Below are 121896 nucleotides of genomic sequence, written 5' to 3'. Positions count from 1 at the left end.
TCACTCTCACTGCCTTTACGATGTCAGTGTAAACACAACTTTACACCTGGAGGGTTGGGTTGATTTCTTTCCTGCCTATGTGCTTTTGCACAGATCCATCACCACCCTTGCAGATGATTTTTATATCTATCTATAGAACATGGGCAGCGGCAGCGCAAGATTCTCCAACCTCTTCCCCAGCCGCTCTCTTAACACCTTCCAGGGCCCCTTATCTCTGACCTTGCACAACGTCCAGGCGCTATAGCAAAGCTTATTCTCCACAGCTCAGTTTGAGCCTTGCCCTCTCTGATTTCAAAGGGGCCAGTTATTGTTAATGGTTTTCTCCAAAGGCCCCGGTCAGGATTAGGGCACTCTTGTGCTAATTGCTGTCCACATACAGATAAAGATACAGCTTCTTCCCTGGAGAGCTTAGTTATGTTGGTATTCTTGTGAGATGGAACTGGACTGAGGTCTCATCTCGCACAGGTCACGGAGCAGCTGTTATGTGATGTGCACTTAGGGCCGCTAAAGGATTCCATTGTTTAGAAAATGGATCTTCCTGCTCTTAAGGGTGGTGCCGTTCTTGGCTAATGAATTAAAAGTAAATTCCATTCATCAGGGGCTAAATACAGGAAACCTGCTGTTCTCTGACCTGAATGTGCAGCTAACGCAAACTGAAATAGGCGTCAGGTAGCCCTGTCTCCTCAATGCTGAACTAACGTCACTTGCCTCTGCAGGTGCGGTAATGACCATCGATTACAAGCCCCCGTCCTCTGGCCCAGGTTTGATCTCAGAAGGAAAACGGGCTCTGTGACCGTTCTTGGAGACAGACCAGACAGGCTGGGGGGGAAGCCAGTTGAAAATGTTCTGTCACCTGTGCTGGAAAATGATGGACGTCACTTCAGAGTGAACAGATGTGGTCCCAGAGAATGTGCCAAGTGTCAAGCTAGGGGCTGATAACAGGTTTATTAAAAATCCCAGCAGAATAATTGAATTAAAGTTTGAAGATTCATAGCTGGGTTGAATGTTGAATGCATAAATAGGCTTTCTGGGGCACTAGCCACTTCGACTCTTTTCTGAGCTGGAAACAACCACCACCTGGCTTTGAACATCTGGCATAGCTGTTTGCTAGACCCCTTTATCCCAGAAAACTTACAGTCTGGGCTGGCTGGCTGGAGCGGTGTTTAGACTGCTCGTGGATGCAAGAGACAGCAGATGGGCCCATTTTCAAGACTGTCCCTCCTTTGCCTGCCCAAGAGGAGACTTGATCAATGCTCACCTGCCCACATCTGGATAGTTCTCTAACTTCCTCACAAACCCCCGGTTACAGCTGACCCCCACAGGTGACGTATCAGCAAAGAGGAAGGAAGAAATTCCCAGGAGCATTTGATTAAACAACAAATCCATCCCTTCCCCCCCCCCCCCGACACATTTTGCTCCTTGAAACCAATGAACTAGAATTCAATTAAAGCACGAGGAAGGAACTGCCCTGCATCAACCTCTCATTTCTCATTATCTTAAATCATCTTGGGTAAAGTAAATAAAGCCAAGAGAAGGTGCAAGGAAGATCCCTGGACACTGCTTTCAGATAAGAAATATGTGCGCTCATGAGTGGACAGTAGAGGATACATTAACTAAACCTTACCCAGATTTCCTGAGATCACTCAAAGTCCAAATATTGATTTCAATTAGTTCCTCTCTCTTATGTCAGAACAGTGACACTTAATCTAAACATGCCCTACACAAATCCCAGTGTAACAATGAGTTTTTTGGGACTTCCAAAGGCTCATGGATTCATATGGTGAGAAAGTTTAGAGTGGGAAATGAAACAGAGGAAACAAACAACAGTCATGTTGAGGAACACACTGGAAGAGAACTGGTTAGGTATTTACATCAAGATTTTCTGTTAATCGTTTCACCTTGTAATGTATATTTCAGTGTGTAAGAGTGAATTTCTCAATTGGTTCATCTTCTGTCTCCCACACCTGCCTGAGAGATGGGGAAATCCTCTCCTAGAGACACTTCATTGAGGAGGATATGAGCAGTAATGTTATTAGGTGTCTTTTCAGGTGGAAACATTTCCCTCAGTGTCAGTTGCTAATGATTCCTTGCCAGAGATTTAAATTTAGCACTTGCACAAATTACAAGAATTCATGCTTAAAATGCACCAACAATCAGAAAAGTGTCTCTGTACAAGGATTATGGCTCAGTATGATCTAACCCACATGTCACATTTGCTCATTCACAAGTCAAATGGCAGTTTTCCATTAAGCTACACCTGGGATCAGAAAACCAAGCTGTGTTCTTTCTGCTTCTTCTATCATCGTTCTTAATGGAGATTCTACAGTCTCAGCGTGGCTGAAAATTATGTTGTTACATATGCAGATTAGAATCCAGCATATTTTCCTATCGGAGTATTGACTCTAGTATGAAAAGGAGTAAAAACTTGGTGGGGTTTTTTCTCAGTACCATGTGTAAAATACTGATTTGAGTCAAAGACACATAAAAGCAATTCTTCTTGTGTAAAGGTGATCTGTTTACCAAAAGTCTTTCTTTTGACTTTGGACCTAATTCAGTTAATGTAGTTAATGGGGATTGAATCCACTTAGTCCAGGGCAGCACTTGGTCTTTAAGACTAAAGTTTTCAAACTAGATTTCGTAGTTCTAGTTGCTCAGACCTACCCCACTTCAGAAGCTTTTAGTACGGTGCGTGAAATGCCTTTTAAAAGTTAGCATGGAAAAAACATGGCCAAAAATGATTACATGGTGATAATAAGAATATGTTCGATATTTAGGTGTCAAATGAAACATAATTTTGAAGGATATTTTTGCCTTTAGGATAATATATCATCCTTCCAAACTGCCACAAGCTCCCCTGTTATTAATACTCTTTAGAATGAGTGGGATCGAAACGATAATGAGTTTCTAAATTAATAATGCAACTTCCCATTTCGATATTTGACGAGCTGTATCAAAACTTCATTAAATCACTCTCTGTTTTGCCAGCTACGGTTTATAATCAGATCTCGGATACATGTCTTACTTCATATCTCAGTTAGTGCCCTAAACCATGTGCTAACTCACTGCTAGTCGTGACTGGCAAGCTCCAATGTGCGATGAACTATGTTAATGGGACAAATAAGAGAGAGTTAATGATGTGGTTTTCAAAATATGACAGCAACATTTTTGACAGTTAAGTAACTATTGCATGCAAATTACCAGGCTAACAAGATGAGACTTTTATTTATTTGTATTTTGTATCAGTTGTCAGAGTTTCTCTTTTTACTCTTCAATACTTAGAGAAGTTCCCATAAGTTGCTCTAATGGTTTGCTGCTATTTGTGAAAAGCAGCAGACACTGTCCTTATGTCCAGGCATATTTTGGTTTTACTTTGCACTTCCTTCTTTCCTTTCATTTGGAGAATATCAAAGCACTTTTCAAAACATTCACTAAACTCCAGTGTTTCCAACTCGTGATTTTATCTCAAGTCGCAAGATTTGTTGTTTCTCTTACAGCTCCCTCTCCTGAAGTCAGCAAAATCTCTCTTCCTTGCTTGCTTCCTTTCTTGGTAACTGCCTGACATATGTGCCTGGCTTCAGAGTTTTATGCATCAGTTCTGATTACAATATTTTTGCATAAAAACTGAAAATTGTCCCTAAAACTATATTTCATTGATCATAAAAAAAGGAGAGAACAGAAATCCCTTAGTAACACCTCCTAGAGTCTAACCACACAGTGCTGTCTATAACTATGCCCATTACATAGTCTTTACTGGAGCTAGGACTCTCCCCATAGCTTTAAAGTTTGGTTTAGGTCTGGATATGCTTCCAAATAAGCTGAGTCTTTGAGTCTGCAGAACTGGGACATCTCAGGAAAACAGCTCTTCCTAAACCCACTGTAAAGAACACATGTATCAACACATCCCAGGAAAGCAAAACAAGTGTGAATTTGGTTCTACCAGATGGGGAAATGTTTGGAACAGAGGATGTTACTAGAGGAGCAAGGGGTTTTTTTGTTTTTGTTTTGTTTTTCCTGTCACTGTTACATGTTATTGTCACTATAATTCCCAATAATGGAAGGTCATTTTGAAAGCAATTCAATATCAGGCTACCTTGGAATGTTGAGCAACAGACATCAGGCGGTGACAAAAAAAATCAATTTCTAGAATTCCAAAGAAGCCTTTAAAAATCTGCAGTTCAAATAACAATTTGAATTTTATAGACTGGACAGGGGCTTTCTTCCAATATTTACAACTCTGTTTCTTAAGCAGCGAGTGCCTAATGAAGGTCTCGGATCCCATTTTGGTCTTGTTACACTCTTTGTAATTCACACTTCCCTGATTATTATCCACAATAGCAGCAGATATCTTGTTTTCTAATCATTCACAACTGAAATTCCCAGCAGCTTTTTTTAGTGACAGCAACCTTCACTACATTCTTCACTGTTTGTTTTTCCAGGCAAATATCCAATGTGTTTCAACACCCAAATCTCTCTAAAATTCCTTATAAAAATTTGCTATATGTTGTACAATGTATTTTTATTTAGGTATCAAAAGAATGAGGGCACAAGCAGTCTCCATATTTTCTAATCGCCATGTGTATAAAACATACAGGATAAAGCTGGGCACATCCAAATATACTTGTGGTTAGTCTAAGTGGACCCGGCAGCCAGGCATTATGGGTGCCCAATATTTCCCATTATAGGTCCTGTTTTCAGTTACGTATGATTTTGCCAAACTCTGGGATATTTGGAATAAAATTTGTCATGCCAGGTGTCTGCCTCAGGCTGATTTAAAATTTCAATAAATAAAAAAAAAATTCAAAGACCATTCAGCCATTTCTGAGAATAAAATTAATGGAAAATACACTGTTTTTCCTGTGTTAAAAAGGATTCTTACAACTATTTCACTGTGGTCCGTGTTTCGCTCTATAAACATAGTGAGACTAAGTTACTTCTTAGGGAAAAAAGGTGAAAAAGTAAGATCATGCCCAGACACTTGGTGGATTAGCCTCTTGGAACACTGATAGGTTAGACAGATAGTGGTGGGGAGGCAGTGTAGAGAGGAAAACCTTTTCAGAGATTAAAGATAGCATCATTAAAGTACTGGCATACAGAGGAATCAGGAGGTGAGCTAAACATGTATCCCTAATAAGCCCAACTATTTCTATTTCTATCACAGCCCTGTCTATTCTGTATTGAGCAAATAGCTAATCCTCCATGAATATTAGGTTGCATAGGTGGCAAACAAGGGCAGGATTTGGCCTGCAGAATATATTCCCAATGATGGCACAAGACCCAGAACAAATCCAGTTTAACATGTTCAGATCCCTGTCTGGGTCTATAGGGTTGGCATTTAGATCTGAAAGCACAGACAATAAAGTGGAAACAGATGATATTTTTTCCAGACACAAAACTGGCCTGTAAGAATTTGAGTTTCTGTTGTTTTATACTCTCAGTGATGTTCAGTGCTACCCCAATTCATTCCCGCCTCACTGCTGTATCTTTTCTTTGTATTCAGTTTTTGCACATGGTTGCTAACTCAATTCTTATTAGCCTCACTCCTAAATTTGATGTTCAAGTGTAAGGCCAAAAGGCAGAGATTAATTTAACCTGACCCCTAGTTCCAAAGGATGGCCAAACTCGGCTTATTGTGGCTTTCAGGAGGTAGGCACACTGACTGGGTGCGTAGACACACAGTCCGGTTGCACAGAACAGTTCAAACTAACCCCAGCAGAGGCCAGCACCACATAGTCACTGAACATTGCTCTACATATCCTAATTGAAGAGAGCATTCAGTCCCAGAAAGGGGGACGTGGCTCTGGACTGAGCACCAGTGAGAGCTCAATTGGATTTAAAACTATTCTGCAAAGAGAATCACACTCATCTTTCCAAATAGGAGAGCAGCGTTTTGCTTCCTTCCCAGGACTTTCGCACCGCCCAAGCCACAGCTGTAAACAAGGAGATGGGATTCCTGTCACAAGTAATAAATCCTCAGGCAGCTCTGGAAGCTGAATCTCTAACAGGTGCCTCTAGTTTAAGCTTTCAATGACATAGCTCGCTCCCTAGTTGAATTAACTAACCTAATTTCCATAGACCCACAAATAGGTCAACAGAGTAAATTAATTAGAAAGCAATTTCAATACTTGTAAAATAATTTAAAAAATCCTAGAGCTAACCATGCTGGGCCCTGCACTCACAGTGTGTTTTTTGTTTGTTCTCAAACCTTCCTGTAATTAAACTGCATGTGCCAAGCCAAGATTATACTTCGCTTTTAACTTAACCAGATCTTTCAGTGCCTAGCGAGAGATGCAGCTAATTCATTTAAATTCTTATTTCAAGGGAAACATTTCATTTCAAATTTGGAACCTAATTACTTGGCCTGCACCCAGAATCTTTGCCATTTCAGAATAAAGAGATTATTTCAACCTCCAGCCCCTTGAATATTCTTTTCTTTAAAATGCTAATAAAAAAATGGAGGAAATTGGAGTCCCCTGTTCTGAGACAAAAGCACCAGCCTTGCTGTGTAATTATCGGCCAAGGGTGGCTTTGTTTGTATATAACTATGGCTGGGGAATTATTTTCGCCTCACTTCCTAATTCATTGTCTTTCCATTTAAACCTTCCCCCTAAAACCTGACATGATACAAAACAAAGATTAATAGTCCCCTTTTCCACTTTTGGCAGTATTGGGCCCACTACCCTATACCACTTCAGAAAGCAGCTATTCACACCCACTTTACTCTTGCATGAATAATCATAAATTGTGCAGAGCAACACATTCAGCCCTACAGTGCCAGTCTAAAGGGATCGGGGCAGAGGCACCTATCCACTCACTGCACCTGCCATTTCTGCTACTAGCCAAGGCTGGGACCTTTTATAATAATCCCTGCTGACTGCCACAGGTGCCTCTCTGCCTGCAAGCGAACACAGCCTGGGGTGATTTATCCCCCACCAACACCTGACTGGTTGGACAGGACTTATGGCTGTAGAGTTTCAGTGTCCTACAGCACCAAGGTCTGCTTGAGGTGGGCTTTTCCCCCTAGTCTAGACTGTTTCCTTAGCAGTGAGTGATGCAGCAGGTAGGCAGAGCTGTAGGAAAGAGATCTGCATTAAGCACGCTGAGTGTTATAAACAGAGGAGGGATGGCCTGTTATCTGAGAGCCCCATTCTGCAAGGAGAATCCCGGTCACTTCAGTAGCACTCTCTGCTGGCCCTGGTGTCTGCATGTGGGCTCTCTCTTGTGGGGCTGAGGCCTACGTTAGTACAGCCACCGGATGGGTCCTTTGGGTGTTACTAGAATAAAATGGAATAATTCACTTCATTTGGTATTGGTTATACTGATCTGAGGGGAGAGACCCTGCAAAAACAAAATATAAAACCAATCTCCTACAACTGGAAGGTACCTTGACAGCTGGATCAAGTACTGATTTTTGCTCCTAATCCCTAAGTGGCCCCCCTCAAAGATTGAACTCACAACTCTGGGTTTAGCAGGCCAAGACTCAAACCACTGAGCTATCCCTCCCCTCCACATTTTACTGCCATCTTTACTTGCTCTCACCAAGTCTTTAAAAATGATCCGCCCCTACCCCTCCCACCGACCCACCCCCTTTTTTTTTTTCATTTAAAGATAAATCCCAGGTTAGAACTTTGCACATCCCACCCCAGGGCCTGTGAGGCAGTTCCTACACAATTTAAGTTCATGTGAGGGGTTTCAGGCCCTGGAAAAAAGAATAGATCATCTATTAATTTACATTAATGAGGCTTAACAATGTTTGCCAAAAAGTGATTAAGAAACTGTGTACTAGCTTTAACTTCTGTCACTAGCACAAAGGCAGCTATCGAAGGCATTAAGTAGAGTTACACGTACAAGGAATCCTGAAAATAATTCACGTGTTCTGCCCTGCAGATGAAGATGCAAGAAAAACTGCAGGGATGAGTTATGGGAGGGGCTGGTTTTCAAAGGTATCCAGCTATTGAAGCACCTATTGACTTCAGGTCAGTTCTTTATCATCAGTTTTCTTCAAGGTTTCTATCTGTCCTCTATGTTATTCCGTTCTGCAGGCTTTACCCGAGAGGCAGCATGGCCTGGTGGAGGTGGTACCTGACCGAGGCTCAGAAGACCTGTGTTCTAGCGTAGCTTTGTTGCTGGATGACCTTGGGCCAGGCACTCTACATATTTGTTTGCCTTGTTTATGCAGATTGGGGAAAGGGGCTGGTCCTTCCTATATGTTGGTACAGCATCTAGAACAACAGGGCCCTGATTTTGGCTGATGATTCTAGGTGCTACCGTAGCAAAAATAAATTAGATCATGTTTAACCAACTGCCCACTGTGACCTTTCCACACATGCTCATGGTACGAGCTCGCTGGGCTCACCTGAAAGGTCCCTCTGAATGACCCACTTCTGCACGGCTGCCTACGCATGAGGTGTATTAAAATGTCCCAACTGGTTATTCACCTTCCTCGAATTGTGGCCTACTTGTCTGCCCATCCTGAGACGGCGAGCAGGACAGGGACATCCAGAAAGTGCCTGGCAGAAATTAATAAGAAATAGTAATAACTCAGAAAAGCAGCTCCCATCTGGTGATCATGCACTAAATGCCCTTACATTCCACTCAGGTTTCAGGGCCAAATTCTTACTGGCGTAGGCCAGTGTAACCAACGATTTTAGTTTATTATCCATTTCTTGTGTGATGTTATGATTAATCAATATGTTATATTACATATATTTATTGTATGTTAGAGTTAATTTGTAGGATTATAAAAGTATAAGATTGATCAGTATTTAGAGGAACCAAGTATTAGACATCGGTAAGACAAGCTGAAATGCAAGATCCCATAGGCTGAGGCCTGCAAGACTTTAGCTTCGCTATTTTAGGCCTTGGAGACAAGAAATGGTGACTTAAGCCAATAACCAAGAAATAACCCAATGCCCTAAGATTATGGGAAAAGAGGTACCAAGTGGCAACATAGTGCAAAATTACCCAGCAGATTAATATTATATCATAAAAATACTGCAAAGGCACATCTGTCTCAGACGTGTGTCTTAAACCACGGGATACAGGTTGTGTGTCCATGCTAATGAGAACAAAGGAAGCTTGCACAGCCTATAGAAAATTGGGGTCCCTTACGTTTCCAGGGGACACAGATCAATAAGAGAAAAGCGGGTTGACACTTTAATGGACACGCGCAGAATGTAGGTATAGACAGAATCGCATTATAGAAAGGGGATGCCCAGAACAGGAAAACTGAGCTCCCTATGGGAGACTGCAGCAGAAACCATCCCTCTACTGATGATCAAGCTAGGAGAGACCCATCAGACCCTAACGCTGTTGTTAAGGATGTGAGTATAACTATAGTTGTAACTTGTGCATAGGTCTGTATAGAATTTCTGTATGTTTGGGTAATCATCACTTTAACTGTAACTTTAATAAAACGTGCAAAATAGACTAGACCTTGTACTGGTGAGTGGCTGTGTGGTCACTATCCTTGGTCTTCATTAGTTCCTAGAGACTAACTTGGAAGCAAGGAGCAGAGGTGACTGTCACTCTGTTAAGCTTGAAACAGGGCCGCCCAGAGGATTCAGAGGGCCTGGGGTCTTCGGCAGCAGGGGGCCCCCGCTTCGGCGGTAATTCGGCGGCAGGGGGTCCTTCCACCCCGGAGCGGAAGGACCCCCCACCGCCAAATTGCCAACAACGACCCTGAGTGGAAGAAGCTCCGGGGGCCCGGGCCCCGCGAGAGTTTTCCGGGGCTCCCGGAGCAAGTGAAGGATCCCGCTTCAGGGGCCCCGAAAAACTCTCGTGGGGGCCTGAGGCAAATTGCCCCACTTCCCCCCCGGGAGGCCCTGGCTTGAAACTGTAGCCTCCAGAGCCGAACCACGGTGGTCTAATACCACCGTACAGAATTCACTTTAATTAAAATAAAAGGCTACACCAGCATAGCTTGTTGGCCTCAGTAGAGCTGACACCAAGTGAGGATCCATCCCGCAGTGCGGAACTGAAGGGGTTAACAAGCAGTGCCCCCTACTGAAATGATCTCTTCTCTGAACGCTACGGTGGGATCTGCCCGGCATTAGAACAGCAGTTACAGGTGGGATCTGATTGCGCTCAATTTCAGTGGGGCTGTGTGTGGGCACAGGGACAGGCCCTCGGGGGGTCATTTCCAGGAGCAGGGCCTTAACCATTGGACCTTTCACCAGAAAGAAATTCACTCCAAAACATATGAACTGAAAGCTACTATTGGATTGAAAAACCTTTAAGCCCCACTTCTAAACAGGGTAAGGTGTGGGGGGTGCGCTGGGGGGTCCATGAGGGGTATGGGTGGGAGGGTGCATGTTGGGGGCCCCTGCTCCCACCTCTTATCAACCCCCAGCTATCAATCCTGAGGGAAAACAACAATGCTCTGATGAGGCCACTGGCCCCTTGACTGCTATCAAATGCTCTTGCTTCTTTCAAATGGCCAAAAAAAAATCCATCATTTCCTCCCATCCCTGTTTCTAATATAAATTGCATAAAACCACGCAGGGTTTTTTGCATGGAACACGCCTCTGTTGTTGCAGCTCCATCTGCCACTGTTTAAGAAACAGTTGGAGCAGCGGCAACTGAAATTCATCATAGTGAAATGTACACAGCCAAACGGGCAGCGTGGTCAGGAAAGAGCAAGAGCAGCTATGCAAGAGGCTTTTCAAAAACAAACAGCCTGGCGAGGAGGGCCAGGGAGATCCAGGAAATGAGACTCAGCAAATTAAAAGGGTTATTAGAGGGATGAAGAGAAATGACTGGCCACAAACAACAGAAGGCATTTTACCTAATAAGAAAAGGGTTGTCAATCATTCCAGCATGTCCAGAGTTGACAAAAGAGCAAACCACTCCATTAAAAATATTGAACCAGCATTGCCAAGCCTGAGTATTCAGAAATCACGAGTCAGGCCCTGAAATATCATGAGATTAGCTTAAAGATAAGGATATTTAAAAAGAAATAATAAATGTTGGGTCCTTTTTCTTTGCCTTCTGCTTTCTGAGGCTTTACTGGGCTCTCGAGTGATGCTTTCCAGCTTTTCTCTGCAACAATGAGAGCTAGAAGTATGTTTTCATTTTGAAAGGATTGCTGAGATTCACATGTAATCACAGGATTCCAGAAGCTGGGGCTTTTATAAAGGTACCAAATATCATGGCATGCATGATAAATTTGTGATAGTTGGGAACCCTGAGAAACCGTTTTGTTTCTGACCATTTGTGAAGATAGTCGATTAATGGCCAAATATAATTCAGAATAACCCACCACAAACAAACCAGGCAGCTCTGAAGATCAAATCCCCACCCCCTTCTACTAATTTCCCATCCCTTCCTCCCCTATTTTCCAAAGCCTGGGTACAAAAATGAGCTTTTCAGTGTGTCCCTTTATATGACCACTAGAGCCTGTGCCCCAGTTTCCTCAGGCATACAGCAGGAAGCATGAAACTCACCTGCTTCAGGTGCCGTCAATAACCTTAACTGTGAGTCTTAATGTGCCTGGAGACCCTTACATTAAAAGCACTCTAGAAGGGCAATGGATTATTATATTCTCCTGGGGCACAGATTGGCTTTTTGTTCTGTGTTTGCACAGTGCCTAGGACAATGGGGTCCTGGTGCATGAGTAGAGGCCTTAGCTGCTACTGCAAGGCAAATAAATAATAAATAAAATAGTAATAATAATAATAATACATCTGAAAGGTGGCAGGGGGTGGGCAAAGGCATTACGATATTGCACATGCATTTACAGAGGAGAATGAAGATGAAGAATTGTCTGAGACCGAACACAATACTAATAATCCTTTGCTTTCCTATGCAGCCTACAGTTTAGGGTTGGTTGAAACTGAGGCTTGGTCGCAAGAGTTCTCACTCTAAAAAGAGGTGACTCTCACCCGGTGAGTCAGTGGCTAACCCAGAATGAACCCCAGGAGCCCACTGCTTTCACCTCTTCAGCAGTGTCCCAAAGGCTTGTAGACTTCAGAGAAGCAGGTGAACTTTAGGGGGGGTTCATCCCTAACTAAACCTGCAAATCCACTTGGGATCTTCTGTGCCTGTGAGTCAGAAGAGGAGGTGGCAGGCTGGAGTGGTATCTGGAGCACAGAGCCCTGGCCTTTTAGGGCATGTGAGCCCAGGAGCAGAAGGCGGAGGTGGCAGGCAGTTTTCTGGGAAGACACTAGTTGTAGGGATTACAGGAACTGGTACAATGTCACCACCTCCTTTGGAATGAACCTGCCTTGCTGCCTGGAAACCGGAAGGCTACAAAGAAGGCTCTTTGTTCAGGCTCAACCCCTTCCCATCTCGAGGGTGGGAACTGTAGGGTCACCTGAGTCTGTAATATAAACACTTGTCCTGTGAGCCCTATAAGATGTAGCCATAGACTTGGCCCCAGCCCTTAGGGGTGATGTGGCGCGTTGAAGTCATGAGAGGACATGCTCAATACTGGATGTCATAATTCCATGAAGGCTCTGTCACTTTTTGATACTGAGTGGCATTTCATTCTCCTATGCCTTTAAAACTGAAATCTCTATCTGGAAAAAGAGAATCGAGTGTGAGCAGGTCTGAGCCAGGAAGCAAAGACCGGCTTCCTTTTGGTACGTGCCGCGTTTGCATTTTCTACCCTGATAACTCATCCTGTCACTGGCATACAGCAACAGAAGCTGAAATCTAATTTGGGTTTTGTCAGGTTAGTAAATGGTGTTCTTTAGGGGCGATCTCCTAGTAAATACACTAAACTCTAAATTGGAGAACAGAATTGCACAGCCAGGGAGCTGTTTGTGCGAACTCAAGGGTCTGTCTCGACAGAAGAGGTGTCACATTAAGTGTGCTAATATTGTGGATGAAAAATGGGGCTTTTTTCCCCATCAAACTACACTGTGGTGTCTCTCCTTTAGAGACAGATGTTCCCAAGCAGCAAATGTCCTGGAGACTCAGTGGTAGGAAATTTAATCAAAAGCAGGGTAATTTCCATGAGGATAATAGCCACATTTTTAAAAAAAATGACTAATGTTATTTAACAAAGCAGCAAAGAATCCTGTGGCACCTTATAGACTAACAGACGTTTTGGAGTATGAGCTTTCGTGGGTGAATTCCAAAATGTCTGTTAGTCTATAAGGTGCCACAGGATTCTTTGATGCTTTTACAGATCCAGACTAATACGGCTACCCCTCTGATAGTTAGTTATTTAACAAGAAACCCTAGTGACTCCATGCAGAGTGTGAACATTTCATACCCATCTGAGTAAATAGAAACGCACGGGAAGTGAACCTCACCAGGTTTGGGATTTCAGTCCACTTTGGAGAAGTCTTGAAAAACTCTTCGATTCACTCCATGGAGCTTATCCAAAGCCATTGATATTGAATTGGGGGGGGGTGTCTTTCCCGCAACTTTGGAACAGCCTCATGACCATCTGTGAGCCCCATTTCCTTCCTTCCTTCCCCAGCCATGTTCCATCTGCCCTGTCTCACCCTTAAAGATCCTGCTGCAGGGCCCACAAGCTCTGACAGCCTCTGCTGCCTACACCTGCTGTGTTCAGTCATCACACTCTCTGTGGAGCAGAACACAGCCCATGCTAGAATTAATTCAGCAGTGGGCTGGATCCAGCAGAAAAAGTTGCCAAAGCTGCTGGGCCTCACAGGGGGATTTTCCAGAGGTTACAAAGAGCAAGGGAAGCCGTGGTGAGAAGCAGGGGGGAAGAAGGATGATCTTGTGCTTAACGCACTAGACTTGGACCTAGGAGATTGGGCTTCCCTTACCAGCACTGCCACAAACTTCCGGCGTGACCCTTGGCAAGTCACTTAGTCTCTCTGTGCCTCAGTTCTTCCTCTGTAAAATGGGGATAATCATATTGCCTGTCTCCCAGCTTGGTCTGTCTTGTCCATGCAGACTGAGAGCTGTTTGAGGGCAGGGACTGCCTCTTACTAACTGTCTGCACAACACCTACCACAATGGGCCCTGATCTTGACTGCCTCTGGGTGCTCATCTAATACAAACATTATGGTTTCTAGGGCCATAGGGAAGAAGGAAAGCACCAGGCCCCACAGTGGGCATACCACAAATAAATAATATGTATAAACAAACAGTATTGTCTGTGTGGCTGCATGAGAACAGAGCCCTGGGTTTACACAACGAGAAGGAAAAGGATCAGAAGTGCAGAGAAGTCAATGGAAAGGCTCCCATTGACTCCAAAAGGTTTTGGATCAGGGGCTAGAAAATGCAGCATTTAGATTCTGAAAACAGAGTGGTTTTGAGTAGGATTCCAAATGACAAAGAGTGTCAAAAAATGACAGGAGAGGGGAAGGAGTTTGAAGAGCAAAGCGTCGTGGAGAGGAAGCAGAACATTTAGACCCAGAGACAGAAGAACGAATCAGGGTTAACAACATAACATTTAAACAAAAAGAAATGGGGATTCAGAATCCAAATCAGGCGGCTCCCCTGAAGACAGGAAACCCAGAGACACTTGATGTGTATCTCTCAAGCTTTAAATAATTTGTTTCAAGTCAATTACTGTGTGTGCCCAAGACTCAGGCAGTGCTTGAAAAGTTTATTCTTAATGGAAGGATTTGCATCATTCATTAGAATGTACTTCTGAGGTTTGACTCTCTTGGCTGGTCTCTTTGAATTCTTACCCACAAGTACCTTCCTGCATCTGCAGCATTCTTACAGATATTACTGTCCAGGACACGGGGGATTCAAAGGTCATTAAACAGGAATTATCATCCACGCGGTCCTATGGAATGATCAGCGGAGTGGTTTGCTTCCTGTGCTAACATTACAAAGAATGCTTCAATCGTCTTCCTGCCAGCCTCTTACAATACAAGAAAGTAACCAATATGACTTCAGCAGCCCCAGGACCTGATTTGTGTGAGCCTCCAGCCTTGGTGTCAGCTCCCCTGTGCAGCTGTCAAAGGACATTGAGACAGGATGGGAGCTGGATGGAGCGGAACGCTGCTTATTCAAACCAGGGACAGGAGGAGGGGGAGCTCTCCTCTGCTCTCAGTGTGGGTGAGGAGGGGCTACGCTTCTCCTTTTAACCCTGTTGTGCGCAAAAGAAAATCTTTACTTCATCAGCAATGGGAGTGGAAGCCGCTGTATGCCCATGGCCAATAGCCTCTCCACCACATCAAGCTCTGACACTTCTAAATCTACAGTCCAGGATACAGGCCTTGCGCCCCCACATTGCTCTAGATCCCATTATGTCTGATTCTATATATGATGATAAATTAATGCTGCAGTGAACTACTATAGTGTTAAAAGATACCAGTACTTATACCATAGTTCTAATAGTCACAGATCAACAACAGAAACCTCCAGCTCAAAATGTTGGAGAAAACTAGCTCTTAAGGTGCAATCTTTGAAAACACGTGAGTGACTTAGGACACATTCCATTAAGACTCGGAGACCCACCAGAGTCTCCTAAGCCAGGTGGCTTTTCAAAATGCCAATCTAAAAGGTCTAGCAGATAATAATCTATGGAGCCTTTCACCATTAGGTCATTGACTCAAATCTGAATCACGTAATGAGGCCCCTATAAGAAGTTAATGTGAGGGCTGAATCCAGTTTGGAGTGACCAGGTGTCTACAGCTCAGAAGCCATTGGCATGATTAGCAGAATCTCAACAGAGCAATCAAGGAATGAATGGGCGGGGAGAAGCATCACTCCTCAAAAAGCAGCCCTTTCAGAGCCCACTCGAGGTACAGCCGAGGGCTAGCAGTGTGGGGAAGGAAACCACTCTGTACGGCAGCTCTTCAGTCTCCAGGACAGTCAGGTAGGCCCCATCATTAGCATGACCTTAGCTTACAAATATATTTATAAAGAGCCCTCCTGAAGCCCTAGCTGGTGGTAGGGTTTCAATGCAATAACCTCAGAGCTAAACCCTCTGGCTGTCAAAACCAGGGTTGGTTGTTTTTATTGGCTTGACAATCAACTACACACTGAGTAGGTTAGGGTGACCAGACAGCAAGTGTGAAAAATCAGGAGAGGGGCGGGGGGGTAACAGGGGCCTATATAAGAAAAAGACCCAAAAATCAGGACTGTCCCTATAAAATCAGGACATCTGGTCACCCTAGAGTATGTTCACTCTGAAGTGCTCCTAAATGATACGTTTCCTCAGGCTGTGAACACACATGGGGTATTTTTTTCAGGATAAATTTGCGCTGTTGTAAAAACACAAAATGCACAGATCTTCTCTTCAAAAGAAAAAAAAACACATAATTCACTTAGCCCTTATTAAAGCCACCGAGACTGTTGAATCAGGGAGGTGGTTTTTTTAAATTGGAGGGGGGAGGATTATTAAAGTATTTGATTCATCTCCTGAAATTCCTGATGACAAAAATATTTGGGGATGTGGCAGCAGCAGAATTATATAAAAAGGTTTAATGGGCTTCATGGGAAAACCCTTCAGACAAACTCAGCAATTCAGCTGCCCTGTATTTTAAGTCACTTGCTCATTAAATGGGTTGCACAGGGACCTAAACTTATTTTCTTAGCCTTTCTGAATTGTGACTTTGCTTTTCCCAGTTTTTCTCCATTTTGTGCAAACTCTTTAATCTGAGGGTCAGGGAAGTTAACAGCGGAAAAGACATTTCAGTCAATATTAAGGTCAAACAGGCCATCCCCAGAGGCTAATGTAGGATTGTTCCATACGACATAATTTTGAGGGCTTTGTCCAGTTCAGTTTTTAAATGTCCCAAGGGACTGAACTTCCACCACTTCCTTTGAAAAACGATTCCACCACCAAATTGATTTTGCTGTTAGGAACTCTGGAGGATTCCCAGAAGGCCATTCGATTGAGTTTGCTCTGTTGGGAGTAAGTCAAACTGCGCAGGCTTCTTGATCCAGCTGCTCCTCCACTGCATTAAATCCCAAATCTGGCCCCATTTTGGGGGGCACAAGTGGGGGAAACAAAAGTCAAATCTCCGCAGTCAGTGTGATGTCACCATTGATTTAATGTGTTAGTCTCACTTGTTCATTTATCTTGCCCTGAAAACTCAAACGAAACCACAAACCTCCAAACTGAAGCCGCAACTGATATATGCAACCGGTGTTCCTCCCGCCATCACCACTGCGCTGCCCATCTCCTTCCTTATGTCCTGCCCCCACTAGTCGTGCCTTGTCTCTGGTTAGGCCCTGGTCCTGCAAAAACAGACAAGCAGACAGCTGCACCTGTACTAAATCCCATTTAAATCAATGGGGCTCCACCTACCTGGATCCATTTTCAGGATCGGGACCCTTGGAGCAAAGACTTTCTTTTATTTCTGTACAATGCACAGCAAGGAGCCCTGAGCTCAACTGGAGCCTCAAGGTGCTACTGGAGCGTAGGGAATAAATAATAGAAATGCTAAATCGGGGCCAAACAATGGCAAATGTGAAATACATGAATTGCAGTGACATTTCTACCGTGTGCAAAAATATCCATGAAGCAAAATCCAAGCCATTTTCATGCAGCTCTGAACCCACCTCTTGCACTTCTGGACATTTGAGGAGAATGTGCAGCTGGGTACATGGCCTCGAGGTGTTGAATGAAAGAGATGCAGGAAGCTCTGAGCTCTGCTGAAAATGACACCTGGCTGCTCTGAGCACAGCCTCCTGCAGGATCCCACAGCAGAGCTCCAAAATGCCAGCTTTGTTCAATAATTCATCTTTCCAAACCCAGTGAATAACTGACAGTCCGACAACAATGGTGTGTAGCATCCACATTTTCTCCAATAGGAACTTTGCATCCCCTGTAACATCTTGCCCCCTAAGAAACATCATCTTCTAGTGCAGGATTTTGAGTTTACAACCCCTGTGCTGGAAATCTGAAAGCGAACAAGAAATAATGGAGCCTTTTATTCTGCATGACACTGAAAAAGGGAGGTCCTGCAACACCCAGAATAATGCACATTTTCAACATGATACAAGGATGAGGGATTGGGAGAGAGATTGTGTCACATGCATTAACTGATTTGGCCAGGATATGGAACCCTGCTGGAATCTATTTAGTGACAGAAAGGCCTGACGATTTTTTGATTTTGTTAAGCTCTTTTTAATGTTTGCCAATCTTTTAATTAACTTGAATGTTGTAAAGACAATGGGAAGAAGCTGATAGACTTGAATTAGCTGCCTCCAGTTCTCAGAGTCCCAAATTGATAAGGTAGCACAAGCAGCCATAAATTACCCTAGGAGCTGTAGAATTTTAAGCAGGGAAGTTTGGCTTTGACAAAACTTCAGTGCAAGTCTCTCCAAGGTATATTTGGAGTTCTCCACATGGCAACAAACTGACTGTAACCAGGGGGCTTCCTTAACCTTTAGGCTGCTGGATGCTACAGACATCCATGCATGTACTCCGTCAAATCTCTAACATCTCTGCATCCTAAGGGGCTGAGCTGAAGGCCGAGTAGAGACAATGGATGAACCTTGGGCCACGGGAGGTTAGTTGGATCCCCTTCCAGTTTGCTATTCACCTACCTGTGTTGTTTCCTATAGTGCTGTTGATTCCCATCCCTCCAAGCAACGAGGCTCTGATGCTGTTGCTTCTGCTATAGAGCCAGTGATCTGTCTAGCTCAGAGCCATGGGCCACACAGAGTAGGTTGAAACAGACAATGAGACTTTTCTGTTATGAATATTAACAAGGCCCACAGTGCAGAGAGCAAAGTTGCTAGAGAGGGAAATTCAGTTGTCCTGGTTCTCATAAGGGGGGATAGTCATTAATAGACCCATTTGTAGGATGAGTAGGGGGCCAGGTACCTTTTGAAGTATCCAAATTACAGCATGAATATATCTGGGATAATATTCCCCAGTTACATGCAGAGTCAGATCAGTGACCTGCCAGAGAAAGCCGTTTATTTATCTGTTACGGTACAATAGAACCTCAGAGTTACGAACCACCTCCATTCCCGAGGTGATCAGAACTCGGAGGGTCGACTGTATCTTGGATTTTATACTGGCTCCCATTCCCACCGTATCTGGGTGCCTTCTACATGTAATTCCAGTAGGAGTTACGTTTGCCCCATCAGTGCCCCTCTCAGAACACAGACACTCGTCTGTCTTGCAGGCAAATAGTCGTGTTTTAAAATCAGACACATATGCAAGGACTGGGGATGAAACTGAGGCATTAACAGGAGCTTTTAGTGAAGAAGCTGAGGAGGCAGCAAGGTCCCTGGAATAGGGCACCTCAGACTTGGGATCTTCGCCTTTCTGTGTTGTTGTTTTCCCTCACACCCTTTGCCCATCTTGTCATTAAGATTGTGAATGTCTCCGGGCAGGGACTGCCTCTCACTATGCATGGACAGCACCTAGCGCAATGGGGCGTTGATCTGACTTGGGATGTCTAGGCAGCATTGTAATCCAGACAATCACTAATACTAATCAGCTGTTTGTACAGCACCCCACACAAGGGAGGCATGATCCCAAAGGGGGCTGCTGGGTACTATTGCTATATAAATATTAAATGGTAATAAGTAGAGAGCCATGCAAAATAACACTAGATATAATCATTCCAATGCAAAAGAATTTTAAAAAATCGGATGTCTTCTCTGCAAAAGTGTTCCTAGGTATTTAAAGGGGAAATGTTCCTGCCAGCTTCTCTTGTTGTCACGGTTGATGGAGCTAGGTACATACAGGGCCAGATCCTCAAATCAGCATTGCTCCATTAGACCTGATTTAGGCCAGACCAGGAAGTGGCCCCTATTCCTCACTGCACTGAGCTGGAGAGGGGAAAAGGGCTTTGCAGGAGTCTTACGTGCCAGAGTCACAGCTCTCTGGGTTCCTCCTCTGTGTGCTGCTGCATATGAAGCACCTGATTTGGAGAAGAGGTGACAGTGAGCTGCAATTGTTCACTTGACTGGGCCCCGAGTTTCCTTTTATGTGCAATGAAGTGGAATGTGCTGCTCATGTAACCACAAGAAATGGACTGAAAGGAAATGTTTTAGAGTCACAGCTTGGCACAGTGCTCCCGTTCGGCGAGCGCTGGCAAGGTTTGCTGCACAAGGGCCTGAGACAAGGGGCTGCCTGAGACTCCCCTGCAGAGCTTCAGAACATCAGACTTTGCTCCCTGATTCATTATTCTAAACCTCTGAATAATTCAATGTGCTGAATTAATGGCATATACTCCGTATAGAACTTCATTTCCCGCAGCAAACTTCTCCAAAGGCAGCATCACATCTTCCGCTGCACCGAGCCCCAGGAACGCTGTGCACAAGCTCCCCTCTGACAATGGGGTAAGGATGGAACTAGAAGGGCAAGCTGGCATGAAACCCAGAAATCAGCTTCTTCTCCAGCACGGCCACCATCCCAATTCAATCCCAGCTCAGCCTGGCTTGCTGGAGGTCGCCTGCAGTGGATTGCATGGCACAAGAGGCAGCTCAGGGGTCTGTGAACATCGGGGTCAGGGAAGGAACGTAAGGATAAAGAGCTTTCTGGTCTCTCTGTTTACAAAGTTATTAATTAAAGGGACATTCTCAGCCAGTAGAAGCAAAGTGCTAGAACGGCAACATGCAATTGGGAGCAGACTTTCCTCTTAGCCCACTCGCGAGGAAGGAAGAGGGTAAGATCTCATGATCCTTTATCCTTGGCCTACCATTCTCCCCCTTGCACTTCCTTCTTGTCCTTTAACTGTTCCCAGCTGATGGGTTGATTACTCTCATTAACTCATCAGCCTCCTACCTAATTAAGCCGTTTGAACACCCATCAATTAAATCCACTCCAGGCAGGGAAGAGTTAATGCGTTAGGATATGTCTAAACGCTCACGGCTGGCCCTGGCTCGGGCTAAGGGGCTGTTTCATTGTGGTGTAGGCATTCAGGCTCCAGAACCCACCCACTTCATGGGACCCCAGCCCTCTAGCCTGAGCCAGCAGTCACGGCTCAGCTGCGGATTTTTAAATGCAGTGCAGACGTACCCTTCATGACCAGCCTGCTGGGTCAGCTCTAGGCTCCTGGCACCTTGTCACAAAGCTGAATGACCGAAATATTTTATCTTGATGTCTAGAAGAGCTGGAACAGTGGGTCAATGGTTCTCGCATTTGTAAATAAACCTCTTCTTGTTCGTATTCCTGTAGAGCCAAGATCAGGCCTCCACTGCACTAAGGCCTGTACATACACCTAGTTAGAGACAGCCTCTGCTCCAGAAATGAACAAGACAGACAAGGGAAGGGCTTTATCCAGTTTTTACAGATGGAAAACTGAGACACAACGGATTAAGTATCCCAAGGTCACACGGTGAGTCTTTGATAAGCACAGGACATGAGGCTGATTTTCTGGAATCTAAAGCTAGTACCTCAATCACCCTTCTTCTCATCCAGCCTGCATCCTGCAGCCCTTTTTTATGGCTCCATGGAAGCTAAGGTTGCAGGTCTTTCTGCTTCACTCTTAGTACAATAAAACCTGTGGATCTTTGCTCCCATTTATGTGGGTCCCATCTCTTAAGCATAATGCACACAGGGCCCCAGGCATGTATAAGGCTTAATGGGAGCTAGAAAGCTTGCTGAATAAACAGAGCAAATATAGACATCTCCTTTATACATTATGTTCTGCTGGAATTTTGAAGTCTCAATTCACGTATTATTGGCATAATTAGGGAATAGTGGGATATTTGATTTGCATTACTGAGCTGCTTGAAGTTGGAATTATAAGATCAGATCAAATTCCATTGAAGTTCATTATATTTGACTATTTCTTACCCATTATGTGCTGAAATGAACAACCGTATGCCAGTATAATATGCTCTCACATTTCTCTCTCTGTCTGCAAGCCACAGGAGGCAGGGAAGCTGCACTACCTTATAGCTGATATCACTGTGAGAGGCAATACCCTTTCTTGGGCAGCAATGAGAGCGATAAATAGACTTCCATTAACGGAAGTGAGAATGAAACTACCCCGTCATTCATGTCACCGAGGAGGCCTGAATTGTTAACGGAATAACTCACAGGTTGGAAAAAATTGGTGTGTCGGGGGGCAAGATTGTTATACTAGAATCCTCTTCCCTTACAGGAGAAAATAAGTCACCTGAGGATGTCAAAGTAATTTGCAGAAGTGGGAAGGTGTTATGATACCCATTTCAGAGGTGGGAAAACGTAGACACAGAAAGATTAGAGAGCAAGCGTGATCTTGTGATTAAAGCACTGGGCTGGGAATCTGAAGATATGGATTCCATTCCTGGTTCTGCCACAGGCTCCCTCGGTGAGCTTGAACATATCACTTAGGGCCTAAATACCTTTAAATATCTGGCCCTAACTCCCATTCAGAGCAATGGAAGTTAGGGGCCTAAATACCATTTCTCTGTACCTCAGTTTACCATGTGTAAATTAGGATTAACAGTACTCCTTTTCTTACACCCTGTGTCTGTCTTGTCTATTTATAGTATAAACTCTTCAGGGCAGGGACTGTCTCTTATTATGTTTATGTACAGTTCCTTGCACAATGAGGCCCTGATCTCACTTGGGGTTGCTAGTCATTATCATAATGATACGCAAGGTGCTGGGCATTCCTGAGTTTAAAGTGGGGTGTTGGATGCTGACCACTTCTGAAAATAAGAACCGACCTGACTTCTGCCAAGCACGTGAGCAAGCTCCAGAGCTGGGAATAGAACCCAGGTTTCTTGACTCCCCATAAACATTAAAGATAGAACAGTGGGTCTCAAACCTTTTTTACTGGTGACCCCTTTCACATCACAAGTCTCTGAGTGCGACCCCCCCCCCAATAAATTAAACACACTTTTAAATATATTTAACACCATGATAAATGCTGGAGGCAAGGGGGGTTTGGGGTGGAGGTTGACAGCTCATGACCCCCCATGTAATGACCTTGCGACCCCCTGAGGGGTCCCAACCCCCAGTTTGAGAACCCTTGAGATTGAAAGTTGGTGTCATATCTAAGAAAGATGGCCCAAAAGTTAATAAGAACTAGATTTTGGCTTATCCTTTCTTTACCCTGGCTGGAAAGACTAGGGGCAATGCACCAAGCGTCTGTGTGGCATTGCAGGTCACTACTGCTCAGTAAAGTAGTCGTTCCAGGCTTCCTTGACTATAAATGCAAGTCAGCCTTGTGCAAAGCACATTCAAACACAGTAGAGGAGCCTGAGAAACTATCTCCCATCAGCTACAGGTGCCTCTCTTTGTTTTCCCTGAGTTCTATGCTTACAAAGTGAGTGGACAATATTGATTCCTCTGCACGTTTCTCTTATTTAAAGTTTCTACTAAGAATAAAACAGGAAACACATCAGGTCTGATAAACTTTGCAGAATAACTTATGGTCCAGTTCCAAGAGTGAGGACTGAAGGTGAAATTTGTGCCTGTGCAAAGTGGCAATGCCAGTTTTGAGCCTTGTGTTAGGCCCTCCTTATGCTAGAATGAATTTCCCCTTGAGTGAAGAGTGAATAAGGACTTCAGGGACCAAGTCCTTAACAATGGAGAGAAAAATGCCATATGAGAGATATTCACAATCTTTTGGATAAGCTGGTCATACGGTGCACAGTGATTCCATCAATCCAGGAGCATTGATGGAGCTGGCGTCTTCCCCATCCCAATCCATAATAATCGAACAGAAAGTGGTAACAGACCCAAAAGTACAAGAGATGGAGTGATCTCGCCAAATCAAATCAACGAGCACAGTGTAATCAACACTCATTAAGCCAATTTAGTCAAGTGATGACCTCAGTAGCTTTTATTTAATCATACTCTTAAATGTCAAATCAATATGCAAATTTGGCATAGGCCTTTTCCAATTATATCACATTAAAAACTTTCAAGTAAATAAATGCAACTGGAGTTGACAGCGTCCGATAAACACCAATACAAAATATCTCAGACCAGTCAATTAACAGTCAGATTTCCACACAAAGACCTGTGTGCATAAAATAATTACACTATACGTACTTACTATGTTCTCCATAATAGAGATGGCCAACATATGAAGGCCTAAACGAGCTCGTTAGTTGCACTCAGTGCTGTATTTATATAGAAGGTTGCAAACATTCTGTGCATATAAGCTGCTCTCCTACTACTATTCATAATTTTTTAAATGCCTTGTTTCAGCTATTGTTTCCAATTATACTTGGGACTGCAGTTGCTTTCCATACCATTTCCACCCCTCTGTCATTTGTCATTGTAGAGTCACCTGTGAATCTTGCCCAAATGGTTTATAAAACTAAAGAGTTCTTGTAAAACAGATTTTTCTCCAAGTACATTGTTTGCAGATGAAATATGCTGTTTTGTTGAAATCACGCAAGGCACCCCAGTGACTGGCTCATGCACCCGAAAACTCTGCAAGCTTCCGTTCCACAAACCATATATCACATGACGCAAAGTTGCCAAACACCCCTGGGGAACAAAGGTTCTTCTGCATTGCAAACTGGTTTTGGTCAGCTTCCTGCAGACTTCCTGCAGGCGTACATGTGTCAACGGAGATAACAGAGAGCTGCCACTTTTTTGTCTAGTGTCTTATTATTTATGGCGCTCATAAGGCTGAGCAGTGACAGGTAAAATATTGTAAATGTCTTGATAATACCACAACTACAAATTGGAAAAGGCACTGCTGGGCTTGCAGACAGAGCGGGAACTTACTCACCCGTGACGCTCAACTGTCAAAAATGACCCTTTAAGTGAATCTGATCGTCAATGTTAAAAGACTGACTCGGGGTAAGATTAACCCTTAGCTAATTCCCAGGGGATGGAGGTTTATGGATGAGTTGTACCCCACCACACAAATCAACATTTCTAATAATCCAGCATCACTAATTAATTCCGCTTGCTTAGGCAAAAGGATAGCAAACCCTGCGACCCCCGGGAAAGCCACAAAACCCCAAAACAAACAAACAAAAAAGAACAAAAACTTAACGAGAGAGAGATTGATTTTTCCTCAGAAGAGAATTTGTAATGGGGAAGAGGGAAGGAAAAATATAAGGTACAACAAGTACTTAGTATGAAGTATGGAGATGCCTATTGGTGTCCTTAGCTCTTTCAGCAGCTGTACAAATGAGCATACAAGTACTGTCTGGGTTTGGCTAGTGATGGTGATTGCCGTACAGACAGGTGCATTGGGGGATTTTGACAATGCAGGTATAGAGGTCGGGGTACATTCTCTGGTGCACTGGGCCTTGGGCAGGGTGGATTGCACCCTGGGTTGCTGCAGGAAGGCACTGTGCCCTGCATAACCCAGCCCCAGCCTGTGGCACAGAGCGGAGCAGCAACAGTTCTTCCAAGTTGCTCTCTGCAGCTGCAGAGGAGAGAGTTGCATTTGCCCCTAAAGGCAGGATGTAAGTGGGGTTTGCGGGGTGCTTGGTGACTTTTGCTGGCAGAAATCATTCCCATTCGGCAGCATTTTACCTTCACTTTGCATTGGTGTAAATGACTGCACAAGGTCCACGGCAACAGAGAATTTAGCCCATTGTGTAAAAATCACGTGTAGCCTCCAATCTGATTAAGATTTTACCAAACGCTTTATGCACCAATTAGTTCTGTCCTCGCTCCTCGTCCTGTGTTGCAGTGGCTGATAGACACACTATACAACACCATTCTTCCCGAGTACTTTGATGCTATCAGTGGGTGCAGGGTGAGTAGAGCTGGTCTGAAAAATTCTATCACAGCAGTTTTTGTCAAACTCACCAACTCATCAATATCAATTTTTTTTCATGTTAACAGGTGGATTGTAATGTAGTTCTGATGGACTCTAGGCAGGGCTGCCTGCTCACCCACCCGGCTTCTCGGCAGCCTGGGCTTCCAGGCCACTTCCAGGTGATGAACTAAACTCCATGACCAAATCCTTGCAATTTCCCACTCTCAGAGCTCTCCCCTTGCATAAAGGGGCATTTGCATCCTTTTCCCATTATCATCACACACACAAAATTGCAGGTGATTTTATTTGTGGTGGAATTATTTGAATGCACTAAACAGCTAAAATAAAGCAAGGTGGAGGATAACCAGGCCAGCAGGTGAGAAGTGTTCTGCTCTGCACCAGAAGTGCTTAAGGTTAATTCATCAGAGCTCAGCTGATACCTCCCTTATATGGAAAGCAAATCTGCTTTAATATATCATACCTATTCCTAACTCACACAACTGAAAATCTCATTTCATGGGCTTCAGGTTCACCAGATTACAATTCCAGTGGAGAGAGTCTCTCGGAGAGATACAAACTAATAATAACATATTAGCTTGTAAAAACCGGATTTTTCTCCTGATCGCCCCTAACGCTCGATGATGTGCAACACAGAACCTGGTTCAGCCAGATGTGCATGTGGAGAGGTCTATTTGTCATACACAGTGTGTGGAAGAAGAAACCCATCGATCTTTGGTTTGTTAATGGAGTGAGGCTTTCCATTTGTGAGTTTACTTGTCTTAAGGGGAAAGCATTTTCCACCACTATAGCTGCATGTTTGTGATCAAGCCGAGATTCCTGACTGATGCTCCACTTTAAGCCAAGCTAGGCCGTGGTAAATGGTTTAACGTTACAGAATGCCTGCTCCTTTTATAACTTATAAGGGGGAAAGATCCTTGCTTCTGTTGCTTTATTTTTTGGAAAATTCTTTAGAGGGAAGATCCTGTAAATTCTCTTTTATCCGGTATTCTGCAGCTCTGCTCTTACTGCCATTTACTGAAATCTAGCAGTCTCATTCCCTCTTCTGTGGCTGCTGCTTTACGGCCTCTCTGGCTCAAATCTAAGACCAAGCACCCACTGGCATAAGCAGCCAGCCATGTATTGGTCAGTGACACACGGAGCCAAGGAAGATGAATCCTTCCCTCCAGGTTGGGAGACCACAGGCTACTTGGGCACCCTTACATGGCATCCTCCGGATCCATTCCCATCACATCCCTACTCCTGCCTGACCCTAACATACTGTAGTGCAGGGAGCTTGTGTAGCATGTGCACTGCACTGTGCAGGTGTAACGCCAACAGACCCTGGTCGTCGGCGGGCAGGAGCGAACCTGGGACCTCTGGAGCTTAGTGCAGGAGCCTCTATGGCAGGAGCTAAAAGCCAACTGGCTGCTAGCTAAGGCTGTCGAGCAGACTCATTAATCTCTCTGTCTAAGGGATCTCAGTGCTACTAGGTGGGACAGAACACCATCGCCAGGAGGTGTGTGGGTTACACAGGCATGCCTAGTGCCCCACACGCCGCAGCCTACTGGATGAGCAAAGCTCTTCCAAGGTGCTCTGTGCAGCTGCAGAGTTCAGGGGGGGTTGCTCCTTGATGCAGACTGTAACTAGAGTTTGCGGTGGGTGTAGTACCTTTTGGAGGCCTTCTGCACTGGGGTGAGCTTCACATTCTGGGAATGGAGAGACCTGATTTTCAGAAGTGCTGACCCGCCAGAAACACCACTGGAAATCAACAGGAGCTGCGAGTGCTAAAAACCTCTTAAAATCGGACCCCTGGGTTTTTTTTATCAACATCTAACTGGAGTGTCCTAGAAATGTCACTAAGGGCTAGTCTACACTTACCTGCCGGGTCGACGCGGTGAGTTCGACTTCTCGGAGTTCGAACTATCGCGTCTAATCTAGACGCGATAGTTCGAACTCCCCGCACACTCCGGTCGACTCCGGTACTCCACCACTGCAAACGGCAGTGGCGGAGTCGACCTTGGAGCCGCAGACTTCGATCCCGCGGTGTCTGGACAGGTAAGTAGTTCGAACTAGGGTACTTGGAGTTCAGCTACGCTATTCACGTAGCTGAACTTGCGTACCCTAGTTCGACCCCCGCCCTTAGTGTAGACCTGCCCTAAGTTAACCAAGGCCCTGAAATCTACATTCCAACACAGGTGGAATTCTGAGGCACTTTCCCACCATCCCCTCGTGTTTGGGTTTTTTTTATGCACAGCGCAAGCAACCAAAAAAAGAATCAAATTTATCAAACAGATTTCATCATGTGGAAAGCAAAGTGATGAAGCCTAAATTGCAATTGACTGAATTTTGAATTAAGCAATCAACAGATTAATTACTTGACTTTTGTCTAATAAAGCAAAATGTAAATGATGCCAGCAAAAAGTTACATTCCATTAGTGTAGCGTTCGCCTTACTCTGAGCATTCCAATGGAACTGCCAGATGCAAAAGGAGACAGACAAGACTGTCGCAAAATGGCCCAGCTACCCTCATCTGTCTTTGTTTTTTCCTGATGTACAGCATGTTGCCAAAAAGTGAAGGAGAGATTTTTTAAAAGTGCATAAAACAAGAATTCTATGCAATAAGATACTGAGATACTTTGTCAATTCCAGCATGCTCTATCAGCATTAAAGTAGGTGCAACACATTGTATCCCTCAGATTGATTTTGCACTGATGAATGTGAGATTGTCAGATTGGTTAGCATTCACAAATACATTAATCAGTGCTAAGGTCAGCATAGGCTCATCTACAGTAGCTTTTAACGTCTCTTTCTCTGCTGTGTGATACCACTGATAAATGGTCAGGGGAAGATAGAGTCTATTCTGCAGCATATCAAGGCCACAAACAGGAGGACTGTCAGAAGCAGCATTAAAACCTGCTCCCTGTGCTGTTTTTCTGAAACCCTTTAAACAATTCTCTCTCCTCCTTGACATTAACCAATGGTGGCATCCTTCAGCAGGGCTGAGCTTGTCTTTCAAGAGAAACATCTCTAGATCCTGAAGATGTGAATCACCTGAAAGGCAATGCGTGCACTGTACGCTGATGGGAAAGATTCCTCATGTCCATCTGCAGCTCAGAGGCAATCTACCCAATCCCAGACCAAGACATGGGCCGCAGCCAGGGTGGCAGGAGTCAGCACTGTCATGGGCACTGCTTCCATGGGTGCTCCGGGGCCGGGGCTCAGCACACACTGGCAGCATCCCCGATCAGCTCCCCTCCCTCCCCCCAGCACCTCCTGCCCACCAGCAGGCCCCGCCCATCAGCTCCTCTCACCACATGTTTGTGCAGCACCTAGCACAATGGGGCCTGATCTCGGTTGGGGCTTCTGAGTGTTGTGATAATAATAAATATTAAGGCCTAGATCCTCAAAGACATTGAGGCCCCCAACTCCCATTGAATTGCAGTGAAAGTTAGGAGCCTAAATAGCTCCAAGGAACTGAGTCGAACTGAGTCGGGGCTGCTGTGCTTGTCCTTCCGCTGAGAACCTCACCCAAGAATCTTCTCGCCCACCACAGATGGGGGCTTTAAAGATCCCAAATTAATTTCTAAAAAATAAAAGGGGGGGAGAGGTTAACTTAGTCATGTCGTATTTATGTATGTGGCATTTTCCAGTCTTATTTCCACTGTGATGTGTAAATATTAGCATATAACTCTCTTGGTTATTAATCTGTGCATAAAATACCTAGGGTGGGCAATTTAACCTTTGCCTTTTGGACTATCCTGATTTCAGCGTGACGAGTATTCGTCTTTAAATTGAATTTCATTGTCACTTTGAAGACAAGAAATGGAAGAATCAAAGGCAGATTTTCAGGGATTCAGAGTCAGCTTTCCCAAGTAAAAGTTCTGAGTGTGCCAGAATCAAAGCACGGAAAACTGTGAAATTATAATGATGAGTTTAGTTAAGCTCCCCGTTAATATTTCAGCTCTGCTGAGAATAATCATTTTTGAATAATGAATTACATGAGAACGAGGATAATAAAACACTACTAATAATTATGCTTAGCTCTTAGAAGCAGTTTTTCATCCATAGATCACAAAACACTTCACAAAGGAAGGCAAACTTCATTCTCCCCGTTGCATAGATTGGGATACTGAAGCACAGAGAGGGACTTACCCACGATCACACAGAGCCAGTAACAGAATCCAAATCTCCTGATTCCCAGTCCAATGCCCCATCCCCACACTTCATTATAAATCATTATAGTTATTGGCTGGGGTTTCCAAAGGGCCACTCAGCTCCGTGCCAAACTTCCTGAAGGTCCTTTGAAAAGCCCAGCCATCAGACAAACACAGAGCGATAGTCTAGATGTTTCACATTCCAGTCATAATCGATTCACAGGCACATCAGGGTTCAGGTACAAAGCAGGGCAATGCAGTCTCTCTGCAGCGAGAAGACAGCCCCTCCTGCCCATGTTCCTATCAGCATCATCCCCCCTTCACCTCCCTAAACGACATCTAGTGACCTGGGAGGGCACGGCTCTGGGATGCACTCTGCCCAGGGCTCAAGTAATGACACTTATTTGAGAATCACCTGGGATAAGAAAAGACCCTGCTACGCGCTAGAGCCCACAGCTGGGAGAAAAAATATGCTGGATCGGTCCCATAATAGAAGCAATAAAAAAGTTCTAATTTTAGCAAATGAAAAAATAAATGGTCGTAGGCCTGTATAATCTACACATCAGCACAACAAGATGCTTAGTCAATAAAATAGTTCAACTAAGTGATCTCAGCATGTAATTCCATAAGGATTTTTTGCAGGGGAAAACACTATCAGTTTCCATTTCTGTTTAATGAATCATGTGAATTATAGTAACATTACAAATGGTTTTCTTTGCAGCCTATTAGTTTGTTTCTGTAGGGTTCTAATGGAAGACATGCTTCATTTAGATCTGAGCTTGCCCCCAAGCCATAAAGAATAAATTGTATTATTATAAGCAGTTACCTTTTAAAATGATCTTATCAAACAAAAAAGTATGGAGGGTTATAATCATTTCAGACAACATGTTAGCTCTTAGCAGGCTCTTAGCTGTTTTGTTTATTTGTTTATTAATATCTCCAGTAGAGAAGGGACCAAAGAGTTCAGAATAATCCAGGCACCCTTTAGCCATGGAAATGGGCAATGTCTACATAGCACTATTCTCTCACCAACTGTAAATCCAACTAATTTAAATTATTTCACAGATTCACAGAGAAAACCAGACAGGAATTAGGGAATTAGATCATCTAGTCTGACCTCCTGTGCATCACAGACCATTACATTTCTTCCAGTTACTCCTGTATTGAGCCCAGCAACTTGTGTGGATCTGAAGACATAAACAAATGGAGAATCCAAGACTTCCCGTGGCAGTTTGTTCCAACGGTAATCATAAGAACATAAGTACGTCCATACTGGGTCAGATCAAAGGTCCATCTAGCCCAATATCCTGTCTTCCAACAGCGGCCAGTGCCACATGCCCCAGAGGGAATGAACAGAACAGGGAATCATCCAGTGACCCATCCCCTGTCGCCCATTCCCAGCTTCTGGCAAACAGAGGCCAGGGACACCATCCCTGCCCAGCCTGGCTAATAGCCATTGCTGAAGCTATCCTCCAGGAACTTATCTGGTTCTTTTTTGAACCCTGCTACAGTTTTGACCTTCACAACATCAAATCGCCCTCACTGTTAAAAAATGTTGTGCCCAGTTTTCCAAGATGTATTAAAAATTAACATCAGTGGACCAGAGCTCACATGAGCCAGATCTTTTAGGACTCTTGGGTGCAAGTTATCCCAACCTGATGATTTTGAAGTGTTCATCCCTAGCAGATGTTGTTTAATAGCCTCATTTGTTTATAATGAACTGGAAAGCACTTCAACATCCCCATGTAATATAAGCACATCGTTCTGCTTCTTTCCAGATACAGAAGAGAACTAAGTATTGACTTCTGCCTTGTTCGCCTCATTACTAGCAATTTTATTACTTCTGTCTAGTAATTGACTTGCACCATTGCCAGAATTTCTTTTTTACCTGATTTGTTAAAAACACCTTCTTATTGCCTTTGCCCTGCCAGCTATTCATTTTTCCCTGATAGTTTTTGCTTCCCTTATAATTTTTCCATATTTCATATTTTTCATTTATATTGATTGTGATCTGTTTTCCCCTTTTTCAGTTTGTTATAATGTTGCTTTTTTACTTCTAATTTCTGCCTTCACTTTGCCACTGAACCAGGATGGGCTTTTACCCAAAGTCGTCCTCTTTCTTGATTGTGAAATAATGGCTTTTTGGCCATCTTAGAAACTCTTCTTAAAGAACTCCCAAGTTTCATTCACATTTTTCTGTCTACATTTTTCCTCCCAGTCAATTTGGCTCATGATTTTCCTCTGCTTTGTGAAATTGGCCATTTTGAAGCACCATGTATATATATATAGATATAGATAGATAGATAGATAGATAGATATAACTGGTTGGGAGTGTCCTCTGTTTACCCTTATTAAATATAATCAGGTCACAGTAACTGATCCCTAGCCAACCACCAACGTCCAGTCCAGTGATTAATTCAGCTTTCTCTATCATAATAAAATACAGAATAGTTACCTCATATTGGGCCCGAGCTTTTGTGCTGGAAAATCATCTATTCTTTTTTAGAAACTCCAGTGATGGTTTTCTACTGGCTGCATGAGAGCTCCAGCATATGTCTCTCCAATTGAAGTCCCCCATAACAACACAATTTTTCTTTCTACACATTACCGACAGATGCTTCATCCTGTTCTCTAATTTGATTCAGTGGTATGTTACGGACCCCCACCAGTACCCCCTCCTGGGCTTTGTTAGTTAGCACATTGATATATGTACATGCAAGTTCCTGTGGTTCTGAGTTATTAATAACTCTAAAACAAGTAATGGTGTCTTTAATGTAGAGTGCCACCCCCAACTCTTTTACCTACACAGATTATAACCAGTGATTTTAATATTCCAGATGTGAATTGTCCCACCAGGTTCTTCTCATCAATGAGAATTTCCAGTCCTCTTGCTTGTTATCCAGACTCACGACTCTAGTATAAAATCAACTGAAAAACTTCTTCTCTTCATGTTCCTGGCCACATTGGTTCAATTTGTCTGCGACACACTGAGTTTGTACCACATTTACCTTTCTTAACAATCTCCCCTTGGGCTCCTGGTTTTTAATGTCCTCCTGGTTGCTCCAGCTAGTCTCCAACTGAAAAGATTAGCCCCCAACCCCACATCGGTGGGATGCATGCTGTCTCATTTCTATAGCTCCCCCACCCACTTGAACACGTCACAGTGTTCTACAAAACCAAAACCTTCAGCTTCACACCAGTGGTACAGACAATGGTTCCATCCTGTATTTTCTGCCTTCACTTAGCCATGGAATTGGAAGGCTCTCCTGTTCTTTAGCTCTCTTCCAAGATCCCTGAAGTCTTCTATAATCTGTATAGTCCCATATGACACCATGTCATTGGTTCCAATGTACATCGTCACCAGTGGAGACTTGACAGATGACTTTAGAATCCCGCCCATTCTTACAATTATGTCTTGTATTTTTAGTCCAGGGAGTTGCCAGTGGTGATTACTTTCCTTCTTCGAATGGCTGAAGAACCTCCCTTTGCTTCATACTGCAAGGATGCCCATCAGGTGTGTCCTCTATAGCTTTTTTTTTTAATCTGTTCCTCCAAAGACAGGTTCCTTGGTAAGTGACTGAGTATCTCAAAATGATTTGATACTTCTAGTCGTGTTGAATGCTTTCTGGTTCTCTTTTCCTCTTGGTCACAAACCAACAGTTCACATCCTCAGTTTCTATCGTTTCCAGTTCTCTTATGGCCGATCTTTCCCCTTCCTGCATCTATGACAATGATTTCAGAATCTGGTTGTGCAAGAAGTCTTCCTTTTCTCGGATCCGATGCAGTGTTGAAATTTGCACTTCCAGACAAAGTATCTTCTCATCCAGTATGCTCACCAGCTTGTACTTCATGCACCAGAATCTCTTCTGTCCTTCAGCAAGAAGGAAAGTAGAGCACACCCAACGCAGGTCACTTGACAGAGATGTCCCCAGAAAGGCACATGACAGAGTCTTTGTGTGGCTATTCTTGCTTCAGACAGATCACATGATAGGTTCAGAATGTCTGGCACAATTTAGCTCAGAATTGATCTCAGACAGACAACTTCAGATCTGTTGATTGGGTGGAGAGACTCAAATATACCTTTTATGAAATAACTTCACTAAAAACCTTTAAAATACTATAGAATTGTAAACATAGTTATATTATTTGCATTGTAGCAGCACCTAGAGAGAGAAGGACCCTCAGCTGGTGCACACTATCACCCCACTAAAGGCAATTTAGACAGCTGGGGGGTCTGCCCAAGACATTCCAGGCAGGATGGAAGCTTCATCATACTAAGCTCTGTACACTCACGTAGTGAGAGACCGTCCCTGCGAGGAGGAGTTTATAGCAGGAATGGACAAGGCAGAGGAAGGCTTGAGTTCTCCATCTGTAAAAGAGGGATAATAACAAGTCTCTCTGGAATAACCCCCCCAGGTGTTCCTTCCTCTGTTCATCCCCGCCGAGGAAAGGGCTGCTGGGACTGAAGGCACTAGTCTGGCATTCAGTAGATCTACGTTCAGTTCCCAGCTCAGCCACAGACGCCCTACGCTCTGGCTTTGGCCAAGGCAGGCTCCCTGTGCCCTGGTTCCCTATCGGGGGCCGTGTTTCCATTTCCGCTGGTGAAAATGACAAAAATTCACCTGGGACAAATGTAGGGTTTTTTAAATACAACAATTGAATCTGGGTTTTGCCAAGGGAGGGATGTGGGGGGGGAATCTGCAGGCTAAATGAGGGGGAGACATCAGAGGGTTTCCAGCCAGTAGCAGGTGAGACAGACACAAGGAGCTGAAGGGATCTGCTGTTCTACCCTAGCCACACCAGCCAGAGTCCCACAGGCACTCTGGTCTCCCTCTTCTGCCTCATGCAATGACTTGAGGCCAGGAGCTCAGTTCTTTGCTTCCCACCTGTCATGCTACCTGCAGCTGAGCAGTGCAGAACGTCACTCACTTAGCATAGGGCCACGGAGTCAGGTTAAAGAGAATCACATCAGCTGTCTCTCTAGTAGACCTGTGTCTTGTGCACTGTGCTATCTCCCACATTACCATGAGATTTCAATCCTTTTACCAAACCCTCTGGACACTTAGCAGTGCATTACATGGTGATAACAACTTGCTGCAAGTGGCTTGGTAATTATGTTCACGGTGGGTTCAAAAGAAACTCCCATGTCACCTGCACTCAGAGTTAAAGGCCTGATGTAACCTTGCTGCGATGTGGTGTATAGCTGATAATTAAGTGGCCACTAGTTAACATATAATTTAGCAGCAATTACCTGCTATGTAAGTGCTGTAACATAAATTATAACCATATTCATGAGCTTGTTGCTGTCTGAAGGGCACAAGAACACGCTAATAGATTCACTGAAGAAAGACACATCTTGTTAATTTTCAAGGACACAGCATCTTTAGTCTTGGATTTGAATATCCCATATTGCCATAAGTCTGGGACCTACCTCCTTGCCTGCTCCATATGATCTGAATGGAAAAATATTAAGACCTGAGCAAGAACCTAAACAGTGGAAGAATTACCTTGAAGTGGTACCGGGTCCTTACTGATGGTGTTTCACTTGAAACCCCTTCAGTTCACAATTCACAGCCCACTCCCAGAGGCTCCATTTCTTCACTAGCAGATTCCAAAAGTTTGTCATACGCACTAAGTGATAAATATTCCTGGTGCAGTTGTCATTTAGATCAACATAGTTACCTAAATGGATGAACAGCCAAACGACTAGTCTTGAGTAGAAACATCAGGTTGCTCCTATTCACTGTGCTTCTTATAAATATAATAAGAGAAAAACGGCAGGTGAATAGGCACTGAGAGAATTCTTGCTAGTGGCAGGAAGAAAAAGAGGGTCATCAAATTAAGGTGCTGTCACTTTATTGCAATGCTGCTTTTTAAATAGACTTGCTTTTTCAGTACAATAGCGTATGTTCTATCAACTCTAACAGTAATAATATGCTGTAAAATACAAGGTCAAAAGCCTCACAGTGAGTCATAAAGAAGTGCTCTATTTGATGTACCCAACATTTCAATCAAATTATTTTAAAAAAAAGAAAGAAAAGAAAGGAAAATATACATAAATTGCAACATTATCCACTGTGGTGTTGATGCTTTGATGAGGGCGGTAAAGACTTAGATTATTTTTCTCTCCAATATAATAAAATAATGATTTGGTCCTAGTTGGTGGAGAGGTTTATATCACACACACAGGAACTGCTGATTTCCTGAGGTTTTGAAAAGTAGGGTGATGCAGCCTGAAGCTCTGGGATGAAGCCTGGTCAACAGCTCTGCTCCTCACACACAATGGAACGTTCTACCCTAAGGATAGAGCTTTTCTGTGCAGGAGTCTGAGTTTCCCCCGCGTCCCATCCCAGGCACTGGAACGACCATCAAGAGGAACTAAGGGACCATCAGAAATCTCCCCACCTTTAGCTCCACGTGCCAAATGTACTTTTCCAGCCTGGCCTCTCTGACCTTCTAGAAACTAAACCCTTACCAAACCAAACCACTCCGCTTTACACACCCGGGGATGGAGATAGAGAATGAACACAAGTGACAGGTGTTAGTCACATCACTTAAAGCATGACTGGAAGGTGCTCAGGTATTGAGGTGATGAGGTTGTTATAAGAACCTGACTAGACTAGACAGCTTGTCAGGACAAGTATCGCTTTGCTGTGAAACTGCTCAGAACGTGTAATTATAATAAACGAGGCAAACTTCACATAATTCAACCTGCTTGCAAACCAAGGGAGCTACTGGATGAATGAAAAGCACCACAGAATCCAAACTATCTAAGGAACCAGCCTGGAAATCCTTAATAGTTAAACCAAGAGGCAGCAGCATCCCACTTCAGTGTTCCTCGTTTTGAAGTATGTTACATTCTTTAATCCCTAAATTACCCAAATTCCACATCATTTTCATATCCCCTCCCCTTTACTGCTGAAACTTGTTTACATCAGAAAGAAAGGCTCTTGAAGCTGAGGTTATAGAAAAAGCCATTCCCACTTAAATAGGGCTGGTTGAAAAATGCTGCATGCAACATTTTCCCATTGGAAAATGGGGTTTGTAGAAACTGGGATTTTCTGTTGGAAAAGATGGATTTGGGCAGAATTTTCCTTCAGGAAAATCAAAACAAAACCTTTAATTTTAGATCAGGTTGACAGCAACCTCTGCTTCCCCCTGAGCTGCACAGCAGCTGAGCTACAGGGAGAGACCCTGGTGCAGCTTGGGAGATGTAGGCTGGCCAGAGAGCAAGGCCCACAAGGGAGAATGAAGACCCAAGGGAACCATAACTACAACTTCCATGAGGCACCACGGCAACTCGAGCAGATGCAGAGAGTTGATCTGAAATGAAATGTTTTGCATTTTCCAAAATCAAAATTTTTTTGAATGTCCTCTCGATTTGGGATTAATACAAATGTAAAAATATCAGAATTTCCTGCCAGGTGGAAATTCCAGTTTACAATCAGCTCAATGTTAAAGAAAGAGAATGTTGCCTGAATGAATAATTTTTGTGTGTCTTCCATTTTGAGTCATTGTCTCACATCTGGGCCTTGGCAATTTGAGAGCTACAGCTGGCAGAGAAGGGAAGCGTCCAGGGGATATTTAGGCAATCAGATTTATCTTCACATGCTAGAAATAATTCACTCTTAATTGGAGACTTCATCCCAAAGCTCTGCCTCCTCATGAGCTTTTTTCAGCAGGATTTGCACAGGTGGCAAAATCTACCAGAAGTGGTGAGATAATTGGTAGATAAGATATGTGAACAGATAGATTAGCTGTGCATTATCTGTGCTTTCCATCTTCTTGTTTTCAAAGTAATCTCCTTTGGAATCCCTTAGTAACACTTTGCTTTGTGTGCTTATTAACCTTTGCTTAAATGGAGGATTCAACTATCTGGCTCTGAAGCACAAAAAGGAAACAACATGGAGTAATTTACATAAGAAACACAGGAATTGCCAGAGTAGATCAGTCTATAAGCCCCCTATCCTGTCTCCAACAGTGGCCAGGACCATATGCTGCAGGGGAAGGTGCAAGAGACCCTGTATTAGGAGGATGCTCCCATTTCCTCCTGACCCCCATTAGCTAGAGGTTAGCTCATGCCCCAAAGTAGGAGGCTTTAGATTGGTGCCAAAACTCTTGCTTTATTATTAGGAATCCTTGCTATTGTAACACTGGATGTCCTCATCACCTACATGAAAATCACTGCTTTGTGAATCCTGCTTGGGTTTTGGCCCCAGTGTTATCATGTGGCAATGAGTTCTGCATGCTAATTATTCATTATGTAAAACTAATCATTTATTTATATTAGGTTCACATTTGCAGCATTCCTTGTCACTATTCTGGTTGCTCTGATTTTCCCCTCCCCTAATGGTATATACTGCCTTCAGTGACTCTAATATCTCCTTAGGGCTGTGACCCTCATAACTTTGGAAACCAACCAACCAACTAAAGATGACCTTGCTCAGTGGGTGGGTTTTTGCTGAGCTCTCCCGGCTTCAGAGCTGTATCTGTGTTGATGTATAAACCTGGGTCCCTGCCCAGATACAACCTGGGATAATAATTACTTTGTGAGTTACAAGACAGCAAAATTGCTTCAACCTGAGGTTGTCACTGGGCAGAATGAAGTATGGTGGCCCCGCAAATTAATCCATGGTGGCAAACTCTTAAGAGGGCTCCATAATGGGTTAGGTTCTGACAGCTTATTAACTAATGTTTATGAGAAGTCCTGCCATAGGCAAAGGGTTTTCCTTTTATTAACTGCAGAAAATAAACATAAGGAGCTTTCCCCTGTTCTTTGTAACTACTTCTGCAAAAAGCCATTTGAGATACAGATCTCTGGAACACAATTAATCCCCATAAACCTCATAGGCAAACAAATTCTAGTATCATAATTTTAAAAAGGGATCCTGTTTTGCTATTCTCTCTTTGTTTTGGCTCCCACAGTACTTTCAAGTTATGATGCTGAATCTATATATACAAAAAGACTTTGCTCTCGAGCTGTTGTTGATATTTCAGTGAGAATTCACAGTGCCTGGTTTAATGCACTTTGAGTCGCAGCCCTGATCTCCGCTCCTCCTCCTCCCATTCTTTGCAACAGCATTCTGGGCTGGCAGTGCCGAGCTTGGGCTGGGAGGCCATTCAAACTGCAAAGCACCAGGCAATGTGCCCACAGTTCTGCCGCAGCTTGAAACACAAAGCCTCCATCGTGGGTCAGCTCGAGCCGAGCCGTGCAGTGTCCATTGTGCAGGCTCTCCGGAGTCTGGAAATGAGATAAACTGCTCCATTTAAAATGGGGGAGGGGGAATCAGACGTGCCAACTATTTCTGAATGAACCATGCTGACCTTAAGTGGAGTGAAGTCAGGAAAATCCACCTGGGAAGGAGAGCCTGCTCTCAAAGAAAGGGAGAAGAGGCTTATTGCCCTAAGAACTGCAAGTGAAGGGGTCACTGCCGCATGGGGAGGCACAGTTTCAATTGACCCACAGCTGCATTCTCAGGGGAATAAACTATTCATCAAAAAAAACCAACAACCAGTTTTACTCCTAGCCCACTGAGGCTGATGCTTGACTTGTGAAGGGTAGGGGTGGCTCTCCCAGATTCTCCCTCTGTATAAAAGAAGAAACATCTTGTGAGAAAGTGGGTGATGCCATGACTTCTATCAGCTGCACTTCAAGCAATTCATAAACCAACACTTCGCTCTTATACAGGGCTTTTCATCAATGGATCTCAAAACACTTTACAAAAGAAGTCAGTGGAATTATGCTCACTTTACAGATGGGGAAACCGAGGCACAGAGCGATATGACCTGCCCAGGATCACATAGCGGATCAGAGGTAGAACCAGGAACAAAGGCTAGGTCTCCTGAGTCCCAATCCAGTGCTCTATCCATTAGGCAGCACTGCCTGGCAGAGGAGCCCACTGCCCAAGCGCTAGGGCGAGCCTTGGATTTATAGCATAACGCTCCAGAGAGAGAAAAGGGCTATGAAATAGGCCATTTTTATTGGAATGACACATTTTAGACTTCCTGCAACCACACAAGAGGATGTTTCAACCAAAGGGCATTGTGTTTAAACCCAAACATCCTGCCATTAAAGACACTAGGCAACAGGTAAAGTTACCCATTGTCTGAGTTCTGTTATTTGAGTCTCAGTCCATCTTTCACTTGGCGTCTCCTGTTTCTAAATCAATGCAACCTTTACATGACAATGTAACAGAGCTGATAATGGCTGGCTCAGCTGGCTTCTTTGTATTGCTTCTCTGAGCATGAAAGCATAATACCTTGCTAGATTTCTGGTGTTTATAAAGTGCAGTCAATGCATTTGTCATAGAAATATCTCCTGTTTAAAGCCACATTCCAGATTTTGCCTTGACACACTTTGGAAAGAATCACACTGGTTTTTTCCATTTATATCTAAAGCAATCAGATTATTGGCTTGTTTACTGACGGAATCATGGCTGGTCTCCATAGGATTTAGTTGAGGATGATCCTGCTTTGAGCAGGGGGTTGGACTAGATGACTTCCTGAGGTCTCTTCCAACCCTAATCTTCTATGATTCTATGAATACTGGTGGAAATAATTAACCACAGACCTCGCTGCTCTCTCCAGAACAGGCTCATTCCAAGAACCTTTTCCTCTTGGACAGCCTCATTCACCTCAACCATCCTCAGGGATGCCTGGTTTGGAAAGTAGACTTCCAAGAGCATCCCTTTCCCAGAGCAAATGTGGGGTGCAGTTTGGGGTTGTACAGAGTGGAAGAAACTAGCTGTGCATTGATTCACTCCACAGCTGTCACTTTTGACAGGGATGACTGGCCTCTGACAGGCTTTCCCCAGTCATCTGCATATTGAGGCTGATGGCCACCAGGTAGGCCATGTCAGGAGAGCTCGGCGTGCACCATCAGTGACGCTAACCCAGGAGCTATGTCTACACTGCGTGCTGGGGTTGATTCCCAGCTCATGTTCACACACTAGTGCTAGCTTGAGGAGAGCAAGTGAGAGTATAAACAGTAGTGTAGCTGTGGTAACCTGGCTTAGCCGGGGGGTCCAGGCGAGTTTGTACTTTACACAGCTATGCTGTGCAGGGAGGGGCTCAGAGAGAAGGGCCAGGATCGACGTAGCAACCAGTGCTTGTTCCGACCTCTGGGTAGTGAATTCAAAATGTGTTGTTCCACAGCCCTCAGCCTGGAGGATACGTCCGAGTGCTGCGTAGCATGTCACACATGTGGTGAGGCACGTAGCAAGTGCCTGGGCGTGCCTACCACAACGGGGGCCTGGTCCGTGACAGGCTCGGAGGTGCTACAGTAACACAAATGATAAACACACACACACATACACACACACACACACAATGGGAAGGAGGGAGAAGTTCACACCCCGGAGGTTACAACGAGAAGTTACTCCAAGCAGTGGCCCTACCCAGCGAGGCTGAGGCACTGCAGTGGGATCTGCGGGCTTGTGTCGAGTTCCACGGGGACTCCGTGTGGGCACAAGGCCCACCTAGATCTGAGGGCATTATCCAGGCCCCAGTGAGGATCACAGCCTGGCATTGTTAGGATCCTTGGGCTCCTTTGAAATTCCCAACCATTGATCCTCAAGGCGCCGTTCACATGAGCAAAGTTAACCATGCATGAGTCTTCGCAGGGCCAGGGACAGTTTGCAGTTTTAAAAGTCACTGTGGCTTTTATAGAGAAACAACGTCATTTCCCTACAAGCTATTTTAATTCCCAGCAGCTGTCTTTTAAAAACATCCTTCCCATGAAGGGTTTGTTGTGATGGCTCGTTATTGACTGAGACAAAAAACGTGATTAACTTGCTGAGAAATGCATTTGGCCCCATGTTGGCAGGCTCAGCAGGGTCCAAGCCATGGAGATGCAGCTCCCCATTTCCTCGAAGAGGCAAATTCTTCTAGGTCAGGGTGAAGGCTCTCAGAAGGGCCCCTGCTCCGTGGGGTGGGTAATTAGAGGGAGCCAGTGTCTAGGACAGGCAATTCGACACCCCTCACCAGCACAAAATGCAGTTTAAAAAGAACTAAAAACATAGCGGGAAACATTGGAGCAGCACAGATGTAAGCCTGGTCCATGCAGTCTGAGCATGCCTGGCTTATAGTGTTTGTGAGGCCTGGCCCGGAGGGTCCATGCGGCCCCAGGCCAGTCGGCACAGACCTGGATTATAGTATCCTTCTGCCTTAGCAAGAACATTTCTCCTTTGTAACGAAACTTAGTGGAACCTCTCCAGCGCTGAAGCTCTTTTCATCAATTAGCTAAACCCATTTGGCTTTTTCTCTAGGTTGCATTGATTATGAACATCTTGTGCCCTAGAGATAAAAACCACCTCCCCCATTCTTTTCCCCTGCGCTTCCTCCATATTGGCTCGTACTGTGACTAGACTATTGATGAATGGCCTGGTGGGAAATCAATAAAAGCACTGACATGTCATGGCCCCAAGATTAATGAAACTGACTTGGGCCAGAGAACTTTCTTTCGGCTGCAAAGCCAGCCCACAGGGCTTGTCAGCTCGGCTTTCAGTGACCGCAGCTGCAGACTGGACTCGCACACCATCCTTCAGAGTGAAGTTTGTTATTTCCCAGAATTCCGGATCCACAGCTGGCCAGTAGAGCCAGCCCACCCCGGGTCTAAATCTGAGACGACTGTAAGTATTGGGAAAAGTAGTTTTCTTCCTAAGTACAGGTAGGAGCAGAACCCAAAGTGGGTTAAACGTTAAGCCCCAAAACACACTTGTCATTGATTGTTCTAACAGGGCAGCAGTTCTATTTTTTAATCATAGTTAATTGCTCGGGGAGGGAGCGACTTGCTTTTATATTAACTCATCACATCAGTCTCAGATGTTGCCCCAGTAATTGAGATCTTCTACAGCTCAGAGAGAGTCTCTCTCCCCCGGGATGATACTACTGCAACTGAGGCCAGAATGCTAGAATGCTCTTCCTTTCCTTGGTCCATCAGAGCCTGGATATGCCAACTTTCAGCAGCATGATACTTTCATAGTTTGCATGCACCTCACTCAACGAATCGCCTTTTCTCCTGTCTCCAACTGGCCAACAATCTCAGCCTTCATCACCCACTTAGTCTATTTTCAGACAAGCCCCTCATGCTTTCTCCCATGCTGCCCTCACACTTGGGAGGAACGTCACAAACACCCACGAAGCCACCTCGTTATCTTCCCGCAACTTCATCTTGAATGCCCAGCTTTGCAATGATGCCAGCACAATATCTGACAATGGCTAGTCCGCTAGTGGATCAAAGCTGGTGTGCTGAGAATACAGCCTGTCGTGTCCCTTGTGCTGGCCACCTCTCTGTATCTACCTCTTGTCCTATATTTAGGCTTTGTCCTCGCGTTTATTTACAGCCAGGTAAATGAACACATGATAATTATCACACTGCAAAATCCTGAGTGGAGACAAATGGAGGGTTTACCGCGAGATGAAGTCAGCACTATTTGCCCACCCAGTGATGATCTCTCCTACTTTCCCTGGTGATAAAACTAAAGTGCCTGGTCTCCACTGTTTTTACAGCAGGAGAACTAGCATGTGTTCATTATCCACAGGTAAAAAACCGTCTCCTTTGGTGCGCGATGACATAGCCTTAGATTGCAAGCCCCGTGGAAAGGGGACCATTCTTTTGTTCTGTGCAGTGCCCAGCACGATGGGGTTCTGGCCCATCATGAGGCCTCCTAAGAGCTGCCACAATGCAAATAATAATCAAGTCATGCTGGGCCAGCTGCCACAGGGGCCGTGTTCCTTTGCACAGGGGTCAGAGAAGTCGTCTTGAGACAATCTGTTGTGGAAAACCAAGAGATGGTCCCTGAAAGATTTAGGGAAAATAAAACAGGCCTCTGTGTAAGTGGTTGTGTCCAGAAGAATCAATTGCATGTGTGAAAAGGCAGCAATATGTATTCCAAAATATATGAGTTACCAGAAGCAAACAGGAATCCAACAGAGAAGTGGTTTGATAGCCAATTCAAGGCTAAACAGTGGCATCATCCAATCACTAACCACCAGGAAACGTGCCTGGAAAGTTTGAGACTCCAAGACCATCCTACCTTTGTGGCTTTGAAAGAAAGGCAGGGGAAGCAATCTGCATTTTGAACAGCCTACAGAAGAGAAGCCCAGCTTGAGACAAGCCAGATAATCAAGATGAAACTTCCACTGTGGATGTTTGGCTGCTAATCTGAAGAAGAAAGAATGTTTATTCCCTGGCCTCTCCCCTGAAATGGTTGGAGGCATTCCAAAGATGCAAGCTGGACCTGAAACAAAGCCAGAATAGAGTGAGTAAATTAGTAGGGTGGATTTCCTTTTAAAAAAATCTGTGCTGTTATGATTCTGGCTGGCAGAGGATAATGCTGTAGCTGAAAGTCCTGCAAGAGTCAGTGGCTCAAAGCTAGCATAAGAATAACTCTAAGAACCTTCCTCTTCTAGAAGGTGGCTCAAAGCTTGCAAGGTGAGACGGCTGCGTTCCTTTTCCTTGACCTCTAGCATGCAGTGATTACAGGTAATTCTAAGCATAAATAAATTACCTCCTGATGGAATGTCTTGAAAAGGTGACCAAGGTTCATCATGGGGAATCAACTCCAATATAATCATAGGGTGCAGGCGCTACCTAGTGCTTGAAAGGCCCAGATTATTAGGGGACTGGTATTCTGGAGACCTCATAATGTGAATCTCTGACTGAGATTCAAAAAGCAGGAGGGCGGTGGGCTGGGGGTGGGAGGGGAGCATGGTTTTGACTGGGATATGGCCCAAGGCTGCAACTCAGGAAATCCTGGCTCTGCCACTGATCTACTATGTGGCCTTGGGTAAGGACAAGTCCTGTGCCTCTGTTTCCCTTCCCAGCCTTGTCTGTTTAGCCTGTAAGCTCTCCAGGGCAGGGACTGGCACTGACAATGAGATTGCCGAGTGCCTAGCTCCATGGAACCCTGAAGCTGGCTGAGGCCTGTGAGTGCTTCATAAAAATAATAATGAGAGAGAGAGAGAAAGTCAGAGGGAAGTGTGCTTAGAATTCTCTTCTGGAGTCCAGGTCCTCATCTACAATGGGTATTTTAGCTGCCAGCGAAGCCCTAGGATGGACATGGTTTAAACTGGTGAGGTGCAGCTTGTGCTCATGTCTAGTGTCTCCACTTCTTTGTGACGTGGCCATCTGGTTGTTCTGTAGGCTTGAGCCGGAAGCATCTCAAGGGCATGCACGGATTGTGCCCCTGGCTCAGTGAGTGGAGACAAGAACATCTGCAGAATGAAGATGACGTCGTGGAGTATCACTGTTTGTTTTCCAAGTCGGGCGCTGAGAAGGAAATGGGTTGTGCTGGTTTCTTGGTGCAGGTAACCAGAACACATTTACTTTCCTATCCCCTCGGGATCCGTTCTTTGCGTGGTTGGTACCGCTGGCATTATACATCCTTTAAGCTCTGAATTAAGGTGAGAGCAACCTGTGTTGATGCATCTAACAACAGCTTAGCTACCAATAGCAGCAGCTGAACACCAGCTTTGCCTGAGAGTTTCAAACCATTAAGCTCAATACACTTCCTCCCATTATCGGTTTAGCATTGTTGATTTGAAATGGTCCCCCCCCCCCCCCCGCCCAGCTGAGCTCCTTAATAATAGCCTTGTTTTCTTTGCTTCATCTGAGCTGCTTGTTAACCCTTAAATATTTAACCCTTCCTGTCGTGATTTCAACAGAAAAATAGGTGAACTGAAAATATTTGCCCTTTTGGCTCCATAGCCACTCCTCATTCTCTACCAATGTTACCCACTAGCACGTTCCAGGATACGGCTAATTCCTGGGTTCAATTCCTGCTTCCATGAAGAAATTACTGGTGTTGGCAACTCATAATTTTTATTTCAATATTCCCAATGTTTGGTGTTTTTCTTAAAGGCTCAGCTGCTGAAGGTTTGGGATTAGGAGAGAATCTCAGAATTTGCTTTAAAAAAGAAAAAAAAGGAATATTTCTGGTTGGGGGGGGAAATCTTGAAAACATGACCCAAGTGCAAGCCAACGGCTCAGAAAACACAAGACAAAGAACCTGTTGAGACCCAAGCACTCAATGTTCTGAAAGAGGAAGTGATTTCAGGATCAGATCCTAAAGGAAATAAGTGCAGCCGAAGAGCTACCAAGCATCATTCTTTAGGGTTTATCTGCTCATTCATAGATTCCAACGCCAGAAGAGACCATTGTGATCACCTAGTTTGACCTCCTGTATAACACAGGCCAGAGAACTTTCCCTCGATTATCCTGAAACTATTTACCCCCAGGGCTGTCAGCAGCTGATGTTTGCACCGTATCAATGACTATCTTCAGCCACAGCCAAAGTGATAGGCCTCTGAATAGCTTCTCTCCCATCCCCACAAGCTCCAAATAACCACAAATCTTGGAATACGACTGACCAACTCACTTAGTTTTCTGTGGGCTTGCAGATGAGACTTGGACTGAGGAAGAATGTGTCACAGCAGTGTATGCAATAAGGAAGTGCGAGGCGATATGCAAGACCTTTTAAATCAAGGATCCCATAGTCATTTTTAGAAATAATGAAAGTTCTGTGAGATAATCTAGGTAGGTTTATACCCATTTCATAGATGGGTGCACAGAGCAGTTAAGTGACTTGTCAGCAACACAGAGTGGCAGATGCAGGAATAGATCTCTGGGAGTCCTGACTACCAGTCCTCTGCTCTGACTACTAGATCACATCACAGTAGCAAGTGTAGCCCATTACTATGCAGTGGCCCCAAGGCAGCAAATGGAGTTTATCTGCCCAAAATGTTACATTTCCCAGTTCAAAGAGGTCCCAACACTATAGTAAATACATTGAGTAACCCTCTTCCTGCCACACACACTTTACAAACTCCCCCAATACATATTTATACGATTTAGATTTTAAGTCTCCAAATAGGCTCCTGCATAAATTATACACATTTGGAAAATTGTGCAAACACATATTGCCATGGCTGGCTATGGCGGCTCCTTCCTCTGGTACAGTACAATAAATAATACATGTTTGCAAAATTACCTGAATATGTATTTCCCAATTTGCATGCGCCTCTGCAGTGCTGCTTCCATAAACACCGAGAAGAACTCAGTTCCCTGCTAGGGTTTTCATTGCTTATTAAAGAAAAAAGAATCAAAGCACAAAGCGTATGTCCATATAATAAGACTTTGACTTTAACTCCTCCCGACCCCAAAGCAAAGAGAGTCTATATCAAGCTGAAATACAGTCACCCCAGGCTCAAGAGAGTGAGCTAAGGATTGCAGGGGTCCTTGGACCATGTGTGATCTTGGTAAGAGTGGTGCTCCTTTAATCTGGGCACTGGAAGCTCACATTTAGCCTTGCTTTACTCATTACTGAATTCAGTGGGATTGCACAGGACCTCAGTCAGGGCAGAGCCTGGCTCTGGTTTTCTGGACACCGGTAAAAGTCAGTGTCCACGAGCAGAATGAGGGTCTGCAGGGTCTGTGCAATTGCTTAGCCCAGACAGTCTCCCTGGCACACCTCCACATTGATTCCCACCAACACTGCTGAATTCTTTCTTCTGATAGACTACATACCTCTGCCTCTTCCTTCTACCCAAAGAGAGCTTGGAGAATTTCCCTGCTTCAGGTGTTTGTGATCTCACACGCTGGTGCCAAGCAGGGGCGGCTCTAGCCATTTCGCCGCCCCAAGCACGGTGCCGGTCGCCGGTCCCACGGCTCCAGTGGACCTCCCGCAGACGTGCCTGCGGAGGGTCCGCTGGTCCCACGGCTCCGGTGGACCTCTGAAGCCACGGGACCAGCTGACCCTCCGCAGGCACGCCTGCGAGAGGTCCACCGGAGCTGCCTGCTGCCCTCCCGGCGACCGGCAGAGCACCCCCCGCGGCATGCCGCCCCGAGCACGCGCTTGGCGTGTTGGGGCCTGGAGCCGCCCCTGTTGCCAAGGAAACACCACATCCAGAGACTAGAGTTTTGGCAAGTAAAAGAAGAGGGGGCTGGTTTCGGTTTGGTGCGTGGTTGTGTTGTTTTGTTTGTTTGGATCTTACGTGCAAAGACATATTTGCACTTTTTAACCCTTCCTTTGCATTGTTCTGTGTAGGGCACAGCTTTCCACCCAGTGGTTGTCAATGGGCAGAATAATTTACCGCTCACACCCTGTCCTGTGTCTCTTATTGCGGGTAATTGGAAGATGGCTATTAAGGGCCAGAGGAGACGGAACTATTCTGACAGACAGCTCACCTGCTCAAAGCTAAGCACGTGCTTTAGGGCATTGCTGCACTGCGACCATGAAAGGCCTGGCTGTGGTGAACGTCACCCTTAATGAGTCAGGATCTGACATGCTTTTAATTTTTCTTATCAACAAAAAACCAACAACTTTGTTTGATCCCTTCAAATGGCTATGACAGGTCGTTTGAGCTGTACGGAGCAACAAAATGCTGATATGATACATTTCAAGGGCCAGCTTCTGCTTTCAGGGACCAGCTTATGAAATCTATAACGTGTATGGGAACAGAGTGTATAGTTAGAAGGAAACGCTTTTGATCAACTATTGAGTGGCAAGTGATAGTGCCTATTAACGATGTATCAATGAGGCTATGTCTAGAGACTGGGGAAGAAGCTTGGCAAGATACTTTGAAAGTCTCCAGGAATGAGCTCGGTCCTTGATGAAGTCATTTGAAGAAGCCTCTTCTACAGAAATAAAGGGGTGAACACATGAACAAGAGGAAGCTGAATTCTGGTACCATTTCATGTGTAGACAAGCCTTAAATTTGTGAATTTAAAGTAGATTTGTAGCACCCTGTTAAATCCCTGTGTGGACGTTCTTCTTCAGAAGTCAGGTGGCCTTAATTCAGTTTACCTTAATTCAGTTTGGAAGTGAATTAAGCTAAACTGAATAAAGGCCATGTTAATTCTGAATAGAAACATCCACCCAGGAGCTTAATGCAGTTTAACCAACCCACTTAAATTCACACATTTAGTGGATTCGGAGTAATTTTTTTCAGAGTATCCCTGTGTAATCAAGCCCCTAGTATCCACCATTAGTAGAGCAGGACCCCATTGCATTGGGAAGGAAGTGTACAAAAGCATGGAAGTAAACAGTGTCTGCCCTGAAGAACTTGCATTGACACAAGACAGACAAAGGAAAGGTTATTATCCTCATTTTACAGACGGGCGAAGTGGGGCTCAGAGAGATTAAGTGATACAGCAGGTCAGTGACGGAACCAGGAATTTAAGCTTCCATAGGAGGAGAAATTAGAGAGACTGGGACTGTTCATCTTAAAAGAGATAATTAAGGGGGATGTGCTAGAGGTCTATACACTCATGACTGGTGAGCAGAAAGTGAATAAAGAAGGGTTATTTACCTCTTCACATAACACAGAAACCAGGGGTCACCCGAAGATAGTAATAAGCAGCAGGTCTAAAAGAAACAAAAGGAAGAACTTCATACAAAGCACAATCAACCAGTGGAACTCATTGCCAGGGGATGTTGTGAAGGTCAAAAACATAACTGAGTTAAAAAAAGAAGTAGGTAAGTTCTTGGGGGATAGGTTCATCCGTGACTATGAGCCAAGATGATCAGGGATGCAAACCCATGCTCCGGGTGTCCTAAGCCTCTGACTGCCAGATGGTGGGACTGGATGACAGATGTTCCTTTCTTCTGTAGCATCTGGCACTGCCCACTGTCAGAAGACAACCTACTGGGCTAGATGGACCATTGGTCTGACTGATTATGGCTGTTCATATGTTGAATGTAGCTCTCCTGAGTCCTAAGCCCACGCCTTCATCACAAGACAATCTTTCATTCCGGAGAGTGAAATGGGTTAGTGAGTGCCAGGGCCCACTCTGCACCCTAACTGAAGAGAATGGGCCATATCCTCCAGGACAGGACCCCATTTCACACTACATCAGTGCAGTAGAGTCTGCCCATAAAGCCACTTATGCCGCTCAGGGACGAGCCATCCCCTCTCCCCCACCCAGTGTCGGAATGTTCCCCCAGCAGCCACAGGAGCTTGTATGCAGCATCGGACCACCCTGCCGCAGCCAGAGCAGGCAAATGGAGCGGGGAGGGGGGGGAAAGGGGGGAAGGAAATGTGGTTGTGAGGCCAATCTGCTGCACTGATCCTGGACTGCATCTCGTGGCTCTTACAGCCCCCCGGCAGTTAGCAGCACAGCCTTGGAACTGCACTAACATGTCACAGGGGCAACGGGGACCAGAGCTGTGCACCATCATACAGTATCCCCACACTGCCGTTTGGCAGCCAGTGAGGGTCTGGGCTCCCACACTCTGTCTGTCAGAATAGTTCCGTCTCCTCTGGCCCTTAATAGCCATCTTCCAATTACCCGCAATAAGAGACACAGGACAGGGTGTGAGCGGTAAATTATTCTGCCCATTTAGAATTCTTGATGAATGCCACATTATTTTAACAACATTAATTATTCATTGATCGATTAAGCATGTGCATAACTGAGGAGAAGTCTCTCCAGCTGGGAGGGAGCTGGAGAGGTTTAGAGTGTTTATTTATGGATTTCCATTCTGTCCCGTTCCAGGGTGCAATCCAGACCAGTGAGGGGTTGTGTTACCGCCTGCCCTGCCCTGCACCCAAGGGTGCCTCACAATGTTTTGTTGTTGTAGCTGCTTTCCTGGGGTGCTCACAGGCAGGTCACACCCTGAGTGTCTATGGAAAGCCACGGCTCTGGTCCAGCAACATTGATCCCAGCAGCCTGTCAGCAACATGCCAGCCACACTCTGGCTTCCAGCAGCTTTGATAACCGCTTGCAGGGTCACCCCAGCACACTCCCTGTCCCAGATTTCCCCCAAAACATGTGTTCTGCACCATCAAGCCCTCTCCTGGACAGTTCAGATATTAAAGGCCCTTTGCTCCTGTAAGGGGCCAATAGCCAATACTTTGGTACTTTATCTGGAGTTACCAAATGATTTAGTTTGAACACAACACTGGACTTGTTTTAATTAAAAAAAAATCAAACCAGTTTAATTAACTACAAAGAGAGAGATACAAGTTCAAGGCATTAAAGTTAGAAATGGTTACAAGAGACAAAGAGAAAACGCTTTCTCATAGCTAACCTTTACCACCTGGTCCCAGCAACAGGGCTGACCAAATCCTCAGGTCAGAACCCCTCCCAGCGTCCAAAGGCTGGTTCCTTTGCTTTCTTAGGCAAGTGAGAAAGGGAAATACTCAGGGCGTTTTTGCCCCCGACTTTTAGAGTCGAGTCCCCCTTGAAATGAATTTCCTTGAGGGTTACCTCTAGGTAAAGCGCCCTCCCACTGTGAGGACAGAGACATGGAGTCTTCTGGTGACAGAGGTTCCAGGTTGTTTGCTAAAATGCAGATCGATCTGTTCCTGCCCCCCTCCCCATTGCCAAAGAACAGCCACTGGACTGGCAATTGCCAATATCACACTTGGCTGGAGGGGTCAGCTTGTCCTTTCACTTTGAGAAACAGGTTTGGCCCCTTCCCAGGCTGGTCTGGTAATTTCAGCTGACAATGTGTCCGTACCCCTTAATGCGCATTTCATACAAACATGGCACAGGAATCCTGATGACCAGCGTGTTAGTTTACAAATGATACCTCCCGAGGCAGATTTTATATAAGGATTATGATGACCGTGAGTAGGGTGTGAATACCGGGGTGCATTCCGTTTCATGTGCCCTGGCTTCACATCCTCTCACCTTCCCCAACTGCTACAAATAAAGAGATGCTGATCAATAACTTCAAAGAGATGCTGATTCTCCTCTGTCTTCCCCATCCCTTGACATTAGACTGGACTAGATCATGGAACTTTCCCCAAAACCATTTCCATTGGGACGGGCAAAAAAAATCATGGAACTTTGTTCTTCTCTTGCAGTTTTCATCCGCGGCCATCGGCAGGGCGCCCCCCTGGTCCAGGGTTGGTTGTGCCCCTGTCACTGGTCCAGGAATGGTTGCAAATCTGGAGGGATGGGGTTTGTGGTTGAAAACGCTCACGATCTGCTTCCTCCTGGCTAATGTGCCAAATTGACCTATCGGATGAGTGAGGCGCGCGCTTTCACTCGTTTGTGTGTGTGTGACGTTATTGATATAAACTGGGACCATATAGAACATGGTTTGCAACCAAGGTCGTGTAGTGGCACCAAATTTTAGGTAAAGGGGGTCATATAAGGTGGCTAAGACCAGGTTATGGGTTGGTGGTTATGATTATGCTGTCTATATGTATGTATCATTTTGTAGTTGAAGTTGTAAGTATTGGCTCTGTACTGTCTGTATTTTGTATTTGTGCTCTGCTTCTGGGTGACAGGGGCGTTCTCCATACCCCCAAACCTTACCTCCCTTTTCACGTATTCACACACAAAACAGTGAAAGAGCGCACCTCAATCATCCAATAGGTCAATTTGGCACATTAGCCAGGAGGAAGCAGATCATGAGCGTTTTCGACCGCAAACCCCATCCCTCCAGATTTGCAACCATCCCTGGACCAGTGACAGGTGCACAACCATCCCTGGACCAAGTGACTTCAGCAGTGACAGGATTTTACTCACAGGACTTAATTATATGATTATGTACTTTGCTGAACAGGGATGGACTGATGAGAAAGGGACCAAGATTAGAAAACAGGAACTCCTGATCCTCATTATTCTGCTCATACCACTAAACCATACCACTTTGGATGAAATTCTCTCACAGCGGTATGCACACAGGAATGAGAATTATTACGAGCAGCACTATCATCGCAAACTCTTTCTCCTATTATAGTGTTTTGCCCTAGCAAGAACTAGACCAAAGTTGAAAAACATCTCCCATTACATACCCTGATTTTCACTTGGCCATAATTTTCTCAAAAATCCCCCAGTGGACTTAAACTTTCCATGATTGAGGTCTCCACGTCATTGTTTTGCTTTGGAAAGTTAGTGGAGAATCTGTTCAGCCATTTCTGGACAAGTGAAGCATGAAAATATATAACAAACATACATACAAAATACAGCATAGAAGTAGGTGGACTTTTAAATTCCATACCTTGCATATGACTAGATCAATAGGAAATGTATTTAATATATTTATATGGCACCTGCCGGGGGGGGGGGTTACTAAGAGAGGCCAGATACAAAATATTAAAACCAAAGACACAACAACCTGCCTAATACTCACTTTGCTTTTTTTAAGAAAAAGGAAAAATAAAGTTTTAAGTGATTAAGAATTATTTTTGTTGCATATGTAGTACAAGGGTCCTGATTCAGCAAAGCACGTGTTTAGTTTTAAGTATGTGCTTAATCCCCATTAATAGAATCATATTATACATCACAATTTATTAAATGCACACATCTTGGAATGTTATGTGAGTTTCTAATTCAAGACAATTTTATAATACACCAATCGGCAGGAGCAGAATTAAGCTTGCAAATTCAAGCTTAAAGCTGTATTTCCTGATTTAGTATACATTCCAAGTATATGAATTCATAATGAAGGTTTTTTGCATAAAATAATGTGATAGGTAAATACAGAAATAGATATTGTTGAAATTGTGAGATTACAGAGGTGTTTATTTTATCACTCAGAATTCCAAAAGTGAAGTTACAATTCCAACATCCTAGAAAATAGCTTTTCTAAATACATAGTCACCTCCCTTGTTCTGAAAAGAACAATGCTGTGCATTTAAAAACACATTGGCATTTCATTTTTAAAAAACCCCAAGATGCACACAGGTAGTAGTTCATTTTTAATGATGCCCTTTGGATCGTAGCTCTACCTTGTTACCATTTTGCACATTCCATTTCATCTATGAAAAGTAACGCTTCCAGCACAGCTCTCCAAGTTCCGCCACTTTTGACTGATAGCAGGAAATTGAACTGCACTAAGCACACATTAGAAAATCTGATAAATATTGCTTGGAAATATAATTGAGGTTTAACTGAAGCATGAGTTTTTCACTCCAAGGTAAAAATTTCTCCTGTTATTTATCAGGAACAGATTTACTGTTACAAACAAAGATGACAGTCAAGATAAATGTTGACCTAAGTTGTGATTTTTCTTGTAACCTGTAGCGCCTCCCTGTCTAAAAGTATTTATGTCACTAATGTGCATGTCTGTAGATAGAGCTGAGTGAACCCTCTGAACTTAATGTCTAATTGATTAGATATTTGCCCCACATTTTCAGGTTTAGAAGTGAACTAAAAGATGGATATTTAATCATTTTGCTTGATTTGAAATTATTGGAGGAATATTTTCATCTAAGCTCATGAACAACCCATAGGCTACCAGGTTCAGTTATGGGTACATCTACACGGCAGACATAGGGTGTGATTGCCGCTGAGGTAGACATACCTGACCTAACTTTAATCTAGCTAGCTCAGGTAGCAGTTACTCCATGGCAGCATGGATTCCAGAGGGCTGGCCACAAAAGTCATTACCAAGGTTTTGGGCAGGTGTGTAGAACCAGCGCTGAATTGTGTGCTGCTGTGCCTTAACTGCTCCAGCACTGAGCTAGCCACATTAACGTTCGCTCGAATACCTAGATACCAGGCAAGCTTGAGAATGGCAAATTTATTGCCTGTAGGCTACCAAAAAACCCAACAGCAGGTCACATCCTATCATTGCTAACTTGCAGCTGATTTGGAATTGGTGACGTGGTGAAGAGCAGCTATGCATTCTATTACCACACGCTGAAGGTGTCCATTTCCCTTTTCCCTTTAAGATCTGGCACAATTTCCTCTAAGCTCTCTTGGAAAGAGTGTCCCATCCAGCCCTGGAAGTTTCTACACCAGTATGCTTCATACACCAGTCTCAAGATCTCAGAACCTAGTATCACAAGGGAGATCCAGGGACTGACTTCCCATTGTCCTGCACCCTGTGTCATAATTTACATCAGAGCAGAGTGGATGTAAAATGCCACCAGAATCAAATGGCAGTTGGCATCTACTTTCTCCCCGGCATAGATAACTACACACAATGCAGAGCAATGGAGAATTAGCTCACTTGCCTAGGTTCCTAGAGCTAACCATACTACCGTGCAAATGGGTATGTTCTTATAGGCAGCCATATCCTTTGTCCTTAGATATGATGAGGAATGACTGATCATGGGGTCAGGGTAAGCCAGGCAAGAACAGGCGTACTTGCTGCTGAATGTATTGCTTGTCTGAGTGACCAGTGTTATGCAGTGAGCTTTACACAGTCAGACACTCAAAAGCAACAGTGAGAATGGGTGCCACGTGAACTCTTATTTCTAATGCAATAGCAACCAGCAGCCCCACTCCTGGACCGGGACCCCATTGTGCTAGGCGCTGTACAAAAAACAGAACAAAAAGAGAGTCTCTGTCCAAAGAGTTACATTCTAAGTCATTATCTGTACCTATACCGCTAGCTAGATAATGCATCTAACTAACAGTTCTACTTGAATAACTTTAAAGTGATTGGTCGAATGTGCTTCTTTGCTTATTTCCCTGCCTTCTCTCTTTGTGAACCTTCCATTTTCATAGGTGTCATTCTGTGTGTGAAGCAACAAGTGATCACGCTTAGAAATTTGCAAACATGTTGCTCGACTCACACAACTTTGTGAACAAAGAACAGCTGCTATGAACTGTTGTTGTCTTAAATGAACAATACTACCTGGGAATTTTTAATGTGCACCAGGTCAGAGTAGGTTCTGGACTTGAATGCTGAAGTCTCAGCCCTCCTGCAGCACCTGTTCCATTAAACACCAGTTTTCAACTGTGCAAAAAAGCAGTATTTCTCCACCACACAGCAAATGCTAAATTCAAATCCAGACTCCATGCCTCATACATTTTCACCCTGGTTTCACTTCCTGTTCTTTTTTACAGCATTTTTAAAATGTAGGTTATCCTCTGCATTTTAACTAGACATGATTTTATCAAATGCCTGAATTTTACAGCAGCTAACGTGATCTCAAGGTAGATGAACTGATCTCAGCTGATATAATTGATGGCAGTTGTCTGCTTTGTCAGTAAATCAAGGGTTGACATTTCCCAGATTTGTAAAGGTATGATGTTACGGTAAAGAAAAGTGTTCACTTGGAAACCTATCAGGCAAGGTTAGATTAATAAGCAGTTTTAAAAAAATTGTCCCAACTTAATGGTTTTGGAACATCCAAACTCAATTCCACTTCACTGATATTTCTAAGGGTCTTTTTTAAAAGGAACTCCAGACGTGTGTATAAGACATTTTATGGAATATGCTATCCATGTGCTTCTTTGCTTTACAATAATTAACAACATTTACGTATATTTCCATGTCATTTTATGCCATAAATGTGCATAGATCCGGATTAAAGCTGTTCACATCAGAATGTGCTGCTCCCTGGATTCCCCCTTCCTACTGAGAGAGACAGAACATGACTCATTTTAAATTCCTTATGGGGCTTGTTCTCCATGGCACATTGTTTGGGCTGCTGCTGTTCATTAACATCCCATATTAGCATGGGTGGAATGTCAGGGCATATCTACTTGCTCCATTTAGTAACAGGCTGGTGCCCCCTCCACCTGCATGTAATGGAATGCATCATTCACTCTGATGGGCATTATAGGAAGTCCGCTGGTGGAACTTTTGTAATAAAAGTCAATTGTCTCTGCTTAGTAGAACTGCACGCTCAGTCCTCTCTATAAAGTCCGTCTTGACTGGTGCACCTCCAGAGTGTTTCATCACTCTAATTATTCCATCATCATGTATTAGTGGAAAGTAATAGCCTCAGTAAGTGAGACCCAACAGAGTCGGAAGTGCTGGGGAAAGGACCCAATTAATCCTGCACATTAACACTCTGTTCATGTCATTAAATACGCTAATTATTAATTATTTATACAGCGCTATAAATGTACATTTACAGAGAAATAAAAGATTATTGGCCAGATCTAGCAGGACTGACCATTGGGCACCAGGTGCAGCTAGGAAAGACACTGCAGAGGTTTCTGTTCTCGCACTCATGATCTAAGTCAGAAGAGAACTGCATGGCCATATCTCACACTACACCTATTACAACTCTACGGTAACTGCCCATATCCAGCTAAACGCTAAGCTTTCTAGACTCCTGTTCCGGAGCGCCGGCAGCCTTTTTGGTGCCCTAGGCGGTGGAAGGTCCTGCCCCCGAAATACCGACGATGACCGCGGCAGCCGAACATCCGGCCACCGCGGTTGCTGCCCCCCAAATGTTAGTGCCCTAGGCGACCGTCTAGGTCACCTAATGGGTTGCGCTGGCCCTGCTCCTGTCCACTCTGACCAAACCTTCTGCAAGTTCCTCACGCTGAGCCAAATGCAATGGAAAACTCTTCCCATGTACAGAGGAGCAACTATTTAAACCTACAGTGCTGCACATTGCACACACTGTTGAATGGATTTCACTGGTGGGGTGGACACATATTTGACAATACCTGGTTGAAGAAGGTGCGGTCCTCCTTTCTGTCACTATGAACTCATGCTGGCCCAGTCGGGAGAGCCCTTACTCCCACAGTGTGCAGGCCCTCGGAGCTAGTCCCATTGAAGTCAATGGAAGGACTTTTTTGAGTAACTGCTCATGAGTGGGGAGGGAGGGATCCATAACTTGTCCCTTTATGTTTAAATATTGGCTGACTGCTGCTTGTTCAGGGGTCACTCTATAGACACAAGCCAGGTACAACTGAGTAGCCCAGAGGAATCATATTGTGATTTAAGGGGTATGAATTATAATAACTTTTAAGATTCTAGTAAGACACTGATGGAAGCAATAAAGCACTAAATCTCTCCTACGCAAAGGACAGATTCGTTGCTGAATGCATCGTCCTATATTTTCCACATTATTAATTTTGCTATAAAGCCGCTTTAGCAATTGCATAGGAAGAGTGTTCGCTGCCATGTTCTACATCACAGGGGAGTTCAGTGAACCAGACCCCACTAATAGATGCCAGGGAGCTCCTCAGCCCAGCACACAGCTTAGCAGCACCTAGAAAAATCCTGCATCTTTGTCTTCAGTTCTGCCAGATTTTCTGCATCAATCATTTCCAGGCTTTTCTCTTTTGGTTTATTTAATGAAAAGACAAGTATTCTTCAGCTGATGCCCCTGCATAATCCAGGATCCTGCATACTACATGGAAAGGGAAAATCAAAGAGGGAGCGATTCTAGACATTCTTATACCATGTAACTCTCCTTACATTTCAGCCAAATCACTGGTTTGTTGATTCATTCTGCCTTTTTTTTTGAGCTATTCTTGCCACTTTAAAAGCACAGATGGGTCCTGAAATTAACACAAAAACCCTTCTTGTTCTGGCCTGAGAATAGCTATATGTTGTTTTTTCAAAATGTTGAAGTAATTTAGGGTCACGGTTAGCTAAACCATACTGGTTAGCAGCAGTTGGAGATGTCATGAATTTAAATGCAACATTTGGCAAACACACTAACCATCTGGCCCTGTAAAATGTACACAGGGCACCTCTCTGCTCCTCACCAGGGAAATGTTCATTGAATTACACTCTGATCACCATCAATAATTTGTTTTATAGAACTAGTCGTCACAAATCTGATTGAGTGGAGCTTTTTGCATTGGGAAGCTGACTTGCTGCCAGTTTTTCTGCAGACACTAAAATGACAATAAAAAGTTACCTCCCTACTTTAGACATCGTTTCTGCACCCTGGCTGAGATTGTCATGGAACTGAAGGATGTTGATCTCATGGGGGCATCACTTAAGCAATGAAGCCCTGGTGGGTCATCCACTGGGAATCAAGCTAGGCCTCTAACCATAAAGGCCAGATCTCAACCACTGGAAGAGTCAATTAGCTGAAAGCAGTTACAGGCTGGTAGTCCCTTATATGGTCTAACCACTAGAGAGGAACAAAATAATGCTTGGCCAGTGTTACATTATGAATCAGTCCATATTCCACCCGCTACAAACATTTATGACAATTCACCCTAGGGTGACCAGATGTCCCGATTTTATAGGGGCAGTCCCGATTTTGGGGTCTTTTTCTTATATAGGCAGGGCCGGTGCAAGGATGTTTTGTGCCTTAGGCGAAACTTCCACCTTGCGCCCTCCTCCGTCCCCAAGCCCCCGCCCTGAGGCTCCCCCGTCCCACGGCAGCTCCCCCCCTCCACCCTGAGGGGCCGCCGCCCCGCCAGGAGCATGGGGGCAGTAGGGGTGAATTATGACTCAGACAGATGTCTCCAAGTCACTCCATCTTCTGAGGCTACTCCTGGAGTGGTGCCGTGTTAGCCTCAGTCTTGAGCAAAGGGTGGAAGTTACATGGCCCCAGAGCAGGGGTGAACTACACTAGAGAAAATAACTTATATCTGGCCTACACCACGAGCAAATTCCTGTCGCTACCACCCTGGCTCTGATTCTGTGTTGGGGAATGGACCGGTGCAGCATGCAGAGGGACAATGAAGCTAGCAAGACCGCACTCACGACAGACGGATGAGTGTTCAGAGATTCCCTCTCACACCAGTCTCTTTAAAGTTAACAGGGAATACCAGTGCTCATGGCTTGGACTGGAACAGAGACCAACCAGTGTCAGCAACGTTAGCTTAATTAGCTAGCCATAAATAAACATCATTTACAAGACCTAAACATTTAAAACACCCTGTTAAGCATCTGAAACATAACTGCTTTAATTATAGAGTAGCTCAAGATTTAAATAACACTGCGATAAATGCTATAAAGCAGCTGTCTATGAATATTTTACAATGAGATTGCTCTCTGTTCCTCAGGTCCATGGGGACTATCAGGTTGGGAAGAGCACATTCATTTTTTAAAGTGACTGTTTTCCTTTCTCTGTCGTGTATGGTTACACTCCGCTATCATTGCTGGCTTGCTGTCAGTGAAGGGGTCATGGTGAACCCAGATGTTCGGGTTTCATCTGGGGCTATGGTTCATTCTGCATCTCAAATGAACTCTAGCTAAACAAGCTCTTCCAAGGCATAAGTGGGTATTGGAAGGTGCCCATGAAGGTCTCCCCCTGACTTCAGTGGGCTTTGAAGCAGACCCCATAGTCTGACTGCTGCTCCCCTAATCACTGGGCTGTTCACTCAGTCTGCCAGGATAGCTATTAAAAAAAAACCAAATACAAATTACCAATCATACCAGCAAACCAGCGAGAAACTCAGCTGGTTTGTAGGACCCTCGTCCAGAGAACCTGAGCACATGCCAGGTCTGCTCGCGTATTTAACAGTAAATGTGCTTCAGACCAGGACTCTGTTGGAGTCTAAATGCAGGACCCAGGATTGTTGCTTGTAATATGGATTCACACCCGCACTTGCTAGGACACCAACCCAAAACAATGCTGAGAAGCTCTAATGCAAAGAAGTGTCAGAGGGTCAAATTCCCTCTGTGAAGAGCACTAGAGATGCCACGTACACCCTGTTTTGAAGGGGCCATGTGCTGGCCTCTCTGCATGCTGGAGAACTTGACCCAAAGGTGGAAATACTGACGTTTCCAAGAGAGGCTGGTTTCATGGTATTCCAGGGGGCAGGATCTGCAACAGGGATTCTTATTTGCCTAAGGCTTCTTCATACAGCTCTAGCAGTGCAAAGGTGTAAACATCATTTATCTTCACTTTAAGATCCCTTTATACACTGCCAAAGTGGTGTCAAATAACCTTAGCGTAAACAAGAATAAGGCCCAGGACAGTGGTTCTCGGCCCGCGGGCTGCTTGCGGCGCTATCAGCACACAGCTGTGGCCCATATGACATCCTCAGGGCCATACAGATAGTACATATATATTGGGTGGATGCAGCCCACATAGCACAGAGAGCTGCATATGCAGCCCACAATGGCATGTAGGTTGAGACCCACTAGCCCAAGGTATCATAAAAGAGCCTAGAATTACAGAAATTAGAGACAGAAAAGACCCGTTAGGTCATTCAATCCATTCCCCCTGGATAACCTAAGAGATATTTTCCAGCACCTCTCATTTCTTTGGGACAAACCCTACATAGCACTTGAGAACTTGCAACTTTGACTGGCTTCAGCGGGATCTTGGGATCTCCCTGGCTTTCCCTTGTGATCCTGGGATTTGCCATTCACATAAAATGTCCAGCTTCTCCTAAGAGACAAGGTGGCCGAGGTAATATCTTTTATTGGACCAACTCTGCAACCAGCCTCTGATTACATGTATCATTATTTCCATGTATTGAGCAAAGAGTGTGAGAGATAGGTTTGGAGCAGCTTTGAATAGACATAGACATTTCTCAATGCTTATCCACCCTCCACTCCCCTCCTGCCACCCACTCTTTTTAAGTTCAACATTCACAGCCTGGCTTTTCCTAGGTTTGATTTCCTTAATGGCGAAAGGCAAAGAAAGCAAAAGCTGAGCACGGAATCCGTCAGAAATATGGGCCGATGTCCATCATCCTTGGTCCCCCAACACAGCCTGATGTCGCCCAGCACAGAAATCTGAACACATTCAGATCTTTTTAAATTAATTAGTTTTATAGCAGTTCCTGCAAAATCTGCCGGGTGGTTCCTCGTTTCCTCTTGTTGTCCCAGAATGCATTGCAATTAGCCATTAACCTTGCTGTAGAACTGAGCTGGCCCAAGCGAGTTCCAGGTTTTCAAAGTTTATTTAGAGGCCGATAGAGGCCCCAGTCAAGATCCCCATCGTGTTAGGTGCGGCACAGACAGAGATACGACAGCAGTCCCACGGACACAAGTCAGAGCATGAGTGAGGAAATGGGAGTTCTTTTAACCCAAGTTTACAAGTGGAGAATTACACCACAGAAACACGAAGGGACTTGGTCAAGGTCACACAGGGAGTCTACATCAGAGCCAGAAATTGAACCCAAATTTCCTGGATTCCAGTCCAGTTCCTTAGCCACAAGCCTGTCCTCTTCTCTTCTCACCAAACAAACAGCATGAAGTAAAACTTGTACCTCAAAGGTTTCAGTTTTGTCTGGAAAATCCACACTTCCTCTAGCTTGATTTAATATCATTAACGCTTAATGGAAAAGCATTTATGGGTTTTGTCTGACCATTAAAATTATAGTCATGGGTCTCCGTTCTTATGTGAAGTGAAAAAATATTCAAGTAAACAGGCAGCAACTGCATCAGTGAGAGCAAAAAGCAATGCAGTCAGTTTTACCTCCAGAAAAAGAACACGCTTCAGTCACTGAATCTGTTAAAAGCATCTGGAATGTATTGATTGCAAGCACTTAAGCAGCTACCTTCAGACTGTTATTTTCTGTCTCCCTGAACCTTTGCATTTCTTTAAACAAGATATTCTGCCTTCTCTATTATTTCCTATACAAAATAAATAGAAACTCGTGATTGGCATTTTTACAGACTCCAGCCTTCATTCCAGTTAAAATGACGGCAAGCTATTAGTGCAAGGAATTAAGTTACTATTGATTAGGAGAGGAGGAGAGAAACTTGGGCCTATATCAGGATTTATCCTTTGCTGACGGTAAACATTTGAAGCATGGGAGCCTGTCAGGCATGGATCACCTTTCACTTATTACCATGTATTGGTTAATTGTAATCAGAAAGGTGGATCAATAATGCAGAGGCTTTAGTGAAAGGTGCCTCTTCATACACCGTACTGACATGATGTTGCAATGTGCATTTTAGCTAAACATTTTGCTTCCTCTGTGCCCCAAGCTACATTATGGGCTGCAATTGTTTTTCAGCCTCCTGCTGAAATCTATTATTTGTTTGCAGCAGCATCTACATGTTCCAGGCCCTTTCCAGAAAGGACAACCCCCTACCCCAGAGAGAGCACAGCATGAGGATGGCCAGACAGACAAACAGATGGGCAGAAATCAGGGAGTGCAAACCACGAAGAGATTGCCCTGTAGGCAGCACAGTGGATGTGGGTTTTAAGCAGTGGAGAGGGTAGGGGCTTTGCAGATGCATTCAGGGAGGTCACACCGTGCATAGGGGTCCATGCGAAGGAAGGCTGGGAAATGACTCCTCTAAATGTTTCCTCAACACACCATGCATCACGGCAGGTCCCTTCTCCTGGCTCATATCTGGAAGGGTTACCAGCACCCCATGGAGACCGACCTGAGTGCAACATGAATATGTGGTGGCACCCAAACCAAGATGCAGGAAGTAAACCGAGTTTGGGGGCTCAGCACTTGTAAGCCATAGAAAATAACTTGGCATTTTTATTGTTTTACCTCATTACTTTGCTGCTCCTCTCCATCACTCCCACCTAGAGGTCAGCGCCAGAGTCCAAAATCACAAGACTGGAGTCGAGAGTCAGAACCCCAGGAGACAAACTGGAGCTCAGAACCACGAGTCGGGAACCAGAGTCAGGCCAGGTCAGGATACCAGGGGCTCAGAGGCAACAGATAAACTGGAAGTCAGATGCTGGGAAATCAAGCCCCAGGAGCAGCAAGCACAAGGAACACAGTCCATGGCAGGGCAGAACCTAGGTTCAAACAGCTTCCTAGGCCAGCTGCTAGCTTAAATAGGGGAAATGGGCCAATCAGCTGCCCTGGATCTCCACCAATCAGACCTCAGGGGCAGCGCATCATACTGGGACTGGGCTTTGCAGGTCCCAGGTAAACCCGTCAGCAGTCAGAATGTAGCTCCTCCCATTAACCCTGCAGGCCTGGGGGGGTTTGACCTATGGGTCGTGTCACATGCTGCGAGTGACCCAAAATATCCATGCCAAAGCCAGGTGGGCTTTGAAAAGGCAATTTGTTTTTGCTTTATTTGAAATTTTTCACAAATTTTTTATTGAAAATTTCAGATTTTTGATTTCTCCTCCCTTGTTTCTTTTTCTCCCTTTCCCCTCTTTTCTCCTTTTTCCATTTTGCCACTAGAAGGGGCGGGGGGAGAGGAAAAGCTGAAAAACCAAAAATGAAAACTGAGTAAACAAAAAAGGAAAAACCAAAAAATGAAAAAGCAAAAACTTCTCCGTAAAACAAAACAAAAAACAGAAAATTGGGGGGAAATGAAACTTTTTTGCAAAAATTTAAAAAGCTTCCTTTTTTACCCCCAAAAATTCCATTAAAAATATCTAGCAGGTTTTGTTATGAGACATGTTTCTAGACAGTCCCTGCTACCAGTGTGCTAACTGCACAGAACTGAGCAGTGTCTCCAGAGCTTCACATCATCTCCAGGTTAAATGAGGCCGCCTGGCTGTTCCATCATACAAAAGCGCATGTCACCAGCTGCCTTGAGAAGTATGAACCGTTTAACCTGCGTATGACTCCGCTCTCTGCCTGTATGGAGCCCCAGTGCTGTATGGAGCCTTTCTTGAAGCAAAGTGGTCAAGAGAAGGAGAAAAGTTGACCATCTCTGGGACAGCTTGGGAAGCATTTTTTCTCTTAGACATGAATTTTAAGCTATTTCTACACTATGATTAGGGGTGTGACTCCTGCTTGTGCACACTAGCGCAAGTATTAATCACAGTGTCGCTGTGGTTGCACAGGTAGGAGCAGCAGAAGCCCCGTGAACCATGGCACGTACAAACCCATCTGAAACCAGTGGGTCCATACGTGGCACAGCTCAGCCATGCCACCCGTGCTCCTGCGGCTACACTGCTATTTATCCTCGTGCCAGCTCAGGGAGAGCGGGGGCAAGCATTTGTACCCAATCAGGGGATGGACACCTCTAGCTTGTAGCGTCGACGCAGCCTTAGTGGTGGCGGAAGGTGCTGGACTGGCAGCTTGTTCCGAGAGCACTCTGTGTCTGCGTACAGGTAAATAGCTAGGCAATAAAGTGACAGTCAATGGTGCTCCAGAATAGGTATCTAACACAGAGCACTGGATTTTAGGAACAGGCGCAAGCCAGCATGTCCGTCACAGGGGCACAGCCCTTTCAGACCAGGGGTGGCTGGCAGTGGTAGTCTCCATACAGGGGACAGCTGACTAAGCAGGATGGGCCATGTTCCTGGCTTAACTGAGGGAAGACCCTGGGGGAGGTTCTGCCACGGGGTGCTGGCAGGTAGGATTTCCGCCTCGGAGGTACAAAACCGGGATATCCCTAAGCTGGGGAAGAGGATGAGCAGACTGGACTTTGCCCAAACGCTAGAGGTAGCAAGAAAGACACAAATAGCTCCACCAGTTTTCATGGGGGCTGATGCCACAGATGATCTACCTGCACTCTGAATCCTGGTATTCCCCAGTTTCACCAAGCTGCTGCAAAATCCCCATCATCATCATCATCATCATCCACCTGAGCCGTCCAGGTCCAATTCACACTTCTGAGTCAAAGCAGACCATTTGCTGCTTCTCCTTTGAGTCCCCGGTGTTATTTGTCTATCACACACCAGTTACTTAGTGCTGCTTAGGCTTCATTTGCCAAGATATTACTGCTGAAAGGAAACTGTTTAATTCGTTTAAATTATTTTCGTCTTCAATTACTGTGTTTTGTTTGTGTGCTTTTTTCCACTGCCCTGGTTATTGTACCAGCTTAAGGCGTCTACATTCCAAATCGTGTGCTTTGCTTATCGAATTACAAAACGTCTTAAGAATAATGTGTTTGCCTTTACTCTTTCCCCCTCTCTGTGTACACACTGTTCAGCGCTCCCAGTTTTACTAATTAAAAGCATCCTAATACATGCCCGCCTTACTTTCCTTCTGGGAGACTTCAGTGCTTAGTTGTTTTATTAACGATCTTAGATCAAAGCAGTTAATTTATATTCATGTAAATAACAAAATTCATGGAGTCTCTCGATGAGAGGCTCAAGCTTCTGTTGATGCTTTGTATAATGTATCATCTGTGGATGCGTGCATGTATTTTCATAGCACACACTCTGTGTTCAGAATCAATTAGCTAAATACATTTCCTTATCCTGAAAAGCACTCAGAAGAACATGAAGACAATTTTGGAAGAATAACATTTACATTTTTATTTTGACTGTGTCCTAATATTACTGTTGCCTTCCAGAGGAGTTTGTTTCCTCTGCTAGTTGTCAAACCTCAATGGTTCAAAAGTTCTGTTTGGTTTTTGGAAGCACCCACAGGTTCACATAATTATCTGAAATTCCTCCTCTTTGGAATCTCACAAGCTTACTGTCTCCCAGGAGACGTCTGACTGTGGTATCTGGCTTTGGGCTAGTGGATAGAATGGATGAAAACCCTTTTACTTTAGAGGTGTGCAAAACTCCACAGTTTTACCTTGTAGGGATCCATGCAGACGTAAGCTTTGATCCATGTTATTTCACACGTCCCACCTTTACTAGTTTCATTGCAAGCTTTGAGTTAAGAAGTGTTCAAAGTCTCTATGCAAAAATCAGTAAAAAATATTCCATCTAAATTCATGTCAAATCCAGTTTAAAACTTTTTTTTTGGTCATGTGTTTAACAAGGAACATCCTAATGTTTCCCTGATAATTGCTTCACTTCTTTAAAGACACCTTTCAGTAGTTTGAAACCCACTGCATATTTCATACAGCTGAGGAGAACACCCAGGTGGGTAAGGCTCTGTGTGCTGCAGGACGTTATCCTAATTTGGATGAATTTGTAACATATCCAAGGATTGAAAGTCTCCCTTTGACAAAGGATCAGGCTCATTTGCACCAGCTGAGGATCAGGCCCATAATGTGCTAATTTCCCACCTAACAATTTGGGCATAAGTAAAACAAACATACTGCAGTCTACAACACCTCCTGTTTTCTGCCTGAAAAAGCCTCTTTTGATTGCGTATGTGTACAATGTGATAAACCACCTTTCCTGTATCTCCCGTTCAATATTGCCAGTTGGAATGTCTTGCAGTTCTTGTCACTGTTTGTTAAACCGACATTGATACTGATTTATGCACAGGATAAAAATATATTAAAAAAGAAAAAGATTAAAATGGATTCTCCATAAATGAAAAGGATTATGTCTTTGCGGCCCTGTATCAGCTCACCAGAACAACATCTCTGTGTGTGTTCATGGGGGAAATGGAGAGTAATTGGCATTTCGTTGCAGAGTGACATTCGTAAAGTTGAGCTCTTTCCCATTGTCTCTGGATTATCTACATGATTTCAATGATTTCACCATTCTATTCAGGGCACCGTGCACCAGACCAAAACGCTTCTAGTAAATATGGTGGTTAGAGAAGAACGCTATGGGGCAGGACGCTGGGGTTCCCCCAGATCTCTTCCACTTGGTTTCCTGAGGGCTCAGTTTGAATCCAGTCTCGTCACCCTGGTTCCTTCAGCTGGCACACAGCAAAGCTAAGCTCAGTTGATTTGGGGGGTTTTGGCCTCAGGATTAAAAAAAACCAACAAAACAAAACACAAACAAAAAAAACCAAACCTAGATTCTGTATTTTCATGGCTGCGAAAGGGTCTTATTTTTTGAATAGCATCAGTATGGTTTCCTAAGACCTCTTCCACTTGGTTTCCTATGCTGAGTTGATCAGACTCCAATGTAGGGGGTGGGATCAGGGTATACCATCCATTCAAAGCTACACAACAAAACCCTTCCTTTGTATATATTTACACATGACATTACATTCATCGTACATTGCATGCCAGGCTTGGTTACTTTGCAGGAATCAATCCCTAGTATGCAGCATGCTCTGCCCATGCGCTGTCCATATTTGACTTTCTCGTTACCTCGTCTTTCTGTTCCTTTATGCTTCTCTTGTTGACTGTAAATGGTCCCCTGGGTGTTCCCCCTTATCTGAGACATTCTTCGTCCAGCCTGGAGATATGTTTACCTCCCTAGTCCTGCCTCCCAAAAAACATCAGACCTCACCCATGTCTGATTACTTAGGCCAGGCCTACCCAGGACACCTGAGTTGTATTTCCAACTCTGAAAATGCCTTGCGGAGTGACCTTGGGCACATTGCTTAATGTTTCCTTTCCTGAGATTACCCAGCTATATGCCCAGCACACCTGAGCTCCTGTCCTGCTTAACTCACTAACATGTCTGATGAGCTCTGATAGCCCTGGCTCTAAAAGCCAGTCAGGAGGGAAAGTATTATCACACTTCGGAAGTTAAAAGGTTTCTTTTAAGCAACTTGCTCGCTGAACAATAGCTTGTTTACTCACAGCCTGCTTTGCAGAATTCCCTCGCTTATTAAACAGCATCATCCTAAACCCAGATAAAACAGCGGACGATGTCCAGCTATTTGCATCAGTTAATGGAGTATCCTCTCTCGGTGTTCACCTCAGGTGCCCGCCTGTGACTGAGATTTCTCAGGGTCTGGGGTGCCCAAATCCCAGTGCCTATTTCCCTTTGCATAGTTTGTGAATCTCAGCCTGTCTGACCACAGAAGAGCACTGAAAGCAGCAGGTGTGGCCCCAGCTAATCCCTGGTGGCCGCGCACTGTGCATGCATATTGATGATACAGGCCCTTTCCAAGTGTACTTGAAGACTAAAACCAGTGTAATGATGCAGGACTCACCCCTTCAGCGCCTCCTGCTGGTCATCTCAAGGAAATTAGCTCTTTTCCAGCCTGGGCACCCTCTGCAGGCCAGTGTCCCACTAGTAGCTAACCCTGGTGCCCTTTTATCTGGGGTGCTTCCCCCAAAAATACCCCCACACTCTGCCCTGGGTCTCCCCTCTCTGGGGAACCCCCAACCCTGTAATCCCCACCCTGCCTCAGTCTGGGCTACTGCCAGCCACCATCAAGCCCCCGCTCCCTGGGGCAGGCTGCAGTGTAAAAGGCAAGGTTGGGTCTGGACCTGCCGCCTCTCTGCAACCCAGAGCCGCTATGGGGCCTTGGACAAGGCCCTGCAGCCTGGAGAGTTGCCAACCTGGAGCTCCCCAGCCCCTCTGGCCTTTCCCCAGCCCTGCCTCACTCTAGGCACCCTGAGCCTCCCAGCAGCCAGGCCCCTCTCCATGCTTGGGGCGGCAAAATGTCTAGAGCCGCCCCTGATCGTACACAACAGGCTTGATTCATTGACTAATTCATTGGAAGGCATGTCTCTTTCCTTCCACCTCCCCCCCAACCCCCCTTGCATGGAGAAGGGCTGCAGCCTCCTCTGGATATTTGTAGTGAACTGTTAAAGCCTCATAGTGGCACTTTATTGTAACTAACCTGACACCGGCATGAGAGTCATTGCCTGCTTGTGCTTTGGTTATATTTGGTGCTGAAAGCACTGCAGGCAAAGCAAAGCAAACTAAACTTGAGGGGAAGACACCCGGCAAGCAGCATTCCTCTGATTTCAAAAGCAGCCCCCATCTCACTGGCGGACATGTCGGAAAGCAGCTGTGCAATGACTCGCCCAGTGTCTGAGGTGCACAATGGATGTCAGAGACAGTCCCCCACAGGACCCCTGGGAAGGGCTGTTCTTTGGCCAACACCACAGAAAAGTTAATTTTATGGTAAAGGAAAAAGAGAGAGGGAGCACTGACGCTGGGAGGAGGAGACATCTGTCTTTACCGATTCTCATGCAGCCGGCATTCTGCCTTCTGGGAAACCTGGCTGCATGCAAATGGCACGTTTCCCAGGGAGCGCTGGGGAGAAGAACTAGAATAATTTTCCATTCTGTTTCATTTTCAGACGGGTTCTGGCCAAGCCCAGAAGCAGAAGTCCCACAAGCAAGGCTATTCTCCTAGTATTTGTGCCCAAGCAGAAGGATGTAGCAGAAGAATCATGAGAAAGTTCATCCTTGTCCCTTTAAGAACCAGTGTAGCAGACCCAGGTGAGTTGGATAGCTCCAGTAAAAGTTTGGCTTTGAGAGAGAAGGGCTGACCCAGTGGCAAGGACACTAACTGAGCACTCATGAGACTGCAATGCAATTTCCTGCTCTGCCACCGGCTTCCCATGTGACCTTGGGCAAGGCACTTAGTCTCCCTCAGTTCCCTGACTGACCCGGAATTCCTGCCCCCCCCCATTGCCTTATAACCAGCCGCACTGACCCCAGCCCAGCCTCCATTGCAGGGCATGTCTTTTGTAGCTAAGAGCCCAAGGAAAGATTTAGGGTGAAATCTTCTCTTCCACTCCCCCCCCTACCACCTGTTCACCTAACCCCAGAGCTCTATGGGATAGTGATGAAGTGGGGTGGAGGCGGCGTGGCCTTGTGCTGATGCTAGTCACAGGGCAGGATTTCATCCCAGGGTAACAAAGTTAGTGTGACTCTTTATTATCATTAATGATCATTCTTGTAGTAGCCCCAAGAGGCCCCAGTGGAGATCCTGGGCCTATTGTGCTGCACACCAGACTTGCACTCACTTTCCCATACAGCTTATCGTCTTCATAGCCAGGGCAGGCACGCGGTGGAGAGGAGAAAGGAAGCGTTTATCGTGTAGGGATCCAATTATTAAAATAACCCCAATACTCTAGGGGCTTTAAGTGCCTAAATCCGCTGCTGCCAACCCTCACAATTGTATCCTGACCCTTGTGGTATATGGTGTTTCTCTAAAGGCACCGGAGTCAGTTGGTTATGTCAGAACCTCAGCTTTTATTTTAAAAAGAAGTTTCTAGCCCTCACTTTTTTTTTTTCCCCTAAGTGTAACTTCTGAAAGGCTCAGAAATCAGAAGGGAAAAAAACCAGCAACCTGAGCTGTATTATTTTTTTCAAAATCTCATGATTTTAAAGCCAATCTCATGATTTTGGGGCTTGACTCATGATTCTGGGACACCTGGAGCTGGCGATGCTATAACTCACTTAGACGCCTTTGAAAATCACATTATAAACTCCACTCTCTGTGCTATATGAAAGAAAGGCAGAACTTCAATGAACCTTCACCAAAAATATCTATTGGTAATTGTTGCTCTGACTCATTTTTCATGCGTTTTCATGTAAAAATACTTATTGCAAACTCTGCAGAAAGAATTGAAATTAGAAAATACCATGAATAGAACTGAGCAGTGCATTGTGAGTCATTTTATTATTTAAACTAGTTTCTGTCAGTTTAGCAGGGAAATTAAACAAAGAGAACATGGAAAAGAAATATTCCATCATTCAGAACATTTCAAAAATGATATATCTGCAAAGGCTTCATTGCCTTCCAGAAAATTGATTTAATTCTGGTACCCAAACTGTGCCATTTAAATTCCAATACTGATAACTAATGGCAGAAAGAGAAAAGACCTGAAGAAAAGCACTACATATGAATTAAGAATAACTTTTGACAATGACTACAATGTATTTTTCTTTCTAAATCTACGGTGTTATTTCATTTGTTGATGATATGGACACTTTCCCAGTTGCCTGGAGTAGGTAATTCAATGTAACCTATCAGCCATCTGTTCTAATTGGACGTGCTGCCTAGAGAAACATTATAAATATGCAAAGAAGAACTAAAAAAATCACCCTAATGGAATATCTGGATAACAATAGCTTTAATTTTTTTCTTTTGTTCATTTGATTTGCTGCAGTGAATGAAGTATTGGAGCAACATCGTGAAGAAGTGAAATGAGACAAATTAAACTTTTAAGCAGAATGTGCCTGTTAGGAATGAATCCACACTCTTGTAGCTCTGTTTTATTGTCTTCTGTTAGAGTTTTATGATTTTCCTTTTCATTCCTTGCATTGTCTTCTGCAGATACTCTCATTCATGGGTGGACGGATGAATATCTTGCTTTCTTTGCCTTACATACAAACTGGTAAATCATGGGCGAGGCATATGACCCCTCTAATTTTCCCATCCCACAAGGAAAGTGCTTGGATTCCACTTTCCATTGAGTGGGCATCACACACTGCAATTTGACAATGGGTGAGACATCTTAATAAATAAGGCAGAGGAACCTCCCTCAGTGGCCTGGTCTTTTAAATTCATTTTCTTTTCCATGGTAACAAAACATGACATATAGCTGTGGGATGCCTGATGTTTCCAAGAAATCATTTGATCACACTCAGGCACTTCTTTAATTTACTTTTTCTGGGTTATTTTTAGAGGATTTTTAATGTTCAGTTTCACCAGCCCCGCCATTAAAAGAGAGAGAAAGAAGGAAGGAAAAGAAATAGAATACTTAAATGTCTTAAGGGTTCTCTTCTCTGAAGGAAAATGATCTTACATCATTTTAAACATTTTAAAAATCGAGCTGACTCCAGTGCTTTTGATGATGACTTCAGCAGCTTGCAGAGCAATTTAAGGAAATGAAGAGAGCTGAAAAGTACAATCTATAGTAAAACTACTAGATTATCCCATTTGAGGGAAGGAACTGCACAGTCGTTCCTGACTTCTGAGCGAAGTTGTCATTAAACGAGCATTGTGAGTGGAGGAATTTGATGCATGGCTGCAATACCCAGCATTACTATGGGAGGGTCACAGAGAGGTCAGTATTCAGTAGAAAATTGTTGGAAACAAGGAGCCAGATTCTTCTCTCAGCGTAGATCCAGAGTAATTCCAGACGTCCTTAAGGTTCTTTCCAGATTTGGAGGCTCATGGGGTCAGATTCACCCCTGCACAGAGGAGCTGCTACAAGGTCTAGGAAATGCTTAAGTCCCACTTCAGCCTACAGGGCTAGGCAACAAAGTGGTTAAAATGCTGATGTCAGGCCAACACTCAGACACCCACCAATGTTTAAAGAAAACACGTCGAGCACAGACAAAGCCCACTCGCGAGGAAAGCTGCTAGTACCACCGGAAAATCTCCTGGCTAGAGATGGAGATACCTGGCTGGTTATATCAGCCTCCCCTAAAGCGCTGCGCTCATTGGAAACCTGCAGTCATACTAAAGCAGCTCAGAAAAGAAGAACTTGATTCATTTTTATCCAGAAAATGTTCCTGTTTTTCACTGAATTTTTTTAAGCCAAAATTTCCCAACCACCTCTAAGTAGAAGCAGTTAAACACGCTGAGATAGACTGCCCCAGGATGCACTGGATCTCTGGAATGGATTCTTAGGGGGTTTTGTGGCTTCCGTTGCTTCAAAACCTTAACCAGGAAAACTGCTTGGAGATCTGTCTAGGGGAGTCACTTGTGCTTAAGCCAGATGGGCTGGATATTGCAGGAGACTTTTGCAACTCTCTCTTTGTTTCTTCTATTTGTTGGTGCTTGAGTTCCCGTTTGCCTGTTGAGTGATAAGGGTGTGATCGGTGCCTGCAAAATATCTGCAAACTCCTCTCCTCATCTGGAGAATATTTCGCCGCGGCAGCGGCAGATGCTGACTCAGTGTGAAACTGAGGCTTTTAGGTCCATGAACTGGTGTCCTTCAGATTGGATAACAGCAACTCGCTGCTGTCTGGCGCAGCCTTTAATCATCTCGCTCTGAGTCATACGGGACTCGGTAAAGAAAAGGGGCCAGCCTCAGGCATTAAATGAAGCCTGGTCCAGCATCCATCAGTGCTGAGGTACCCTCCTGCCTCTCTTCCCCCAGGTGCGACAGCAGATTCAGTTACAAGGACTCTCCAAGGTCCCTTGCCAAGTGCTGTGCACAAATATTTGTGTCGTGGCTCTCTATTCACAGGCCTCTCCCGCTTAGTGCCTAGCCATTGGCACAACAGGGTCCTGAATGCCCAGTAGCTGGAGCTCTCTCCACGGGAGGATGCTTGGCTTGCTTCTGACACACCTACAGCTGTCTGCATGACCCAGGCTCAAGCTCTGTCTCAGTGGCGGAGATTTGAATTAATTGCCTTCTAGGAAGTGGAAGAGCCACAGTTCCCACCCCCCAATGGTAGAATGTTAGTGCAGCTTGCTGCTGTCACAAGGCAACCTCAGACTGTCTCTGCAGCAGGGCACGTCTTGCTTTGATTCAGAGAGTGCCTCCTTGCCCCTCAGTTTATCTCAGGAACTGATCTGGTCCTCCTCACCATAGTACCTGAGAATGTCACAATGTCACTGGGAGGCAGGGCAGTGCTATTACCCTACTCCACCCATGGGGAACTGATACAGAGAGGCTAAGTAACATGCCCAAGGTCACACAGGAAACATAGGACAGAGCAAGGAATTGAACCTGGGTCCCCTCAGTGCTAGGCTAGTGCTCTAACCACCCGACAAACCTTCCTCTCTGCACAGCCTGTCTCAAGTTGGACTGCTTAGTTTGTGCATTGCATTACACCACCTTCTGCCTGCCATCTTGGCAAATGCACCAGGGACTGAACAAGGGAGCTCCAGGGCTAAAAGCTGTTAGCTCTGGAGTTCCCTTGTTTGAAACAAAGCATCCAGTCTTGAATTTAAGGTCTCCAAGTGATGGAGAATTTAACACATCCTAGAAACTCTTCCGATGGTTAATCATTCTCTCTGTTAAGAATCTATGACTCAAGTCTGAACTTTGCTAACTTGAACGTATAGCCACTGCCTGCTGAATTAAACAGACTTACAGAGTCTGTTTAAGGGCCTGCATTTGAGATCATCTTTCTCATTTTCAGGGCAAACTGGGAAATATGTCAGTGGCAGCTCTGTCCTCCCTACCCGCTCCTGTCTATTCTGTGCAGCCAAGCTCAATTTATGCTCAAACATTCCTTTCCTTTCTTTTGTACCTGGCAGTTATTCTGGGTTGCAGATGTTCGTAAAGCACCAAAGGAGGAGTGAATATGTTGGCAGGAGGAAAATGCAAACCGCCAGAGGCACTGCTGCTTCTTAGCAAGGGGAGTAGTTAGTTAGTGGAAGAAGTGGTTTTCCTGCAGTGGTGAGGAACTGTGGGGAGGAGACGGTTAAAGTAAATTGTTTTTCGATCAAACACCACAATATTTTTTTCTCCCCTGCTTCTCAGCTTTGAAATAAAATATCATCCCATAAAGAACAATAAGACTGAAAAGAGGCAGTTGTGATAAAAGCTTTAATTTAATTGCATGAGATATTCAGAGCCCGCAATAAAGCGCTGGCGGTACAGAGCCGTCATGTCGAGCCCAGGATGAAATAGTCGGGAAAAGACACTTTGGCGAACACCAGTTTGCATTCTCCTCAGCTTTGCCTGCCTCTCTCCCCTCCTGCCGGAGCCTCCCCATGTACGCAAATACAAGCAACAACTCTGCCTGCACTCGCAAACCGGAGTGCAGGGAGCTGTAACAGTTAAGATGAGAGGCGATCAATAGCGGAGGCAGGGCAGGGGCATTCCTGGGTAGGGTTCGTATATAGATTTTACGGGTATGGGGCATATATGAGGATTGATCAAGGTCAATGACCACTCACAGCTCATGCATGGACTTTAAAATACCTGATTTCCTCATGAAGCCCAGGTCTCAATTCTGTCCACCCACTCCCAACCTTCCCAGTCATTTCACTTGGCTTGGGGTCAGGACAGCTGTGTCACAGACGTCCTTGGGAAAAAGCATTTAGTCTCTCTGTGCTTCAGTTGCCCAGCTATAAAATGGGGATAGTCAGCCCCTTCCTGCATCTGATGCATCTGTGTAGACGGAGAGCTTCTGGGGGCCTTGTCTAGACTGGGAAACTGAGCGGTGTTTCAAAAGGCGTTAGCCAGCATGTTAATTAATGGGCAGGCAGTGCCTAGCAAGATGAAGCCACAAGGCGCAGCAGTAATATACGCTGAGCGCTCACACGCACCTTGTGGCAAAGGACAGGTATCTGTCCCCGCATACAGGTAAGCCAGATACCTTTCTCCTCCATACAGGGGATAAAGTACATACCCCTCACACACCCTCCCCAGGACATAAGAGGCTGCATGTAATAGGGATCGCTTGCCCCATCCAGGCATCAGGCAGTGGTGGGGATGAGGGTGATGGGGTGGGGGGGAGTTTCCCTCTCTCCTACAGTCCCAGCTCAATAAACAACCAAGGTCAGTGTTGACTTTCAACACACAAAGTTCCTCCCCTGGGGCAATCATGACAAGCTGGAGGTCTGGGGCCCAGTGGCAGGGAAAGTCCGAGACGACTGGAGATCTCCAACTTGCTGCAGCCTTCATCTGCTTTCACAGCCGTTGAGATCGAAGGACCCTCTTACGCCTGATCCACCACTGAGGACTTAGGGGACTGGACCATGCTTTTTCTGGGACCTCCCCTCAGACTTGTTCACCTTGGGAGACCCTACCAGGAACATGAAGCTCTCGACAACTTAGCTCTGATGATCATTGGAACACGCAAGCCCCTTCACCACAAGGTGAAAGTCCCCAAAGAGGACACCCAAAGTCCTCCTGCCCTGCTACACTGCCATGTACTGCTACCAAAACATTTAGAAGTGCCTTGCAAACATACATACATTTTTTTTTAACTTTTGTAAAAGTTTTGGAATAAAAAGAGAACGTCTGCAGAATGAATGGTGGAGAGCAGAGAGGGCAGAACTACAATTACAGAGAGAACATTTTGTGAGAGGAGAGTTAAATTGAAAGATGTTGCAAATTAAGATTTGCTGGTGCTCCACTTCACGGGCAAATCCTGGCAAAATGTTTTTCATGTAAATCGTTGGTCCCATTGATATAGTGATAGAACAAATAGTGTTGAGTTATAGGGAGTAGGTGTAAATTATAATTACATTCACCTTGAGTCTCCACTATGGAGCCAAAGAGGAGTAAAGGCACTTCAGAGTAGATGAGAATCAGGCCCTAAAAGCAGAGCTGGTGGAACATTTTCCATCAAACCTTTTTTGGGAGAAAATTGGATTTCTGACAAAACAAAAATTTTTAGAAATTGTTGGCATTTTGTGATGTCAGTGGAATGTCACTGTTAATGGATAGCTGTAACAAAGGAGGTCAGTCACAAGAGGGTTAATTGATTATTGAATTCTTTCTGTATGCATGCAGCACTAGTACATTATAATACTATACAAAATAAAAAAATGTTCTAACTCCCAGATTCTATGGGCTCACCCAAGCTTATTCAGCTCCCATAAAAAAGAGCAACCAAGTCTTTCCTGCTCTAATTCCTTCTATTAGAATTGAGGTTTTTGTTATTTGTAGATATTGCAGGTTCTGATCACCATCAAGGGCACACAGGAAAGGCTTGTAGATCTTCAATTACATGAACTTGGAGCAAGGAGATCATACTCTGGGTGAATTCATTTGGGTTTAAAACCTGTTCTCTCGTCTGTCCCAAAACTTGTTCTCTCACCCTGTTTGCTTTGACATTGGCTTCACCCCTGCTTATGTTTCCATTACAGAGGAGAAAAGTGAGTTGGATAAAAGAAGAGCTGAGTCCATCACTCTACTATGGGTTCCATTCTCAAGTGGACATTGGACAGAGAAGTGGGCTCCCCTGAAATAGTTTGTTGTCATTATTTCCAGCCAGATGGGAAGCAATGTACTGAAAACCTCAACAAGGATTCTATTCTTTTGAGCCTCGCAGTCCAATCCTCATGGTTTCAGATACGAAGGTGGTGAAGGCCATATAAGAATCTCAGTATTGCCAACCCTAAACATTCAGAAAGGATAAATCAGTCCCACAAACCCAAGAGATTGGCTAAAAAAACCCATGAGATTTTTAAAAACAATATATATTGTGCTCTTTTCCCTTCTTATTTCTGTACCTTGAGCATGCAGCTGGGTCACATTTCCAAGCTTTTCTCTGCAACCACGGGGGCTAAAAACTTACTTTTATTTTTTTAATGAAAAATAAGTTCCTTTTGTAATCACATGACTCCAGGAGCTGAGTCTTCAAGAAAAACACCATATATTGTAAGACTCGCAATAAAATTATGAGTTTGCATCTAGACAAGAAGACAGGAACTCAGAGTCCAGAAGATAGAGAGGAGAAGAAAAACCCATGTGCAATCATTTTATTAGAAGAGTAAAACTTTAAACGTGTGCAGCAATTAGTCGAAGCCCTGATTGAGAGCTGAGATGGAGCATTCAGCTTTGACATTCTCTGGACTCTGGTGCTTTTAAAAAAAAAAAGAAGAAGGGGAAGAAGCAAAAAATAAAAGAAACACAGCAGCTAATCCCAAGCACTGAGAAAAGGTCGTGTGCTCCGATATGAGTAATTAATTTTCTTAGCGCAGTGTTGAAAAGGTTAACTTGATTTACGGAATGTAATTTAATTTAAAATGTGTTGTGTACCTTGTTAAAAGGGTGCAATTATAGCAGCTAATTCTATGGACTGATAGATGTGTTATGGTCTCATAATAGCCCAGTACGAAGGGGAGTATCTGCCAGTTTAATAATTAGAAGCTGCTTATTGAAATTATGAGGTGGGCGGAGGAAGTTCTCAAAGAGAAACCTGTTCTCTTTGTATCTAAATCCCATTGTGTCGCCCGTCATTTACCTATTCTGCCAGACAATAAATGATTCATTTGGAAGCAGTGCTCTGTTCAAAGCAGGTTTATCTCAGCCCGCTGTGAGAGAAAGAAACCCCCCAAATATCTACAGATCAGCCCAGGTTTGGTGCTCAGCCTTCACTTTGTTAATTCATCTAATTAAATCAGATGTACTGACGCTGCTGTTTATACAGAAACGTAAAATACCAGCTCCTCCATCGCTCCTGGAGTCTGTTAGCTGCAGACAGGAGGGATGAGAGGGAATCCTTCATCACAGAAAAGTTGCCTCCACACTGACCTTTCAGTAGAGCAATCAGCTAAATACCACAGGCCCTGAGGACACCATAGGGGAAAAGCAGCTCAACCGCTCCACGTTCCCCTGCAGCAGGAGAGAATGGGAATTCTGCAAAGAGCCACTTCCAGCAGAGACCAGCTCAGCACCACTCCCATCTTCTTAGCCTGAGGGCAGCTCCCACCTGCCTCCCCTGACACAGATATTGCGGCCGCAGCATGGAGAAGGGGGCCAACGCAGGGAGTCGGTGAGACTCCATGAACTGGGCAAGTCGGCTCCAGGGTCAGGCTGGAGGGCAGGACAGACAAAGGAAACAGAAAAAAATACAACAGCCAGTCCGAATGTTGGGCTGGTGTAGGGGTGAGGTGGAGAATAACTGAGACTAGTTTAATGCCGTTCATGTAAATCTTGATGCAAAGTTATGGGCTCAGTTCAGGAGTAAAGGGATTCAGTGCCTTCGCCTGTGAAATGCAGGAGGTCAGACTAGATGATGTAATAGCCCCTGCTGACCTTAAAATGTCTGAATCAATGGAAATCGATGGGGTGCCCTTACCTGGAATAGGCTGTAAATTCTGCTCAGCCTGTCTCAGAAAGAGCAGAGAGGCAAAGGAAATGATTAAAGCCATGGAAAGATTTCTCAAAAGGAGAGAATGAAAAAACTGGGAGTGGGACTGTGTAGTTTAGAGAGGAGGTGATGAATCTGGGAGAACATATTAGGGGTGTCTGAACTAATGAATGGCGCAGAGAAAGTAAAGCACACACTCCTATTTACCAGTTCTCATAATACAAGAACAAGGGGAGAGCCAATGAAACGGAAAGGCAATGCATTTCCAACGGATGAAGCCTTCCTTTTTTAACAAAATGTACAAGTAACCTGTGGAACTCACTCCCACAGGATATCATGGAGACCATGAGCTTAGCAGGATTCAGAGAAGGATTGGACATTGGTATAGATAGTGAAGCCATCCACAGCTATACTAGACAGTCACAATCTAACCTCTCAGTGACACAGGTAAGAAGGAACTTCCTGCAGGGGCAGATTATTCTATAACTTCCCAATAGAGTGTTTCTTGCACCTTCCTCTGAAGCAGCTGGCTTGGGCTGCAGCTTTTGGAGTCACGATTCTGAGCTATGTGGGTCTGACCCGTCGTGGCAATTCCTGTGTTCCCAAGTCATTGCTCATGGGACCATGCAGCCTCCTGACCCACGGTGTCCTTATTAGCCGCACTGGGGAGCGTGCACATCATGGCATCCTACACTGACCCCATCTGGGCCCAGCATAGCAGCTGGTGTAGCGTGGCTTGCGCTGCACCCGGCAACTATTTGGCATAATGGTGCCATGTGAAGAGAGACCCTGGAAGCCACACTCGGGGCTGATTCTAGGGGCAGGCGAGCAGGGCAATTGCCCTGGACACCAGTTTCCAGGGCCACTGTGCTGCTCGACTTCTCTTGTCTCTGCTCTAATTGGCCAATCATTTTTGCCCTGCCGAGTGTCTGGCTGTGGGTGTGGGTTTGGGATTGGTTCTTTGCTCAGCTGCTCAACGAGGTCTGAAAACATTTTCTGCCCTGCCCAGCAAAACGTCCAGGGCCACTCCTGGCCATGCTCTTCCCGGCAGGTGGTGAAACACATGAATTTCCTCTGGATCCTTCTTTCTCTCTCTGCTCCACTATCAGTCCCTGTGTGTTTCTTAAACACCCTGTCAATGGGAATTCCTGCTGTGTGTCTGAATGCCGAGTGACTGCTGGCTGCGGAGGTACTTTCCAGCAGGTGGGACCTGGGGCTCCCCGTAATGGTTGTCATTATTCCATCTGACAATACGTCTGCACCCAGTTTGAGGGGGTTACGATTAATGGGGGAACCATTGTAATGCAAGGAGCCAGCTGCCAAGATGCATTTTCCTGTGAGGAGCAGCGTACGTTCACTGATTAATGTAATTCCTCACTGCCATTTGTGCTTCCTAATGTGTGTCTGGAAGCTGCTTTTCAGTGCCCCAATGATAACCTTAGAGCAGTAACACAGAGAGGCAGCTGGGATACCACAGGTCAGGGGCCCTGAATTGCCTGGGCTTCTGAACTGCTTTGAACCATCAAGCAAGTTTGATATACAGCATCCCTAAGCACGGGGCCTCGGTCACAGCTGAGTGGTCTGTTCCGGTGAGCAGATGTTAGGATGCTCGACAGGGCTATCTTGAGAGGACGCTGGGCTCGGCCCCCAGGCTGCCCCAGGCTTCCTGTGTGACCTAGGGTAAACGTCGCTGCATCTCCACTGCCCGTCTACCGAGTGGAGACATGAATCCTTCCTTTGTCTGGTCCATCGAGGCCCTGAGCGCGTCAGGGCAGGGCTGTCTCGCAATGTGCTTGTGCAGTGCCCAGCACCACTGGCTGTCACGGAGTGGGGGATTTCTCTCCCCTTTTTGTGACAAAGGGCTGAGCTGGGTCAGGCGCCTGATCCAGGGGAGGGGTCACAGCTAGGCCTCTCCCTCCAGCCTGGACGGAGATACCTCAGCCCCGCCCCTCCCTTCAGCATTTGCTGCTAGCAGCTCCCTCCTCCCTGTGCTGGCTTCTGCAAATCCCATTCTCCCCATGCATTGTGTAGGGAGCCGGGGCATCCAGCTCAGAGCTGTGGATTCTACTGGGTAGCCAGGCACCTGAGCACTGCTCTGCCTAAGTCCCTGTGCGTATTTATCGCTGTCTCACGGCATGCTTGTGCAGCACCTAACGGAGCCCCGGTCTTGGTAAAGGCCTCGAGGTGGTAACTGAATGCAATATAAATACTGCTGCTACCAGAGGGACGACGGATCGGTGCTATCTGGTCTTCCTTCACCTGCAGCATTTGTTAACAATGCCCAGGGCACATGCGCCGAGAGGAACACAGAAGAGAGGAAGGTGTTGATGCCAACTCAGCATTGCAAGTACTTTGGCACAACATTAGCCTCTGCCAAACTCCTCCTCAAACTCTTCTTTGCCACAATGCCTGCAAAGAATATTTGACAATGGTGAGACCACTGCCTATCAATGTTGTCTTATTGTTCACCGGCACTGCCCGACCCGTCTGTATCCATTTGGTGTCTTATACTCAAACTGCAAGCTCTTTGGGGCTGGGTTCACCTAGCACAATGGGGTCCTGATCGTTGATTAGTGCTCCTAGGTGCTACAGTAACACAAATAAATAAAGAATTACATACATCTATATTAGACTTTTCTAAAATAACGTCATTAAATCCCACAGTACTGGCAGTCGTAGCTAAATGAAGCGAGTGGTTCTGTTTAACAGCGCTGTTCAGCGTGAGATAAGAAAAGCCTGTTCTTGTATTAACCTTGCTAAGTGCCATTACCGTGACATGGAGTTTTGAAACTTTTCTGACATCTTTAACAGTCCAAGGATTTCAAGACGTTCTTGTCAATCTGGAAGGTGAGGATGTTGGAAAAAATTACTACTTCTGTGACAAACTAATCTCCAGTCTCTTTGCTTTCCCTCTTCCAAACAATGCAATCTCCTTGGCATTTCCCCAGAACTACAGTACATTGCACCCAGGACTCCTGGGTTCTACTCCCAGCTCTGCCATTGATTCACTATGTAAACTCAAGCAAATCACTTAACCTCTCGGAGCCCCCGATTTACCAGTTAGTGAGATGGGTACAATATTTACTGACCGACCTCATGTCAGAATTATCATGAAACTAAACTAACTAGTATTTGCAAAGAACGTGTAGGTCCTCAGGTTAGAGCTTTTAGAGACAGGCAAAGAATTACTAATGTGTTATTATTACTAATTAAATAAAGACATAACACAGTTTGCCAGTCAAATTGCAGAAACCACAGTGGACTCATAAACCTTTTTCTGTGGACCAGACAATAGAATAGACAATAGAATGATAGAATCATAGAATGTCAGGGTTGGAAGGGATCTCAGGAGGTATCTAGTCCTCAAAGAAGGACCAACACCAACTAAATCATCCCAGCCAGGGCTTTGTCAAGCTGGGCCTTAAAAACCATTAAGGAAGGAGATTCCACCACCTCCCTAGGAAACCCATTCCAGTGCTTCACCACCCTCCTAGTGAAAGAGTGTTTCCTAATATCCAACCTAAACCTCCCCCACTGCAACTTGAGACCATTGCTCCTTGTTCTGTCACCTGTTACCACTGAGAACAGCCCAGCTCCATCCTCTTTGGAACCCCCTTTCAGGTAGTTAAAGGCTGCTATCAAATCCCCACTCGTTCTTCTCTTCTGCAGACTAAACAATCCCAGTTCCCTCAGCCTCTCCTCATAAGTCATGTGCTCCAGCCCCCTAATCATTTTTGTTGCCCTCCGCTGGACTCTCTCCAATTTTTCCATATCCTTCTTGTAGTGTGGGGCCCAAAACTGGACACAGTTCTCCAGATGAGGCCTCACCAATGCCGAATAGAGGGGAATGATCACGTCCCTTGACCTGCTGGCAATGCCCCTACTTATACAGCCCACAATGCCATTAGCCTTCTTGGCAACAAGGGCACACTGTTGACTCATTCAGCTTTTCGTCCACTGTAACCCCTAGGTCCTTTTCTGCAGAACTGCTGCCCAGTCACTCGGTCCCTAGTCTGTAGCAGTGCCTGGGATTCTTCTCTCCTAAGTGCAGGACTCTGAGGGAGGGAGACAAAGACCCACCTGGCCTATGTGCTACACTGTATCCCACTTACACCAGTGGGAGTTGTAGGTGCTCATTGCACCACTGAAAACCAGGCTGCAGGGACTAAAATTGCCCCTCAAAGATGAAGAGAAGTCAGGACAAATGGTCCTTTAGAGTCTCTAGACTTTGATTCCTCACATTCTAAAAAATGAAACATTACGTGAATCCATTGGTGCAACAGCTATTCTGTCTGCAGCCTTTGTCCAATCAAATCGTCATCATCCATTTCACTTTCTCATGCATATGTTAATTTCTTGGCAGGCAATTTGTCCCACAGAGAGAGTGCTGCCATCGACAGCAGATCGCACAATAATTAGCGTCATCAGATGAAAAAACCTGCAGTTCATATTATCAGAATATTAAAGGGGAAATTGTAATTTCTCAGCTGCAAGGAGCACTTAAGCAAATTACATCAATTAAGAGACTAAAGCTGAGAGCTACTTTAAGTCTGACGCATTGAGAAAACACATCTAGGCTGGATGTGCGGTATCTGTCATTTGAGGTTTAATATTTACTTGTGTTGATGAGACTTTGTCATGCTCTATTACAATTCATAGAATTGTGTTTCCAAATTTTATGCATCAAATTGCTTTGATTTATAGAATCTAAGAGTCCCCCCCCTTTTTTTTTATATTGTCATAAATGTGGTCAGTGATGCTTATCTCATGATATTAATGTGCCTCATTTAATTATATTGTCTTGCTCGAGAATTGCATTTAGTTTGCAGGAAGCTATAAATTGTCAACTTTGGGGAAATGCTGGTTTCTAGCAGGAGAAATGTGATGGCCCTTCCCTTGCAAGCAGGGCAATAGACATCTACTTAGGGGCAGATGAATAGTGACTCATTTCCTTCCCTTCCCCTCTTAACTCTGGGTCCCAGGCCTAGTTCCTCTCCGGGAACTGGGCAGCAGTTTCTCTTGTGCACTTTCTCTCCTTGCCGTGTGGTTTTTTCCTCCCATTACATTCAGCCCTTGGAGATATATGTGTGGGGCTTGCAGCAGAGTCAAGCTCCTCTACCCGACTCCTGCTGGCTCAGCCAGAGTGGTGAGACGTCCATTTGGCTCCAGCCAGTGGGGCTGCTGCCTGCCAGCGCTGGAAAGGCAGTAGGGAGAGGGAATGCTAGCATGGCCCTCCTTCCTAGACCACCATCAGCCTGAATATTCTCTTCCTTGCCCATTCACCCATCAGCCCAAACATTGTCCAGTCCTTGGAAAAGTTTGGTCACAAGTTGGACTCCTTAGTTCCCAATCATTTCAGCTCCACATTTTCTGCCAGGAAAATATAAATTGCACAGTACATCCAAGCCTGTGTGAGCATCCCTGCAAGCTTGCAAATACACCTGCCCGGGCAAGTGTGCAAACGCATGAGCACACACATGGAAAGGTGCATGCTAGTATGTGTGAGCAAGGGGTGGGTGTGCATGATGTGTGCATTCTGGATGGTGACAAGAAGGTGTTGGCTCTGCCAGAGAGGGAATACGTGGCATTGCAGGTAGGTTAAGTCAGATGCTGTGATCTTACTTCCGTGCCATTTCATAGGGTTAAGTATTTTAAAGCACCTTTTGAAACAAATAGTAAATAACAACGCAGGCTAAGCACCCTCTGTGGTGAGGACACTTCCTCAGGTCACAAGACACCTATGACTTTTCCATCTCTCTCCACAAATACATCTAAGGAATCTTTTCTCCTGCTTCTCAGCTGTACCTCAGCTCCCTTGCCCTCTGTCCTGTTCCCTCAGCCCCAGGATGCACATTCCTCTCCCCATCCCAGCTATCATGCACCTTTGCAGAGAGAGTCACTCCTTTCCCCTGGATGGGGTGGGGCAGCTGAACCTGTTTGTGAACAAAACTCCCTGTTGAGAACATATTCAAAAAAGCAGGGTTTGTTCCTGAGAAAGGTCTGGCAGGTGCTCAGGAATCCTGCATCAGTTATAAAAACAACGAGGAGTCCGGAGTTATGTTCCTTAGTGTGGCTCTTTTATGAGGCAGACTGGGTGTAAGAAGGGACCTTTATAAATAGCTATGAATATAAAGCACATCACAGTCACTTGGAAAGAAGGGAGTGCTTGAGTGAAAACTGAAGGCACTGTCGTGTGTGTGTGTGTGTATATATATGTATATGTATGTGTGTATATATATCATCTATACACACACACACACGACAGTGCCTTCAGTTTTCACTCAAGCCTAGATTTTAAATCAAAGTGTGTCCAAGTTAAAAAAAAGTAACACACATAAAAATGACTGTTTTGAAGGTAGCATTTTAGATAAGAAAAGCCTGATATTAAGCATGCAAATACTTGTAGCCAATGATAGATGTCTTGCAAAATCAAGATGTAACCCTTTCACTGCTTTAGTCTATTTCATATGATCTCCCACTCTATCTAGGTAGCTTTGCCTGAGTTAGGACGAAATGCAAACTGAGAGACGATTGAAGGGTTGCACTCTGTGTTTATACACAGACATTCAGGGACGCTGTTCACATTGCTGGGTTGTTTTGGGAGCGGGGGGCTAATAGTTTTATAAACTGAAATAACTACATTTATTTTTTTTAAACATAAAACAAAATACAAAGACATTTCAACTAAGCCAATAGGAAGAGTATCTGAAACCACCACTTCCACTTCCACTCCATACATCTGATGAAGTGGGTTTTAGCCCACAAAAGCTTATGGCCGAATAAATTTGTTAGTCTCTAAGGTGCCACAAGGACTCCTCGTTGTTTTCACCGCTTGGAGTAACTCAATAACCCTCTCCATGACTAAAGCTGGTCCAAAAGAAGCGTTGGGGGGAACATTTCAGACTTTTTCTGTTTTTTTATTATTTTGAAATTTGATGTTCAGCAACATTTGAAGCCTTTTGATCAGCTCTGTGCAGGACGCACCGTAAAAGGGGTTCCGCTGAGTTCAGACTAAGCAAACACACGATAGCCTGACCTAAAGCAGACTTTTTTCTTAGCGCAGATGCAGGGCCGGCTCTACCATTTTTGCCACCACAAGCAAAAAATAAAACCCAAAAACTGCTCGGACTGTCGCCGCCCGAACTGCCAAAGTGCAAAAAAAACCCACAAACCTCGGACTGCCGCCGCCCCAAGAATGGCCGGAATGCCACCCCTTAGCATGTGCCATCCCAGGCATGTGCTGGCTCCGCTGGTGCCTGGAGCAGGTGCAGGGCAGCACCTGTAATTCAGATTTATTGGTTGTGTTTAGCCTTTGAGCAGGTAAATCAAGGTTAGCTACACCCAACCTAAATTCAACCACTCTTCTCAGCCAAGAGAAACCCCAAAGAGCCTAGTGTCTGAGAACAAAGGGAGCTGTTGGGTGTTGAGCATCTAGAAAAATCTGATGCACCGATGCACCAGTTGAATCAACCTACATTAAATTCCCTATTGAATGTCTACCTGAAAATTCATGGCCCACTTCTCAGTAATGATCTATCCCGAACACTGCCCCACACAGCAATATACTGGATTTCTTTCCATTAAACCAGTGTTAATGTTCTGCTTCGCTGCTAACAGAAATCCGGGTGGTCATGTGAGCAGCACAGCAAACAACACTCAGCAAGTTGTCTTTGTGTGGAGACACTGCCATGGGCTCTCTAGCTGGGATCTGAGAAAGGCTGGAGAGCCTGGGAATAACAGTGCTTGGTGGAAACAGTGCGCTAAGGAAAACCAGCACGGCTGTGGGACATCTCTGGCTGCCTGGGACGCTAAGACAGTGTGGTGTCCTCGTTCCTCTGAGCACGCCAGATGCTACAAATGTGATTTTTGTGCTCCACACTGCAGAATTAAATAGGATCCCTTCATATAGTCACCGACTTTGAGCAATTCTTATAGAGTTTTAATTTTAAAAATAATATTATTTGTGAATGGAATACTGGTAACAACCGCACAATCCATAGCCGTAGGCAAGGTACACATGGGAAGAAGCCGTGGCAGCTTCGCACACGCCAGTACACATGAGTGTGCTTCAGCTTTCACCTAGGAGGCACACTCTCTGGGAAAGACACCAATTTTGTCTTCTTGGATCTTCCAAACTGGGTTCTATTCCTGCCCTGCCGTGAGACTGTGGATAAATCACTTCCCTTCTCCGGACTCAGTTTCCCATCCGTAAAGAGGGGACAATGGCACTTACCACGTTTGAGATCTAGGGAGGGAAAGTGGTAGGTAGGAGCCAAGTATTATTCTTTGAAGACAAAAGTGAAACAAGGTAAAAGTAGCATTCGGCTCCTGCAGCCAGGATCAGATGAAATGTCTTGCTAAGGAGTCCCATGCTCCTTCAGAAAATAGAAAGAGAGACAGCAGTGGTGAATTCTGGAGCCTGGTTGGAACTCACATAAAAGACTTTGCTATGTAACCAGACTTTGCAATGCCCAGCTCTGCATATCCCTGGAACTGCTTGTTCTGAAGAGAGCTCAGAGAGTCCCCCGGCAGCACTCCCCATGCTGGCCAGCACCCAAGCAGTGAGCCACGGCAGCAATTCCGTGTTTTCCTTACTTCACTTTTACAGGGACTGTGTGTGATATGACTCCATATTGATTACTTGAGCTATGTAATTACAATCAAAACTACAGGGATGTCAAGCCTGATTGAGTTCAAATTAAAAATCTATTGGCTTTGCTGGGCTCTTAATCAAGGGGATTAGCAGGGAACATTGTTTTGTTTTGCTTTTTTTCCAGGACTTCTCGTTTTCAGTAGTGAGGTTTGAATAGGGGAGATTTGCAAAGGGTGTTAACCTTCGCCCTTCCCATAAGGCAGGGCTGGATAGCTGAGGAGCTGCGATTCCACACACTGCCCCACCTTAACTCCTGAGCCTAATAGCACGATGAAATAATGAGGCAGAAGTGTGTATGTCCTTCCTGGAGACCCCTTGATAGGCGCGTGGCTTTCGGCTGCTCTGTGATTCCTTGTGTCCCAGGATTTGCAAGTGTTTTACGGACCTGCATTAATCAAGCCTCTCCAATTCCCCACATCCTGGGAGGTGAGCCAGCGTTCCTATCCCTATGGTGCAGTGCCAGAGCCGGGAATCACACCCAAGCAATTCTGGCTTTCAGTGGCCTGCTCCAGCAATAAGACACTGCTGCATCTCAGCAGAAGGCTGGTACGAAGGCCAACATCTAACTGCCCAGGCATATCAAGCCTCAGTACAGATTGCCCAGGGTCTGTGAATGGAAACAAACAGTCCCAGCCATAGCAGGATGTTCTAGATAGAGGGTCGCCGGGGAGACCCAGGCACCTGGACAGCTTGCAGTGCAAAATGAGGGAGTCTCTTTCATTGCACTGGTCAGTGGGGATGAGAACATGGGACAAATCTACAAAAAGAGCAAAAGAAACCCAGACATTTCTGCTGTATTAAGAGTCCCAAGGCCACATTCCTCCCCAAAGTAACGTCACTGTATAAGACAAGGCTGAATTTTGGCTTATTCTTGTTTTGTCTCTTCTCCACCTGTGACTTTGGAGGGTCTGGATGGATCAGAGACATCGGAGAGAGTCACATGGAGAAGGTCACTGGTAGAGCTAGTAAAACGTTCAATTTTGCGTTTCCGATGACATTTTCATTGGAAAGTCAATTTCTGATTAAATTCCTGCCCCAACCCCGAATATTTGGGTTTTTCCTGCCAGCTCTGGTCTGAAGACATTCAGCACTGATCAACAGACTGTCCTGGCCCTCTCAGAGCACTTTGGTGGCCTCTATGACATGGGCTGATGGTTTCCTCAGTCCAGGTCCTACAGGACACCCAAAAGCAGAAAGGAAACTGACGCGGCAACTGGCATCAGTGACATCCAGAGGGTGGTTTCAGGGACTCAGCTGATCGCTGACTCCCTACGTTGTTGCTGTTGCATGGAGAAGCAGGACAGTTCAAGCAGGCACATTAGAGCTGGGAAGATTCTTACACTTCCTGCTGCTTCTTCCATGCAGATCTCAAGGACAGAGAACCCGATTCTCTGCTGCTGACTGTAGACCTGTATGGCTCCATTGGCTTCTGAGGCTGATGGCCACCCGCCAAGGACCTCGCCCTGTACACCTTTGACTGTTATGAAAGCCGTTATTTATTTATCTAAATAAAGAATCACAGAGAATTCACCTGACGTCCACGAACAGGCTTGACACTTTCCTTGCCATCCTGCCCTTGGGCTCGCGTGTACCTGCCTTTCCACAGAAGGAGCTCTGCGGGCTGGTGAAGAGAAGGATTGTCCCACTCCTTTGTCAGAGAGATCAAAACTATCAGCTAATGGATCAGGGAGGGCGAGGAGAGGCCGGATTTAACCAATATTGTCTGGCCAGGCAGTTCCAAGAGCTAAATAATAACGGGTGTTAAAGTAAAAAAAGACACTTTCAGGCATGGAGTTTGTATCAGTAGCTGCCTCTCCTCTCACCAGAGACTGAGCAAAGGAATATCACCAGGCGGGGAAAAGCTTGTGGGGGTTTTTTTTTTTTTCCCCAAATAGGTTTTTCATTTAAGAGATGCCGGCGCCTGCAGATTAGTGTCTCGACTATACAGGTTTCCTAAAGATAAGGCAGAGAAATTGATTTCAATTACTAAAGTGGATAGATGGGGCTGCTCTGCTTTTTCAAGAGGATTATTAACCCTCGAGAGCCAAGAATGTAAAAACCGGCAGGGGAGGTGAGTTTAAATCTCAAGCTGTTTCTCTAGGAACGGCTGTGCTGGCAAATGCCTCTCACAAAGGGAAGGAGGCAAAGGAGAAGGTTTGGTTAAGGGTTATCCCGGTGACCCTTCGGGATTTCAGGAAACTGCTTGGATCCTTCAGCAAGGCTCAGGGAGGGTCAAAGGGGTGGCAGGAGATTTAGCGCTTTCAACCACCTAGCTCAGCCTTTTGAATAGCAGCTGGTGGTGGAAGATTTTTACCGGCCCCAGATATAGCTGCATTGAAAAGGTCTCTGGGAGCTGGTTGAGAATTCCTTGTCTGCCCACAGGGCTCAGGTTGCTTCAGGACTTCAAGGTCCCTTGTGAGGACAGAGTCCTTTGTGCAATGAGCCAGTGGCCTCAGAGCAGTTCCTGGGATGCTGGAAATTTGCTGATGGAACACTTTTCCTTCAGAAAATGCCATTTTGTTGACATTGGCACATTTTGCGGAAATGTGTCTATTTCAGTGACCTTTTGTTTAGAATGAAAAAAAAATTGGACTGGAGCATTCCAATGGACCATTTGGATTTTCCCTTTCAAAATGTCTGTCTTGTTTCAATTTTTAAAATTTTATATAATATAATGTACAATTTTGAAAAGTCAAATTTGGAATGAAACGTTTCAGCGTTATCCAAATGAAATGTTTCCATCACCCTGGAACAATATCCTCTCCTGAATTTCATGTCGTAGGACATTTTGAACCCCCCTCCCCCCAATTCCTTTCTGGAATGGTAATTTTTCTGAAATTGCAGAATTTCCATGAAACAATAAATCTGATTCCTGCCCCGTTCTCATCACAAAACCCCCATCAGTGAGACCGACACCCTTGTTAGCAGCCTCCACTTGTGCTACAGGGAGCTGGAAGTGATCTAAACCATGGCGGGAGCTATGGAGAGTCAAGTCCTTACCCTAGCTGTCCTGGGGCAGGGGCAGGGGCAGCTTGTGCAGAGGGACCTGAGGGAGGTCTGATAAAGAGCAAAATTCAGAAGCTTCCCAGCTGCAGGAGCCAGCTCAGCCTCAGAACAATTATCATCTATTCCAACAAACGAACCCATTTCAAGGCTGCTCGGCTGTGTTGAGACACAGGTTCCACAGACGGCACCGGTGTTGTCCTGCGTTTGGTCTGTTGCTGGGATAGCTCCTTTGCGATCACCATTGAGGGAGTGGGATACAGGTTGGGATTTTCAATCTCCAGCCAGAGTGGAGAGCCTCACTGCCACAGGCTGCTGTGGAAACCCCAACCCCGGTCTTTACTGCATGTGTCTGGGAGCCAGGACGCCTGGGTCCTGTTCCCACCTCCGCCACTGACACACGAAGTGACCTGGGACAAGTCATTTCCCCTCTCTGGGCCTCTGTGTCACCCTGTGCAGATTGGAGAGGTGATGACACTGCAGAGGGTCAGGGGAGATGCAGCCAGATCAGTAGGAACAGAGAGCAATCGGCCTGACATGGCCAGAGTAGCAAGAAGGGAGGGCGAGGGGTGGAGGAGACACCAGCCATGGAGCTAGAGGATATGAAAGGCAGGGGACCAGGGGATTCCAGCACGAGGGGACCAGGTTTGCTGCTAACTGAGAGGTGGGGCAAGAGGAGCCGACTACCACACTGAGGTTGTGAGTGCAGGTGATGGGGGTGGGGAGTAGCGGATTTGTCTGTGCCAGTGGGGGATGCAGTGATAGGACAGCTATACAAATGCTAGATGGGAATGAGGGGTGCGTGTGTTCTTTGGCTCTCTCAGACGCGTGGGAAGACCACTCCCAGCCGTTCCTCAGCCCCTCCCTCCCATCTGCTGTGCCCTACATTTACATACCGAAATTTTCTCTAATTTCTCACCTGGGGGGAGCCCAGTTCTGACCCCCCTCCCCCCGAAATGCACGCCTCTATTTTTCACAGCTTCGGGAGCGTTTTATAATTGGCACCTTGAGATATTTTTCTCTGCTATTCTCCTATCTCAGGTCTCTTTCCTCCTTGAGAATCATCACATGAGGGAAATTGCCCTTGTGGGTTTCTCAATATTCTTCTCAGCTGGATTTCACAGAGGCTGTTATTGCATACCGCTTCTCCTGCTGATCTCTGATATACTTCACTCTACGTTTCTCTTTGATGATATGACTTACAGGCTTCACCTGCATTCTGTGCCTGTTAATAACCCTCCTCAAATACATATTTTCCAAGAGGACTGAAGGGAAGGTTTGTAAAAGCTCCATTGTAGGCAGAAAACTCATGCCATACTGGAGATTAATCTCCAAATGGTAGGAATTAAATGATGCAATATTGAGAGGGTATCAGATTGGCGAGCACACCTGGGTGATCAAATGAGAAATCAGAATCCAAAGAAAATGACTTTGTTTTGGACCACAGAAAACAAGCCTTTTGTTACAGGGGCCAGCTAAGCACCCTCAGCTCCGATGTCCTTATAAATAGAATGGCGCATTCTTGTCCAGTAATGTCCCTACATGCTGCACCTTGCAATAATGCTACTGTGGTTTGGAGCAGCTTCCCCAGCCATACAATGAGAACAAAGATACCGACTTTACAATTGATTTACAAATGAAAACCTCTAGGGAAGAGCTGCCTATTGTCACTATCCTACAGGCATATTTCACAGAATAACCCAGCACACAAACAGCCCAGAACTCCCCCGCCCAGCCAATCAATCACACAGCAAGGCTGCCCCTTGCTTCCTCTCTAGCTCTCTCCACTACTATTTCCCTCTCTAAAGCCATGAAATGACATTCCTCAGGCAGTGATAATGGCCCCCCTACGCATGAACTGCATTTGAGCTCCCTCCCCTTCACACCTGTAAAATGTGTGTGTGCACAGAAGCTTGGGGTGGGACGGTTAATGCCCCATGTTAGGTTTAGATGCAATGGCGAGGAATATAGATCCTGGAAACACGCTCACCGTGGGAAATCTCCATGGCTTTTCAAAGGCTGATAGAAACTCCCAGGACAGATTACACTCCTGAAATTCAAGGTGGGGCCCTTTCAAATCCACCCTGAATGGGTTATATGCCATCACTTTCAGAGCTGACTTGTACGGAGGTTCACAGCTAGCGATCCAGGGAGCAAAGGGTAGGACATTTTCCATTGGAACATGGCATTCTGACACAATGGGAAATTGTTGTGAAAAAAAAATCATTTTTATCCAACATTGTTCAGGTTATGTTGAAATCCCCTAAAACAAAACCATATTGGGTTTGGTGTCAAACATCGAAAACATTTCAACAACCAACAAGAATTTTGTTGCATCAAATTATTTTAGAGGGAAAAATATTATTTCTCAACCAGTTCTTTTATTCTCCATATCACATGCTCTGTGGGACATTCTTGGCCTTTCAGGTGGAAATCTCTCTTTACAATTCAGTGTGTGGTCAAATAATTTATTAATGTCAAATGGCTTTGTATTCATGTAACTCCATCCTCATCCTCATCATCATCTACCTGTGCTGAAACACACACTTGTGCCTAGAGACCATGGTAATGGGGTCTGAAAATGCCCTAGATAATCAAGAGAGCAATGCTTTGAATGGGCTAATTGGGCAGAAGTGGCCTTAGCCCGTCAAACCAGAATGTCCAAGGGATTTAACAAGATGGACTTTTTGCTTCCCCTCAGCTGCTGCCATAGTGAAGGCCTGGAATTAAAGTGAGAGCACTTTAATTGTACAGGACAGAGACTCCTGCTTCACTGATCAATTCCAGTTTATAAATTACAGCAGAAACAAAACCCTTTAGCTATGCTGACAATTAAATAACATTCTGATAAACACCCCCGGTTGTTTTATTTAAATGAAAACGCCTTTATTTCCGCAGCATCGTATCTTAGAACAATAAGTTTCACTATCCTCAAAGCTCGCTTAATTAAACACAGTATTTGCAATCTACCAAAATAAGCTGTTTTATGCAAGTTGATAACAGGGTTTCTATTTCATAACATTAACAACTGGGCTGTGCAAATGCAAGGATTTTAAGTTGCTGTGATCTGTTTCCATTGTCTTATTATCTGTTTCTGTCCACAAACACCAAATATAGACATCCCAATTAAAGCAGCTAAATGCCATTTAAACCAAGAATGCTTTTTATCAGTTAAAAACTTCCGCAATTTAATTAAAAATATGGTGTGTGACTGGCCTTTCCTGGACACGCTGCACTCCCACGCTCCCATCTGTTTGAAATTCTTCTCCTACTGGCTCCTTTGTGGCTTTTGTTCCCTGACATAGCTAATAAATCCTTTGCAAGAGACTGTAAAAAGCATGACTCCAGGGAAGGTTGGGCCCTGCTACAAGCACTTGCATTTAGATGAAGCTTCTCTTAACGGTTTGATGCTATCAGAACCTTTGTGTAATTATAAGAGGACCACAAGCGGAATGTGGGTAAGTTAAAGATCCCAACCCAAGCTCTCAGAAATGACCTGTATAAAACTAGTGTCCTCACAAGTCCCTGAAAATACCCATGTTAACTCAGCCGGCCTCGCTGGTCCAGAACCCAAGAGAGTGTTGAGGGGCTGTTCCGACTTATTAACCTCCTTGTTGTGGTGTCTGCACCATATTTGGCTCTGATATTTAGCAACATTCAGATTAAAAAGAAAAATGCAGCTGAGAAGGGAATAGAGACATCTTCAACCTGGGATGGGGCTTGTTCCTTCTTCCTCAAACGGCCTTGGTCCCCAGCCACCCAGAACATAGCCGCCGGCAGGTGGGGTCGTAGGCTGGGCATGGCATAGCTCTCCTCAGCTCGAGCCACCTGCCGGCAGCTGTGGCCATGTCTCACCTCTTCCGGGGTAACTGGAAGTCCAGCAAACAAGTCTTTGGCCCCTGCCCCACTCAACAGTCCTTGCCCCTGTTCTCTGAGGTCTTCACACCTCCTTTTCCAGTGGCCAGTAGGGGAACCCAGCCCCTCCCTTTTCCCTCGGTTCCAACCCAGGGACCCTATAACAAGCAGGCCAGCTCCATCTATTCGGGCCCCCGCTTCCTCTCTGGGCTTCTTCCTGGCTCCGCCTGTCTGCCGGCGTTTCCCAGCAGCCCCTTCCTGGGCTCACCATGCACCTGCGCTCCTCTCCAGCTCCCTGGGGTCTCTGGCCTCACCCTTCCCTCAGGGCCTGGCTGCAGGCTCTCCCCTGGAGTTCTACAAATCCCAAAACAACAGCACAAACTGAAACCACTTCTGTCCTTCCTGGGTTTGAACTCCAGCCCTTCACAAGTCTTCCCTGATTCGCCAGTCCTCACTCAGCAAAATACTGATGCCCAGGGTTGCCTCTCCAGGAGTCTGGCCCCACCACTGGAGCTAATTCCCTCCCAGGGCTTTCTCTAGTTCTCCTTCCACCTGATTCTTCCTATCTGGCCCTCCCTTAAGAGGGGGAGCTGCTAATCTCTCATGGGGCTCTCATTTCCCAGCTGAGCTCTCTCTCTGTGTAGACCTTCCTGACCCTTTCCCACTCGTGTCCAATCATTGCAGCTAAGTCATCCGTTCAGCATCACCTGGGGAGAGCTGCTGTGTCACAGGTGACACTGAGCCCAACTTCCCTTAAGGGGCCAGCCAGCCTGTGACAGGTGTGTTGTGAGAGCACTGTGACATACTGTACATCCTAGCCTCTTGGTCCTGTAACCTCATGCATGTTGGTGGTGCTTGAACCCATGTTTATTCCAACGGGACCAGGTGTAGGACTAGCTTGCAGGACCAGGGTCGATTTAGGTCCTAGCCAGGCACTAGCTGGGTTGGGGTTTAAAGGAGGCAGGGAGTCAAGGCAGGGAGAAAGAGCTCGTGTATACCCACTTATCTACAGACACACATTATAACACCTGTGTCCTAGCAGCCACTGAACTGGGGCTGTTGCTTTCACTTCCCTGCCTTCATCTGTGTTACGAGCAGAACCTATCTATCCATGCCTGATGCTGCAGAGGAATAGGGCAATAACTCCCAAGCCCCGTAATATTGTGCATTACTGTGCATTGAGGGAAGTGTGAGGGATCTCTTCCTGACCCTCACAGATGATTACATTGTGCCCTGAAGCATGAGGTTTATATGCCCTTTGCATAGTCAAATCCAGGCATAAAACTGCTCCCCTTTCTTTATGAGCAGGGCCCTTCTCTCCACCCTCCAAGAGGCAGCTCTCTGCTAAAATTCAAGCCTTAATATCTGAGCACCTTCGTGACCTCCTCGTCCAAGCCAGACACTCCCCATGCAGGAAGGACAACCAAGTTAAACAGCCCTTGCTGGACTAGCTGCCGCTAGAAAAGAGATTTCATTCTAGTCCACTTTGATCACACCATGTGAACCATCTGGTCTGAAAAGAAAGGAAAGTGAAAGCCCCTTCTTTTCCCCAGCCTGGTGGCTGAAGGTTTCTTAGTCAGCACAGAAGATGAAATAAAAAATTTCTCTCTTTTAATAGTCTCTCTTGGAGATGAGGCATAACAGAGCCTCTTGGAACACTCTCAGCATGAAATTGGCGGATACCTCGCAAAGCCCTGTCTTCCCCAGGAGGATGCAGCAGATCACTCCAGCTATATCCAAAGCTTTGCACAGCTTCCAAAGTGCAGTAATTTAACTTTATATCATCCATATTTGCAGCAGCCGTCAGTCACCGCGACAACAATATTAACACTCTTGATATCTTTGTTGTGAGCAACAGAAAATGTAATATTCTTGGGGAGAGACGCAGCAATCAGACCAGCAGCAGCTTACAACCCGCGTGACTCTCTTTATGGGACTGTGTGAGGTTCAGACTGAATTTTAAACATACAAGAAGGGACTTACTTTGGGGTATAAAATGACTTGAATTAACTTTAGGCTGAGAAGAGAAGGTAAAAGAAATCACTGGAATAAATAGATGTGCAAGAGGGAAAGTAAAAGGACATATTTTGAAATTCATAAAAATGCAAACTCACTTTTTTCAGAGCAGTGAAAGAGCAATGGCAGATTTACATTGCTTTAAAAATTGGGGTGAGGGAGCAGGCTGGGAAGGGACGGGTCATCCTTTTGGTTCTTGAGTCCGCAGCTAATGTTAAACCAGTTATGCCAAGAATATTAAAGGTAGCTGTCAGTCTTCTCTCTCTCCCTAAGAAATGAAAGGGGGAGGGAGGAGTTGGTCTGTTGACTTTCCAAACACAAGAATTTGTCTCTGTCTCTTCACCCAGTTCCTTTCTGAGGGAAAAAAAAATTATTTTCTCCCCCCGCAACTCTTAGTCTCTTTAATTAAGTGTTTTCAATTTCCCTCCTTCCTCTCCACAGAGAGATCTCCCTGAATTAAGATAAGGCATTGATCACCCATGTTGGGAAGATGAATCCTAGTTAATTAGTTCATTATTTCTTTTTGCACAACAAGATTGATGATTTATTAGGCTACGGTTAATTACAGAGTTTATTACTTTGAAAATAAACAAAATCTAACTTCACATCTTCAGTGGGGAGGGCCTGATTCTGCTCTCAATTGTGCCAGTGTAAATCAGGAGCATCTGCACTGAAGTCAATGGAGTTGTGCCTATGGGAAGCCAGTGTTAAGAGAGGTCAGAACTGGGCCCATGGACTAGCAAGCAGACGGATTCCTTACAGGTAGGAGAGTTTACCCTAGCAACTGTTAATTCACCCCAGTCTGAAGGGCTCATGCCACGCTGTCTGCCCCACTGAAGCCCTCCTAACACACAGGGTTTAACTGATGTGCTGGGCCTTGTCAGAACTTCTGTGCTGGGTGAATTTCACTCTTAGGGTTGCATCATAAAGATCTGGTTCAGTTCCCACTGAAGTCCATGAAAAGTCCACCCGGGTCAGTTTTCTCAAAGTGGAAAATCTTTCTGATGTTTCTTATTTCAGGCGCATTCCTGTGATTCACCTTCTCAGACAACGGAGATAGAACAGAAAAGGAAAGTGCAGAGAAGGGCAGAGAAGCCTCAGATGATCTGTTTTCATCACAATCTGCTCATGGGTTCCACGCGTTTCCTCTGCTCCTTTGGAACCCTGAGCTACAAAGGAGGCATCCACCCTAAGACGCACCTACAAGGGGCTTGATTTTCCCTTTAAAACTCAGACCCTGTTAAGGTGAGTCCCCAAAATTGAGCCCCCTCCTCTCAAATCATTAGTGGCTTTTGAAAACTCAGGCCTTTTCCTCCAGCAACTTCCTCTCTGACATCCCCCGTGCTCCTCCAAGCTCCCCTTGTAAAAGGGACATTTAATGTTAGGCCCCATGTTTCATATTCATAGAGCTTGAGGCCAGAAGGAACCACTAGACTACCTAGTTTGATCTTCTGCCTCTCACAGGCCAGAAAATATCAGCTAGCTATCCCTGTGTTGAACCCAGTAACACATGCGCTTGAGTCTACATTATTTTGATAATTTTAAAACTAGACTCCCCTGTTTTGACTCATTAATTCACACCATTTATCTTAGGATGGTGGAGAAGTTACACAAAGGACAGTTAACCACACGTTTAAGCATTTTAACAGCTCAACTCAAGAACTCAGCACTTTCACATTTTTCCATTTCTAAACCATCCCTAAGGAAAATGCTAACTGGGGTGACACCATCCTCAAGGAAGGCCAGGAGAGCCACTGTGCCATCTGGATTCATATTCTTACCTACAGAGAACTGGGAGTTAGACTTTGGCAGAAAATACACAGTCCCTGGCACTGCCCACCCAAGATCACAGCCTAACGCCTAGCAGGCTTTAGTTGCTATGTAAATGGAAAGTGATGTGCACTGCTAGTGTTGTACTTGCTGCACTGTGTTTCGCCACACCTTCACCCAGGGTACACTTGGAGCTGGGGAGGCTTATCCTGATGGGACTGGTGCAATATATGAAAGACCAGTTTTTTGCATGTGCCCTCAAAGTTTGGATGCTTCACTTTATGAGTGTCCAACTGTAGACACATAGGGCCTGATTTTCAGAGGTGCTAGAGGCCTACAGCTCCCCTGGGCAGCAAAAACAGCCTCTACCAGACTGATGCTGGGGACCCAGAAATTCCAGGCCACAATTAAAGGTCACTTCTGAAAAATGTGTTCCAAGTGGCAAGAGAGCCCTGCACTCGGGGCCACAGTGGGATATCGTTAGGAGCCTTCACCTCTGACCGGAGATTCATAAAACACATTGTGATCAAAAAGTCCATGACAGTGGACCATTACCTACACAGTGGTGGCACGGCACACAGATTATAGGATGATCTGATAACATACACCTCTGCTACATGCATGTACGCACATGCACCTGGGCTAGCCAGTCCATAAAGAAAGGAGACAGAAAATACAGTTTGCTTTATCTATACTGTGGACACATCCATCAACTCTCATTAGAAATGTAATGAATCCTTCTTTGGAAAGCAGAGAGTTATGATGCTTAACATCTCCTTCCCCCCATCCCTTGCTCTGAGCAAGTATTTTGATGCTTGTCACTGATAGAAATGAATTGCAGGTACCATAGCAGGCTGGCGGCATATTTCTGCCTTCTAGACCGTTGTCTCATTTCCGTTAAATAAACGTTAACTCCGCTCCTAATGACTTCATTCCTTCTTATATGATAATGAACTGTGATCCCAGAGTTACAGGTTCTCGTAATACAAAATAGCATAAAGCTGCAGCTAAATGCAAACTTCATAAATAACCCTGTTGTTGAACTGAGCTTCTAGGAAAACATCCTTCTGCTTCTAAACTCCTGCTGTCAAAATCAAACGAGAGATTAAAGTCAAACCATAAACCACGCTGTAAACAGGAATGGAGAAGGGCTGCAAGATCTGTAAGGCCAGGGAAAATTCTAAATCCATTTGGAGCATTAAGAAAAAAGTTCTAGATGTTTAGCCAACATTTAGTACTTTTTTTTTCTTATTTTTCTTCCTACCAGAAGAGAATCACACAGGAAAACATGCTTGATTTGGCCTTACCTGTACAATCCACGACAAACATAATGATCATCCCCAAACTCACCCTGTTACCTTCTTCTGTGTGGTCTAGCATAGGCCTGGGGTCCCGTCAAGCTGTGTTCTATTCCTGGTTCTGTCCCTAACCTGCTGTATGATCTTCAACCAGTTATTTCACCTCTCTGCCCCTGGTTTCCCTTCCACTCTGTCTGGTTTCTCTAGGCCAGGCAGGACTGTCCCACTACTTGTCAGTACAGCACCTAGCACAATGGGGCCTCTTGGAACTACTGCAGGAAGGTTGCTTCCATCAGCAACAGGCTGGGCCAGAGGCTGTAGAGCTGATCCAGTCTTTCCAAGTGTCTGTGAGATTCTACACCACAGACACATGGGACTTGGTCACATTTCTCTTCTGTGCAGGTCAGCATGGCCCTGAGCTAATTAAGCAACCTATGGAGAAAGAGGAGAGAATATTGTTTATGGATGAAACATGGGGAAAACCCCCCACAGTTTTGCAGCAGAAAGTGCATGAAGGTAGGTCACCTTAAATCTTCAGAGAAGTGCTCCCATGGGATGAAACATGGAGGTCCAGTACAAGGCATATGGACCAGCTAAGCCACCAAAGAGTGGACCATAGATCTTGTCAGCTATCTCCATAGGCGTGAATCCATGGTACCATATAGGGCTAAGGAAAAGTGAATTTGCTAAAGAGAAGTGCAGGGTTCCAAGCAATAACTAATTCAGCAGAGCTATCTCTCTGCATGTCCCTTGCCCCCCAAAATGTAACCTGTCAACAAAGTAGATTGAATTCCTCTCAGTCTTTGACAGCACGTTGCATGGATGAATAATGGGGAGACTGGAACAGCTATGGGCTCATTCATCACAAGCCAGCTGATGCTATCAGTGGCAAAAATGCACCAGCCCTTGTCTAATAAGCCAGTAGGAACTGGCTGAAGAAGGGCAGTGGTCATAGAATAGTGGCTGGCAGCACCTCAGCAAATCACAAAGGAGAGCGGCAGGAAGGAAAGACTAGCTCTTGGATGCCTGGAGAATAAGTCTTCTTCACATGCTCCGAGTCACACTTGGGTGAGGAAGGAATTTTCTCCCAAGTCAGTTTGGCAGGGACCTCAGCACGGGAGGAGGGTCACCTTCCTCTGCAGCATGGGGCATGTGTTGCCTGCTGGGATCATCTGAGAATATCTCATTTAATCAGTTCCATGCCATTACTGCGGCCTCGGCCATTGGTGGCACCTCAGTCTGTCCCTGTTCTCAGCCTGTGGCCACAATAGTTTGTTCTCCCAGAGACTGAAATGCTTTAGCCGAACTAAAGTCATTTGGCTCAACAGAGGTGTAGCTGGATGGGGCTGAATGGCCCGAGCTACACTGGAGGTCAGATCAGATGATCCAATGGTCTATTCTGGCCTTAAACTCTATGAAACCTGTTGGATTTCAATTCCCACCTGGTGTTTTCTGCCCCGGGTGTGTTTCCCATGCACTAGATGTGTTCCCCATGTCCTGGATGCCTGGGTGTGTTCCCCATGTCCTGGATACCTGCAGTGGGAATCATTCTGGAAATGCATCAGGAGCATTTCAAAGGGAACAAAGGGGTGTTTCCTGCATTGCTGCAGCTGCTTCACAGCCTGGGTTTCATTGCTATTTATTTCTGTTAACTCCTTGCGCTGCGACCGTGTGACGGCTCAGGTGAGTAACTGGTTGCCAGTGTGGGCAAAGGGGTCCTGACTTGGCTCTGGATGGCACATTTAGGACCAGCTGCTGACATGCTGACTCCCATTGGCTAGTAACTGGATCCAGAACAGTCCCATTGAAACCAATATTGCACCCATGGCGTCAGTTGCTAGCCAACATGACTAAGGCTATCAGTATTTGACCTTAACGATTTCTTGACAGATACCATCACCAGGCTTGGATGCTGTGACTAGAACTTCTGAAATTCTCATCCTATATCAGCATTCAGGAAGTGCTGAGTTTGCCAAGCGAGTGCAGTCAATTCTTCCTATTTAAAGAAAATAAAATCCTTGCATTAGGGGATCTCGACTGCTCAAAGGAGATGTTCAACATCGACTCCTTTCTGCCTCCTAAGTCAGCTTTGCAGGGAGAATTGGAATAGAAAATGGGCGAGATACCAGTCTATTTACATTTAATTTAATGCTGAAGCTCTCAGCTGTAATGGGCAGAGATCTGGTCTACAGTGCACGGGACTGAAATGCAAAATAGTCAAATGGCGGTAATTGTAAATCAAGGGATCGCGGTAATACCAGACTTTCATTCAGTTTTTCCTAAGTAATTAAAGCACAGCAAATATAAATCAGAGAGAGCCGCTGATTTAAATAAACTGTCAGTAGGAAAGTGATTTACTGGTGAAGCCCTTTGCAAATCACACATCAGCTGTACCCACATATCAGGGAAATTATTTTGTTTCTTCAAAGTGAACACAATTCATACAGATGGCAGGTTTCCCTTCCTGCCTGCTCTGGGTCAACAATGGGAGTGTTTAGAATGACATGTAAGACAGAAGTTGCTCTGTGCCTTGGTGCTTAATTCAAAAGTACGCTGCGGAGAACAGTAAATGAAGTGATGTGAGTGAAATGCTGATTGGAGCTGTCTGTTTGAAAACGAGAGGGTATGTTCATGTCTCTGGCCTTCGCAGCGAGAAAGGGAGCGTCCCCGTGAGACACCTGTGCAGGGGTGAAGGTGACTTAAAGGACTTACCGGTACTCTGGAGTCCTTAGGAGGGGGCATGGCCTCTACTGGAAGAGGCGAGGCCTTTAAACCCCAGGCGTTTTAAATCAGGATTTAAAGGGCCCAGGGCTGGGGCTGTAGTAGCAGCAGCTGGGAGCCCTGGGCCCTTTAAATCACCATCAGAGGGGGCCCCGGCCTCTGGCAGAGCTTTAAAGGCCCCGGGGCTACCTTGCAGTAGCGGCAGCTGGGAGCTCCGGCCCTTTAAATCACCGCCAGAGCCCCACTGCCGCTACCCCAAGGCTCCAGCAGCGGGGCTCAGGTGGCGATTTAAAGGGCCCCAGAGGGTAGCGGCAGTGGGAGCCCCGGGCCCTTTAAATTGCTACCCGAGCTGGGCTGCCAGAGCCCCAGAGTAGCAGCGGCAGCCAGGGGCTCGGGTGGTGATTTAAAGGGACCAGGGCTCCAGCTGCTGCTACCACCCCAGGCCCTTTAAGCCATCCCCAGAGCCCTGCTGCCGGAGCCCTGGGGAGGTGGCGGTGGGGATCCGGCGGCTATTTTAAGGACCGGGGCGGTAGTGGCTGCCACAGCCCTGGAGCCTTTAAATAGTTGCTGGAGCCCCACTGCCGCTACCGCAGGGCTCCGGGGATGATTTAAAGGGCCAGGGCGGTAGCTGTGGCAGGCACCCCGGGCCCTTTAAATCGCCGCCTGAGCCCCACCGCCGCTTCCCCAGGGCTCTGGCGGCAGTTTAAAGGGCCCGGGGCTCCAGGCGCAGCTGGGAGCCCCAAGCCCTTTAAATTGCCACCAGGGGCAGCCGATCCATCTCAGCACCGCGCACCGGCTCTTGCTGGTACGCCATACCGGGGCGGACCAGCTTACTTTCACCTCTGCACCTGTGTCTTGTTTCTGGCCAGTAGAATCAGAGCCCATTTGACGGCCTGTGAAACAAATCAACAGCCCCAGGCCAGCATTATCAGAGTCCACATTGCAAAAGAAAAGCCACCATCCCATTTGACTGCACCTGGTTGGTGGTTTCAGAGGAGAGCGACACTGTGGTGCGAAAGGACATGCTTGCCAGGTCAGTGTCCCAGGGTGGCTGGCCCCTTTAAATGAAATAGGTCCAGCTACCCTGTGCCAGGAGAGATGCCCCAGTTTGGCCAGTTGAGGGGGCAGGGCAGAGCACCTGGGCCCTATATGGAAGAAAGACCTTGTGAGACAGGGCAGCCTGGTCAACCAGGAAAGGCAGGTGGGAGCTTCTGGAAAGCAGGGACTGGAGAGGGACCAGAAGGACTTTCCTGGGTGCAGGATGAAGGCAAGGAGAGCAGCAGCAGGGTTTGCCGGCTGCCCTCCCCAAGCCAGAGAACCAGAGCCGGGGCACTGAAGGCAGGAGGAGCACCCCAGGCAGATGCGTGCCAGCTTTAAGGCGGAGAACTGAAGGTGATGGCTGGAGCAGCAGAGGAACTTACCTGCTGACACTGGCAGTGGGACTCACCCACTGACATCTCCACCCTGGAGCTGGACCCTGGGCCAGGACCCTGGGCCAGGGTGGGTGTGGGTTGCTCCCCTGGCATGGAAGATCTCCCAGCAGAGAGGCTGTGAGGGTCCCACTGAGAGGCGCAGGGTTGCACTCCAGCTGAAAGGGCCGGAGTTGCTACCCTGGCAGAGGGATAGAGGAGGACTGAGAAGGAGCCTTGGTGTGGTGGAAGACACTGGAGTATGAGGCGAGGACGCACTCCTAGCAGAAGGGCAGGGGGTTGAGGGAAAAGGGGGAGGTCCCTTTGGGAAGAGTGGGGGTTTAAGTACTACATGCCCTGGGGGTGACATGGACTATGTTGGGGACTTTGGGTTATGGGCTGATTTACTGCATGTTTGATAATAAACCAGCCTCAAGAAGGGATATTATTGAGGCAAGAAAGTTACTGGGGACTCTGGAGGGAGGAAACGGAGGCAGGTGGGGTCGCGCTGTGACAGATTCAGCGATGCGATGAAGCGTATGTTTGCACTGCAGTCGGAGGTTTGATTGCAACTCAGGTAGGCACACCCACACTAGCTTTAATCTAGCTAACGCAGCTAAAATATCAGTGAAGACAGGGCAGTGTGGACCCCGGTACAGGCTAGGAATACAAGTGCCCAGGGCTTGGGGCAGGCTTGTCCAGCCCACGCTGCAAAGCTAGAGTGGGGGTGTCTGCCCTCCGACTGCAGTGTAGATGACCCTGAGACTCTACTTACACGCAGTTAAAGCCTCCCCTGCACACACTGTCACTCACTTGGACACCTGTTTATACCCAGTCACCTCATGCCTAAGAGAACCTGAAATGCCTAAGAGACTGGGGCCAGGGCTACACATTCTGGCTGCACAGAGTGTGAATTGCAAGATTCCATTGCACCTCGGTAGCCCCAGGCTGCCTTCCATCTCACCTGTGGCTGTGACCCATCTCCTGAACTGGTCAAACAGATCCCTTCAGCGGGAGGCTGCATTGCATTGACCTTGAGCCGGAGAGGGCGTGGGAAGCTTTTCCTGCAGTCAGCCACGCTTTACCTGTTTGTGGACTAACCGAGGGCTCCGTTTTAGACGGGCTGGCCATGTTCTGGCCCCAGCACAGCGCTTACGTGAGGCAACAGAAGAGCAAACAAGGTTTATCAAAAGCAGGATCTTTGTTTACCAGATGTCAGCTAATAATAAGAGGTGTTATACCAGCACTGAGACCCATTGTGAACGGCATGTACAAGCTTATGAGCTCAGCTAGCTGATTTATTGACTGTTCTGTGCCTTCATTGCATAGGCTGGTTTGAATGTAATCTGCTGAAAACACCCCAACGGGACCCATAAACTTTATATAAAGAGCCTTAACTCAAACAGGAAGAGACTCCCAGGACCTGAGGAGAACGGCGCAAATGCTGCAGAGGATGGATTTCTTTATGTGATTTTTTTATTTTGTAATCACAGGAGCTGTTTTCTGTTTATTTTGCAAAACAAAAGTAACCCCCCAAAAGCCACCCCCTAGAATCTTGTTCCACAAACAAAAAGCCTAGGAAGGAACCTGGTTACACTGTTTGTATTCCAGTCTGGCTCTGACTTGGCCTACGTGTTGCGGTTTTTAATAGAGCTGGTTGAAAATTTTGCAGTAGAATATTTTCCCCTGGAAAATGCCATTTTGTTGAAAGTGAAAGGTTTCACAAAATTTTGTTGTGAAAAAAAATGAGGCTTTTCAATGATGTTAAAATGTTCAGTTTCAACATTATCAGAAAGAAACTTTTCAATTTTTTGGTTCTATTATTTTTTTATTTATTGTATTTTTTATTGTTTTAAAGCTAACATTGGAACAAAACATGTCAAATTTATCTAAATAAAACTTTTTGATTGACCCAAAATGAATTCTTTCCAAAAAATTCATTTTGCTGGAAATTTTGCATTGTTTCATTTTGTTTTCGCTCCAATTGGAAATGAAAACAATTTTCAAAATGTCAGCATTTCCCCTGGAACAGAAATTCCCGTTTCAACCAGGGCTGGGTTTTAAGTAATCCCAGGAGGATCATTACCCAAAGCCCAGATGAGGTGGAGGCAAAGAAGGTCTCTTTAAGCCAGTGGTTTCCAACTTTTTTCATTTGTGGACACCTCAAAAATTTTGAAAGGAGGTGCAGACCCCTCTGGAAATCTTAGACCTAGTCTGTGGGTGCCCAGATCCGTGGAGCACCGGTTGAAAACCACTGTTCTATAGGAATGACAACCGTTCGCCGACCCCTGAGACCTAGTCTGCAGACCCCCAGGTTGCAAGCCGCTGCTTTAAGCCACCCTTCTCCTCTCCTGACCCTGGACTGACTGTTCGATGCTTCAGCTCTTGGTGCATTTTAAAACCACCTGAGAGCTACTGTGTGTTACACTCCCGTTGGAATGGTCCTGTCCTAGGCGGGATGCTCCAGACAGGCCCCTCCCAGCTTTGTCCGGGGGTCGTGAGCGGATGTTGAGGAGCAGGCCTTGCCGGCTTTATGCCTGCTGGGAGCTCCCCTTTCAGACAGTGTAACAGCTGTTTTGCATTGAGCTGAGTGGCAAAAGCAGGCAGCTGGGGGTGAGGGGCACAAGGGTCTGGCCCTACATTGTCACTTCATCCCCCGTTTCAGAGAATTCACTTGGTGTCCATCTGCCCACCCCTGGCATGGGGCTGCTCAGCAGACTGAACTGCTAGTGTTCATCCCAGAGTGCCCGGGATAGCCACAGCCCCTCTGACTGGTGAGCTGCACCGGGACGTCACCCTCATCTCACCTGCTCTGCGGGACCCCAGCAGGACTCCATTAGGGGCTAGATGCTCCACTGGCATCCAGCAGCGTCGCTCCACCTGGACCAGCACAGACGTCAGCCCTGAGTTACCTTGGCATCGACGAGATCAGAATCAGGCCCCTAGAGGGACCGTCTCCATAGTTGCTCATTGGGAAGGTTTGGTCTGAGTGGCTGTACCACTTGTGGGGGGGACAGAGACGGACTGAGGAGAGAGAGCCATGGGGGAGGGGCAGACAAGGCTTTGTACTTTGTCCCATAATACAGGAACCAGGGTCCCAGTGCAAACCCAAAGGATGGAAGGTTTAGAACGTGTCTGCCATAACCCAGCATGTTGTCAGACTGTGACATTCCCGGTCTTAACATAAGAACAGCCGTACTGGGTCAGGCCAAAGGTCCATCTAGCCCAGTGTCCTGTCTGCCGACAGCGGCCAGTGCCAGGTGCCCCAGAGGGAATGAACAGAACAGGGAATCATCCAGTGATCATAGAATCATAGAATATCAGGGTTGGAAGGGACCTCAGGAGGGATCTAGTCCAGCGCCCCTGCTCAAAGCAGGACCAATTCCCAACTAAATCATCCCAGCCAGGGCTTTGTCAAGCCTGACCTTAAAAACCTCTAAGGAAGGCGATTCCACCACCTCCCTAGGGAACCCATTCCAGTGCTTCACCACTCTTTGAGTTGGATATTAGGAAAAACTTTTTCACTCAAAGAGTGGTGAAGCAGGGTGATGACTGGCAGTTCCTAGCTGGCGGGCAGATGGTAACAATCACATTGCAGGTTTCTAAGCTAAGCTATGGGGGGTCAGGAAGGAATTTCCCTACTGAGAACTTCATTGCACACTTGTCCAGACACATGATGGGTTTGTTTTCTGCTTTCCTTTGAGCTGGTCACTGTTGGGAGCAAGAAAACAGATGACATGGGCCAGTGAGCTCAGCTGTTCTGGCAAAACCTTTGTTCCCCTGACATTCTGGGAGCAAAAAAATCACACTCTTATCTCTGTTTGTACTGGAGTCGTGACAACAACTGCAACACTATCATCCTCATCACCTTCAAAGTCCCACAGCCCTGCTCCACTCGCTCCCCTGAAAACCAAGAAAGAGCAGCGTTTGTGCGGGGTCTCTTATTTGTTGTCCATTACTTCTTGTGGCATTTGATTTTGCACAGCACTTCAGGACTGGCTCCTCGTAGGTTTCCAAGCAAAGTTCTTCTAAAGAAAATCAGGAGTTTCTGGCTTTACCTCTGTCCCTTTGCTTCTTTTCTCTTGAAAACAACGATAAGGTATTGATCTGACTTGTTGAGACAATGAAGTCCCTTTAATTAGTTCATTAGTCCTGGGTTAATGCTCAGTTAAATTCCAGTTAATCACAAGAGTTTATTATTTTTTTAAAGTTTATAAGACGTGTGTTGAATTGAGGGCTGGAGGCACTTACAATCTTGGGCCCAGGACGAGTGAAGACTTTTATGCATCAAACTGTCCTCAGTATTCCACGTGCGAGGAAGGATGATATAAGCATTATGGATACCTGCGGTCATCCTATCTTAGAGAGCAGAGTTCTGATGTGACACAAGACAGTCTCACTATGGTAGCCTCTGTCATGTGGGTGGCAATATTTCCCTACACCAGTTTGCAAATTTGATCCATGCTAAAATTTCATGTTTTTTCAGTGAAAATTGTGAAAACATCCGGGTTTTGAATGTCATTGAGAAGTTTTTGCATATAAAAGAGGCACCAAGTACTAAAACTGAGACATCTGTTCACCCTACAGTCAATGAAATACTTTCACTGTAACACACGTACATTTCTTCAGTGGAACACGAACAGCACTTGAAGGAAATCAACAGATTGCAGCTCAAATTGGAAACTGTTTGCTGTCCAATACTTTGCTCAAAACTATAACTGTCGTGCCACATTGTCACCTCCTCATTTCTGCGCAGAGATTGCAAATGCCCTTTTGTAGCCACTACCTCTTGTCCAGCAAGGCCCACCCGCTTTCTGCCATCTGCCATCAGTAGCTCTTTTCCTGCCTTGAATCATGACCTAGCTGCTTGAACTCCATTACTTTTCAGCTTGATAGCATGTAGCTGCAAGCCTTATCCTCCCCCTGCTGTAATGCATTCTAAAAATTAATTTCACATCCTGTGATGTATTTTCTATTCACAGACCAAGGTAATCCACATGGAAGCGGAATCAGTAAATGCAGGTGGCATTGTGTTGGTAAAAGTTCAATGATGACTGTTAGCACTTTCCTGGCTTGACCCAAGGTGTAAATTATGGAGTAATAAAGCAGCAGGTATACACTAATCAAACGGGTGATGGAGGGAATTTTTATCAAAGCTGATCCTCTGAATGAGAATCTGGTTCTTTATTTTCACACTTTATAAAGTTTCTGGTGGCTGCTGACAAGCTTGTCTTTCTTTAACGCTGGCAAAGATTCTGTTAATATAGAGCCGAGGCTGTAACAATTATTTAGACCTCCATTATTATTAATAAACAGTGTTATAAGCCCATAGTCCTTGTCGCCAAGAACCTGCAGGCTGATCCATACATTATAGGAACATAAGAACTGCCAGACTGGATCAGATATAAAGTCCATCTAGTCTAGTAGCCTGTCTCCAGCAAGGCCAGTACAAGCTGCTTTGAAGGAAGGTATAAGAAACCCTGCAGCTGTGGGATAACCTGCCCCCAGGGAAAGTTTCCTCCTGAAACCCAATAGTTAGAGGATGGTTATGCCCGGAAGCAGGAGGAGATCCTGTCCAAAGCTCTTGGTTATTTTTTAATCTTTGCTATAGTAACTCTACATATTCTCAAGTATCAGAGGGGTAGCCATGTTAGTTGGCAATATACAAAATCCTGTAGGAGAACACTTCAATCTCCCTGCACACACAATAGCAGATTTAAAGGTGGCCATCCTGCAGCAAAAAAACTTCAGGACCAGACTTCAGAGAGAAACTGCTGAGCTTCAGTTCATCTGCAAATTTGACACCATCAGCTCAGGATTAACCAGACTGTGAATGGCTAGCCCACGACAAAAGCAGTTTCTCTTCCCTTGGTGTTCACACCTCAGCTGCTAGAAGAGGGCCTCATCCTCCCTGACTGAACTAACCTTGTTATCTCCTGCCTGCTTCTTGCTTGCATATATATACCTGCCTCTGGAAATTCCCACTACATGCACCCAACAAAGTGGGTATTCACCCACGAAAGCTGATGCTCCAATATGTCTGTTAGTCTATAAGGTGCCGCAGAACTCTTTGCTGCTTTCACATATCCTCATTACCCATAGAAATGTCTAGGCCTTTTAAAAATCATGTTAATCTCTTGGCCTCAGCGATAATTTATGGCAGTTACCTCTGCTAGTGTAAGTATATTGCACTTTATAATTCCTTTCTGAATACTCTAGGGTGTCGCTTATTGGTAGTAATCAATGGGACAACTTGTGTCACAAGGGCTCACCAGTGTGACTAAGGGTACGTCTATACCACAAAACAGAAAACAAAAAAACCCCACAATAGCAAGCCTCAGAGCTCAGGTCAGCTGACTTAGGCTCCCGGGGCTCATGCTATGGTGGATCTAAAAGCAGCAGTGTAGATATTCCCGCTCGGGCTAGAACCCAGGTCTGAAACCCAGGGAGGGGGAGGGTCTCTGATCCTGGGTTCCAGCCTGAGCAGAAATGTCCACGCTGCTATGTTTAGTCCCACAGCTCAAGCCCTGTGAGCCTGAGTCTGCTGACCCTGGCTCTGAGACTCGCTGCCATGGAGGATTTTTTGCAGTGTAGATGTAACCTAAGGGGTCCACAATCTGGCTCACAGTAACTGGATCCTTTAAGTATGATCATGATGTGAGTCACCAGATGGCGCTATCACACATAGTCTTACAAGTTCATTTAGTTAGTTCAAAAGTACTGTTCAGACTGAAGTAATTCTGCATTGCTGTTAGTCGCATGCTGCACATTCTTTTAGGGGGAACTGTTGCAAACAGTAAGGGTGTTTTCACTCTGCTTTAATCTTGCTAACGACTTCTTCTGCTAAACACTCTTCCACCTTGGATTTAGCTGTGACATTCTGAGTACCTTTCCCAGACATGAAGACAAGCTCTGTGTAGTCAAAAGCTTGTCTCTTTTACCAACAGAAGTTGGCCCAATAAAAGACATTAGCTCACCCAGCTTGCCTCTCTCTAACTACAGACAGTCCTCGGAGCAGAGTGGCTTCCTGGGAACTGGGTATTTGTGTCTGGGCTGAGATTTCTGAAAGAGGGATTTGTTTGCCTGTGTGCCATTTGTGACCACCTCTGTTCCAGGACTGGTGTACACCATGCAAATAAAACAAGTTGCACTAAATACCCAGACTCTGCATCACTGATTTCTCCCTAATGGGAAGCTGGCCTGCAGGGCTCTGACACCAGCTACCACTTGACATTGGGGACACAATGTGTGTGCATGTTTTGTTGTAACATTGTGATTGCTATAGATGCTTCAGCTGGCAAACATGGCAACACATACCTACTACCAGTGGGACTACAGTGTCACACCTTTATTCCGGCCTTCTTTGAAGCAGAACAAGTATCTATTAAAAGCATATAATCTGGAGTGTCCACAAGCCACTGAGATGAAGTGAAAACACATTATCTTCCTGGGCCCAGTTAAAAGCAGGATTCGGCTCTTTAGTGACAGTTCTAGATAATTGTTTCAAAGGATCCAGAGGTAGAAAATACTTTAAAACAACTTTAAAATCAATAGCCATTTTAATTTGCAACTCATAGCCCCCGTACTGACAAACAACCCAGGAAGCTGGGTGAATAATACAGCTTCAATTATATTTCTGTACAATATTTATCTTATTTTGTGTTGTGTGCTGCTGAGCTAATTCAATTTTCCACCGCCAGCCTATGCTCGTTCCCCTTTCCCTCGCAATATATAACTTCATGAAGAGACACTAAATCTTCCTGTGTGAGTGGCACTTTATCCCTGCATGTTATTGAAAAAATAAATAAATAACAGTAACGCTCTCTGGAAAACTAAAAAAACCCCTAAGCAGGTTATTTTTCACTGGCGACGAATGACGAACGAACCGGGCCAGAGGGCAGCAGCTGGAACACTCTCCAAAGCACAGCGTGCTCCAGGCTTACCTGCTCGACTTTTCAGTGGAGCCTAAAGGCGCGAAGTGCCCAGCTGCCATTGATGTTGCCTGGGGATTTGGACACCAAACTCTCTTAGGAATTCCTGGCCAAAATGAGCTGGGGACAGATTTTCAACTTTGCCCCGTGTGTCAGGCCCCTGCCTCTCACTGGCTTTAATGGGACTTGTGCTGCAGGAGAGCCTAGGAGCCCTGGAACAGGACCCCCGGCGCTAGGTGCTGTATGTTATTTATTAGGTGTATCATGACAGTACCTGGGAGCCCCAGTGTGCTAGGTGCTGTACAGACAAAATGATGATCCCTTCCATAAAGAACTTACCATGGGGGGCAGATTTCCAAGGGTATTTAGGCACATCAAGATGCAAATAGGCAGCCAGTGGGATTTTCAGAAGCCCCTGCAGGGCAGGTGCCTAATCTGGCCATGGGGGCCTAGCTCACGTAGGCACTTTTGAAAATTCCGCCCTTAGTCTGGTACGTTTCCCCTCATGCCTTTTTCTGGGTTTGGGGCTGGGAGAGGGAGAAATTTCTAGCCAAAAACAAGACAAGTTGTTTTAAAAGGAGGCAAAGTGTTCTTTGGGTGGCAAAAGACTAGTTGTCGAGCACACTTCTGGCCGTATTTCTGTTCCTGACCGATTTACGTGTATTACTTGGCCTCGGGTTTCAGGTGCAGATCCTTGCCTACGCAGGTTCAAAATTATTATTCATTATTATTTTTATATGACAGTAGCACTTAGAGGCTCTATTGTTTCGAGATGCTGTTCAAGCACATAGTAAGTGACAACTCTTCTCCCAGAGAGCTCGCTGTCTGAATAGACACAAAGGGTGGAAGGAGAAACATGCACAGTGAGGTGAAGAGACATGCCCAAGTCTCACAGCAGCTCAGTGGCAGAGCTCGGACTAGAACTCAGGCGCCCCCCTGTGCTCATTTGTCAAGCTCTGGATGGATAGAGGAAGCCAGGCCTGGGGTCCACCTCAGGGCTCTTGTTGGGAACAGCCAGAGCCAGCCCTTCTCAGCCCCTGGCTAAGCTATTTCCTACCTCTCTTCTCTGGGCTTCCCTGGCCCCTTGTCCTGCTCCTCCCTCTTTGGAGCGTTGGTTTCTCCGGCAGTTTCTCCCCAGTCGGCCTCTCTGGCCGCCACCCGGCTCTCTTGCCTTGCAGACCTTTGCCCTCACTGCCGCTGGGGGGCTGCACAGGCAAGATGGAAGTTGCTTCGTTAACCCTTTGGTTGCCAAACCAGCATGGGGTATATAGACCCCATGACATGATTATTATTATTAAACATTCCCATTGTGGTACACCTAGAGGCTTCTGCCAGGTTGGGGGCCCCACTGTGCTAAACTCATCTCGCCTAAAGATTCACGCCCGGCTTAAAATAACCATATTTAAGCAATAGTACAACATGACGTGTTACACCGAAATGCCAGCGACTCGTACAGGACGAGCAGCAGGCGCTGAGATGCCACAGGCACAGACAGAGGGAGGATAGAGAGGCACAGAACCATGTCGTTTAGATTGGAAGATTTTGGGGGCAGAGACCACTTGTTTATTCCGTGTGTGTACAGCACCAAGCACACTGGGGTCCTAGTCTCTGACTGGAGTTTACTGTACAAATCAGTAACAATCACTGTGTATGGGGATAGATGGATTGATTCGATTACGGTATCTTTTTCTCTATCACTCTCAGAGAGACATTTCTTTCACTTTATGGTCTTTAATTCAACCTCATGAGTTGCTGGCCTGGCTGTTTTGAGCTGTTCTGTCTGCACCTCTTTCATTTCCCTGTGTCCTGTGCTGTGGCCTCCAGAGGTGGCAGACAAGTACATGAGCCCCTGATTCATGCATCCAGACAAAATGACAGTCACTGCAGCCTGGAGTGCCTGGCAACGAAGGCAACAATATTCCATGAGAGCCGTGGCAGGCAGAGAGGCAGCTGAGGAAAGACGGAAATAGGAGACTATTTCAGCTAAACAAAATTGGGAATTATTTGCAGCAAACTGACAGATGTTTAAGGTTCACATGTGAATTCCCAAATGGCCAACGCTAACAGCTTGAAAAAAGAAGGAAGGAAGGAAGGAAGGAAGGAAGGAAGGAAGGAAGGAAGGAAGGAAAGCAAGCAGGAAGAAATTGATTTAATAAGCAGGCTTTCTTGGAAACCTCTCCCTCAAGGACTGTAGAGCAAGCTGACATTTCCACAAGCCTGGACAACAAATGTGACTCCGGGCTAATTACGGTCCTGACTGTTCTCCCAGTGCGCTGTAAAGCAATTGACCCCAGGGCGGGGGCAGGGGGGAATAATCCTGCTTAGAGTCTATTACTGCAATAATAACAGGACATATTCACGTGTCCTGTCCAAAGCCCCAATAAATGGCCTTCCCATGTGGGCACTGGGATGGGTGTAGCCACCGTGTAGAACAGCTGTTCAGCAGCTTCAGTGCCAGGGCTGTGAGCTGTTGTACGTGCCCTGTTAAGGGGCTATGGCCAGTGAATTACTGTAGTTTGTAGATCTATGAGCCACACATCAAACACCTGCCAGCCCATCTCCAAACCCTCCTCCCATGCTCCAGAGAGCGTTGCAATGGAGTGATGCTCTGCAACACACGAGGGGCACAATGTTCCCTTGGCACAGGCTTTCCACCACCTGGTGCACCAATGGGGGACGGCCTTTAAATCCTGCCCCTTCCACTCCATCGAGGGTGGAACTCGTCCCTATGTACAGAGCTGCACAGTTTTTTTCAATATCTCAAAAACTCTCGTGGCACAGGCAAACCATTTCCCACCCAGCTCTAGGAATGACCTCCCGCCTGATTGCCTCTGCCGGCACTGCCTCCAAGTGGCAGACTGGATGATCAAACATCCTCTATAGCAGTGTTTCTCACCAGCCGGTCCCTGAGATCTCCCTGGCCCAGGCTAGGAAGGTAACAAGCTGGTCCCTGCTGTCAAAAAGATTGAGAACCACTGCTCTAGATTTCCATCTCCATGACTCCATGAAGTTGGAGAGATTTAATTCGGAGAGGTAAATTGTGCCCTCATTTCTTTTGGAGTCAATCCAGACTAGCCTCCTTTGACCAGATTGGAGTTATTCTGTATTTATAATAGAGTAATTGGCAGCAGAATTTGATTCCAAATGTTTAGACTTCTCCCAAGAGCACTAAACCTGACTTAACGAGGAGTTAAATAAAACAGTCTGGTGAGCAGTATCTGTAATAAAGTTACAGCTCACTCTTTGAATAAAAAACTCTGCAAAAGGTGTTTTCCCCCAACAACTATATTTCCTCACTCATTAGGTTCTGCTCTGATCATCAGAACATCACATTTTGTCATAATTTAGCCACTGTTGTTGACAATGTTACATATGGTGTAGTAGCAAATGGAAGCTTCGCTTTGATTTTTATTACGCATTACCTTCCCTGACTCCCTTCTAGGGAACTGTGGAGTAAATGACCTCCCAGATAGTCAGGTTCAGATGTGGATGTGATGGTAAATTCACGTCCTGAAATTTCTATCCAGTGGTAAAATGGAATAAAAAAACCACTTTCTTCTGCTAATATCTGAACTCCTTTTAGCTGTCACAGCAGCATTACAGCTGGATTGTATTTTGTAAGATATAAGCAAGGTAGCAAGGCTCTCTTGTTGTAAAATAATAAAGCACAGACCAAACAAACAAACAATAATCAGACGCTGCATTCTGCTTTTGTTACTATGAATTTTACATGAACTTGACAGGTGATAGCTGGTATCAAATTTGTAGAATAGAGAATTAATTAAATATCCATCCTCTTTCCAATATCTAACATCACCTTGAATAAAAGTATTTGCCTCAGACTCCAGCTCAGAAAGGCATCCTTATCAGAGAAGAATTGCTTCCTAATTGCAGTCTCGCTGGTGAGAAGCCTGTTCCTGATCTCTTATCAGAAGATTATTGATCTGCATCCAGAAATGGCTGCAGTGAGACTGTGATTAGTTTTATCACTATCTGATCCAGGGCATTAACGAGCATGTACATTATCATGTGAGGAAACAGATAATTCATCTGTCCAATTCTGGGCGTCGCACTTCGGGAAAGATGTGGACAAACTGGAGAGTCCCAACAATAGCAACTAAAATGCTCAGAGGGTTAGAAAACCTGACGTGGGAAGAAAGGTTCCAAAAACCAGGCACATTTAGTCTTGAGAAAAGGAGACTGAGAGGCCACTAGATAACAGTCTTCAGGTATGTGAGGGGCTGTTATAAAGAGGACAGTGATCAATTGTTCTCCATGTCCACTGAAGGTAGGACAAGAAGTAATGGGTTTAATCTGCAGCAAGGGAGATTCAGGTTAGATATGAGGAAAAGCTTGCTAACTCTCAGGCTAGTTAAGCTCTGGAACAGGCTTCCAATGGGGATTGTGGAATCTCCTTCACTGGAGGTTTTTAAGAACAGGTTGGACAAACACCTGTCAGGGATGGGCTGGGTTTACATAGGCCTGCCACAGTGCAGAGGACTGGTCTTGATGACTTCTTGAGCTCCCTTCCAGCTCTGCTTTTCTATGATTCCTGGGGCTGAATACTAAGAGCTACAAGACAGAATCAACTCCGAGTGGCTGTTGCAATGATCTGTACCGTCATGGCATTGCCAATGGCACACTCACTGCTACGTGAATCATTCTGAATATCCATGGTCAGACAAAGCAGGAACTTGGACCTGGATTTCCCACTCCATGCCCTACCACTGGGCTGTACCATCGGCCTCTCTCTTGTCTTTGGTCCAATGAATATTTAATTATTTATCTAAAGTGGACCAGCTCCAACAGAAGTGCTTGAGGGAGACCCACCCCACAACAGCCTGGTGATGAAGGCTCACACCTGGGACATGGGAGACGCAGGCTCATATGTTCCTGCTCTGAATTAGGTAGACTGGGGACTGGAACCTGCCTCTCCCACATCCCAGATACATACTCCAAGTGCCAGGCTCTGGGCTATTTTGTGGGGGCTTATCTGTCACTCTGTTTTTTCATGAAAAGCTTCCAAAGGTCTCGGTTTCATCCTGACACGGGATGAGAAAATGGTTGAAATCGTGAAAAGTTTCACTGGCCAGGAAATGGACTCCTGGGTTCTTCTTCCTGGCTTTCCAACTGACTCGTTGTGTGAACATGGGCAAGTCACTCACTGTTTCTGTGCCTCCATGTCATGCTTAACTTTTAATGAAAGAGGTGCTGGGACTGAAGCCATGTTTTTAATTTCATAACTGATGTGGCAAGTCCACAGGAGCTGGGACTGTGAACTGGCAAGCCCTGGCACAAATTAAGCATAATATGATTTACCTACCTTGGATGCTATTAGGAGGTTTCATTCATTAGTGGGCCGGATTCCATTGTTTCCTACCAGGGTAACTTTATATGGCACAATGTTTGTAAATTGCTCTAGCTTCCTGGGATAAAAATCATAGAATCATAGAATATCAGGGTTGGAAAGGACCTCAGGAGGTCATCTAGTCCAACCCCCTGCTCAAAGCAGGACCAATCCCCAACTAAATCATCCCAGCCAGGGCTTTGTCAAGTCTGACCTTAAAAACCTCCAAGGAAGGAGATTCCACCACCTCCCTAGGGAACCCATTCCAGTGCTTCACCACCCTCCTAGTGAAAAAGTTTTTCCTAATATCCAACCTAAACCACCCACACTGCAACTTGAGACCATTATTCCTTGTTCTGTCATCTGGTACCACTGAGAACAGTCTAGATCCATTCTCTTTGGAATCCCCTTTCAGGTAGTTGAAAGCAGCTATCAAATCCCCCCTCATTCTTCTCTTCTGCAGACTAAACAATCCCAGTTCCCTCAGCCTCTCCTCAAAAGTCATGTGCTCCAGCCCCCTAATCATTTTTGTTGCCTTCCACTGAACTCTTTCCAATTTTTCCATATCCTTCTTGTAGTGTGGGGCCCAAAACTGGACACAGTACTCCAGATGAGGCCTCACCAACGTCGAATAGAGGGGAATGATCACATCCCTCGATCTGCTGACAATGCTTCTACTTATACAGCCCAAAATGCCATTAGCCTTCTTGGCAACAAGGGCACACTGTCGACGCATATCCAGCTTCTCGTCCACTGTAACCCCTAGGTCCTTTTCTGCAGAACTGCTGCCCAGCCATTTGGTCCCTAGTCCGTAGCAGTGCATGGGATTCTTCCATCCTAAACGCAGGACACTGTACTCATCCTTGTTGAACCTCATCAGATTTCTTTTGGCCCAATCCTCTAATTTGTCTAAGTCCCTCTGTATCCTATCCCTACCCTCCAGCATATCTACCACTCCTCCCAGTTTAGTGTCATCTGCAAACTTCCTGAGGGCGCAATCCATGTCATCCTCCAGATCATTAATGAAGATATTGAACAAAACCAGCCCCAGGACCGACCCTTGGGGCACTCGGCTTGAAACCAGCTAGACATGGAGCCATTGATCACTACCCATTGAGCCCGATGATCTAGCCAGCTTTCTATCTACCTTATAGTCCATTCATCCAGCCCATACTTCTTTAATTTGCTGGCAAGAATTCTGTGGGAGACCATATCAAAAGCTTTGCTAAAGTCAAGGAATAACATATCCACTGCTTTCCCCTCATCCAGAATCATTACAGAAGAGCAAGATTTTATTCTTACACAGGATCACATTTTATCCTGTTCATCTACTGTAGAAACTCATCCAGTCCACACTGAAACAGAGAAATTTTACTTCATTAAACTCAAGCAATCTATCTTTACAAAACAACCACTCAATTACTAACATTACGTATTGAATATGTTGACTTCTCTGTGGACATAGTGCCAACCAAATCGGATAATTCAGCCACAAAATCAATGGCACCACATTTACTCAATCAAATACATTGCTTAGTAAATTATGTCCATGTGAAATTAAATAGATGAATGTACTAGTTGCACACTGGCATTGGGCTTCAGAACTTTGGCACATGCAAGTTAAAAATAAGGAAATCGATAGGTGAGAGAGAATGTATTTGACATCAGTCACTGCTTTTAATACATTAATTTCTTCACCAGATAAATCAACTATTGATCATGCTTCAACTTTCTGAGAGCTGGAACAAGAGAACACAGTGCGCTGTCCCTGTCAGAAATCTTCAAGGGCCTACGGAGTTGGCATTCTGCCTTGGTCTGTGACAACAGGACACTCTGACCTGGAGCTGGATGGACGGGAAGGCCTCAGACGCCGTTGGAAGGAAGACTTCATCCCCAAATTTGTTCCTGAAGTTATCGTGGGTTGGATGAAGAGTGATTGTTAAACAGGATTGCTATGTGCAGCTTACTTTGAAAAGCTGCTGCCACTCATGCTGCTGAGGATGATTGTAAATGAGACCAAAGTGTTGTCTAAAACAGGTGCATTTTTACCACGGGATAATTAATGCGTGTTGGCTATCCTGCAGTGAAATCCTAGTGCAGACAAGGCAGCTGTCGCTTTACCACAAGGTCAGCCATGGCAGGGGTGTAGCGCTGACCTTTCTTAGTTACCTCATGCTAAACACTACCGGTGCTTTGTCTGCACTAGGATTTTACAACAGGATAGCCAGCTCTCGTTCATTATCCTGCTGCAACCCCCTCCTCCCCTTTTTAGGCAGTGAAGCCATAGTCCAAGTGAATGGTGTCTGTAGCACTTGCAATGTCAGGTCGTTTGCCACTTGTCTGCAAATCTGCCCTGTGACTGCGTCCACGTCCTTCCCTGCAGAGTTCAGTTTCAATCTACATTGAGTAGCCAGTGAGACTCAGTCAGGAGGTGACATATGTTCAGGGTGACATGTGCTGATTCAGATGAAGAAAAGAGGAAGAACAGTAAGAGGCCAATATGGCTCCATCAGGAGCTCCTGAATGACCTGCAAATCAAACAGGACGCCTACAAAAAATGGAAACATGGAGACATTGCTAAGAATGAGCACAAACGTGTTGGGACGAATTCAGCAAGGCTAAAGTACAAAATGAGCTACACTAGCAAGGGTCATGGAAGGCAATAGAAGACGTTCTATCAATACATGAGGAGCACCAAAGGGGAGACATATCTGCTCTGAGATGTTTCTTGCCTGACAGCTAATCCGTTTATTTCGAAGCTCTCTAAGCACAGGGGTAAAGCTGAGTCTGCAGTGGGAATTGGCTCCCTGGCTGCAGACGCAACAGAAACACAGACAAGACTCAACTGACCAGTAGGCTGAGCACCCACTTTAGATAAGTTCTCGGTTTGAGTTACTGTCTCCCGTTGACAGCAGGTTGTTTTACGCTGCATTTAGGCCCTGATGCAAATCCCATTGGAGCCAATGGAAAGAGTCCCACTGACTTCAATAGGATTTGGATTCTATTACTATTATCCCCTTACTGCTGATTAGAAGTAAGAACATAAGAATGGCAAGAACGGCCATAGTGGGTCAGACCAATGGTCCATCTAGCCCGGTATCCTGTCCTAGACTGATGCAGCTGCTAGATTAGACTGAAAGCCCTGAAGACTGAACTCCTCTATCGGCTGAACAGGTGCAACGTGCACACTCCAACATCCCTCAGCAAGGGACTACCTGGAATTCTGTCTTCATGGCCCATCCAGTCCTGGGCCTCTCCCATCAGACTGCCAACTGTGGACAACGAATGCCACGTGCCATGTTGGTGTCTGTGAAGCGGGCACCTGGAAGTGGACTGAGACCCACTAATTCATTTCACAATGTTACTGTTAATGCATTTCCCAGTCACTGGATTTGCCACTTTGGCCTGTTCCAATGGGCTCTGTTTTCTTTATGTGAGCAGTAAAACACCAGTGTGCAGCTCACACCCACACACTCCTGTTGGGCTCATTTCATGGGCTGTCTAGTCTCCGCTCTGCCTCACTAAGTCTTTTGTGTGCGTTTGCTGGAAATAAAAGTGTTGCTTTGATGCTCAATGCTAGCTCTTTCCTCCTCTCTCCAGCTCTCTGACAAGGTCATCAGTCAGGTCTCAGGCTTGAATCATGATCCTGCTCACAGGGAATGCAGCAATTTTGGCCTCACCTTTTGGCTGCTGCTGTGTTTTCTTCGGTGCTTAGAATTTTATTTTATTTATGTGTATATAGGATTTTCTAGGTACCCCGCACTACTATAGCATCTGAGCTCCTCACACATGCCAATCAATTTATCCCCATAGCAACCCTGAGGGGTAAAGTATCATTATCCCAGTTTCACAGATGGGGAAACTGAGGCACAGAGCAACATTAGTGCGATTTCCCAAGGTCAAATAGGAAGCTTGCTGCATAGCTGGAGTCCCAGTGCAGTGTCCAAAACACAAGATTATTCCTTCCTCCGGTTGGAATTCTGGGCTTCAGTTTTTGTGGCATTCCTTTCTGGGGGCTTGTAGACTCTACCATCCTGGGGTGACCGCAGTTCAGGGCCTACGCATTAGTGTTTGGATCTCTGGGGACAGTGCCCAGCAGCTTTGCTTATTTTCATTTCTTTCTCTGTAGTTCTTTCAAATGTCATCTTCCTAAACACACTCACTGATTGACTGCAGCTCTATTTTATGCTGGGGGGCCACATTTTCAAATGCAAGAGCATTGACTGCTCCATCTGAGACTGAAATTTGCACACATGCTGTTGGGTACAGATGCACCCAAGGGCCTGGTTTTCACACACAAATATCCATATCGTTTTTTTCTGTGTCATTGTGTGAACTATGACTCCTAGAATTCCCAGGCAGAAGAATTTGCTGGTGCACAGCACAATCTCTCTCCAGCTGTCCGGAAAGACAACAATGCAATTTATTATTGTAACATGCATGGAAAGTTGATGACTGACTGAAGGAAGGCAGATGTTTTGCTAATGCAAAAATAAATAAATAAAGCACAAATGAAGGGTTGGGCCGGGAGGGGGGGGCGGGGCGAGGGGCAGAGAGACCACTGTCAATATTTTGCAGACATTTTGTTTGAGAAAACTAAAAAAAGTTGGTAACTGCTGAGCAAACATTCTGCTTGTGCAGCAGCCTGGAAACAGCTAGAATTCAGTCCCTAAGACCAAATGAGGAAGTCATACCTCATATCACTAAAATAGCTCCCAGTCACCACATTTTTAACAAAGCTTGTAGATAAGGGGGAAAGGAGTATTCAGTGGGTTTGGAACTCCATTATTCTAGGTGCTGTACGAACATATGCAAAGACCAGGTCTCTGCTACAAAGAGCTTACCGTCTAAAGGCAGGAAGTCAAAGGGAATTTTCCTATTGATTTCAACGGGCTTTGGATCAGTCCCTGAAGCCAAGCCCCTGCAAACAGCCCCGCCCCCACACCTGTGCTTAACTTTGCACAAGCAACGGGGCCTATTGCCGTCACTGGCAGCATTCCCTTGGGTAAGATTACGTTTGTCGCGTTAGTGTTTGCACCTCCGGGGCCTGTGCTGACATAGGTGGGAAGGAGGGAGAAGTGGGTAATGAATGATTCTGGGCACATCTAACGCAATGTTCACGTAATCTGTTATTTATTAATCGTGAGCGATTCGCCCAGTTCTTGGCATGACACAGCTGTGTGTAGCAAAGGGGTTAGGTGCGGTTTAGTTTTTTTAACATGTATTTGTTTTCTTCCTTTGGGGGGGGGGTACTCTCCACCTCCACTAAGGCTCCCCCTACATTTAACACATTGATCTCATGGATTCCTCTGTCACTTAATCATTATTGCAATCACTGAGCTATATATTCTGGGCCTATATATACATATTCTCATTACTCCACGCCAGCAGGAACCGCTCCCTTGGTTAATCAAGACAGCGTTGTTAATAGTGTTTAATCTTTCGCAAATCCAGTACGGCATGAGGTTGTGCTATTCTGTGCCCCGCTGCTGGTGTGAGGGAAGGCCCACGAAGCATGATTAACGCTTCGGTGGAATAC

At 45.5% G+C, this 121896-nt stretch overlaps 1 long non-coding RNA gene across 1 annotated transcript; it reads right to left on the bottom strand.

The window, feature by feature from the left end:
* Positions 1–16949: 16949 nt before the first annotated feature.
* Positions 16950–62842, bottom strand: LOC120389304. The gene is made up of 3 exons (XR_005590861.1): positions 62697–62842; positions 17443–17783; positions 16950–17118 (listed from the first exon to the last, which is right to left on the bottom strand). It is a non-coding gene; the product is annotated as an uncharacterized LOC120389304 (long non-coding RNA).
* Positions 62843–121896: the final 59054 nt, after the last annotated feature.

Source organism: Mauremys reevesii, linkage group 23, assembly GCF_016161935.1.
Source record: "Mauremys reevesii isolate NIE-2019 linkage group 23, ASM1616193v1, whole genome shotgun sequence".
In the NCBI taxonomy this organism is placed as follows: domain Eukaryota; kingdom Metazoa; phylum Chordata; order Testudines; family Geoemydidae; genus Mauremys; species Mauremys reevesii.
Note: the sequence above shows the minus strand (reverse complement) of the source record. Positions and strands in the feature narration are given on the sequence as shown.